This window comes from Spea bombifrons, chromosome 3, assembly GCF_027358695.1.
Source record: "Spea bombifrons isolate aSpeBom1 chromosome 3, aSpeBom1.2.pri, whole genome shotgun sequence".
Lineage (NCBI taxonomy): Eukaryota > Metazoa > Chordata > Amphibia > Anura > Pelobatidae > Spea > Spea bombifrons.
Window position 1 is genome coordinate 62,126,881 of NC_071089.1, and position 144,179 is coordinate 62,271,059.

General features: G+C 39.4%; 3 protein-coding genes across 3 annotated transcripts; 1 reads left to right on the forward strand and 2 right to left on the reverse strand.

The window, feature by feature from the left end:
- Positions 1–1,195: 1,195 nt before the first annotated feature.
- Positions 1,196–69,591, forward strand: REV3L (REV3 like, DNA directed polymerase zeta catalytic subunit). Its single transcript, XM_053460038.1, has 32 exons — positions 1,196–1,369; positions 26,781–26,973; positions 30,047–30,121; positions 34,351–34,526; positions 35,899–35,995; positions 36,662–36,756; positions 38,448–38,552; positions 39,573–39,657; positions 40,121–40,263; positions 40,528–40,656; positions 42,246–42,480; positions 44,030–44,157; positions 44,722–48,937; positions 54,023–54,918; positions 56,079–56,158; positions 56,291–56,416; positions 56,734–56,923; positions 57,261–57,369; positions 58,010–58,125; positions 58,792–58,910; positions 59,437–59,555; positions 59,802–59,943; positions 60,293–60,537; positions 60,752–60,860; positions 61,129–61,335; positions 62,120–62,229; positions 62,442–62,556; positions 65,444–65,581; positions 65,703–65,893; positions 66,114–66,360; positions 67,863–68,072; positions 68,422–69,591. Exons 1-32 carry the CDS (start codon positions 1,231–1,233, stop codon positions 68,560–68,562), a joined length of 9,426 nt encoding a protein of 3,141 aa, XP_053316013.1. The 5' UTR covers positions 1,196–1,230; the 3' UTR covers positions 68,563–69,591.
- A 2,501-nt stretch (positions 69,592–72,092) lies between these two features.
- On the reverse strand, positions 72,093–78,041 carry MFSD4B (major facilitator superfamily domain containing 4B). Its single transcript, XM_053460044.1, has 4 exons — positions 77,451–78,041; positions 75,453–75,621; positions 74,717–74,833; positions 72,093–74,326 (listed from the first exon to the last, which is right to left on the reverse strand). The coding sequence occupies exons 1-4, from the start codon at positions 77,730–77,732 to the stop codon at positions 73,098–73,100; spliced, it is 1,797 nt and encodes a 598-aa protein (XP_053316019.1). The 5' UTR covers positions 77,733–78,041; the 3' UTR covers positions 72,093–73,097.
- Positions 78,042–86,850: 8,809 nt separating this feature from the next.
- SLC16A10 (solute carrier family 16 member 10) lies at positions 86,851–130,301 on the reverse strand. Its single transcript, XM_053460050.1, has 6 exons — positions 129,471–130,301; positions 94,388–94,532; positions 92,380–92,818; positions 90,161–90,304; positions 88,983–89,211; positions 86,851–88,156 (listed from the first exon to the last, which is right to left on the reverse strand). Exons 1-6 carry the CDS (start codon positions 129,919–129,921, stop codon positions 87,918–87,920), a joined length of 1,647 nt encoding a protein of 548 aa, XP_053316025.1. The 5' UTR covers positions 129,922–130,301; the 3' UTR covers positions 86,851–87,917.
- Positions 130,302–144,179: the final 13,878 nt, after the last annotated feature.

Here is a 144,179-nt window from a genome sequence, read left to right on the forward strand (position 1 = left end):
CTTTAGGGTTCATTTAGAGGCAGTTATGGTTGATGGGGTCTTTAGGGTTAATTTAGGGAAATGTATTTTAACCTGACTTTCATTCATCCACATGCCACCATGTTCTGGAAACCTGGTTACTTACATTAACTGCTTTTCTTCAGGTAACGAATACAAGGGGGGAGGGAGTATTTATACACAGCAAGTCTGGTGGAACGTTTAGAAAACTGTTGTTTTCCTCATAGCTGGCAATGGAATATCCCTGATAACTGGACAACACAAACAGTTGCCATTTTTAAGAATGCTAATGCCTTCACAGCTGCACCAATACCATCTCCTGCACAGTCAACACACGAGCGCCTCGCAGGCATCGCAACCGGATGTGAAACAGTTTTTTTTTACGCAGAGAAAGATAAGACCTAAAAGAACAGCTTTTTTCCATCTTTTACATTTCAAGTACCTACCCCAAATGATTAGGCCCTAGGACATGGATTTAAGCGCGATGTCACTCGGTACAGTGGCGGAATTTTATTATAAACGAAACATGCTTACGACAAAAGGGGGCGTGGAGGCCCGTCAGTCCCGCCCACTTCATACCCGCAGACCCCGCCTCCCCCAAAACTCAGTCTCTCGGTCTCCCTCCCCGTGACGTCACCATCATGGCAACAACAGCTGCGGCCGCCGCAGACCGAACCGTGATCCGGAGATTCGCGAGCCCAGCCGGGTTGGAGCTTGAACGGGAGCGCGAGAACCGGCGCGAAGCAGCGTCCACAGCATGAGGCTCCCGGGTGGGAGGCAGACTGTGAGCGGGCACCGTTATACTACAGCCTGACAGTGTCAGGGGGAGACAGAGAGGGGGGTAGGAGAGACACGTACAGGGGCCCTGGCTAGACATATCACACATGTATGTTACATATATGTAAATAGTGGCCGCACATACATGTAGAATAGATGTTATGCATGTAAATAACACATGTACATAGATGGTGACATACTTAGCTGGGGAAAGACTGCACCTCTGTGTATAAAACACATTAGGGGTAACCGCGTCTATGTATATGGTTATAGCTATACTGGGGGCACACAGGCACTCAACCTCTAAATATAGCGCGGCCCCGTTTATTTATATCCCCCACGCAGTCACCAGTGTAGGTGCTCCCACGGGGTGTGCGTGTAGAGAGCGGTATATCCCAGGCTGGCCGGAGCCTTCGGTAGGGGAAGCGCCTGGAGAGGGAGCCCGGAATCGGAAAGATGTTCTCCCTGCGTCTGGTGACGGCGGATTATTACCTGGCTGCCCCGCTGTCTGGGCTGGATGTCACCACGTCCCACTTCAGAGACTGCCCGGTGCGGAGAGTACCCGTGGTGAGAGTGTTCGGGGCAACCCCTGCAGGTGAGACACACAGACACACGAGAGATAAAAGAGAGGACGGAAACTGAGACGTACGCTGGGGGATGTCGGGTACCCGAGGTAGACACAAGGGGGAGTGGAGCCAGATCCACTAGACAGACACAACGAAGGCATCTGGGTTGGGGAGGCTGGGGTTGTCCAGACAGGAACACCATGGTGAAGGTGGTCATGAGGTCATCATGGTTCAGAGTTGTCAGCTATGTGTATAGATGGCTGTTGTGTCTGAGAAAAGCACATTAGGCAAAAGGGGGTGGGAAGTTGGCCAAGAGACACATGCTAGGTCATGAAGATTTGTGGAGATCATCGGTATCTTAAGACTGGCGCTAGAGGATAATAGGTTGTCTGAGATGTGTATGTTGGCTTCAGGGTTGTTTGGAGTGTTCTGAAACTGGGGGGATGGGATGGTGAGCAGCTCCAGATGGGCTCTTCAGATTGAGTGGGCTTTGACCTGTTGGCTTTAAAGACAGATGGGTCCTGAGGTGGGATCACTGTGGTGATGTGGATTGGAGCTCCTTTAATGCGCATGCTAGCATTTTGTGAGTTCTTTGAGACAGGTGAGCAAGGATGACGTGGATGGGGAGCATGCAGTGATGGGCATGGTAAGGTTATGGCATCCTAATGGCCAGAGACTGCTGTGGGACCTGCCCAAAGCTGGCTCATGAGCACCCCAAGACAGACATAGTTGGGGTGGCCTGTCATTGTTCTGTTGATATATGATGTATGTCTTGAAGATGACCACATGAAATGGTTAAAATGTATGTTAGCAGATCTATGGAATTTTTTGTTAACCTGAAGTAGCCTCTAATCTAAGTTTTGCTTCACTTCAAAGTGTGTGTGAGTATTTTCTATTTTTTAGACTTAGTGGGTGAGAGGGACAAGTTAGAAGCCGTATACTGATGACTTGCCAGAAAAAGAGGACCTGTGAGGGGTAGAGCACTAATGTCAGCGTGGTGGTGCAAATAGAAATGTACAACCAGAGATGAAGGAGCTATTGTGAGCAGCCATACACTTTTTTTGGATAAAGAAAACTGCTCGGTTTCAAATGAATTAAACTAAGCATCCGTTTTCTTGAATGTAGACCACCCAAGATTGGAAAAAACATCCATGAGTGATGGAGGACGAGGACACAAGGTTAAGTCTAGAAGTATACAGATGTACATATAGAGGTTTATTCACTAAACTGTGAATTTTAAGGGACAGTTGTACATAACATATTGAAGGAGGAACCCTGTTGATTTTTTCCTAAAAGGGCCAGGCAGTATGCATAGTTAATAGATTTTTTGTATGTTCTCTCACAGATTTTATTATGCACCATACAGGACAAGCTCTGCTTTTCTGCAGAAGCAGGGCTTACACTTTCATGATCCAATGAAATGTCCAACAGGCACCCAATTTAATGAATAACCTAATCAAACACGGGCTCTGGGATAGTGACAGGCAAAGTTTATTGACTGGGGAAGAAGAATGCAACACAGATGGAGAAGCAAATAGGCATGCTTGTATGCATCCCAAGGACATACCAATGATGTATTTGTTACAGAGCGGTCAAACATTTTAAAAATAATACTCGCGTATGTGTTTTGTGAAGCTAAATCAGGGCTGCAAGTTTTTGAGATGCCATCAGTTGAAGGGTACAACATATGCAAACTGTGGAACGGTCTGAGAGTAGTTGGCAGAAGGTCATGAAATACCGGTATATGGATTCACTTACATGGAATATGAGTGTTGCATAACATACTTGCGCATGTGCAGACAGAGTGAGTGGCACTCGTGTCGTGGTATTGCCTGAGAGCACATTCATAGTTTATGTACGTTTAGTAGTATGTTCATGGTCACCAACAGGGGCTGCGTATGGTGCACACGCCTGTCGCTAAATACTTAAATCAGGGCCGTCCAACCTGCGGCCCTCCAGCTGCTGCAGGACTACATCTCCCATAATGCTCATTCAGCTAAGGGGCTGGCAGAGGAGGATGGGAGATGTAGTCCTGCAACAGCTGGAGGGCCGCAGGTTGGACGCCCCTGACTTAAATACTCGGGGATTGTTTCTTAAGAAAGGATGATGTATAAGCCATAGCCATGGGCACATCAGGATTGTCTGAGGGACCTGCATCAGAAACAAGTATTCACCTGACTCAGAAGGTGCTAAACCTGCACAGTTTACAGACACAAATGGCAGAAAGAGCATATGACTTGTAGATTTGTGTAGACATGTCTATAGAGTCTATTACAGTGAAAATATACTAAATGCCTTATTTATGATAAAGCACATACTGCTGTTTGTTAATGCTCTGTGCATGGAATTTTATAGACGTGCGTTAGCTGAAACAGGACCTGTGCTTTTCAGTCAGCCACTGTATGACACTGCTGTCCAGACTGAGTGTGACCTGTCTGCCAAGGATGTATAGGTGATCCATTTAGTGACATCACTGCATACATGACTTGTTAAAGCATGGTGAAGAGGAGGGACCTCACATGACCTGCTGGGAGAGAGACGGGAAGCTGCTACCCAGTGCAGGCAGAATTGCACCTCCCACACAGACACCATCCTCCGGCTGCTAATGATCCAGGAGGTTGGTGTGAGTGTGTGGATGATCACCTGCAAAACTGTACTTCCTCCCCTCCTCTCTAGATCCTGCCATTTTCCTCAGGGTTATTTTATTCTCTTCTTCTGTCATAAGTGTGTATGTATATATATATATATATATATATATATATATATATATATATATATATATATATATATATATTTAGAGCAAGCATCTTGTCTAGATGAAAAATTACATGACATAAAATAGAAGCATGGTACTGGCAATAAACACTTCCACATGTTGCCTTTGTTTGAAACTGTTAACATTTTAAGCAACATTCGTTCTTGAAGTGGCTGCAATTGTTGCTCGATCCTTTAATGTGCTGATACAACAAATCAAATCTTGATGTGTTGCTAATGATCTTGAAATATATAATATTTCTAAATCAAATCAATGCAGGTTGAGGTGGCAGGCCATTGAATCCTTTATGAAAATATCTTTGTGACATCACGTTATGTTACAGAGAATAAAGCTGTCTGTGACAACTGAATCATATAGAACTTTGCTGTAAACAGCATGGCGCGTCAGTCTTTATATAGGAATTTTTGCTTTAACGTAACATTCTTTGTCTTGGATTGTGGTTTTTGTACCTCTCTCCCTCCTTTTTGTCTCACTGGTGATCATATACCAGGCAGTGAAATGTGATTTATTTATGCATTGGGTATGGCCAGTGCCCTCAATTAGATGTTTAGTCACTAATCCTGTAAATTCACAGGTGAGCTCCAGTAAACCGACTTCACTATGCATCATGAAGGGCCAACCCCAGTGAGCTTCTTCTGCAGGATGGGCTGTTTTCCTTATGTAATACATAGTGAAAGCAATGAGATTGTTTAACTATTTGTTATGCTACAGCAGTAGAGATGACAATCCTTTACAATGTGTGGTGAAGGCAACGAGTTTGAATGTGTCAACTCACTGCAGCTCGCCTGTAAATGCAATTCAGTAAATAAACCATCATGTCTGTTATTACCAAAATATGAATGCATGAGCAATACTGCCCATCATATGCATGTAAAACAAAAGGAATTTGTGAATTACTTGGTGTATAGGCAATAGTTCATAAGTGCATTGATATGCTATCAGCAAGTATCCAGCGATTAACTGCAGTGCATTCTGTTACACTACTGGGTGGCCAGTGATCAGCTGCAGTGCACTCTGTGACACCGCTGGGTGGCCAGTGATCAGCTGCAGTGCACTCTGTGACACCACTGGGTGGCCAGTGATCAGCTGCAGTGCATTCTGGGTGGCCAGTGATCACCTGCAGTGCACTCTGTGACACCGCTGGGTGGCTAGTGATCAGCTGCAGTGCATTCTGGGTGGCCAGTGATCAGCTGCAGTGCACTCTGTGACACCGCTGGGTGGCCAGTGATCAGCTGCAGTGCACTCTGTGACACCGCTGGGTGGCCAGTGATCAGCTGCAGTGCACTCTGTGACACCGCTGGGTGGCCAGTGATCAGCTGCAGAGTGTTCTGTGACACTGCTGGTGATCAAGTGGCCAGCGATCAGCTGCAGAGTGTTCTGTGACACTGCTGGTGATCAAGTGGCCAGCGATCAGCTGCAGAGTGTTCTGTGACACTGCCAAGTGACCTGTGCATGCTTGCATATATGCATGTACAGTATTTGGCACAATGGGAAAGAGAATCCTCTTTATCTATTAAGGTCCAGCAAACAGCTTCTGCATGAAAGTTGTTGTTAGTCTTGGATAATGTATACTGTAATGGGTTCACCAAGAGAGCTCTAGTCACTCCCAGAGATCCCCCAGATGCATCCTCCTGTTGTCCCCGAAATCACTTCCAGCACCAGTCAGCATGCGCACCTTGGAACCCTGCTATGTGTACCCAATAAGTAGACACAACTACCTTGAATTGAGTACAGCAAGAGTGAGCATTTTATTGAACAGAATATAGCATATTTATCCACAGAGACATCAAGACAACAGCCGGGTTTTAAACAGAACAAAAGGCCTCAACCACATCAGTACATAATTGAATTACATCACTCAAGATTAACAAGACTTAACGAGAACAATTTAAAAACGAATTAACTTAAGGTGCAGGGAAACAATGACCATGGAAGGGGCCTTCCACGGTGCAAGCAGATAGTCTTTGTACCTTTCCAAGAGGGCCAAATTCACTGTTGCCAAGTGGGCTAAAATACAGCAGTTTTGTCAGATAAGTAAATATTTCATATATGTCTTTGTTCCACTTAGTTATAAGGTGAGTAATTTGTGTGGTGATCTAATAGTGATCTAATGTGCAGGCGAATGAGTGTGAGGATTTTAGGAGCAGAAGTGTCATATCCTTTTTATTAAACATATATTTTAATCTCAAGAGGAGGTGTGTGAGACTGGAGACACTGTGTTGCAGTCTTTGCAATGGTTGTGTAATCATCTGAAACCTTGTTTTATATGAAATTATTTCACATTGTGTCTGTGACGTTTGTGTAGAGTTTTATGTCGCCCATAGGAGGGCTGGCAAGACGGTCGGGGGAGCAGCTGGCAGATGAAACATTCATATCAAAAAGGGAGCCCAAGTCTACAACATTAAACCCAAAACCGAATGTCTCTGGACAGCAGTGCATTAAAACATAATCCTTTATTATGGAGCAATTTAAGTACAGACAATAATAAAGGCTTCTTTCACAGAAGCGTATACAAGTATCCCGTAAAACAGAGGCCGCTACCGAATGTGTGGGCCGGAAATTGACTGTGTAAAGGAAGTATGCCACGGCATATAGAATGCCACCTCCCCACCTGAAGTGGACGCCACGTTCATTTTTAGCGTGCGTTGTTCTCTGGTTCAGGGAATTGCCGCGTACAGCGGGTCTGTTTTCTTTGATGGTCATCATTCTGCCCCACAAGTTACAAGCACCTGGACTGTAGTAAGAACTGGGGTTATTTGTGTTATATGCTGTTTCTCTTGGATGTGTTCTCTTGAACCTTTGTGTCCAAAACTGTCAACGTGATCCCGTATTACGTTTTTTGACAATGACCAGAGAGAGGTGCCTGAGCGTTGTTCTTCTGCAGAATATCGTGTATGTATTTTTTTTTTTTTTTTTATAAATTATCATTTTTTTTTTTATTAGGCATTGGTACTGTTTAGCAGTTTCTGTGTACATCAAAAGAAAAGAAATCCTTGACTAGTGCTGCTAATATTACCATGGAAACCTTCACTGTAAAACCATCATCGAGAAGGCTGCCATCCTTTCTAAACGCAATCTCTTACACATAAGGGGGGTTTACTGAATTGCCTTGTGTTATTTGCCTACCGTTCACATTTTTAAGGTGTGAGAAGTCTGTAATGTCCACATAAATTAATAAAAGCACTTGTCGCGTTCCCCAAATCCTATATTTTCGTATTCTAGATAGGGATAACACCATGTAAAGATATACTCGTAAATAATATATATTATAACCCATTCTTATGTGTAGAACACGGGTTCCGTATTGTTTGGCTATTTCTCCCATTGTTATCTCAGCCCTATTAACCACTTAATGACAAAGCCCGTACATATACGGGCTCAAAATGCATTGTTTTCAATGGGTTTAGAGACCGCCCATTGTCTTTAAGGGGTTAAGTTGCTGATTGTTGTTGTTTGGTCCTGGCAGCCTTCGGAAGGGTTGGTGAAGAGAGAGGGTTTGGGACAGGGATTCGATCAGACATCTGCTTACCATCTCTGGTCCAGCTATGGTCTGGCCTCCTATGGCTCAGGTCTGCTAGTTGGGGGGTCCTTCTACATTATATATGCATAGAGATTAATGGACTAACTGTAAGGCCTGCACATTGAAGCATCCCAAAGGACTAACCTTTTAAATAGCGAAGAACTATTCTATAAAAAAATATTGTCAGGTTGGTAAAGGTGTCATACACCAAGGTACACAACCTATTCTTACATCTGGGAAGATGCCCTAGAATACCAGCGGCAGAAAATTGACTGCAGTTTGTCTTTTGGCCAATATTTCTGTTCATCTGGCGTTTACAACCGTCCCTGCTGTAGCGGGTGATATTACTATATAGTGCTGTGCTTACGGCTAATAAAGGAATGTCGTAATATTTGGCACGCTATCCATGAGAAGAAAATGAATCCAAAGCCAGTCCTCCTGGTACTGCCTGTATGCACGTCTGTCACCAGTTCTTTGAGAAAACGCTCTGTATAGAAAAAAGTGGTTTATTAAATGTAGGAGTCAGTTATATTTTAAAAGAAATATTTCCCTAAATAATTTGTGCTGGAAAATCCTAGTAGTAATGTGTGTTTAAAGAAAAGTAAGGCTCTTTACTATATTATTATACCGGTATGTATATACAGTGTGTGTAGATGTATGGTGTGTGTGGTTTTTTTTTTTTTTTTTTTTTTTTGGGGGGGGTAGCCAATTTTAATTTAAAATAACATGAAATGGATCAGAAACCCAGCGCAGACGGGGTTAATGTTGTAAATAACTATTGTAGCTGATTTTAAATGGAACATCTTCATAGGTGTACAGAGGCCCGTTATCACTCCCATCACTCCTGTGTTCCATTGGCATGTTGTGTTCGAAAATCCAAATTTAAGTTTTAAAAGGCTAATTGTTTAAATAAGAGAAAAAACCCCTTCTGTGATTATGTTGCAGCTAGAAATGCCCTTGTTTTCCATGAAAACCGCTGAGTGACCCCAAACCTTTGAACGGTATTGGGTATATGTATGTTAGTTAACCAGGACTTGACGTCATCCTAAGTTAACCAGGATTTTTATTTTTTACGCGGAGCATGCAGGCATGCATAGAGCTGCTAAACAGATTGATGTCGGGAAGGCAATAGATTAGGAATTCTTACTGATGTGCATGATTTCTTTCCCACAGACAGACAGACAATGAGGCATACAATGGATGACTTTGCAAAAATGTCCCTTTTAAGTAAAAAAAAAACAACAAAAAAAACAAATATCTTTACGTTTATGTTTAAATGACCTTTTTGCCAATATCATCTCGGGTATTTTTTTTTGTTTCCACCGTTGCATTGTATATGAATATTTATAACCCTGTAGCATGCGTAGCTTATTTTGAAACCGCCCGCAACGAGGATTGCTAAAACGCAATTTTCCAAGTACGGACAGTTTCCATGGACACAGAAGCAAGTAATAATAATGAAATGTTTTCCGATTGAATATTTTTATTTATCTTTTTTGGAGACAGAAACCATTGTTTTCTTCCCATTCTCTGCCAATTTCCCCCGTACTTCAGAGTCTTCTGCAATGAAGTGCTGGGTTTGGGATAATAAAAGGAAGACTGGGCTATTATGGTTACCCTGACTAAGTCCCCATATGTCTACTTGTTTGTGTGTGTGTTCCTTTAAGATATGTGCTTTGTCCATGCATAATAAATGGTAGCCCTCTTGTTCTAATGTCTTGGAGCGCGTTGTTTATATTTTAGGACATTCCCTTACGTAAAAGCTGCTTGTATCCTATGATAATGAAGTCTGCATCTGGTAACATGTCTGAGTTCAGTTCCTTTGTTTGCACATTGAATGTTCAGTCTTACCTCGTTTGCCCTCCAACGTTAACAAGCTTGCATGCGTTTTAAGGGCGATGGTCTCTACAATGCAAATGTTCTTCCATTGTTTACTCTGTGCTCAAGAAGTTAGGTCCGATTTAGTCTGTATATATGTTTAATCATTTGTATTTAAAATATTCTGTATTTAGGGAGTCTTTCTTGGTTTCCTTCATGGTTCTCTTTACCAAACTGCATGTGTGCAGGTGACTTGAACTGAACGTTATGGGGCACCAACCCCAGAATGTTTCCCCTGTAAGAAATGTGCCCTGCGTGAAGCATGTAAGCGCTGATTTCTTTGCTGGTTTGTATATGCGTTATGCTGCAAGGGCTCAGACTTCCTTTGGGAAAGCGCGCTAGGGTTGGCCCTTTATAATCATAGTGAGGAACATGTGTTGAAATGTGGTCACATTAAGGGCAGATCCTGTTGGAGATTAGAGGTAACAGTTTGTGATCCTTTTGCGTTGTGCCACAGAATAATAAAACCCAGGGATGTTTCTTCTTTTTTTTTTTCTTCTTAGTACATCTGCTTTTAGTTAAGGTTTCCTCGGAAGAGGAATCTAGCACAAAATCGTTTACGTTCTTCAACAGGGAAACTGGAATATGAGAATAGAACTTTCATACCCCACTGTTTACCATTCTTGTCGTTTGGCCCTTAGGCCGTGTTTCCTAGGTATACTGGCATAGGATGTAGAGTTTGATATATTGCTCCCTGTTTCTCAGGGAATGAATAATGTTTTGCCCACCAAATCTGCTCATTTAGTTTCATAACATGGCAGACGGCACCGCTAGGTTTCTTCGTGACACTGCCGGCACAGATATTTGAAGAACACATTCTTGCCCTTCTAACGCGTTCTCCCCTAGACTCCGTGTTGAGGATCTCCACCGCACACGCTTGGGACTAGCGGGGGTATAATGTTACAGAAATAGAGCAGTCATGTGAAAAAGGCTTAATTTTTCTCTAAGGATGTTTGACGGTACTATAACAGAGTAAGGGTTTGTATTGTGTTTATTTTTTTTTCTTCATTCATAGAAAAACAGGTTAAACGGTTCCATTAACTTGGCATGACAAAGACACATGAGAAACGCATACCACGGTATTGCTCCATCATCTCAGTAAAGGGGACATTGGGGTTTATTCACTAAAGGGGAAAGTTGTGGCTTCAACTCCCTCACTTAACTGTTCATTATGAAGGGAGCAGAGTTTCTTTATTCCAAAAGGGTGTGCAGGCCCTGGATAATGCACAGTTAAAAGGATGAGAAGACATTGGAGAACTTTCACTGACTTAACTATGGAATATACAGAACCAGCCAAACTCTTAATGTAGCAGAAGCTCACTGGGGTTGGTACAGCGAAGTTGAGTAGCTGAAACCATGATTGTTCTAAACTACCTTCCTGCCAGCTCTCACCATGACGTTAAGAGGGTAAATTAGCGTGAAAGGGTTAATGGAAAAAACAGTCTACATGTTCACGTGCTAGGACCCAGAACAACTACACCTTAACCCCAAACCTGGGATAAAATGCAAAAATTTTACGTGAATTAAAAGTAAAATAATCCGCAGGAATTTCTCAATGTTACAGTCCCTTGTAGAAAACGTGAAGAAAGATTTTCTACTAGGAATCCTCTTCCTTTGTCTTTAGGAGACGCCCATTTGCTGTCACATGGGTTGGGGAGTTGTAGGCCAGACACTTTACGACACTTTTAATGAGCTGGGTCGTAAAGCCTAGCAGCAAACTCCTGCCTGATGTTTTAAAATGTCCTATTTTTTCTTTATGTTAATAACCCCAGGGTAATCACGTCCCCATGTTATTACAAGCTCACAAAAACCCCCACCTGTCAGCGAAGTCACCCATTGCTATTTCTTAGGCCCTGTTTAACCCCCTCCTGCCACGTTTCCTATTATTGGTGACTGTCAGCACCCATAACCTCTTCATGTTATGATTCTATTGTGGCAACATAAACCATATTTCTCAAATTATAACTCTGAAGATACTTGTACCCCTTGTGTAACCCCGTGCCTGATACCCTGTAAGATTTAATGGCACCCAGAACGGGACTTTTGGCATCCTTTGAATATGCCCTGTTTTGGCTCATGTTCCACTAACTTTATAGGGGGTTCTAGGCAGGATTCCAGATAACATTTATGGCTGGATGTGGCCTAAGAAAAAACTATATTTTCTCTTATTCATGCAAGATGTCTTATTAACCCTTTAATCATAGGCATTTTGCATGGCAAGAAAGCTGTCGTTTGATTTTTCTGACTTCACTTTACATAGTGATTGACCATTCCCATTGCGCTTCTCATGCAAGAATAGTGGAGATAAAACCTATTTAAATCAGTGAGATATCTTGAATGTTGTCCTGGACCTTCTTACAAATACATTTGCCATGAATTTCCCTTTTTCTAATGCATGGTGAATTCAGTGAGTTAAACCGCAGCTCTCCTATATTAGTGAATAAATCCCTCTGTCTCCCAACTCATCAAAAGCTGGCTAAACAGCAGCAGACATACTGTACAAGGATCAGATTAGACAAGTGAATATACTTTGCGTGTCCTTATTTGCCCTTGTCCTTATTTGCTCTACACATCCATGGAAACATTGCGTTCAGGTTTGTGCTGGAAATTGGTTTTCTGACTTGTTTTCTGACTTGTGACTTTGGCTGTGTGTCATGGAAGGCCTTTACTTATTTATTTTTTCTTTTTGCGAACCATAAGCTTAATGAATGTATGCATACATGTGCTTGCTAATGGCTTTGAAAAACAAAAATGTAAGAGCCACTTAACCACGTTGGGAAAGAAAGATTGCAGAATACCACCGTTATTGGCAATCAGTTTTTTTTTTTTAAAGGTGCTGTCCCATCTAGGGTTCCTTATACAATATCACTGGATAAGTGCTGCTCTGTGAGAGAATGAAAATACACAGAAATGTCATGCGGTTTGCGGCCGGGCATATCCAGCCGCTGGAGTGACAGATCAGATAAGTGTGGGTTGCTGTTGGCCCACTGGCATTTGCCTGGTGCGCCAGCTGGCCAGTCCGGGACTGAATAGCAGTGTCTTTTTATAACAGGTAAGCTTGTTTTGAATGCATAAGCAAGCGTTATATGATGATTGGTGGAACAGCACCTTTAAACTTTGCACAGATTCAGTTACTCTCTGGTTTCCTAATACAACTTTTAGTACGGAAGCTGATGAGTGTGCAAGCGAATTCACAAGCTCTTTCATCCGTTTCACTGTAGATCTATTCCATAGCATGCGCTTTCTCTTGTGACGACAAATGTAGTTGTTTTCCTCATAAAAGTTACAATCTGTTACAATGTAGCAAAAAAAATCCTCCAACCAAATTCCCATCCTGATGTTCTCTGCTTCCTCCTCACCCATTCGCTGGAAGGCTTCTGTATCAACACACGGCAACTTAGCCGTAGGAGAGCTCAATTAATGGGGATGAATGATCATGCTGTTCCTGAGAGTAGGAAGTTAAAGGTTTTTAACTGTTGGATTTGGCTTTTTTTTGTAATTGCGTATTACATAACCACATGGAAACAGCATTCCCAGTACAGATGATTGCTCAAACCTTTCTCCGAAATAATCCTTTAACCATGTTAATGTTAGCTTTATGTATAATTTTTGCCAGGAACACTTAATTATCATGTGATACAAAAGCAGGTCCTTGGTTGTTGCAGGCGCACGTTTGTTGCCATAGAAACTGAAAAGGTTCTTAAAAGTATGTGTTGTAACCTCTCAGAAGAAAAAAATAAAATGACAGCTCTGCTAAGGTTTTCTTGCCTGGCATAATAGAGAGAGAGGAGAGTTAAATGCAACCATGTAGGCATATTTAGTGGCCTATCTCCTTTAGCATTACTCATCTGACGCTTAAGCGGATAAAATAAATATTCCTTCATCACATGGGGATTTTAGTTTTTTTCTCACATTTCCCCATAAAAATAACTGTTATGCTGCAAGATAAAAAAAAAATAATAATAAAAAATATGTTTTTATTATAAACAATTGAAAACATGGTGGACAGGATGCCTTCTGATAGACCTGGACCTGAATGTTTTCCTTTATCAGGATATTTTGATGGTGAAATTTGCTGGTGTTTTCGTCCCCGCAATTCTTCACTTTTCTATAGCTCCAGCGAATTCCACACCCGTTCAGAGCTTGCTGGTAATTTCACACCAATGTTGCACTTTAGCATAGACCGATCGTGTTATAAGTGCTATGTGCTATCCCTTTATCTGTTGGCAAATAATATACTTAATTTCGATATTGCATTAAGTAGCGTAAAGATTTATTCTAATTGAGGCATATGCTATATTTACTTTGCCACGTTATGGAAATATATATAGGTGAAAGAACCTTTTAGTTCTTTTTTTGTCATGCCTTTAAATGTATGCATTGTAAAGGGCGCTGCGTACATTGTTGGCGCTATATAAGTGAAACATAATAATTTACCAAGCTGCCTGTTCTTTCCCCAGCGTAACGCCGAGCGGCGGCTTGATTTTGACTGCAAAGGCTGTGTGTGGTTAGCTGCTTTGTGATGTGGAATGCGCGCTCCCCACTCGTCCTTGAAGTGGGTGGCTAGATCATGGAAAGGGAAATGGGTAGGAGGGCGGTTGTGTGTGAAGCTGTATTTTATTTCCCAAAGGCGTGAGGAGGATTGGAATTATCGGAATTATTTATATTATATTTATAATTTCACAGCCTCGGAGCATGAGGTTACGATAGCTGCCTCTGCTATACGGTCTCCCCAGATGTGTTTTCAAGACATGCAGGGAAGGCTGTTTGCTCCTTGCGCTTGCCTTCCCCAGCTAAGAATCACCCGGGTCCTAGTGCCAGATATATTCTTGGTGTTATATTGTATCTGTAGCTCAGACAAAGGATCCTCGCTGTGATGAGAGCCAGAAAAATGACAGCATTTCAAAACCCTAATGAGAACCCGGCCTCATCCAGTATGCTAAATGACTGTGGAGAAAATGCGTTTTACCGCCTTGTCGCATGAAGTAGCGAAGTGATCAATCTCTGACAGCTCTGCCGTCAGGAATAATATCAAATTATATCAGGCACTGTAGCATATAGTAGCCCACGTTGCACAGATCTATGAAACCTACCGATATTCTGAGACACAGCCGTCTGTTTGTATATCAGTCGCTGTTTTTAACCCATTCTCATTTTGGGGACAGCCGTTTTACCCCCTAAACTGTCTGATGTCAAACCCGTAAACTCGTACTGACCAGCGAGCACCTTCCCAATTGTGTGTGGGCGCTGGTTATAGAAAAAGAAAAGATAGGGTTATAAAAATAGCACATACAACACTCTTATAAGTGTATTAAACAACATAACTATTAAAACATACATGAACGCTTTCAAATAATGCGCTTGAAACCTCAGTCCAATACCAGGACCATATGACCGATAACCCGACATGTTTCACACAGAGGCTTCTTAATTTATAACGACCGCTGAAGAAGCCTTTGAGCGAAACGCGTCAGGTTATATGGTCCCAATACTGGACTTCGGTTTCAGGAGCCTAATTGTTTTATGCAATTCAATAGCCTAATTTGATATGCAATATATCAGTGGCAATTCCATCTTTGACCATATGGTCTTCATACCCTTAATGTATAGGTGGCATATTCCCTATTTGTTTTAGAAATGTCAAAGTCTGGATGGACTGTAATAAAACCTTACGGTTCCGGCACTCTGGTTTTCTCTACAAAGCTTTAATGGTTCACGCATTGGAAATCTTAACCCTTGGCAACCTCATAAATTGTACGATCTAAGCATGGATTATTTCTAGAAGGTCATTTTAAGGTTAACCTATCTGATCAATAAGAGTGATCTATACATTACGGCTAGGTCTAATATATGCGGACGCATAGAATATTTTTAGCAGTATATCATCCCTGCTTAGCTTTGTCTTTGTGATCTATGTAAGAGCCCAGCCTTCAAAAACAAAAGGTGCGGTAAATATCTGAACCGTTTGTCTGTCTGGAAATGTTTTTTTTCTTAAACTTTCCACATGTTCTTCACTAGACTTCTGCAACCGACTAGGCGGGGGGTAGGATGTGTGGCCTGGTGCCATATGGACCTCACCTGGCTTGTGGAATAGATAGCACTGCTCCAGAGCTCTTACGAAATGTGAATCATTTCAGCATGTTAAACAATTTCCAAAACAAAGGAAAACTGTAAAAAATAGAGATCACACATATATTCTGAAAATGATGCTTTCTGAGGGTTTTTGCTACTTGTGAGTTTCTGAAGGGTAAAACCAAGGCAGAGCAATCTCAATAGCAGTTGAACGGGCATTTTTTGTGTGAAGTGTCTTCAATAAAACCAAAATGCTGTTGCAATCCTTTCGCTTTGGATCTGACCCTTTAGATGTTCCTCCATGGTTTGGAGTCTCCGTGACCTTGTGCATTATCTGATTGTATGGAGAGGCGGCTTTCAGTCACTTGGGTTCACTGTCCTATCGCCATAGCTTGCTTTGGTGTATGCTTGTGAGTTTCACTTTTAGGATATTGCTGCTTTCGTCTTACATGTTATTTTGTCATACTTCTGCATCAATGGGAATAATTTTACAAAGAACCTTCACTGCTCTCGACAACATCTAGTTCTAGTGGCGCACGCAAAGCTTGCAGAACAATGCAAGCGGAGTCTAGCAAGTATGTCACGACTTCCAGCTTAAATCTGGCATTTGGATTTCCGAGGCAGTCCTCACTGGGGCATCATGGGAAATGACCCAGGGTAGGGAGATGTGATGTGAAATAAAAATCAGTTTGTAATTTTTTTTTTTTTTTTTTAAAGACTTTTTTTTTTTATCTTGCATAATCTTTTAAACTATAATTAGGGGCCTGTTTGCTTACATTGCACAAGCAATTACATTTCACAATTGCACCTCCTTTTATTTCCACAAACATTGCATTGTATTACCATGGAAACTGGTATGCAATGCTTTGTATGTAGTCACATGTTATGATGTCACGAGAACTTAAATAGCAAGCCTCAGTATTCCTCACCCAGAATGTAAGGCTTTTTTTTCCTACTGGAAAGGCTGAATTTCCATTTATTTTATCCCAGATCTGCAATCCTCGGTACTGCGGTCAGGGGGGTTATTGTACCACACTTACTGTAGCTGAAAGTAACGCCAGTTTTTCTGTACTTGTGGCCGTTGGCTCCAAATACCCCTCCCTGGAAAGTAATGTCATCCAGAATGGAGGCAGGGGTGATAATGCCGTGCTGCATGCCAGTCCTTATGTTTACTCCCCATGTATACACTGAGCTTGCAGGTTGCCAAACTTTAGCAGCGCTGCCACAATGAAAGATTAGAAACAAAACAGAAGGTGGATATGGATTATAAAATCTTGAGAATGAAAGCATCCCTGATTGCAATTTTTCTTACTGAATATGGCATATATCTGTCTGATAATCGTGAGCAAAAAGTGCCCCGCTGTACAGCCAGCAAAACTGAAATGCGGTTACTATTGCCACATTTAGAAACATTTGTTTTGCCGCCCCACCCCAAGTTCTTTAGGGGAATATATTTGCAAGATGTATATACACTCATACCCAATATAGTTAAAAGAATAAAAATGAAAATTTAAATGAAATCAGAAAAAAGAACAGATGGATGTTGAGTCAGACCACGGAAAACAAAATCATACTAATAGCATTTTCTTCTTGCGGTACTCTGATTAATTGTATTAATATATGTCTGAACGGAAGAGATGTGCTAGGAGCGTTTCAAAATCCAGATCACGCACGCAGCTTGGGAAGAATGAGTAGAAATGCAATGAAGCCTCCCCCGTAAGTACAGTGCCAGCGGAGCTTGACGTACGACTCCAAACGATATTTCTGAGACTCCTCACAAGCACATGAACGTCTATATGGTTTGTTTACTTCTGGCAAGTGGTCAGCCTGTGGTTCTCCATCTGCTGTAGTACCGGCCTGTCATAAGCCAGTTTCTAGATTACCTGCGAATGATGGGCGTTAGTCTTCCAGCTATTGTAAGAATATATTTCTGTGATGTTAAGGAAAGTACTATGTACTCCCATAACTCAAACTTCTACCCACAAAACAGCCTGAGCTCTGAAAACCAAAATGAAAAAAGAGAAGCCAGCATTAGGCCGAGGGACTATCCCTCTTAAACAGGGACAGGTGGATGGTGAGGTAAGTACTCCAGGCCACGATCCAAGAGGGAAAAAATTGTTCACATTTCAAGAGGTTTCGTTTTGAGTTGTAGGATGATGGTCAGGAGAGACTTCTTATGTCACGATCCCTAAGCGGAGGAGAGTAGGTTTCTGGGTTGAAAGGAGTAACGCATACTTCAATCACAAACAGGATGAACAGAGGAAAATATTAATCCATTGCATCAAGGAATCATTAGTGTTTTAGGCAATCACTAACTCATTTTCTGAACCAAAGAAAGAATACATGATACCAGACAATGTAACCACTTAGTATGGCATGGGCAACGAGCCCTCTGCTAATACAGTGCTATAAACAAATACGATTCCTTAATATGGGGAGTGTAAGAGAGTGGCTGCTGTCTGGGTGCTGAGGAACTTATCCTTTTGGAATTAAAAAAGCAGATATTTGAGTTGCAACAAAACTAATTGGCACTTTGTCGTAATAAACGTCTTTCAAATACACACAACGGAACAGCCTGTGATATATTGGAAACATGACATGCCAGCATTTCTTATTTATTATGGTACGTAAACATACTATTAAGAAAAATATAGTACGGCTTGCATTCCAAACAATGCAAGCACCTGTAAGCGTTTTCTTTTGGCTCCTCCGTATCCTGTTTGGCTGCCTTGTGAGACGCAGTGCTGCCAGATGAGGACAATGTCCTTCCTGTGCGCCTTCATTGATGAAGCCAGGCAAATGCTCCAGCATTTAATTAAATGGGAAGTGTTATGTAAATCTGTGTGCGTGGTATTCTGAGTAGGAAACCAGTTTCCCAGAATTAACGTGTATGAATTGCTAGCCCTTCTAACAGGAAAGACTATAAAGCAAGAGCGCCAGTCAAAACCCCTGCTTTTATTTATCTGCAGTACAGTACTCCAATGTTAACTAGTCCAGAATGGGCCTCTTGCAGGTGGTTAAAATTCTTTTATTCTGGGGGAAAAATAGAACCTTGAAGAATTTTCTAATTCTTTGCCCTCCCAGAAATGTGATTTTCAAGCAGATGCATGAAATCCCATATTACAGAAGAAAAACAAAACCCACATTTCTACGAAATCAACCCTTCTATACCAAGGTATTTTACATTGTGAAATGTAATGTAAAATAAAGTTAACTCTATGTGGGAGTAAGACAATGAAGCGGCAGCCTCATTTTACTCCTCTACTTTCCTGCTTTTGCTCTAGCAGGAAGTGTACTGAAGTACACTCTCCATAAATGCACTTTAGTACTTCCTTTGAAATCACCTCTACTTCAGGTTTCACGTAGGGCCGCAGCCATTCACATGTTCTTCAGCGGAACACATGGATGTGGAAGATTATTTGTCATTAATTCAATACAATCAGACGCGGGGAGGAGGAAAATAAAAGTGTGATTTTAGAACTCCCGAAAAAAAGAGAGCTAAAGTGTTATTTTTAGATTTGTATCACAAGAAGCCTTTTCTGGGGTGATGTTGCTGCATGTTTACACCTCCCACCTTGCTTTAGGTACCCACCTTATTTATGTATAAAGCAGCGTTCTCTAGTAGCTCACATCCTACCGTGTTGAGGACAAGTCTAAACATGTCTAATAGCACTTGAGCATGTTCTTGCAGCACCCCTTCTGCATGTGAAGAAGCAAGGGGAAGCATATATAAATATAAAGGTAGGAAAAATATAGAAACCATTTCAGAAAGACACAGTAGCTAGACTAATTGTATAAGTGCCCTGAATGCCTGTATCCGAGAGGAAGAATTGCCTGCTAAATCAAATAACCAGCATTAATAGCAGAGTCACGTATTCCTGCATGATGTCTCAAATGTAATGCTGTTCATTTCTTCTTCCAGACTGATATCCTTCTAGAGACTTAATCTAGTATTTTTTTTAGGCTACATAAAAATATCGTGTTGAAGCAGATCTGTCCTCTGAAGCCATCTCTGTGCTCTGAAATTAAGATATGATTAAGGTGGCTTGTTTCCTCTAATACCCAATTGCCAGGTAGTTTTTGTGCTAGCCAAACTTGTTTGGATGGCTAGTACTGTTTTTTTTTTACATATCTAAATGTCAGAATAACTGGTGATTTTGTTTTTTTCTACTATAATTTATATTATTAATCAAGTGGAGCTGTGAGTTATGCTGGTCCATGCCTATCGGGGCACCAGCCACAAAGTTTGCAGTCAACCCCTACTAATGCCTTTGCTTAACAATTCTACATTGATTGTAATGTTTCATGCTTTACCTTACCTAAAGATGGAGTGCAGGAATGACAGTAAACATACCCCCATCCAGCAGAATGAATTCTTCTGACAGTTTATAACCTGAAGCACAGGAATAGAAATCCAAGTGTAGTGGAGCCTGGGCTTGGTGCATCATGTAGGAGTATCGTTTAAAGACACGCGGTAGCAATAACGGCACAATATTGTTTGGTTTAGTAAATTTAGGGCCCATTCCCTTCGCTGACTTCTTGTAAAGACACGGGTTGCTGAAAATAGGCAAGCATTTTGCTGCCTTTTCAGCAATCTTGCAGCTTCTGTATTGGATGTCCGATATCATTTGCAGCCGCCATGTTTACACTGCTTGCCATGTTGTGTGTTTCAAGCACTGAGGCTTCTAGGTTCTGAGGAGAAGATCAAAGAGTGCCAGAGGCTCGTGGTTACTTTATATATGCCTGAAAGATTGTGTTTGACTGTGCAAAGGAGGCCACCATTACATGGCTAAAACACAATATCCTCGGATCCAAGAATTTACTTGAACAGGCATAATCCTACAGCGTCCTGCTGTAGATAGGTTTCTTATAGAACTTACTTTTCCCTCTCACTGTTACAAAGCTCCATTCTATGTGTCTAGTGGCAAGAAGGCTGTGAACTTGGCTCTTGCTGCCCTTTGGACCCATGCCAGTGTCAACGTGGATATTGCCTTGTAGAGAATGTTGGCAACCTGAAGATATTCTAACTGGTGATCCCTGTTCTTCAGTCTTCCATGACCCGTGCCTCTGCACCATTAAGTTATTTACAAAAAAGCTACATTTTGAGAAATAATCTTTACAACCCGGATGTTTGCCTGTCACATTTCTTCTCTATATGCAACCCCTTCCTGCATCACAGGTGTCTGTTCTAAATCCATAAGACAGGTAACTGGTAGCACACAATAACGTAAGATGGGTTATTGGCACAGAAGTACTGTTTATCAATACATTACTTAAGTAGACCTTTACTACCTAGGAAAGAGAACATTTTTGTTACATTATTGTAAGAGTGATCACATGTGCGGAAGCTGACGTTGGTCGCTGCTGGTCTGTCTCCAGCAATGCTTGCTATGCTGAATGCCCGGTGTACATGTCGCTCGAGTATAACTTGATAAAATAAGTTGTGTGAAATATTTCATCAGTTCTTGAACGAATGGTTCGAACTTGGATCAAGACAGCGAAACATCTTTAAAATGCTCAACAGATACCCATGCAAGAAATAATTACAACATTGTACAAAACCTTAGCTGTTGTCTGTATACAGTCTGTATGTCTCCAGATATTGAACCTGCTATAATACACAAAAGGTATATGGCATTTACAGAGGCAAGAAAAAGTAAGTGAACCCTTTGGAAGACTTGCATGGTGATCACGGTGTGATCAGTGGAGGGGGTTCCCGTAACCCTACATGTGAAAAGTATAACACCCCCATTCACTACCCTCAAACCTGTTAATCTAAAACTATTAGGGTGCTATGTAAAGGCTGGATGTGGCCATCTTGAACATAAAAAATATATATATGGGATGCGTCTGTAATCAGGGGATTTTGCCAAAGAAAATTGCTAAATTTTCTATGGTTTAAATAAAAAAAACCCTATTTGTTCTGAAAGAAGGATACATCAAACACAGAAAAAGAGGAATCTTAATTAAACCCACATACAGGGAAAAGGCAGAAATAGCTCAGAGACTTAAGGTACCAAAAACCCCTGGGACTGTAAGGGTTAAGAAAAAAATTATACATAAATGCTGGTAATTCCAAACCGTTCGCTTACTTTTTCTTGCAATTGTACATGCATTAGTAAATTATACTTAGATTAGTAAACAGGGAAATTTTCCTTTTCAGAGCATAGTGAGTAGGAAATGCATTGGGGGGTGGGGGACCCTGAGGCACAAAAACAGCAGGGATTAATGTTGGCTGGAAAAATAGTAAGGAATGCCGAGCACAGGAAAGGCCTTGTTATGTCATGCTTTTGATAATGACAAAGAACATGGAAGCCAGCTTTTCACGATCCCTTAAACTAAAATTCTGGCTCCTCATGCATTCTGCCCGTTCCATAGGAGTAGCAACTGCAAGTAATACTAATGCTAAGATATTTAATATTTGTCTTCTATTTGGTCTAACACTAATTTTTCATTAAACGCATTTTAATTTACATTCTTAAAAAGATGGAAAAAGAAAAAAAAAGACTTGGCTGTGGTAGGAGCTGCAGCCCTTCTCCATTGTCTGACGATTCCTGCCACTGATTGGCTACTTGAAGCAGCCAATCAGTGGTAGAAAAGCGTGCAATCTGATTTTAGTTTTTGCATCGCTCTACTGATCTGTGAAAGCACTAGATTACCATGGCACTGCTGCATTGGCGAATACTCGGCGTGGAAAGCCTTTCTCTTCTATTAAATGCTTTCCATGTTTTCACCATATGGCCAAATGCACTGTTCATTCCTGCATTTCACACTTTCCATCTTACACTCCTGCAAACAGGAGTCTATCCGACTATCCTTTTTCATGTTCTCACAAGTGAATGTTGGATACATGATGCATATTTTGTTGGGTTACACAGGTGACCTAAGAAAGGAAAGGACTGAACTAGTAAATGTTTTAGCCATCATTAAGTCTGTTTAATAGGGTCCGACGAATGACAAAATGTCCTCTTTGTCTTCTGTAATTGCTGCAGTCACATGCTGGACACGGTGCGAGGAGCCGTTCTGGTTTATTTTCTTCGTTTCATCTTGACTCAAATCATGTCTGCTATACTGGAAACGTGTGCCGATCGTTATAAGCTGCTCTGTGACAGACTATATCAATATGAATAACCGGTGGGGGCTGCGTTTGAGGTATAATACTTCTCTGTAGCATCGAGAGAGGAAAAAAACAGCCCTCTTTGTTCTGATGACGATGATACATGAGCTTTTTCTATATCTGGTTTTCATTTTGGTTTCAAACGAATAGTGTTTCAGCTGGAACCTCTCAGACCGCGTGTTTGTAATAGCTGCAGTGCTTAATGTTCTCTAGTAAGGAGTGAAAACTTGAAACTGATCCTCTTTGTTTGCTTGCATATATATTAATTTATTTTACTATTATTTGGTAAAAGCTGCCTTGGTCAGTGTTATTGAAATAATTGTTCTATGTGGCGAGGGGGTTGTTTTTTTCTTTTCATACCTGAATTTGCTTCTGTTTTTATATATGATCCCATGTCCTCATATGGTATGCTTTAGAGATTGTATTCTCCCATCCCTTTCCGGTTAAATCTGCCGTGTCTTGGCAATGCTGATTACACTGTGGCAATCTGCCTTTTTTTTTATTTATTTTTTTTTTTAGAACGCTGCTTTCTGCACTGCACATGAATAATTGGCTGTTCGTCTTGTCTAACATATTAAAGGCGTAGGGCTGCTTGAAATCTGAACTTGTGTGATTTTATAGGAAGAGGCAGTGGAAACCTGGAGAAAAAGGAGAATCCTTCTCATATACGAGGAGGATCGAAAGCGAGAAGGCTAGCGTGTTGAGAAAGCAAAGTAAAAGTAGTTTACAGCACAAATGGTTACTATTGAGACCACCCAAGCATATACCTTTAGCATCTGTTTCTTTGCAATTATTAAACATAATGTCCCTACCCCTTTAAAAAAGTTAGCTACAGAATTCTAATGTATGAACAATGTATACTATTGAAATAGTCATAGGGAATGCACGGCAATATATCTTATACATTATCGTTATAACTAGAGGTGTAAATGAACCCCAAGGGATCAAAGAAAACTCTCGGATCTTAAAATTTACTAATTCTAATAGTGACTAATGTAGCCAGTGCGCTTAGGATGCAATCTTTTCCAGCCTGTCTACCAGGGTGTCCCATGACTTTCGTAAAGAGTGCCCTACAGCTCAAGTGCAGTCATCAGACGAGGAGCTTAGGATACTTGTACGATTTCTGGTTTTCGTCCCCTCCTGGCTCAGACACCAGCCGTACTAATTTGGCTGTGCTGAGGCAGAGAAGGCCATAGTGGGGAATATCCAGGCACGCTGCCAGACAAGCTATCAGAGTACTGTAAATAATACACTAGATGGCCTCCGGAGTTTCACTAATGAAAGCAAGCACATGCCCAGTGGGAGTTGGAACAAACACATTGAGACCTTTTGAGTTTACGGCTCATGGCCTTTATTTAAAGTAGTTCCGTACTTTGAGGTTTTGGGGCCTGTTGCATGCGTCTGGGACTCACCCCCCCCCCCCCACATCCAGACAGTGACATTCTGTAAGAATATCAGCCGTTTTAACCGAGATGGACGTGCAACACGAGGGACTGGCAACATGTATAATTACACAAGATCACGTAGCGAGGTCTTGAAAGCTTTCTTGACTACGTCTTACTCTATGAATATGACATTTAACTGAAAGACCAATATAAGATCAATAACATATGGATGTTACATATGTTATATAACATCCATGTCCTGTTCTTGGTGGCAAAGACTTATGGGAAGCGTAGTTTACGAACTGCTATTTTTAGGCTGGGATTACTGTGGCATCGCCTATAATTCTTGGAGCTTGTAAGAAGTACAGAGCATTCTACTAATTTCCCCAGCAGCTCTGACCTAGACGGTGTTTTTACCATATTTAGTTACGAGGCTTCACCTTTTCCCAGACTAAGGAACCAGCACAGATTAAAACCATATTACTGTAGAAGAGTCACAGCCAACACTAGCTGCTGCGAAACTATATTTCCCGTGATATTCAGCTATGCCTTCTAAAAGCCATATTATTGCTGACTGGGAATGGGAGTTGGAGTGATGTAATTGTAGGAAAAGTGTTGTAATATCTTATAGTAAACCTATTAGAAACCTCCAGAGCATGCCTTATATTTTTTTCTGTTAACAACCTATACAATAGGTTAAACATAAATAAACCTTATGTAAAGTAAGGGTGCTCGCTATTGTGGCATCTCTTGGTCTATGCTATGAAAGGACTGAAACCATTAACAGATTCTTAAAAAAGTTTTTTTTAAAAACTATTATTAGTGTTGCAATCTACTCCATTTTATATCAAGAGTGTATCATTATTTAGAAAAATAGGACTGTTACTTAAGAATAATTAAAACATTTCCTTTTTTTGTTTTTTGTTTACACTTTGTCTTTTAGAGAAATTCTAATGAGAAAAGAAAATTGCCTCTAGTGGGAATGTAGCTATACAAAGACGTCGCTCATGTGACTTAGAAATCCTGGCTTAATGCTGATGTTTTTCTCTAGAGTTTGTGCCTGCAGAGCTCTTTGCACGCAGAGGACTTATTTTCACATAACGGTGCTGGTGTATGGTTAAAAGAAGAAAAAAATACATCGTTCCATGATAATTAGGCAAGCAATATAAATTGCCTTTTGGGCACAAAAAGCTACATTGTATTGTACACGCCTGGTGTTAAGTGGAAACCTTGCTGGTCTGTCGTCATGTTGTTTCTTACTAATTGTTTCCTCTAGCCTCGCCTTATCTGTAGGTTTCATCTGTTTTCCTTGTGGTGTTTTTACTAAAAGAAACTCAATAAATCTCATTAATATGCAGACTGCAGATGGCACAATATTTTGAACAGTGTATCTCCTCAAACATGGTCTTTTCTGGAAAGCCAAAATGATTGCTACCCTTATCCTCAGAGCACCATCTGCAATTTTACCAAAGTGTCTAAATTTCCCAAATCCCCTTTTCTTTAAATGTTCTAGAAAGGAACACTAAAAGCAAAAGCTGTATCATCATTTTTGAAGCCAAAATACATGTTTTCTGTGGTCTCTGTGCGAGCAAGCCCATGAACACTCACAAACGGAGCATGATGAAGAATTGCTGCTGAACACTACACAAGAGTCATTGGGGTCTACTTACAAAAGTGCTAGCTTAGAGGACACTTGAACATTTGAACTCCCTGATATAGCTATGAATTATAAAGAGTGTAAGCCCCAGGCTGAGCTAGCCCTGTAAAATAGTAAAGTTTTATGAACTCTTAGGTTACCTATACTTTATTTTGGGCCACCTTAACCCTTCTTACAAGAGAAGCACAATGTTTTTTACCCTTGATGGTAGGTGAAATCCACAACTCCCCTGCAGGCTCCCTTTTTAGTAAATAGACTTTTATTGCCTCCCTGGGTTCCTAGGTTGTTAGGCATTCCTAGTATGGTAGATTTTACTGGTTTAAATTGCCAGTACTTTCAAACCATTTTGGGTAATAATCTAGACATCTTTTTTATTTTAAGTCCAGAAAACAAATTAAGTGTTTAATTTAAATAACACCCCCAGGGCATTTGGAAAGATAAGATATATATATACATATAAATATATATAAATTTATACATGAAAGGTCAGCAGACTCCTAAATACACGAAATGTTACTTAACCATGAGATTTCTCATATTTTTTGTGCCTTTTAAACTGGTCATATCTTTTGGTTGGAATAAACACATGTGGAGTAGTTTTTCTGCTGAATCTGATGTCGGCCAAGTTAACGTATCCCTTGCAGTGAATAACATATTGATCCAGTATGCCAAAATCAACATTGTACCTGCTAGAACATTCAGTTTTCAAAAGTTATCTGAAAGATTTTGTGACTAATAAACATTATAGACAGTAACTTTGCTATATGCACCGGTATAAGGAACGTGCCAATCGATGCTTTTTGGCAGTTTTATTTTGTAAATACTTAAGTTCTGGTTTCAGACATCTGCATTATTAATTTGTGGCTTTATCAGGAGACATCGTACAGCACACAACATAAGCATTAATGTTTAGAATCGGCACTTTGGATTGTCCTTGATAACAAAATGTGTGATGTGCCTGGTATAATTATCGTGTTGGTGAGCATATTATAAATTTGTCTCTTTCATTCACTTCTCAATTCTTTATTGTTTTAGGTCAAAAGACGTGTCTGCATCTCCATGGTATCTTTCCTTACCTGTATGTGCCATATGATGGATATAGGCAGCAGAATCCGGAGCGGTACCTTCGCCAAGTAGCCTTTAGCATTGACAGAGCACTTAACGTAGCTTTAGGGAATCCATCAGCCAATGTACAGCATGTATTCAAGATCACAGTAGTGTCTGGGATGTAAGTACATAATGTATATATGTGTCGCTTTCAATAAACCGTGCATTCTTGTTGAGTGTTGGACCTATGTGTACTTTTTTAATAAATATATATATATATAAAGGTTTCTGCACAACATTAAAAAGAAAAAAGATCCTGAAATATTACTTAAGGTGACATGCTTGGGACTGGTAGGAAAGTGAAAACAACCTAAATACGTACAGTATTTGAGAATGACACAAATATTCATTTCACAAAGTCTGCTTTGTTAGTTTAGCTGATGGCAATTTGCATACACTCCAGAATGTTATGAAGATTCTGTGATCAGATGAATTGCAATCAATTGCAAAGCCCCTCTTTGCCAGGAAAATAAACTTAATCCCCCAAAAAATATTTCCACTGCATTTCAGCTCTGCCCCAAAAGGACCAGCTGACATCATGTCAGTGATTCTCTCGTTAACACAGGTGAGAGTGTCGACGTGGACAAGGCTGGAGTTAGAATAACAGACTGGAAGCTTAAAAAGGAGGGTGGTGCTTAACATCATTATTCTTCCTCTGTTGACCATGGTTACCGGCAAGGAAACACGTGCTTTGCACAAAAAGGGCTTCACAGGCAAGGATATTACTGCTAGTAAGATTGCACTTAAATGAACCATCTATCATCAAGAACCTCAAGAAGAGAGGTTCAATTGTTGTGAAGAATGCATCAGGGTGCCCAAGAAAGTCCAGCAAGCGTCAGGACTGTCTTCTAAAGTTGATTCAGCTACAGGATCAGGGTGCCACCAGTGCAGAGCTTGCTCAGGAATGGCAGCAGGCAGGTGTGAGTGCATCTGCACACACAATGAGGTGAAGACTTGAGGATGGCCTGGTGTCAAGAAGGGCACCAAAGAAGCCGCTTCTCTCCAATGGTACAGGGATTGGACTGCTGAGGACTGGGGTAAAGTCATTTTCTCTGAATTCCCTTTCTAATTGTTTGGGGCATCCGGAAAAAAGCTTATCCGGAGAAGACAAGGTGAGTGCTAACAGTCCTATGTCATGCCAACAGTAAAGCATCCTGAGACCATTCATGTGTGGCGTTGCTTCTCAGCCAAGGTTGTTGGCTCACTCACAATTTTGCCTAAGAACACAGCCATGAATAAAGAATGGTACCAACACATCCTTCAAGAGCAACTTCTCCCAATCATCCAAGAACAGTTTGGTGACTTTGCCATAAGGCAAAAGCGATAAGTAAGTGGCTTAGGGAACAAAACATCGGAATTTTGGGTCCATGGCCAGGAAACTCCCCAGACCTTTATCCTGTTGATAACTTTGGTCAAGCCTCAAGAGACGGGTGGACAAACAAAGCCCACAAATTCTGACAAACTCCAAGCATTAATTTTGCAAAAATGGGCTGCCGTCAGTAATTGTCAATAAAAACCGTTGACGATTATGAAATGCTTATAATTATACTTCAGTATACCATAGTAACATCTGATAAAAATATCTAAGAACAGTGAAGCAGCAAACTTTGTGAAGACCACTACTTGTGTCATTCTGAAAATGTTTGGCCACAACTGTACAGTGTAAAGTCTGTCATGTATGGTCAAGTGAGTTTTGTGTGTGTGTGTGTGTGTGTGTGTGTATGTATATATATATAATATATATATATACACATACAGGGTACACACAGTACCCTCCACTAACACTGGCAGGACTGTTGAGTTTGCTTTTGGATGAGAATAGAGCCTTTTTTTCTTGAAACCCTTCTGAACAACTTGTGGCGACGTTGGTGATGTCATTCTAGTTTTGGACACTCTCTAAAGCAACTCTTATGATTCTCCCGCTGTGATCCTTGGATATTTTTTGGCCACTTGAGCCATCGAACCATCCTCTTCACAGTATGTTGAGACAATGCAGACACGCGTCTTATTCCAGGCTAATTCATAACATTTTCAGTTGACTGGAACTTCTCAATTATTGCCATGGGCATTTTCAATGCTTTTGCTATTTTCTTATAGCCACTTCCCATTTTGTGAAACTCAACAACCCTTTGCCACCAATCACAGCATATCATATTCCTTGTTCTTAACAATTGTGATATATGGCTGTGGGAACTTGGCCTATGTGTTACCTAATATTTATACTCCTGTTAAACAGGAAGTCACAGTTAAACAATGTCATGTTCCTAGTCACCCAGGTGTGCTAAATAATGTAAAATATCACTGGGAATATACTACAAATAAGAAAAGATCAAAGGGTTAAACAATAGAGACAGATTTTCACAGCCTTCTTTGCGCAATGGTACTAATATTAGTAGAGGGCACTGAACGTACGTACATGCATGCATACATACATACATACATACTTGCATCTGACCATACATGAAATTGCTAGCACTAATTTTATTAGTTGGTCGTAAGGCTCCTGGGAGAGTATACATCCCTCTCTCTCATTGTGAACCATGTATAGTTTGAAGTATTTCAAATAGCTTTTGTCTAACTACCGCTGATCTCCTTTATACTAGATGCATTTGTTGCATGCTTCATTTTCACTGGGATCTATTCATTAAAGGGACAGTTGGCAGGAGAGTTATAGTTTTAACACCCTCGCTTCACTTTTCATTATGAAGGGAATAATACATGGCCGGCCAAGCTCTTCCCACAGCAGAAGCTCAACGGGGTTGGAGATGAAACCATAACTCTTCTGTAGACTCTCCAATCAACTCCCACTTTACTAAATTAAAAATAACCGTCAAAGCAATTAACCAACAGTTCTTCACTTAAAAACTAGTCATTTAACTTTCTGCCAAACGACGTAGCTAAAGTGCATATAGATTGTGAGGTTGTTTAAGCAGGGTCCTCCTTGCATGTTGTAAGTCAAATTGTTTTGTTGTTTACTACTTATGTCCTGTTTACCCATTGTACAGTGCTACGGAATATGTTGGCGCTATATAAAACTAAATATTTTTACTGCAAATAACATTTTAAAAATACTTATGTTTCATATGAGCTTTACTTTAACTGTTGCTTCAATGTTTGGGTCAAGGTTTCTCTTTTTTTGGTTGTAAACTATGTATTTTATTTGAGGCTTTATTGTATTTATTTTTGCATTGCAGACCTTTCTATGGTTATCATGAAAAGGAAACGCAGTTTATGAAGATATATCTGTATAATCCGGCAATGGTGAAAAGGTAATTGAATACATAAGCGTAATGCTTGAATTCAAGTATTCTGCTACAATCGATGTTTGAAAAATGTGATCCAATATATGTATTGCTACATTCTCATAAAAGAAATGTTCTTCGGTGTCTTTTTTTCATTATAGACATTGCGTGCAGGAAGTCCTTGAATTTGTTTAACATTATTTTGTTATAACATTGCTACCTGCTCACTCATGCTTTCTCTGTTAAAATCTCCTTTCCAGCAGCTCCACTTCTGATCTTTCATCTTCTTGTTCCTCTGTCTTAGTCCGCTTTTCATAGTGTTTTCTTTCTTGGTCTGTATGTCGGGCCTCCCAGCGCACTTCTGCAAAAGGGTGTGGCTTCTGGCAACATACTCTCCCTCGATTGGAGAAACAAGGGAGAGGGTGTTCTGCCCTCTTTTTTAGAGACACGACCGTGAAATAAGGTACGTTGAAAAGCAGATGAAGACAGAAGAACAAGATGATACAAGATCAGAAACAGAGCTGTTTAAAAGGAGACAGGGACACTGAAGCGGTCGGCAGAGAAGATAGGGAGACTTTTGAACTTTGTTATACGCCCTTTAGTTAAAGATTCCAAGAACCCATCTGCATCATTAAGTAATGACTGACTGTACATGAAAAGGCTTATGTGACCAAAGCTTGCTAGGGAACTTGGAGACAGTAGAAAAAATATACTTTGTCTGTATAGTTCTCTTCAGGTGTTAAAGGGACAAGTAGCCCACCAGCACGTTAGATGTATATGAAAGTACGGTACTTTGTTATGCATTAATTTAACCTGCAAAAAACTGACATTTCACTGGCAATAAGTAGCAGGAAAGTACTCGCATTGAAGGCCTTATATTAAATGCCAAATGATGGCTGGTGTGTCACTTTGATGATGTTAGTTCACTCGGTCTCATATCCGAGGCAAAAGTGTGCCCTCCAGTAATTGCATTATACTCTTGCCGATCTCTTCAATAAAAGTCCAGTCTCCACTGTCATCTAGCACTCATACACAACCTCAAGTCACTTAATTTCTCTCAAGGGTCATTGAGAAGGCCATACGGTTCTTCAATACCTATTTCATTTCCAAAAGTAACTGTATGATTCATTTGCTGTTAAAGGCTCATCTTTATCTTTCTTAAAGGTTATAGCAGGTCTGCCAGTGTATGATTCATCGTTTAATGGTAATTGATTCTTATTAGGATTCATGATTAGAAAAATGGTTAATAGTTGGTTGGATAATATCAAAATGGTAGGGTGCGTCTAAATAGCTATTATATAGTGTTACGTACAAGATGAAGAAGGCATGCAGTTTTTAGTTGGCTTTCCTGTAAGTCGTTCATCTGAAAAGGCGACCAAACTGAAGGGAGCAGCCGGTGGGGCCATTTGTATTGCGTGGGTGCAGACAGAGACCTTTACCTATAATCCTCCAGTCAATTAATTTAGAGAGTCAAGATCAATGCAGTGGATTTGAAAGCATGCAAGCAAAGCCCATACTATGCTATCGGCTGTTGGGCTGTAACCCATGCACACTACCTGACCGTTCTTTTTCCTATATTGTTTACCTGGCTCTTCTCCTGGGGTGCAGTAGGAAGTTTGGTGTACCGTAGCTGTCACTTGCAGCTTGTATTATTCTATCATTCCAGCTTGTATTATTCTCTGCATTGCTTATCACGTTGTCTCAGTGCTGCATTGCAGTACATTGCCACGCTTTTATTTTTATGGATTTACAGGCATCACTGGTGGATTCTCTAAGCAAGCACAGTTAAGTAGCTGGCCTACAGGCTGAATTATTTCTAATATATGATGATTTACAGCAGTTTTTTTCTCCCCCTTGTTTTGTATGAAGGCGCTTTTAAAAGTTTTAAAGCATAAGGTGTCAGTTTTACTACTGCCGGTATGAAAGGCTGATTTATTTTAACATTTCCTGCAAGGTTAGTAAGAGTTCAGTAGCCACTTGTTCAAAGCAATAAAACTTTTTACATGCAGACTTACTAATTTTGCTGTAATATAGAAGCATTTTTTATATTATTGAGAGCATTGATTGGCAGAATGGGTGAGATTTCTGAATGTGGATTAATTAGTAGGAACATTTCATTTTTCTTACACACGTGGTTGCTTCATATAGCACATTTTGCCCCAGTATTGCACTTTATAACTAGGTCCATATACAGCAGGGCATCTCTATAAGCAACTAGGTATACTAGTATCAATTAGGGATACTACGTGACGATTCCCAGCTACATATGAGTCTATTCTATTAACCGTCAACCCTCTAATTATCTTTATACAGAGCTGCACAAAGCATATGCTGTCTTCAGTTGCACTTGCTAAACATTTTGGCTCTCACCGGAATGAGACAGTTGACCCTGGCACAATAGAAGCAATAGCCGCTTCAATATTTTGATGAAAACATCAGTTGTAGGGGAACCCATTATAGGATTAATTGCTTTGTTTCAAACGTCTGTTTTTATTCCTACAATGCCTTGTTTTATTAGGCATTGCCATAGGGCACTTGTGCGAACTTCCCCTACTTTACCAAGCAACATGTCTTACAGTGCCACCTTTGCCCCAAACAGCATGTTTGTGCCATCTTTGCCCCAGCTTGCTAGTGCCCCAAACAGCTTTTCTGTGCCTTCCTTGCCCTGTGCCCAAAGGGGTGCTCCACACTTTGGCACACATGTAAAAATACACACACTCATGCTTACTAACGACACCGATCGCATAGAAAGCTTTTTATGTGAACACAATTTTCTAGATGACAATATTATACTTTCAGTCTGTGTAGTTTTTCAAAACTTTTCAAACTTTCCAGTTTCTATGGCAACTACCTCTCAATGCCTGCATGAGGCATGCTCAAGGACATGCTTTCTTCCTGAAAGTTTTTTATCATGAAAATCAATATTCTACATACTTAAATGTTTTAAATGCAAAATGTAGTAATTTCTTTGTTTGCTATCTATTCAAGAACACCCGGCTCTGGCCCTTGTGCAGTTGTAGTGTTTTTAGGGTGTGAACTTAGGGATGTTTACCCCCTTTGTGTTAAGCCGTGTACACGGGAGCTGTGTTTAGGCATCCAGCTCATATTTAACCTCTATCGCTATGCAGGCACCTGAGTGAGGCTTTTGCTTTTCCAGTTTCTTCACTGAGAGTCTGTGCTTACATTATCATTTTTATAATGTATCATTATTTCCAGGCAGCAATTTATGAAGAGCATAACACAATACATAGGGTATGACACAAATCAATAGACAAAGCAGTGCAAGAATGGGAGGCTCAATCTTGAAAGAACCTCCTTGCAGGAAGGATACGAGAGCACCTTGATTGTGGGTCAGTAATTGCAGTGCTTGAAAGTGCTTCTGCAGCAGGAGCCATATGCAATTATTTTCCATAATTACACTTCCTTCAAGTATTTTGCGCACTTACGTTTTTGACAGTTGTTACTCCCTGATGATGGTCGTGTTTTTTATTTTATTAATTTTTTTTAAAATGCTCTCCTGTTCAGTATATATTAAGACGCTTACCTTTTATTTTTTTTGTATTATTTAAAAAAAAAAACAAGCAAGAACTGTCTTAGTTTTGTATACAAGTTACTTGTTCCATAAGAGGGGGCAGTAACTCAACAAATGGGGGAGGGGTAACATAATGGTGAGTATCATAACATGAAGCGTAGGAAAAGTTAAAACATAGGTTTACACAGTGTACTGAATATTTTATGGCCCTCACCATTATTTCGAAATATTTTGAGCTCCGATTCTTGACCGCCCTTAAATATTTTAAATACTTCAGTAGGCTCTAATAAAGGCACACGTATACACCCTACCTGACTTGACTGTGCTTTGCTGGGGAATTGCACTATGGCACGCTTCCAACTCAACTTACTTGCTTAAAGCTACCCTTAAACAGAAACAAATGTACAGAACATAACCCGTCCACCCTCCTCCCAAAATGAAGGATTACTGAGTCTGAAAGCTGAATGGCACAGAATGCACATATTACATATATATATATATATATATATATATATATATATACGTGTGTATGTATTTCTGCAACATGCCTCTTGTAGTAATATTGTGATTGCTTCCAAACTTATGTTTGTCATCTGTCCATGTAAAGTGCAACCCTTTGGGTATCAAGGATGTCTTTGAGATGTTTTGTACACATAGAGTACACGAATGAAATGGCAATGTTTTGTTTCTGAACCTGATGTAAATATGTCTCTCCATTTTACAGAGTCAGCGAGCTGTTACAAGGTGGAGCAATAATGAATAAGTGCTACCAGCCACACGAGGCCCATGTCCCTTATCTCCTTCAGCTTTTCATTGACTACAATTTATATGGAATGAACTTGATAAATCTCGCTGCGGTGAAATTCAGGAAGACCTGGAAAAAAAATGTCGCGTTGATTGGTAAGCATATATGGGGCGTAAGGGCAGGAACTGCTTTTAATTTGTTCTTGCTTTTAACGGCATAAGGTTTTGTTAAATAACTAGTTAACATTTTATCAGCATCCATGATACTTACCTTTTTTAAGTTTTTTTTTTCAACAAATTAAGAAATTTGGAAGTGTGGGAAGTGATGACAGCATACGATCTGGGGGGTGTGGGACATTACTCGGTCCTTGACCTGTTCTTATGTTCAGGATAATTTAAGCCTGCCCTTTGTATGCGTAGTGTTTTTCTGCTTATTCATCTCCTCCAGTTTTAGACTATGACCTGTCCTGTCCTAGGACAGTTTCCCCTTTGAAACCTCTATCAGATCTGCGTTTTTATCCTATAAAGTTACAAAATGCTCTGGGGGGGCATCAACCGTTTATGATGTTACCTGGCTAGTCATGTGACCAACAGCCTGTTTTTGCTTCTAATATCTCTCGGTATACGTATCTGTGCCTTGCACTTTCCTTGTTTATGGTATTTAAGCATTGTTTATTTTGCTTGTAAACAATTCATCTTTTAGTAGGGTTTGCATTTAAAAGAATATATTTTAGGTAAACATTTTATTAAAATTCTATAAATATAGATAGACATATTTATACACACAATATAAAAAAAATGCTTTGAAAGGTTGGAGGCCACTTTAGTAACCTTATTATGTTGCTGAAATACCATTACGAAAATGCTTTGCTCAAATGCTTTTCTGCTGCCCTGCTCTGGTGGGGCACACGGCTGGAAAGGTGCATATTCTGCATCCGTTCTGGTTAGTTAATGACTGCCATCCCGAGCTTGTATATGAAAGCAGACAATTCAGGGCCTTGAAATCAGAGGTCAGAGCAGCTGCTCCACCTTCAGGCTGCTACTCATCTGAGAATCTGGAATTTATTTTGTGTGCCCTCTGATGAAACAGTATCGTTCATGCTAAATTGGCCATGGTTCCCTGTTTCCATGTGACTGTTCTGGAGAACATATATATTTGTGGCATTGCTCTAAAACCTTCTCAGGCAGCTATTCATAATTTTCTGGAAACATATTATTGGGCCAATGATAGAATACAAACAAATATGCTTATTGGGAAGCCCAATTTGAAATATGACAATAGGCTGCTGGAGAGCTGCCGAGACCCTCATGGATTAGTAGGACATACTCATTACCTGGGTTAATTAGCTGAACCCAATACTTGTGCTGATATCCCGACACTCATGTAACTCAAGCTGCCGGCAGTCTGCTGTCTAAGTAACCAAGCAGTCCTTTACACTGAAAAACCGCTATGACACACTGGTTTTGTGGGTTTTCCAGTAATCTGTAAGGCAAACTGATTTGCTTTGTTTATGCCCTTTGTCTTTAGGTGATGGATCATTAAACCGAAGTGTGCATAAAGAAGCAATCCATGGAAGCTCCTTCGCTGGTACCTTTGCCCTCTGGGAAGAAGATGAAATTCCAAGGTCTGGACACGTAACCACTGTTAAACTGTGATTTAGACCTGCATCTCTTTTAAAGAAACCATGACATATACTGGTATTCCTTTCAAAGAACTAGGCTCATTATGTAGATCTTAGCTGAGACCCACATGCAATCTCTATTGTACACTGTCCTATTAATTCACAAACTCTGTTTCTTAAGCAGCAGCAGTAACATATGACCCCACACGTGCTCTGCCACCATAGCCCACTTACATGATGATGGCATTGGTTGCCATGGTGAAAAGTGAGTTTACTGTTGTCTGTGTCAGAACTCCAAATAGTAGTTCCTAGCAGATGTACAAAGATTTTTTTTTTTGCAATTTTGTAAACATGTGGTGACATTAAATGGTACTCACTATTGCATTTTATTCATTATCGAAGCATGTGGCTAATTGTAATTTAATCTGGTTTGAACATGAATGAATACGTAAAAGTGAGCTAGTAGTTTCCAGTTTTTAGGTTACTGTTGCAATTCCCTGTCTGCGGTATAAATAAAGCAAAAACGCGCTGCCATTACACACTTCCCTTCTAGTTATTTTATGACATAAGACTACAATATGCCTAGGATCTAATGTATTTAATGATCTATAAGAGATTCTATAGCAATATGTAATCACCTGTATTTACTAATTGACTGTTCTGTTACAGCTCCTGCATGTTGGAGGGTGTGGAACCACAGAGTACCTGTGAATTGGAAGTGGATGGTGTAGCAGCTGATATCTTAAACCGGCAGGAAATTGAAGGTATAAATTATTTTCTGTCTTGGCTCGTTCCATTTCTTTATTTCGCCCGATTTCCACCCCCTCCCCGATATGAGTATTAAACATTAATATCATATGGGTTCTGAGGATCAGTGATACATTTGGCTAAAGGCATTAATCATTAAATTAAATCCTATAATAAAATATCTTAATGCACTAAGAACACAAAAAACCTCACAGATGACTTTCTGTAGACAGCCATTCATAGCAGCACACTTGGACCTTGGCAAAGGATCTTTGATATTGGTTTGGATACACTGATCACCAAGACAACCACCACAGTGGGCTGTTAAAACACTTTGGGTCCTATTTTTACTTTCCTTGGCTAGAAACAGGGCCAGACTTTAAGGTCGGTGGCTGCCAAATGGTAAACATTCAGCGGCCCGCCGCCTACATGTGAATGCGTGTTAAGTTTTTATACTTGCACAGTGTGTGTCCACGCGTTTTCAGAAGGGGACTGCACACTGTATGCCACGAGAACGGCAGCATCAGTATGTCTGAGACCCTAGGTCCAGTCCTGCTCTAAAATATCTACCTAAATGTATCTTCCTTGCTCGCTCAATGCGTCCAAACTAGCGTCCATTAAATGTATGCGAGAAGATATGGTCAGCATCCGTATTCTCCAGGGGATCCCCAAGGCTCCCAGCAGCACAGCTTGAGCTAACATAAGATGAAACAAGTCATAGTTGGAGGACACTGGTCTGTGTCATTAACTCGTGTATATATGGAGATAGAAACAGACACTGAAACAGAATGTATTTAAACAGATGGCCAAGACAAAAAGTTTGCATTTCTAGTTATTTGTATATTGATTGAAAAATCAACATACAGTCAATATATTGACACACTTGAAGAAGGGTGAATCGTGTAATTTACAATGTGCTCTTTGTTCTGGAACAGATTCTTGCTTTTCATAAAACCATATTATAGCTACATTCTTAATACATTGAAAATGTGTGTGGGGGGTACTGTTAGTGAAGCAATCTTGTTTGACAATTTTACTTTGTCTATTCCAGTTCTTTTTATTTTTATTTATTTATTTTTTTAAGAAATGTAGGTTTTAAGAACTGAAAGTATAGTGGTCCAAGGAGAGAGTGAACGAAAGGAGTAATTTATAAAGCAACAGCTTGCACTGTTTGCATGAAAGGAACCTATATTTGTCCAAAATCCTTGTGGATTTTGTATATGCTTTATACCTATATACTGAGTTTTGCCCGCTTCTCCAAGTCACCCCATTTAAAACTCTGCGAGTTGCGAGTGTGGGGTTGTGGCATGCCTACCATGGAGTGTTTTCCTGCACTCAACATCTACAGACTGGCCACCGATGTCAGTGGGACTACCTACCCTCAACCCAGAAAGGGAGGTCTCCGGGTAGCTCAGGCCTGGATATTTCCCATGTATGCCAATTAGCAACTCCTGGTAAATTGTTGCTGAATTCTCTGTAGTTTGTGTTAATCTGTGTATATATTTTTACACACACAAATACATATATGTATCGCTGCCAAAATCTATGTAACTATATCTTACATATACAAAAGTAATAAAATGGTAAAACCTGGGCTGTATAAGATAAATGACAAACTAGATTATTTAGTATGATCTTCAATCTGGATCTGCGGTATTTTTATGGATTTGCAAGAAAGCTTAACAACTGCCTTTTTTCAAAACTGTAGCTCAGATAGGGAAGAATCCGGGGCTGCAGGCCATATGGGAAGATGAGAAGCAACGTCGCCGAGAGAATAACCGGTCTTCTCAAATCAGCCCACCTGAATCACAAGGTAAACAGATCTGTTTTCCCAGCATAAAGCTGTATACGTTTCCACGTTACGCATCACATTTCCGGCTCTGTATGCTATACTTTTAAGGCCGTTCAGCTTTCAAGTACTGTAGAAAAAAGCTGCCAACTGCATGTTTAGAATCCACCAGCCGTTTTTCTCCTAATATGCAGCAGCTGTAGTTTACGATCTCCATATGATTCTACTTCTAAGGCATAAAACCCAGGAAAATGGAGAGCACAAAGTTCCAGGAGAGGGCATTTGAGGATAATTGGTCTACCGATAACACTTTTTCCCCCTGGAGACTTTTTAATTTTTTCTCTAATTATTGTGTTCTCTGGTTTGCTTGTTTATTATGTAAAACGCGACCATTGTGCTGCTTACACACTGTCTCCTGTTGCTTTTATATATTTATATTCTTGTAATGGAAGTCCAAACAAAGAGTAAAATTTAAGTAAAAAGAAAAAAAAGCATTCACCATTAACAGTTACTGGTGCCCATAGTAGGAACAGTATGTACATACTACAATGCACACACAAGGCGGGTCATTCTGTGATTATTCCCATCATGGATGCCAGCATTTTCTCTGATGAAATTTTGTCACAAATGCAGTAAAAGTAATAGCTGATTAGGGGTATGTCTGCTCCATGGATTAAACGTTACATCAGCGTTGTATATATAAATGCCTGGAATTTCAGGGTAACACAGATGCCCTCTCGATTTGCTTAACAATGCCTACATGTTTATTGTATCAATGTCTGTGCTGCGCTTAAGACTATTTTGGTGTTGAATCAGTCCATGTTAAAAACAGTACACATTTTCAGAATGACTAGTAACTATATGAAAATCATGATCCATACTCAATGTCTAACTGGACACTACTAATTGTAAGTGTAATATATATATATAGCAAGGGTACATTTTAGGTTAAAGGCTTGTATTGTTTGGGGAGGAGGTGTATTTGTATACATAGTATACCTTACCTGCAGCATTAAGTTCTCATGGCTTTTTTTTTGCCTAAAGATCGTGGATTTGTGGCTGTAACAGAAAGCGAAAAAATCTTCCAGAAGAGACTTAAGGAAATCCTCAAGCAAAATGACTTCTCTGTGTAAGTATAAACTACGTTCAGAGACTCGGGCTGGAAACAAGTCCCCTTTTTGTGCCAGCGGGGACGTCCTTCCCAAACTTTGTCAAGTGCAAGTGTCGCCTATACGCATCAGCTGCTGAAGCAACAATCAGTATTAGGTGTAAAGCATTCTTTTATTAACCCCTTAAGAACAATGGGCGGTCCCAAAACCCATTGAAAACAATTCATTTTGAGCCCGTACATGTACGGGCTTTGTCATTAAGGGGTTAATTGTATAAGCCCAATAGAACTTACATCATTCTCGTTTCACATTGAAATAGGTTAGTTGAGTAGCGATAGCTGAATCATAAGTCATTGGTGGGCACAGCCAACTAGTTTTCAAGGGCCAATAATCTAAATGATCATTGAATAATAATAAAGCTCTGTAACCTGCGTTCCTTTTGGTATAGTTATGTGTTTAATATGCCAGTCTTCACACACACAGGACGCTGCCTCACCCGATGGACTGCAGCAGTGTGTCGGACGATTTCTCTGCCGAGCTGACTCTGCATTCTCAGTTTGAGTCCCCCGAGGGCATCCCCTGCACATCGGCTAACGTGGTGGAGGTTCACAGAGATCCGAAGCACAGTAAGGGCTTGCATTATGTTATGCGCTTTCCATGTTTGCCATTTTTATCCAAAAACATCACAACGTAATACGTGTCACACCTGTTCTTAGCTTTTGCTTAGTTTCACTGATAAGTTATGGCCTTCTATTAATATAGTCTCACAGCAGTAGCTCCTTGTTTTGTTTTTCCTGCGTTATCGATGACGGAGATGGGTTTCGGTTGCAGCACTGGAACTGAAGCACTATTGTAGTGTTTTGTTAAGGACACGTGTTTTCCTTCCTCAGGAAATGAAGAGTGTGTTGGAGAAGACCAAGCAGATGCTGTCATTGATGAAGAGGCTATTTTAAATGTCATGGAAACTAGTCAAAGCTTCCAACCTTTGTCCCAGAGACTGAGTCAGTCTCCAGTTTTCTGTAAGTCGTGCTTTACAATGATCAATTGCATATACTGCAGGACTGAGTACTTGCATTATTTTAAAACAGCTAATAAATGACGTATTTGAAAACACAATTAATTACAAAAACATTAGAAGATTAACTGTACTGACTGGAGGAGAGAGATGATTGTGAAAAGTAAAGTTAGAGATTGTGTGATAGCAAACCATGAAACCTTAGTGTTTTTTCACATTTAGTGCATAGGATGAGCATCCCTGGTTGTCCACAATTCTATAATCTAGTACAAAAGTGCAGAGGTCTTGGGTGGCTGTCTTGGGTCAATAACTGTAAATGTAATCTGTCGCTGTTATTGAGGACCAAAAAATATCTGCACAGGCAGGGACGTCTCAGCGCTCTCTGATACATGGACAAAGAGAGCTGAAGATCTTCATGAGCTTTTGCCCCCCTTTAACACCCATGTGTGTCCCTGCCACCTCTTGGAGACTTATACATCACAGCTAGAAACCTGCTGTTACCCAGGGTATTAAAAAAGCAAGCTGGAATCATACCTTTATGTGCCATTTCTAGATTCGTATTGTATGAATATGTTGTGAATCGGTCTGTGCATTTTGTAAGAACAAAATGAAATATATTAACCACTCAGATATGAAGAAATGCCTTTTGCATCAAACAAAATTTTGAGAAAAAAAAAAACTTATTATTTTTTAATACTAGTGTATATAAATATATATACTTTCCTTTCTATGCAAATATTTTCATGGTACTTCAAGTTAATTATGAAGTCTATAGGGTTTTTTTTTGCTTTCTTTTGTCACAGCAACACAACTTTTATTGTTGATTAAACACCCGATGGTACGTTTTCTTTCAAGTGTTTTTTGGTGTTCTATGAGGCTTGCCAGCTGTGTAGACCACACAGATTGTCGTAATTTTTCTTTGTATATAAGATCTGACTTGTATCTGATTGCAGTCATTGAAGTTGATTTATATGACTGAACAAATTCTGAAACGTTAACCCCCCGCCACCCACACTGTAAATGAAATGTATAGTTTAAACCCCAAGTCAACAAGAACCAGTGAAAAGCTTACGGGTTTATATCTTTACGGTGGATACTTTTCTCAAATCTCTTCTTTTTAGGTCGCTCAGTGTCTGATTTGTTTGGCCATTTGATCCAGCTTTCTGTTTCTTATGTACAAAGCATAATAGAATAGGAGCAGTCACCAACTTTGTGTAGACAAAAAATATCTTGGAAGCCGCACTTCCAAGAAAAAAAAAAACAAAAAAAAAAACCCAGTCAAATAGCCAACCAAAAACTAATCTTCCCATATGGATGTTTATTTTTAATCTAAATAAGTTTTAGGCAATAGTTCTTTCCAACATTTCATAAAGTGTATATATTGATCCTTTTGGAATATGTTTTGAGTGTTTCATAGCATTACATCGTTTGTGTAGCCTGTTAAAAGGGATACCTAGGGGGCTGCAGAGTTTGGCTATGTATAGACTAAACAAGCATTTATTATGTTTGTCATTGTGTACAAGGATTGTTAAAATGTTCTTGTTTCTGTCAGATTATATATATAATATAAAATGACAACTTTGCTTTTATTAGTGGATAACAGTCAAGATAAAGCCATGGTAAAATTATTAGCCGGCCTAGAGGACGATGGGTACCAAGTGGACACGTCAAGAAGCTTATCACAGCACGCTTTTGCAAAATATAGCAACATGCAGAATAGCGATGACGAGGAGAATGAGCCCCTGTTGGAGAAGGAGGAGATGGAACTGAGCATACTAATGTCTCAAAGATGGGACAGCAACACTGAGAAGCAGAATGCCAAGCAAAAGTATGTATGGAAAATGCAAAACAAAAATCCTCTATTGGTTGTCTGTACTTTCATTGCACCCTCAATTGCAATTTGCCAGCACTCATTTGAGAAGGTTGTCCGTGTTAGCCCTTGAGCTTCTAGCATTCAGGCAACCTGTTTCAGACATGCTCCTCGTGCATGAACGGGGTTGATAACTTCGGAAAGAACCTCATTGTGGCTCCCCCTACCATGTCAGCACCCTGTTTGCTAGAACTGGCTCTAGCAGTTATTATATTGAGTACGTATGTTAGTGTAAGATTTCTATGAATGTTTGTGGACCACAACTGTACTACAAAATACAAGCGTATTTTATTATTCACTTTTATTTATATAGCGGCAACAGAATCCGTAACTGTGTGTCAAGTCTAAGGATTAAAAAAATTGCCGATTTAAAAAGACTGATGTACGCTCTTGCTTTTAAACGTGCAACACATGAGGCGTTCTGATACCGTAAAGTCATTTAATATGGCTTAATATTTATGGTATAGTGTCAGGGTTTAGGGTACACAAAGCAATGATAACGTTACGACGAGTGAATGAAAATCGCAGTCATGCCCTAAGCCACTGGTTTTCAATCCCTTAGCAACCTTAGGACATGCTATAACTTCCTTTAAAATATGTCTAAAAACAACAAGTAGGATATAATACAGGCATACCCCACATTAACGTACACAATGGGGTCCAGCGCATGTATGTAAAACCAAAATGTACTTAAAGTGAAGCACTACCTTTTTTCATTTATCAATGCATGTCCTGCTCTGCAGTGGTCAGGTCATTTCCACCACAAAACACACAAAAGATGCTTAAAGCGGAATTAACATGAAGTATCATGCTGTTAAGGGTCCGCTCCCGCAAAGTGAGTGTACATAAGCAAGGATGGTTGTGCTGCAACTATGTCCTTACTCACGAGTGGGAGCGGGGTACTCCTGTAGTACATCCTGACGTTCTTCCATCAGCAGCGACACTTCCCTGCTGCTACATGGAAGATCACCATGGACGCATGTCAGCATGTATAGCACACTTGTACACTTGGCCTGAACACTAGTGTCAGTGCTGCCAGAAACATCGATGCCTGCTGTAGAGATGCCACCAAGTCTGTACGGGCTCTTCTGGGGCCTTTGATTCCTCTGCTTTTCACGTTATACAGAGATCGTAAATTTAGGAATGCAGAGCCCTGCTTCACTGTGTGATTAACTGCAGGGATATTGGTGTGAGAATGAAAACAATAACATTTGTTAAAAATAGAAGAAGTTAAATACATTTGAAAATAATTATATGGACACGGAGAGTACCCTGATGATGCCATGGTTACAGGATACATCCCTGCAGTCCCTAAGGTCCCCAAAAGGATCTCAATTTTTGGCTCTTTTGTGCTGAGTTGCTAACCCATGTGTACCTATACCATTAACTTTGCCAATATCAACCTGTCATAGTCTTGTCACAGTGTGATCTATCGGTAAAGCACGATTTAAACTGCAGATAACGGCTTTGATAATGACATCTTTTTTTCTTTTCTTGGTCCCTTAAGCAAGAACATCGATGGGAGCTCCTCAGAAGAAGAAGATTCTACCGATAGTGAAATGGAATGGAACAGTAACTTGCTTCTTGCCAATCTTTCCATACCACAGCTAGATGGAACAGCGGATGAAAATAGCGGTATATAACATCTTTTTTTATTACTGCTATTTAAAAAATGAAATAAAGCAAGTTTCAGCTGTTACAAACACTTGCCATGTGTCTAGTTTTGTTAATATGTCTATCAATTGAAACTCCTGAAGTATGGTTCTGGTCAGTGGTTAACTATGGAAGTTAGTTGTCAGGTTGTATATGTACTTTTTGTAAAGTGGCATAACGTCATATACCATTAGTAGGCCATTAATGGTTCTTGGCTTTCATCGGCTTAGTCCTGTCCCTAACATCCCTTATGAAGCTCCTCCATCCCCAGTAGTTCCACTCAATAGTGTCATGGTAGCCAGTTTTGGTACTGTTATAGAAGCTGTTGCACAAACTAATTGACCCGGCACTTAAAATGGGTCTTCCTAAACATGGCGTCATCCGCAGCCAGTTCCCCTCAATCTGAACAATTTGGGTACTTTTGTTTTATCAAAATGAGGATGATAGTCACATGGATGTTTTATGGAGTAAACACTTTTTACTTATTTGTGCCTGTTTCCTTTTTTTGCTTACATGACTTGTAACCAGACTTTTTGTTTTCTTTAGATAATCCTCTGAATAATGAAAACACCCTCACCCACTCTTCTGTCATTGCAAAAAGCAAGCTATCAAAGAGTTCCCTCTTTCATAAAGATGTTGCCTCGCTGGAGCCACAGTCTTCTGCTAAAACGGCCTTTCAGTGTCAACACACAAGTGCACTTTCCTCCAGTGTTCTGAAGAAAGAAGGGCTGATGGAGGAGCTCTCATCTGCTTTAGAGAAGGCACCCGAACTTTCCGTCCACTCTTTCCCAAAAGATAGCACTTACAATCTGAAATATCCTGCACCGTTTAACAGTTCAAACCACCCAGAAGTCCTCCCTAAAGACAGAAGCAAAACTGATGTAGTTACTGTTCCTTCAAGTGAAAAGAACATCTACGAAGAAGGCATATCTTCAGTGACCAGGCATTTGCAGAGTAGAAAGTTTACCAGCATCAGGAAAGTTGATAAGGATACTTTCTTACATGTAAACCGTCACGGCGTTGAAAGTGCAGGGGATAGAAGCTCAAGAAATTTTACAGAAATGGGCAACAAAGCAAAAAAATCTGCTGATATAAATGATAAATGTAATAGCCCTCCCCTAAGTAATTTTTTACCTGCATCCATAAATGAAAGCTGTGAAATGATGCAGTGTGCAGAGGGAAGTCGAATAACCGCACACCCCGTGGACTCCAGCACTAATGAAGGGTGCCTTAATAAACTTAAGGTGCGGTATGAGGAGTTTCAGGAACACAAAACTGAACTGAATAATTCCAATCAGCAGGTGACCCATTACAAGTTTTTCCCTAGTGTCGTCCTTTCAAATTGTTTAAACCGACCGCCAAAACCTACGCCGCTGTCATCTAAAATGGAGCCCCCTAAAAAAACAAGACTGAAGCTACCAAAAAAAATAAAGGCTTCCGCAAACAATGAAGCTCCCAATGAAAATGATGTGAAAATGAATGTAACCAATGCTGGATCCGTAAGCTTGTCTGACAAACAAAGTGATAAAGCTCAAGAAAGTACCGTACCTGAAAATATTCAAATGGACAGTTCCACCTACCCAGACTCTGTAGATTTAAAGGATATGGGATCTCCAAAAGACAGCAGCTATGCACCAGGGAATGCATGTAGCAAAAGTCCACCAGATGTTGACAGGGTTCCTTCTTGTGATTTAGCTGTAATGATGGATGATTGCGTGTTTCAGACAAATAGTTGTAATATTAATAGCTTTCCATGTCCTGTTGAGGAAGCCAATACAGATTGTGACCCATCTCTTGCACTTTATGGAAATAAGTACACCTTAAGAGCAAAACGGAAAGCACATTTTGAAAGTGAGGATAGGGAAGAAAGCCCAGGTCTGCACACTGCTAAATTAAATCTACCTCAGCCCACTGAAGACACTGAAGATGTTCTAAATTGTCAAAAGGCGCGCAAGCGCAGGAAAGTATCGACTAAGCTGCCTCCAGTAATTATCAAGTACATAATAATAAATCGGTTTAAAGGCAGAAAAAACATGCAAGTCAGACTGGCAAAGCTTGATCCAAGTCTACAGCAGGTAAAGCTCACAGAGGACAAAATCCAAATGTACAGCAAAATGGCACCTTTAAAAAACTTCTGGCCCAAAGTGCCAGATTCACCTGCAACCAGATACCCGATATTTCCAACAGCACCAAAGAAACCACAAAAAAGAAAAACAAAGCCGAAGTCCGCAAAGAAAAAGCTTGGGGGAATTCCAAAGACAGAGGATAAAATATCAGTAAATAAAAATGTACCCTTAAGAAGGAGACAAAAGTGTGCTTTTCTTGCTCCTCCCATACCATCTTATAATACTGAAACCGAAGATTGCGACACAGATTATAAGGATGTCATGTCAAAGCTTGGTTTTCTTACAGAGAGAAGCCCAAGTCCGATACATATGTCTCCTCCACGCTGCTGGTCTCCAACTGATCCAAGAGCTGACGAAATAATGCACAGTCCTGTGGAAGACACCCCTCTTTTTAAATGTTCTGCTGAAGGCAGCGGCAAGGGAGATGATTTCAGTTCTGCTAAAAAGAGGCAAAGGAGAATGCAGACGAACAAATCTAGGAAGAAAAATGTTATAAATCCTCACTCTGCAACAAGCAAGCATGTGAACAAAATCAGCCAATATCAGATGGGCACAGATGGAAAAAAACAGAAGGGCAAATCAAGACAGAAGAAAAGCGAGAAGGCACCAAGAAAGCACACAAAGATTAAAGACAGGGTTAAAAAGACAAGTACTCAGCATGGGGAAACTATAGGACCTCAGTCACAGGATGAACCTGTAACACAAACGAGTGATGATGTACAGATGCCATCCTCCAGCCATCCAGATTTCACCTTATCTGGGTTTTCAAGTGGCCATCTCCATTCTACCCAGCTACCCCCCACAGGCAGCGTGCAAGAAAGCTCTTCTGGCTGTAGTCTCCCCGCAACTCCAAGTCCTCTGCAATACCAGCAGAAAGATATCCATTCTTTTCCATCGAGCCAAGAAATGGGGCCACATAAAGTTGATTTAACAAGGGCACAAGCTTGTAGCGTGTTCCAAATGAGGGATTTGAATTCATCTCAAAACACAATACCAAATTCCTTTTCCAGTTTACCTCAAATAATACAAAATGCGCAATTTACCTTGGGTAATGCACTTCTGAATAAGGAAGATCCTAATGATGCTCAAAAAAGACTTTTGTCCCCTATTGGAAAACTGAAAGAAATGCAGGGATCACCTGACTCTTTGGCTTTTGAGACGTTGCAGTCAAAACTTTTCCCGTGTATATTTAACAACCAGCCGCACACGGCCAATTCACAAGACCCAGCAAAGCAGTGTGATTCAAATTCTTTCATCCCAGAGACTGTTCGGTCGCCTAAGAATGGTCTCTCATCACCCATCCGAAGCCCTGTCAAAATGTCTCAATGGGAGCAAATACAAAAGGGAGAAATCATTGATGCAGCCCAAGCTGCCACACAGAAAATGAGTCAAAATTGTTTAAAAGAGATTTTCTCCTGCACAAAAGCCATACAGAAAACCACTCATGGAGGTTCTCCACAAGCAATTGACGGGCACTCTGGAATTGCTGTTCTGAAGGAATTGCTTCATAAAAAACAGAAAGCAAAAGTGGCAGATGTACTAGAGTCCATTTCAAAGCTTAAAGGAAGTTTCACTTGTCCTTCAGAAGCAAAATGCTCAAGTAAAAAATCACAATGTGCAACCCCCAATAAAAAACCAAGAGCTCCAAGAAGCACAAAACCCAAAGGAGCAAAAAATTTGAAAACCAATGAGGTAAAACATATAAATGATCACCAGACCAAAAGTTCTTCATCTGAACGAAGCCCTGGGATTTTCTCTGACCCTGGCTTTCAAAGCTGCTATGCGCTAGAGGACAACTTATCTCCTGAGCATAACTATAATTTTGACATAAACAGTGTAGGACAAACAGGTCTATGCAGTTTATACTCTGGGAGTCAGTTTATTCCAGCTGATCAAAGTTTACCTCAGAAGTTTTTAAGCGACCCCACTCCTGTCCAGGTTTCAGAAAACGAGAGTTCAAGTCTTGAAAGTCAGAACTCGCTGCAGAAAATACCACGGACCCCAGATATGAAGCCTCTTCTAAGACCAAGTTCTCTCAGCCCGGATTTATTTGAAAGGTCATGTATTGATATTAAACAGAGCCCTCTACTTAACCAGTGGAATAATGGGTTACTTATGCAAAGTGTCCACTCTCAGTCCCCAAATGATAGACTTAAGAACCAACAGCTAGAAGACTGCCCCAAAGACAAGTTTAAGCTAAATAAAAAAAGTATTCTGAAAGATGCTACATTTAATTTTTCGGAGCATGGCTGGGGTGTAGCAGGTACAAATTCTCCAAGTAAAGATGGCACATTTGAAGCTTGTCAGCCTCCAAATTCAAATTCTTCCTTTAATGGCCTTCTTTCTTCCCCAGAAGGGGATTTTATGGATTGTGTGTCGGATGACTTAGAGTTGTACATTTCAAGGCACAGTGGTGGCTTAACACCATCTCCAGACAGTTCACCAAGATCAATAAGTTCCCCATCACAGTCCAAAAATGGGAGCACAACACCTCGACCTGTTCACATTTTAAGACCCTTGATGTCTCCTCCAAGTCGTGAAGAAATTATGGCAACGTTAATGGATCATGACCTAATGGAAACCATTTATCAAGAACCATTTTTCAGCAACCCTTCAGATGCTCCAGAAAAGCCAAAGTAAGCATGTACAAATAAAACTAGAATTGTATTCTACAGCACGGTACAAGCTAACATTATGTATTATTATTATTAACACTGCTGCCAGTCACTGAAATTACACCAATATATATATATACGTGTGTTGTTCCTCACAGGGTAGAACCGTATGGCATGTGAAGCTTGGACAGACCTGGGTTTTTTGTTTTTGATCTTCTGCCTTTCAGTGAGATAATGACATCTTACACATGATATCGGTATTCCTATGTATAGGTGTGATATTATTATTTCGCTGTTTTGTATGTGCTGAATTTGAGGATAAAGGATCCCAAAAAAGCTGATGAACGGAATTGATGCCGTGGCATAAATATTCACCCACTGTAATAGTTTGCTGCTTGCCTTACAGATCTGCTAATATTTACACCCTTTTTAGAGGTTTCTTACTATTTATGTTGGGTATGACCGCTGTATCCAGTTCATACAGTTTAGTGTACACATATTAAAGGCTGATCTTTAAAGACTTAGAAAACGCTGTTTCCCCCCCTTCCAGCAAAGAACACAGCAGGGTAATGTTTCCTTCCTGGAAACTTCCTTTGCTTGTCAGTTTTTCAAATACCCTGACGGAACTTGGGCCCTTTAAAGGCCAAGTACAGATTGACTTTGGTCAGTGCTGTCTTTTATAGAAATGACACCGGAGGTTTGACAGGAGACAAACTGCTGCCTGGCAACTTGGCTGCCACCCACTGCCAATGGATACTGCCATCACAGCCCTGTTCTGTCTCCTATACTCCAAAACAGAAATGCAAGATGACTTAAGGTTCTGAGCTTATATCTGGATATAGATATTTGGTAAGTACCAAGGGATTATTTTTGTCATGCATACTACTACTTTGTTCTTCTGTGGCATTTTTTTTTAATCGATATTTTTTATACTGGGACCTGTTTGAACTTAGCTACTCAGTAAGATGCCCACTAGCCAGATCACAGCTTTTTCTGTGGCCATTTGTACCACATCTGAAGATTTGCTTTAATATTCTTTGGCCCAGAAACACAAGAATACTATGGACCTATCCTCCAAAACAAATGGATAATGCCTCAGTACTGCAGGTAGATGTCTATTTCTACAAAGGTCACTAGTTTGTTTTATTATAAGATGGGGAAAGGAGGATCAAGTCTGGTCTGCTTTGTGGTTCAATGTGTTAAAAAATCCAACAGCTTTCTGGGTTGTCTGAGATCTAGGTTTTAGTAGGACCTCTGGATTCTCCTAAAAAGTGCCTAGGACATAAAGACATAAATCAGCCTTGGCACCACAACAAATTAGTGGAAGCAGTAACACTGACTTAAGAACGTGAAGCATTTATCGTATTTTAGGTTATTTCATCTCCTTAAGAAGTATTGTGCTCTACTAGCTCACTGGATCAGGCAGGGGCAATTGCTGTTGATCTGGTGAATCATTTTGAATTAATTACAGAAGCATCTTATTTACGTAAGTCTCATGGATTTTTTTTTAAAAGAACTGCTCCATGTGTGGTTTTAATTCAAGGAAATCTAATTACTTGACAAGTATTTTTTTTTTTTTCCCTGGGGGCATGAAGAATAAGTCATATCAATGATGACGTGTTCTAACACATGTCTTCTTTGTGAATAATAAATTTAGGAATGCTCCTTCCCGTCATTTTTTCACATCACTGTTTAGTATACAAGATAGCTGCCGATGTCTCAAACTTCAGACATGGTTGAGCCATTAGACATTGAAAAACTTTTTTAATCCATGTGCGTTTTTTGGGGTCTACCCTGGAATTGTGAGGAAACGTATATAATTTTATTTTACTGTATTTCTTACAGTTCAAGAAATCTAGCTCCTGATTACTTATGTGTTAAAAGTCATCTGACCTATCTAATGCATAGACACACTGTTAAGGCCTCCCCCCAATGGTTTGTTAAAAAAAATATATATAATAAAAAACCTTTCTTTAATTTTCAGATCTATAATATAGGTTTAGGTAAAAAAATTGTGGGAGTCTGAATTGTTTTGATGAAGGACATATAATCATGTGTGTTGTGCTTATGTTAAAAAAACAAAAACAAAAAGTTATTTTAACCCCTTAAGGACCATGCCTTTTTTATTTTTTTTTATTTTTGTACCCTTCGTGACCAAGGCTGTTTTAACATTTTTGTGGTGCTCGTGTTTAGCTGCAATTTTATCTACCATTTAGTGCAACCACACAAGTTATATATTGGGGTCTTGTTCAGGACAAGAATAGCTTTCTTCAGATAAAAAAATGGTATCATATCTAATTTCCTATAAAAGAAAAATTTAAAAAAAGCATTTTTCTAATTTTTATTTGAAAAATCTTTTACTCATCTACAAAACCTATTTGTCCTGAGTTTGTTTTGCAAGTTATAGGGCAATAGCCTTTTGCTATTTCAAAACCATTTTCTTCCAAATCTTCTGTCCCCATGTCCCAATTGGACCATCTTTGAAGCTGCCCAATTCAATTTATCCTATCAAACCATATAGTTTTGAAAACTAGACACCCCAAGATATAAATGCCGATATTTTTCCATGCATACGATTCTACCACCAGCCTTTGCCAGTTTGGTAGTAATTTTATTTGTATTTTTTTCACACAAATTGTACTTCAGGTATGAATTTATAGCTCGTTGTATATGTCAAACACCGCCCCAATATATGTTCAGCAACATCTCCCGAGTACAGTGATACCACCTATGAGTTTGTCTGGTTGTTTGGGGCTAAAACGCCACATTTGGGAAGTGCGCTTTTTTTTTCTCATTTTGGTCAGTCTTTGCCTATGCCTTGTTCGGGACATCTTTGAACCCGGCCACTTCAATTTTCCCCATCACAGTAGACACCTCTGGGGATTTGAAATGTCAGGATTTTTGGGAAGGTGCAGCACTGATTTTAGCACTTGCTCATAAAATCAAACTATTTTTTAAGAAATATTTTTGGATTTACATTTGGACTTAAATTTTGTTGGAACTGGATGGCTCTCCTGATGGTGACATCACTCTGTAATTATTTTTAAATGTTGCCACATTTTATTTTTTGCAATTTTTATTTTGGTCCATTTTTATTTTTTTATTTTTTTTTTTACAATATTTTACTAATCACTCTTGGAGACAGAATTTTATTTTTTTAAAGGACGCCACCTACTTGCAAGAGACAAAATCTCTCACAGTGGCGCTTGTGACCGCTCCTGAGGAATGAGGATGTGGTCCGGAGCGGTCACAGTGCGTCCTGCGGTGGGTTTCCGGTGATGTTGTATGCTTCGCTATCGAGGCATTTCAGCGACACCATTGAAGCTTAGGAGGCGATAGTTGATCGTTTAGTATACAGTGTCATAAAGTAACAATATCATATCCTCATTTAGCAGAATGCCCTTGTTTTAAATGATTTGACTCGGAGTTCAAAAAATTGACATAGATTATGTACTACTTTTTTTTTGCACGTTTATCACATTGGATAGTAAGTGTTCCTGTCGTTAAGCAGTTTTTTGCAGGCTTTAAATTTAAGTTACTAGACCATTGAAGTATGATTATCTTGATCTCTTAATTTTCCTCTAGTCAAAGTCCGATGTCTTGGGTAAAGCTAACCCATGACAACGGCTGGCACAAATGAAACATCAGAATTAATTCTCCACAATACAATGCAGTAGACCTGTGCAAATGGGCCAAAAAGGATTTGGACCATTCTGTTCCTTTTTGGCCCATTCTTTTCTGGGCAACAAATTTTGATCCCCGCTTATTTGGTTTGGGCCAAAAATTCAGGGTCATATTTAACTCGGGAACAAAATCAGTTGCCTAGTGCCCACATTCACTCTCTCATGCTCTCTAAATGTTTCCCTACCTTCTTTGTTGACAACTTTTGACTTTGTTGACAACTTTTGACTTTGTTGACAACTGCTTTTGCCGACCCCTTCGGCTTCTACATCTTCTTCATCTTTTATCTTCAATCTGCTATCTTTGTCCGCATCTACGGACATAACCTGGTGGAAACTTCTGCCAAAATGGCGGCACTTGCAGTGAGAAGGCAACACCGGAAGTGCTTTCATTTTGCCCTCGCTTTAACTCGGCAATATGGCGGCACTTGCGAAAGTGGTCAGCAGAGAAGGTAGGGAAAGGCTTAGAGAGCGTGAAAGTGTGAGTATATGTGGGCCCATGGGTTTTGGATGAAAATTCTGAGCGTTTTTGCTTTGTTTGTCCAATTCATAAGGGGGGTCTGGTAAATTTGCAGTTTGTACAAATCTGAACGCACACATCTACTATGCTGTAGCTGTTTTTGTATTCATGTATTCTTCTGTTATGAGGATTTGTTTTACAAACAAAGGGGAACTGACATGGATGGGTCATCGGTGTTTTAATTACATTTTTTCAGGGCAGGATTGCAATAACCCCCATTCAGGGGCATCTTTTAAAATAGCAGTTAAAGATCTTTAAAGGTGCTGTTCCACCTAATCTGGTTTGTTACGAAATTCAGCATTCGAAATGTCATTCCTGGTACTGTTGAGTGTCTGAGACTTATTTTTATTAATCATGTTACATGTTGCCTCGTTCATAATTCTAGCTGGCAACAGTTTGTTATATGACACAACAGAAACCCAAAGTAGTATTTTCTTTTTATACAGTTAAACCTTTACAAGATGATGATAATAACAGGAAAAATGTGCCAAGGTTTCTGTGCTTAGCACTAGAGCGATGATTTTAGGCTGCAAAAGGGCCAGATTTTTTCATATACAAGCTTAAGCACAAGTAGCCTAGCTAAAATGGTTCAAATTGAGAATATCCCTTGGGTTTTTGCAAGGATACATAATTTCCCGATCTGCTTGTAGTGTCTGGATTTTGACATCCCTATCTTGATATTACTTTATATTTGCCTGTGAGATGACACATGCATTGCTGTATAATATAATGCTGGTATACATGCGTTCTTTCTAATGTCAAAAACACAGCATTAAGTGCAGTATGGTTGCAGCAGACGTATATTGTGCCCTATAATACACAGCTTTTTAATCTAATTATAAATATATGTGGCTGTATACCTATACCTGTAAACCTGTATAATGTTTAAATGTATTGCTCTTGCAGAGAGGTCGGAGGGAGGATTCTTGCAGTAGAAACCAAGTTACCATATCATCTTCCAGAATTTGAAGGCGACTTCTCAATGGAAGGGTTGAGACTTTGGAAGACTGCATTTTCTGCGATGACTCAAAATCCCAGACCAGTCTCTCCAACTCGGATGAACCGGCTCCTGGTTGAACGAGAGAAGGCTAAGGCCAATCGTGAAGATGATAAAAAGCTGGTAATAATGCCTTGTAAAAGCGCACCAGCTCCTCAGAGGGTTGAGATGTGGATTCAAGCCAAGGAGCTCTACGAGGCCACTAAGGGTATTTGCAAGGATCCCCCAATCCAAGAAGCTAATGAAAGCAATTGTGTTAAGACTACTCCTTTACCTAATGGATGCAACAGCTTGCCCCCAAAAGAAATCCAGCTTTTGGTGGCAGAACCTGCAAGTTCAGAAGGTCTTTTGGCTAATGAAAATAATGTAACTATTCATTTTGCTAGTTCCCCCCCTGCTCTTCATACTGCAGACTCGGAACTTATTGAAAGGAGAAATGATTTGTTGCCTAGTACAGCTGAAACAGAATCAAGTGACATGACTAATGCTACAGACTTGGATAATTCAACTTCTCCAGATTCCCCGATATTACCCCCATGGCAGGATCCGGTATCCCCAGATAGCAAAGATTTTAAAAAAGAGAATATTTTAACATCTCCAGCTGATGTTTTTGGAGCAATGAACTGTCAAAGTCCCGAGGGTCTAGTAAAAAACGAAGTGAAAGAGTTCTGTGCGCAGTCTCCTTCCCCATTTAATCAGGACAAGCACGCATCCAAATATGTCTGCTTACACAGTACTCCTGTCATAGAAAGAAAGCAGGAGGAAGCAGCCCACGAGGCACTCCTCTGCACTCCTGTGACATCAGGTAAGCTTCTGAAACTTAGGACCAGATTGATAAGCCTATGCCGTTACTCTTTTGGAGAAGCTATTTTGTTTGTGAGTGCATGTTCAAGCTTCACTGATGCTACAGAGGATGCACATGTTCCTCCTTATACACCTCTGTGTATCTCGCACGACTCCGGTCCTTAAGGGAAACGGACATTTTACATATCCCAGTTTAAGCATAGCAATCTCAATTAAAAATCTATTGAGCTACTTGTCTTCAAGCAGGAACACAGAGAGTCCATGGCCTGGTTGCGGTCCTTGAGGACCAGACGTGTGCTTCCCAGATATACATGATGCATTATATGTTGTGCCATGCATGCCCACAAACAGCAGCCATTTCTACCCAGAGAACAACGTCTTTGCTTTTGAGAAGAAAAATATGTATTTGTAAAATCTCACTATACATTTTACTAGCTTTTTTTATGTAGTGAAATGTCAATTTAAATCCCTTTCAATGAGTAATAAATTATGTTAATAAAACAATATAATTAACAATTAACAGATAATTGTTGCTTTGTTGTGGGTCTGTGGAATTTTCCAAATCTACATTTTGCAGCCACATGCACTAAATAAAGCCACCTGTCTGTGCACAGATTTGTTTAGTCACATCCAGTTGGATGATGATAAATCAACACGTGACATTTTTGATGTGTCCTGCCTTCCCAGCCGTCCTTGAGAACCACATGTGGAAACCAACGTACAATTACCCCTTTAATAGCCGCTGCCTCAAATGTCTTGATTTATTCCGCCCAAGTAGAATAGTAATTTAAGATTGTAATTTAATCCAATTTGAAAGATTCTTCATACAAAAATGAATTCTTTGTTTCCTCTTAGGTCTCTCTTTCTATATATACCCAATAAAACCAATAAGAGCAACTTAAACTAAGGACTATATTTTCTCCTGCGCTAATAAGGCTATATCCATTTATACCAAATCACAGTTCTTTAATATTCTCTTATCCATTGTTGACTTACAGTGCTAACTAAAATGCTTTTTAATGCAGTCTTTGAGCACTGGCATGTTTGGTTCATGTACAAAAACATAGAAACATTGAGATCTGGTTAATAAGAGGGGTATTTTGAGTATTTTTTTATTTTGTTAATCCTTTTGTTTATCCATTTTTGTTCACTTCACTCTAGAACCAAGATGGCAAAAAATGAGTCAGAGAAGAGCTAATCCAAATAAACTGCGAAGGGTACTATTAACAACTCAGATGAAGGTAAGTATTTCAGATATAAAATTGCTCCAAAAGAAAACCGTTGTCGGACACGCGTCAGACAGCATGACCTTTTCTACTTGCTTAATACTTGGTTTCTTTCCCTCCGTTTGATCTTTGTTTTGTTTTTCAAAGAATCAGTTTGCGGCTATGGCACATGTGAAAAAAGAAACTTCTCAGATAGAAGGACCGTCCCTCAATAACTCGTATGGATTCAAAGTCAGCGCACAAAACCTACAGGAAGCTAAAGCCCTACACGAGGTAATGCTCCCAAATATTACTCCAAAGTCATTGTTTGCCAGGATGACTTGAGCCAACTGTGTGCTCAAGGCTGCTAGGGCACTCCTTTTTGTTTCCGTAACATATTAAAGTCATTAAAATATGTTTGAGAACCGATGAAAAGGGGAAGTGTTGCTAACGTAAAACATTAAAAGTCACACCGAAGACTTTTTCCCTTCTAAATTCTGTTCATCAGATAGGAAATCTGAGGTCCGTGTTGTCTTTTTCGGAGCTGTGGATTGGAGGCTTCATGAACAATCAATATTGACATCAAGGGAACCTTTGTCTCTTTGCTGTAGGTGCAGCACCTGACTCTTATGTGTATGGAATTACATGCAAGGACGAGACGGGACTTGGAACCAGATCCAGAATTTGACCCGATCTGTGCTTTGTTCTACTGCCTGTCTTCAGACTCACTGCTACCTGGTAGCAACAGGACAGAGATTACTGGTGCCATTGTGGTTAGCCATGAGGCCACATCTGGTGAAGGTGCGCATATATTCACAACCATGACATTTCGTGTTGGCTTGTATAATCCCGGTCATTGTGAAAACATTGGTTTTAGCCATTTATTTTTTGGGATGCAGCTCTACCGTGTGTTTTGTATTTTGCTTTTTTCCCCACTTTAGTTGTGTTACTGATTTTCAGCTACCAAGTGTGCCAATTTGAAATAACTATGATTTATTTGAATGGGGTGGGCATGCAGGTTTGTGACATGTTGAAACAGATGGAGATTTTATGAAAAGCTGAAAAGCCATTCCACATAGGGGAAATGGACATTGATACACAAGGACTACACTTTTCTAATGAGTCATTGTTTCCCCAGCTAAAAGATCAGCTCCACTACTTACCAGATCGGGTGTTTCAGGATTTGAAGTCACATATGCAGCAGATGAGAAGGAGCTCTTTGAGAAGTTGCTAGATCTGGTCAGAAGGTATGTAAGCGTGTGCAATCATATGACATAGTGGCATGTTGCAGCCCTGGCTCGTGGAAAACTATATTGTTCCGCTATGAACACTAAAGTCCATCATAAGTAATGGCAGTGTTTAGGCATGTGCATGGACAGATGAAAACTTGTTTCCTTTGTTTCTCAGGACACTTTTTGAGCGTAGGGCTGCTGTGGAGCCTCGGGTTATAACTGCTCCCCTGCCTTCAGAAGAAATTACAATATCAAATATGCCTGCTCAGTCTCGCATCCATAAATTGTTAACCTCATGATGTTTGAGTGGGTGGCTTTTAAGAAAGCACTGAATGTGATGTACCCCCATGTTTTTCTGCATTATATACAGGTTTTTGTTTTTTTTTAAGGAATGCAGACAAAAAGATACAACATTTGCTTTTATTCTGATCTGGATTGTACCTAATTCTTGTGATGAGTGCAGATGTTCCAATGATTGTTTCACTGCTGTGAAACTTAAAATGTCTTGCAGAGTTCAAATTCTTTTAACGGACCCGCGCTTTAAGATATTGTATGCCGCTTTAGCTATAAATGGATCGTTAGATCTATACGTGTGTTTTTTTGTTTTTTTTTGTTTTTGTTTTTTTACATAAATTCATTCTTTATTTTTACCCAGGTATGATCCAGATATTCTTCTGGGATATGAGGTCCAGATGCACTCCTGGGGTTACCTTCTACAGCGGGCATCAGCTCTCGATGTGAATCTCTGCCAGCAGATGTCCAGGATACCTGGTGGGTATCCATGGTGGTGATCTAGAGAAGAGAATAAGAATTTGAAGGAAAATATAAAAAGTGTCCAGAATTTATTTATATATATATTTATATATATATTTAATTTTCACTGCATTTAAAATTGTTATTCATGGCACAGGCATGTGTACTCCAAGGTTTCCTGAAGTTAGATCGTGCGTATCCTTATGATAATGTGTAAATGAAATGTCATACTAAATTTTCAACTTTGCCCTCCGTGGTGTTTACACTGGGTAAGCAAACTCTGTGCATAGGAAAAGCATACAGTAAATGTACTCCCTATATTTTTGAGGATTTTTTTTGGTTTTTGCTAAAAGAATGCTAGTGTGTCTGCCTTGTTAGTAGCTGCAGATCTTTCATTGTGTTAGTGATCTATGCAAGAAAAAAAGTACCAATCTAACAAAAGCTGAGAGTCCCCTCATTAGACAGCTTGTTCTGTATCCGTCAACTCCAGAGAGGCGATCTTACAAATTAGTGCTAGCCAGTGTTACTTAGTTGTGTGGCAGCAGAGAGATAAACTGCCTCTATCTTTTCAATAAAAGTCGTATCTAATTTAAATGGAGGAAATCCTTATTAAGTGATAATTCTACTTTGCAATTGCTCTTTCATGACATTTTATTAAAATGCTTTTCTTTTTTTGTTTTGTAGATGATAAAAATGAAAACCGGTTTACTTCCGAACAGGACGAATATGGCGCTGACACTATGAGTGAAATAAATATAGTTGGTCGGGTTGTGTTGAATGTCTGGAGAATGTTGAGAAGTGAGGTAATAGGAAACATACAGTACTCTTCGAATACGATGTCATTTTACAGCTGTGGGTTTAGCGTGACTATTTAGTTTGTGGGAAGCTCCTGTCAATTGTATCTGTGGGTACCCAGCACCCACAGAAAAAGTTTTTTGAAGTTGCTTCACCAACAAAATAAGGGCACCTTTGGCTTTTGTAAACCTCTGAGGCTAGCGACTATATCGCAGAAAGAAGAGACCCACATAACTAAATACGTCTCAAGGAACTGGCAAGGTATACAACAAAGTACTTTACCATACTGTTGTCAGTGGCAGCTTTTGTGATCAAAAATGCAATTTAAACAGTAATTAATTGCTTTGTCACCAAGACCACTGGTCTTGTTTCGTTATATCACACATGATGTATTTTTGCAGTGATCTAACCTCCCTCTAAAGGGTCATCTTTACCACTCTGTGATGAATTGCGCCAGAGTTCTATATCGACACAGGCATTGTTTAAGGAAAAAAAAAATCTCAATCCTAATATTTCATTATTTTTGTTTTTCAGGTGGCTTTGACTAATTACACCTTTGAAAACGTGGCCTTCCATGTGCTTCATCAAAGATACCCCCTATTTAGTTTTCGAACATTGTCAGACTGGTTCGATAATAAAACAGATGTGTACAGGTAATGCTTGATTTCTACTTTTTTATATTTTGGAGAATGTTACAGAAATTATATTTTGGAGAGTTGGTTGTGATGAGCTACAATAAATACCACATTTCGCATATATAAGATTTACGACAATAATGGTGTTCTTTTACCATGAAATTACTAGAGGCTTTACTGAAAATATTTAGAAGTTTGTAAAATATTAAGCAATACCTATTTAAATATATATATGTTCAATCTGTTTATGATTTTATTTCTCAGATGGAGAATGACTGATCATTACATCAGTCGTGTCCGTGGAACCCTTCAGCTGCTCGAACAGTTGGATCTTATTGGGAGAACCAGTGAATTGGCTAGACTCTTCGGGATTCAGTTTTTGCATGTTTTGACGCGAGGGTCGCAGGTAAAGGGGGAGATCAGGGGATAAATGCTGAGATGACTGAGGTTGGTTTGTTAAAACAAAGCTTAATTCCACTTAATTACTCAGCCACACTGCAGCAGATAAAAGGTCTAAAGTAGGAAGCGTAATGTTGTTGTTAGATTATGTCCACTCTTCCATCTGCCGTATAGCAAGATAATATATTTCTGACCTCCATCCATTCAACAGAAGCATGGATGCATCACCGCATTACTTCGAGAAGGTCTCCTTTTCCTACTTATTTTACAGTGCATCTTTTTAGAATATGTGCTTAGGAAAAGGATACGTTTAAATGGCATTAACAATTGCCCATGCTTTATTTTATGTTGCTTAGTACCGTGTTGAGTCAATGATGCTACGTATCGCCAAGCCAATGAACTACATCGCTGTCACTCCAACTGTCCAGCAGCGGTCCCAGATGAGAGCTCCTCAGTGTATTCCTCTCGTCATGGAGCCAGAGTCTAAATTCTACAGCAACTCCATTTTGGTGCTGGATTTCCAGTCCTTGTACCCATCTATCGTAATCGCATACAACTACTGCTACTCCACCTGTTTGGGACACATAGAGAGCTTGGGAAAGTAAGCTCTGCACATTTACATTCCGTATTTTTTCCTTTGTCAGGCGAATAGTGCTATTGCGTGCATTTCTAATGTAATTTTACTTTTATAACAGTACAGAATTGTTATTACTATTACATTTTATTAAAATAAGACAAAACATGATATGCTCCTTTTGAATAGTATAATATTTTTTTCCATGATTTTTTATGTGATTTTGCTGCTTAATTTTCAGAAACGACGAGTTCAAATTTGGCTGCACATCTTTGCGTGTTCCTCCCGATCTGCTTTACCAGATGCGACGGGATATTACAGTGTCGCCTAATGGGATCGCTTTTGTGAAGGTGAAAAACCGAGAGTTTCGATCTATAATAGCAACTATAATTGTGCTGATATAGTTAGGAAGAGCCTTTTCAAGTGTTCATCTTAAGCTGAAATGTAGTCATTTTTCTTCACCTATATATATATATATATATATATATATATATATATATATATATATATATATATATATATATATAAATATAGCTCTCACAAATAAAACATCGAAATTTTTTGCTGTTTCCAGCTAGAACTATTGTTTTATATTCAGGCCATTTCAATTTCTTTTAGTCTTCTGTCAGAAAAGGAGTGTTGCCAAGGATGCTTGAAGAGATTCTGAAGACTCGAATAATGGTGAAACAGTCAATGAAAGAATATAAAAAGGATAAAGGTTTAAGCCGATTGCTTGATGCTCGCCAACTTGGACTTAAGCTGATTGCCAATGTTACCTTTGGCTATACTGCTGCTAACTTCTCTGGGAGGATGCCATGTGTAGAGGTAGGGATGGTCATCTTTCTTCTGTCATGTCACATTTAGGGGCAGATGATTACCTTATATATGAAATTATGTGTTGGGTCAAGTAATGAAGAGCTTACCAGTGATTTACAGATTCCAGGAACATGCCTGGATTCCTGAATGTTTCAGCTGCCACTTCTTTGTATTTTTGCTTCCTCCCTGCACTTTACATTTATCTTTCATAATGTACAGAAATAAACACAAGCAGATCATGAAAATGGTTATGTTGTACAGTTCTATTAATGTATTTGGCTTTGGTTTTCTTTTTAGTAGGATAAAGGGAATCTTGGTCTCTAACTAAAATCTCATGATTTTTTAAGCAATTCTTATAATTCACACACAGCATACTAGTTGTTCATCCCGGATTCATTTATTTAGTTAAGTTCCATGACACTTCTCAAGGACGTTATGCCTTTAGGATGTTTGCTGAGCGTCATGGTAGTTTCATGACAGCTGGAGAGCTATTTGTAGGCTACTTCTCATCTAGTTGAACTTGTGGAGGGGAGATAGGTCTTTGGTAAGAATATATTGTGTTTTTGGATAGCTAATTTGAGACAGCTTGGCAGAGAATGTGATGTGAGCCTCAGCAGCTGACTGACAACAGCAGATTGTGACACAATTCCGCCACTGCACAAAATCTTCTTAGGATGGATTCGTATTTGTGAGTTGGCACTTGTTCGGTAGAGAATGACGACATATCTGAGGGTTCCACTGCTTCAAGCATGCTTCGTAACGTTAATGTTGCTCATTGTTTTGTTTGCCGTAGATTGGAGACAGTATTGTCCACAAGGCCCGGGAGACCTTGGAACGTGCTATAAAGCTTGTCAATGACACAAAGAAGTGGGGAGCCAGAGTTGTGTATGGTGACACAGACAGGTAATCCCAATACAACATCACCGTGTTGTTGTTTGGCAAAATCTAAGGTAACGAACGTTGTGAGCCCTATGTTAGGAATGAATATTCCTGTTATAATTTAAGGGTAGTATGCAAAAATTTGAAAATGAAAGAGCATTGTACTCGTATTTTCAGGCAGTTCAAATGGTATTGTTTTATGTTAAACCGACTTAAGTATAATTATTTATCTGTAGCATGTTCGTGCTGCTAAAAGGGGCCACCAAGGAGCAGTCCTTCAAGATTGGACAAGAAATTGCAGAAGCTGTGACAGCTACTAATCCAAAACCAGTGAAACTGAAGTTTGAAAAGGTAAGGCGAAATACATAGCAAAAATAGTCTGTGCCACGCACTGCGCTCAAAAAACAAAATACTGTCTGCCCTTCTCACCCTAATAAAGTTGGCAACAAATATATAAACATAATATAAATGAGAGGTTTTGGTTATATGAATTGGCCAAAGCATAATTAAGCTCACCCGCCACGTCAAGGCACATTCTCAATAGGGTGAGAACCTACTCTCACCTCCTACATAGTGGGCACACAAAGCAGTTTATATTGCTACCAAAACCAGATTAATGTGTTGGGGGAGGTGCAATTAAACCTCCTCCCATTTAGCCCCTGGACAGCAAGCTGCAACCAGACTGATGAGGAGCCAACAACCTCAAATATGTGCAAACAGGGAAAAGAAAAAATGTTGGTGCGCTAAGCTAGTCTCGGGCTCAAATAATACAAATGTATAATACGAGGCCTACCAAACAGGTGTAAGCATGCTGCAAATACAGTGTGTTGGCTGTACAATGTATACAAAAAACAAAATACTGTCTGCGCTTCTCACCCTAATAAAGTTGGCAACAAATATATAAACATAATATAAATGAGAGGTTTTGGTTATATGAATTGGCCAAAGCATAATTAAGCTCACCCGCCACGTCAAGGCACACTCTCAATAGGGTGAGAACCTACTCTCACCTCCTACATAGTGGGCACACAAAGCAGTTTATACTGCTACCAAAACCTTATTAATGTGTTGGGGGAGGTGCAATTAAACCGCCTCCCATTTAACCCCTGGACAGCAAGCTGCAACCACGCACTGCACTGACAATCTGGAAAGTGTACATGAAAGCCAAAAACAACCACTTTCTGTGGAAAATAACTGCTGTTCCTTGCGATTAAAGTCCTGGTAATACTTTCAAAGCCAGCTCTTTGACCTAATCCAACATTTTACAACTCATTAAATGAACTCTTCAGTGATTATTCTTCCCTGTTAAACTGTTAAAACCTTCTTGACGTCCTATGCCGTCATTGGGGAAAGAAGTTACCCAGAAACCTGTCATGAAGGCATGGAAAGTCATAAAGAAAGTAGCCATATACACTCCAGTGCACACTGCTACCCAAGGCAGTCTTTGGGAACCGCCATTAACCCTCCCGCAAGTCTCGTTTACATTGTGAATGGATGCCTTGTGTTCTCAATGAACATGGTGCTCCATTTAAGTTTTTTCATTTTTATTTAAGTTGAGGGTTGCTGATTGGACAGAGACTGGGTCACCTGAGACTTCCTTCGTGAATGGAGAACGTGAAGATGTAAACGCACTGCATGGGATCAGCCATTATGGTGCAACCAGCCACCCCACACCTGCAAATAACATCAATAAAAGGAAAAAAAAACACAAATAATAAAATATACCCTACACCCAGTGACATATACTTGACTAGACCTAGGTTGGCAGGTAGAGGGGGGGGGGCGATCAACTATAACCACTCCCCCCCCTGTTGTCCCACTGCTCAATGGGACAGTTTCAAGGGGGAGATTTCCCCAACTGGCCCATGTATGCCATTGTTCTTCAACTACACACAGCATTAGGGGATATGCTGCCATATATATTTCCACTTTTTATAGCTCCTTCTATTGTACCTGGGAGGGTAAGGTGACAGTGTGTGCTGCCCTAGGGAGGCCTAAAAGATAAATATGTCTCATTTAGCGTGTCCTTTACCCCACGGGTGGGGTATTTCTGTAATCTAGAGATGCAGCTGAATTTTAATGGGTTTCTTCGCAGTTGCTTGTAATCTGTGCAAACAATCCTAAGAAACTTGGAAAGTTTTGTTGAAAAAAAGCAACAAAAATTAACGCTACGGCTCACTTTGCCAGGGATGGGTGACCAACTGGTTGCTCCTAGTGAAAAACACTGGCTGGCCTTCTCTCCAAAAATATTTAGTTTTGTGAGGTTATTTTGAGCTGGTGAGCTAGTAAGCACTCCCAAATGAGGCTTCTCAAAATTTCAAGTTTGGAAACGGGAACAGGCAATGCTCCATTTTGTGCCCCATTACTTCCAAAAAAACATTAAAATAATCATGCTTGTTGGGTTTTTATTATTTTTTGGTTAACTGAAGTGGTTTGGGGACCATTTTTACATGGTTTTACATTTTCTAAATGTTAACATGTATTTCATACTAAATGTTGCACTATACATCTAGAAATCTGTCCTTGGGGGACAAGGAGTAAAATGCTGAAAAAGTCTCAGTTTTTTTGGTACAAAACTCTCCATAAAGAAAGGGTTAAATTGCTGCCTGAAATTACATTCTGTTAATTTGTTCTGGTAAGAGTAGGGTGAGAACTTTCATATTGATTAAATATATTAAACTTCCCTGAAGTATAAACACATCCAACTCAGCTCTTTGTAATTGACCACATAAAGATTGCTTTATTAGGTCATATGTAATAAGATCTTTTTGGGGTCTGACTTAACGGTTGATAAAACAATAGAAGATTGTGATATTTGGTAGGTATGCAAACCATGGGAGTAATTGAATTTTTAGGCTCAGCCTATGGACAACAGGAAAGTGTAAAAGAGGGGGTGCAAAAGAGGTAAGGGAAATTGCATTTGTGATCAATCATGAATACAAGGACCCTAAGTATACTCATTGCAGCAAAGAGATGGTTGTTAAAAGAATAAAGGTCCTATTTGGTGGTAAAACTTTTGTATTTCTGGTGAATATATGTTTAACTCACTTGCAAATAAATCTTACTAGTCATTATTCTTCCTTACAATACAATTTGTTGGTCTTAATCTCTCTGATTCATGTAAGATTCGGAATGTAAGGGACTCTGGATCATCTCCACTGGAAAATAAATGCAATCGTATTTTATTTATTTATTGGCATGGCGTCATGAACACAGTCTTGGTTGTTGCATGTTTCAGGTCTATTTACCATGTGTTTTGCAAACAAAGAAGAGGTATGTGGGTTACATGTATGAAACTCTTGACCAAAAAGATCCAGTTTTTGACGCAAAAGGAATTGAGACTGTTCGAAGAGACGCCTGCCCTGCTGTTGGTAAGGTAAGCCGAATAGCTTGGTTTTATGGTAACCCTTTTTAGTAGCTGTCTCTGTAGCTGTATGTACAGATCATTTTTAATTTGATGCATACCGTACCGCTGACCACTATAATATTATTTCTAGATACTTGAACGTTCAATCAAGCTGCTATTTGAAACAAGAGATATCAGTCAAATCAAACAGTATGTCCAGAGACAATGTCTAAAGCTTTTGGAAGGCAAAGCCAGCATGCAGGATCTAATTTTCGCTAAGGAATACCGAGGAAGTTTTGCGTATAGACCTGGAGCTTGTGTCCCAGCACTAGAACTAACAAGGTAAGGCAAAATGTGCCAGCTTGTCGAGCTTGTGAAGCATGGAGGGCTGCCAGTAAAAACTCCTACTCTAGTATTCTTGTATTTCACATTTGGCCTTTAGATATCCCCCTGTGCTGCTGAATCCTCCCTGAAAGGTCTTACGTTTTTGGAAAGTTCAACTTGTCTTGCTGGCTTGGTGTATATACTTGAATGTCATTTTTTTTTTTTTAAATATACACAGGAAAATGGTGGCCTATGACCGTCGCTCGGAGCCTCGAGTTGGCGAAAGGGTTCCGTATGTTATAGTGTATGGAATTCCTGGAGTACCTCTCATCCAACTTGTGAGACGGCCCATCGATGTCCTACAGGATCATAACCTGAGATTAAATGCCACTTACTACATTACCAAACAAATACTTCCCCCGCTAAACCGAATATTTTCCCTTATTGGGGTCGATGTCTTCAGTTGGTATGATGAATTACCCAGGGTAAGGATTTCAAGAAACATTATATATTTTCAGTCAAAGGATGTGGGATAGATTTAATTTGCCTCATTCTGTGTCTGTTAAAAAAATGAACATAAAAGGTTTCACCAAAAGCTTTATTAATAGAATGTGAAGGTATTTTTGGAGTTTATTATTTTGTAGCGCATCTATAATACCAGTGTGCTAAGGTAAAGACCTTAGGGAAGTACTATTACGTTCTAAACTAAGTAGCTCAGATGACCACTAAGACAAAGTATGTCCTAAGGATTTTGTAAAAGAGTACACAGGAGATCAGGCTTTCCAACAACGGCCTGGAGTCTCCCCTGCCTGCAGGAGCCGGTATTACATTAAATACATCTGGTGAAGAGAGATCTCTATACAGACCCCAAAGTTTCCCCCCTGTCAAACTAAGTTTCAGACTTTATGAGAATATGTAATTAAAGTAATGTGTTTATAGTCCAACACGCATTTTTAATCCAAGTACTTGTGTGTAAAGCTCCACAATAGGAATGTTTCCAAATTACGTTATTTGAAGAAAAAACCTTGCATAGTCGCTTGACAATTAGAAATTTGTCTAGTTTCATGAATTGCGTATGTGGAATGAAGAGATATTCTTACTTGTCCTCCTTTTGTATTCTACACCGCTGAATATGAATCAGTGTATGCCTATTTCTAGGTTTATTTACAAAAAAATCTATTACTTTTACATTCGTTTTATGCAATTCTCAGAACATTATAAATGTTTCCTTATGAAACTAAGCCATTCACAATGGAATTTTCTTACAGATGTCTGAAATGTGTTTTTTTTTATTATTTGATTACATACAATGGAGAACTTTTGATTCTACACCATATTCTTAGCAGGTTTGACACACAAATCTTGCATGCTATTTTAAGAATGTGCACCGCTCAACAGACACTCCTGTCCTTGAACGTGAAGGTTATTGCTGTTTACCAAGTGAAACATTTCTATTCTGTTTTTATTGAGGAATTTCATTCTTTAGTGTGAATTAACTATTCAGCTGTGTGACCAGATTCCCCACCTCTCCTGTTTTACTCATATGGTGCTTCGTTTGTGATTACCAGTATTTTCTATGGCTGCAATCGGGCGCCTGCACCCAATTTCTTGGGCAATCCAATATATCTAGAAGTACATGAGCACAAGCAAGGTCTTTTGGAGAAAAGCTAAAAAAGACACACCCAAATATATGTAAAAAATAAAATAAAAATAAAAAAGTATATTAATACAAACATACACATGCGCACACACACAGATAATAGTAGAAGACAGAAGTTATGACAAGACCCCCCTAAGGATTTAAAGTATCTTTGATTATTTGGGGTCAACTTTTATTTTTATTAAAGCAACTGATTAAACTATTGCCTTGAAATTATCTATAGGGTCTTCCTCTGGGTCATGGTACAAAACCCCTAAAAAGAGATCACACTGCAGGGAGTATTTTTGGTTCCATGCAATAACATTAAAATATTTGTATAATATTTAGGTACAGAAGGCCTTTTCCACTGTACGGAATGAGCTGGATGCGAGAAAAGGCACAATCTCGCAGTATTTCACAACTTTGCATTGTCCAATTTGTGACGAACTCACGCAGCACGGAATATGCAGTAAATGCAGGAGTCAGCCGCAACACGTCTCGGTGATTCTCAATCAGGAAATTCGAGAATTGGAGTGCAGACAAGACCAGCTAGTCAAGGTAAACGCACATGGCTGGGGCATTTTTCTCTTTTGGAAATATTTTATGACACATTAACCCCCTGCATTACCAAAACCGCCTATTGCTGCTACGCAATCGTTCCGAAATACCAATTGCAGATGGCTTTCAGCTAATGCCATGGTCTCTCTCGAGTATTCCTACCTAATTTCATTCTAAAGTTACTTTGTACCAACATTCAAAGTATCTGACTTTGGTACTGTTTCTGGTAATTGAACAGGCATTCTGTGTAATGTTTAAATGGCAACGAATGCTAACCATCACATTAATGATGCCTAGGGGGTGGCCTACGTTGACTCATTTCATATAAATCCCTGTCTCCCCTTCCCAGTTATGCAAGAACTGCACGGGATGCCGCGATCAACAGATTCAATGTGTTTCCCTGAATTGTCCTGTCCTTTTCAAGCTATCGAGAGTGAGCCGTGAACTGTCCAAGGCTCCATACCTACGACAACTACTCGAGCAGTTTTGAATTCTATTCGAAGATACCTGGTGCTATTTCTTTCAGTGTTTATCACTTTACAAAAACTATTGTGCATGGTGCTGTTTTCCGATTGCATTGTTTTTCATGATTTTTCTTATTTAATATTATTCAGTGTAACATTTATCTCCATTTGATGCTGCGATTTACCAAGGTATTGCTATCTTTATACAATGTACAAAGATTTTTTTCTCTCTCTCTCTCTCTCTCTCTTTATTTCAACTTTGTAAGATAATATTTTATAGCGACAGGCGGCTAAACTAGCGAGAATCATCATGTAAATCCATTTCTTACAAAAGCCTTTGTTTAGTGCCGGGGAAGAGGCACTGAGATTTTACAGAAACCTGATAGAAGAACACAGCTCTGACATATCAGGTAGCCGGCTTCCTCTGAATTCTAGAGCACCCGTTTTCTTTCTAACGTTAATTGCAAAATATCTTGTAAATATACCTTTTTTACTTTTGAAACAACCGAGTAAAAATAATGTGCAATGGGGTTTTATACAGATCATTTGGAAGCTAGTAAGTATATTTCCTCTGTTATGCTCCATGCAGATAACTTTTGTTTTGTTATTACTTTGATTAGACCGTGCAAATTGTATTCCTGTTCAGCATTTCAAAAGTCATTTTCATATAAAAAAACACAAAAATAATAGAAAATAAATCTAAATATAGCTGTCTTGCTTTTTAGCTGTTTATGGGGCATTGTGAGGAACTGTGCAAAGACCTTTTTTGTTACAAAACTGTGGGACTGTTGCAATACTTTAAATAGAAGATTTATTCCATTTTGCTTGTTTTGTATAGACATTTCTATGGTTTCTAAATATGCTTAAAATATTTTCTTTCCTTATGTACAGTTAAATCTTATTTGCCATCATCCTGAACACATCAGTGTACTTAGATAATTTGTATAACTGTATAAAATGGAAAAAAAAAAGATTATGTGGTCAGTGTATTGTTTTCTAAACTGGAAATTGTTTGAAAAGTTACAATGGAAACTATTAAAATGTAATAAAATTTCTGACATGGTGGTATTCTGAATCCCATGTAACATCATGTTCAACTTTTTATGATTAACTTTTTGTCCCCCTCAAAGTGCATTAAAAACAAGAGGTACAAACAGTTCACTTGATAGGATATATTGAGTTCCATACGACGATCCGTCTAAAATCTAGAGTTCTGGCAAAGATTAAGGTTGCAAGCCAACCAATTCAACTCCCAGGGCCCAACCACCACACATCCCTCCCCAAAAAAACATAATTCAGTAGCTGCTCAAATATACCCATATATTTAGCGACAAAATCTCTCAATCACAGTCCAGCGTGTGCTGATTTAACATCTAAACCTCACATTGGCACAGGTGGTAGTCACACCAGGAGCTCCGTACAGCCAGTGGTGTGAATTTGTCATCTGTTATTTCTTTTGATGTCTCAGCCTGTTAAATTAATGTATTTGGTTTACTTTTACAGCTACAATTATGTATCAACCAATGTGATTTATCTCCTTTAAAAAAAACACACAACAGAACTACATGTATGTGTCAAATAATGGAATAAAAGTCGACATACATTTTATTACAAGTGTACCGGTACCAAACACCTCCTATCTATCTGTCAGCTAGGCCACCCATTATTTCTCAGGCCCTGCTAAACCCTCTCCTGCCATGTTTCCAATCATTCTGGAGGTCACACTGTCATCACATAGAACATCTTCATTTCATGATTCTACCAAAGAAGCTTAACCATATCTTAACTCTGAAGATGTGAGGTGCCGCACCCCGTGTGTGACCTCTTTTTGGATATGCCCTTCTTGGGTGCTCTTTATGTTCCACTAACTTTATGGTGGGGTCTGACCAGGATTCCAGATACGATTTATGGCAGGATGTGGCCTAAGAAAAAACATTTTCTCTTCATCATGCAAGATGCCTTGTTAACCTTTAAATATAGGCATTTTGCATGAATGCATTGAAAAGTCATACTACTCGCCATGAAATCCTTGGGAAAATAGGTATGAAATGCTATCTTTTTTTTTTTTTCTTCCTTCCAAATGACTTGCATGGCGTAGAAACTGTTTAGTAGAAGCTATTTCACATGCTCTTGTTACATACTGTTGATGCAGAAATATTGAGCCAAGCAATGTGTATAAGGCAAATGGCCGATGCTAATGATTTTTTTTGTCAGACTGCTCTCAGTTGACATCAGAAGCAGCATTCCCACTAATACAAAGATTGAAGACAATTACTCGCGTCTGGTGTGGGGTGACGAGAACTTGATTAATTTTACAAAGAAACAAGCACTGGGTCAGCATTCCAATAAAGACTTCCAGTTCAGTAGGCAAACCTGATAATGCTTGGCTTTAACAAACTACAGACAAACATACATTAAATACCTAGCAATGTCCAAATGTAATTTACTCATTTTGTAACAGAGTTTACAATCAGATAGAAGTTGAAAAGAAATCATTAGACAACGTCTGTGTATCCACAGAGTGGAAATATTTCCAGATTTATATGTTTTATAGGGTTATTTCAGTATTTTTCATGGTGGCGGTATGTACATTACGTACTTTTCTGTGTGACCTGGTCCAGTGGCGTAATCTTCCCCCATCTACCCAGTCCCTATCCATTGGGGGAAATATAAATAATCATACGCACAAACATGGAACAAAAAGATCTGCGGCGGTGAATTACCTACTGAGAATGGACCGGACAAGCAAGTTACATGGGACAATCGTTCTCATCGATTTTAACAAGAAGAATGGAAATTCACACAGGACTACATGCGCCCCCACATGAGCTCACATCGGACACAACTGGGTGTAACTGATGCCCCCGACACCAAATAAACCCTGCCAAACTCCAGGTCATGCATATCACTGGGCTGAAGAGCCATGCTCCCTCAGTCCAAGCAGGCCCAGTTTAAGCACTGGGCTGTGATATAATGTACTGGTGCTCAGATGTAGGCAGCGTGTGAGGACCGCAATGGAGCAAAAGAGCTCCCAGTGGATGTGGACAACAAAGGTAGGACGACAGGGAGGTTAGGTGTGTGTGTAAGTATGAGAATATGGGTGTTACTTTGTGCATGCTACGGTGTGTATGAAAATACGTTAGTGTGTGTAAGTACCTTATACTCAAAACTCCCATCACTCACAGTGCACACAAGAACACAGCAGGCACTCAGACATAACTCACAGTATTTGGATGACGCCACAATTAGTGTAGAGGGGCTGGGGGCAGGGGCAGGGCATGACCACCTTAACCGGAGAGCCACCACAATGCTGGAACTACATTACTGCAACAGATCATTTCTTTCATCCTCATACAGCCTCCCAAACCTTTTATCTTTATTCTAAATTCCGACAGGTAAAGTACAAAAATAGTCTAGTTAAGAGGCATGGTTACCATGCCTCATCAGTGTTGCATTATTAAAGACACAGTTTCTAATATTGTATAGATGGTGGGTTATTCAGAGCAAACATTTTACATTATAACAGATAAACAAAAAAAAACTACCACATAGACACTTACACAAGCAGTCAAAATATGTTTATGCAAATTTACACCTAAAACAGAAACTACAAAAAAACAAAATCACTGTTCTGCTTTAGAGAAAACCAATTCAAATATATAGATTTCATTTGAGAACATTTTAGTGCAATAAACTTTATTAAAGGTTTGCCCAAGCGATTATTCAACTATTAACTCAAAATTAACCATTTTTTTGAAACATGAAGGAAAAAAAAAATAACAATGTAGTTATGTTCGTCAATGTGCGCTTTTCAATAAAAAAAAATTACATGGTGGTGCTTTATGTAGCAATACATTTCACATACACATTGTGCTAGCAAATGTATACATGAAATATTACATCTACAAGTATTTGCCCATCTTTATGCAATTGGCTAGTTCTGGCCGCTGGGTGTTTTTTGTGCTTCCACAATCATCTCGGATATCGATATGCTCGCCCAGCAGAGGCAGGTTCAGGTAAGGGTGCCATATTGTGTTTGTATGTAATATATATTCCCACGTGTAATCCCGCGTCCTAAAAAAAGGTCACAATCAAACTACATAAAAAAGATATATATGTAAAATCCAGGACAATAGTTGACAGTAGTCAACAAAAGCAACATCCATTATGATCTGTTTGATACCCCATGTGGACAGGTTGTAATCATAAAATCAGCATACATTCAACATATAGCATTCTTAAAGGTTACGCCCAGAGATCATCTGGACACCAATGCTGTGGGTCTGACAGAACCATTCATTTCCTAAAGATATTTGATTTTACAATTTTCTGCTTGGGCTGTTTGCAAATATAGCAATCTTGAGATAGATATATTCTTAACACACAATCAATTTTTAGACCACTGTGTTATAATTACTTAGTCAAGATTGCAACAGGATAGATAATTGAATGAAAAGGATCAATCTTCTCTTCAAAGCAAAATTAAATGTAAATGAACTTTCCTGCCGCTAAAACCAGCAAGATGTTTAATATCTGGGGCGAGGTTACAGAAAACTTATTTCTAGTCATCCTTCTCTCTGTCGGCACTCAGTAATATTTTGGAGGGGGATTTGTTAGATATAGGTTCTGCTTCTCTACCATTGGCATGGGTTGAAAGTGCCGGACTGGTGACTTCTGTAATGGAGGTCACCTCATGAGTTGCTTCTTGTATCACAGTGGGAGAGTTCATCCTTTGCTCACTCATTTCAATGGCTTCAAAGTCAGCTTCATTCCAATGTCTTGCATCCTCATCGTCTTCCTCCTCCTCTAATCCAGAGCCTGAAAGTAAAGCCCTGCGGTCTTCATTCTCCGATCCATACCACCGTGCTTTATCTTGTGGAGAAGTAGCCAGTTTGTACATGACTGGAAAGAGCACGGCCGTCAGGGTGGAGGAAAGTAGGGTTGTGTACATCAGAACAGGGATTTCGGGAAACAATCCTTGAAGATAACCCACAGATGCAGGAATAGCCATCTCTCCAAGAGCTGCTCCAACAACAAATATTGATGCAGATGTCCCGCTAATAGTTGTGTACTGCTGCATCCAGGAAACTCCACTGGGAAAGGTGGTAGCCATTGAGGCTCCATAGAGGCCACTTGCAATCCAAAGTACAATATGGTTGGTACTAAAAAGAACTAAACACAGGGATGACAATGTACAGCCGACCACACTAAGAAGCAGCATAGTGCCAGGATACAAGCAAGTAGCAAAACAGATGGCCAGCCCCCGCACAGCAGCAAACACCCCCCAAAACACAGAATTTAGTCCTGCTGCTTTGTCGGGATCCATTTTGACAATGGAGGTGGCATATGTAAATATATAAGAGCCATAGGCAACTTCCGCCCCAACATAGCCAAAAAAAAACAAGAAGAGGAGAAAAATAAGAGCATTGTGGTATTTGGCTACTAATGGTTTTTCTTCAGGACCCTTTTCTGCTGACTGGTTGGGTCTACTTTTTATGTACATAAAAAATAAAAATAAAGACACCAGCAAAAGATACGTCCCAATTACAATATAAGATAGCAGAGGCTTTTTTATTCCCAGTGGCATATCTAAAGGGTCAAGAGAAGGCTTGACAACATTATTGCCCACCGTGGCAACCTCAAAGTGAATGCTGTCCAGGGGCAGAAAATCCAGTAACACTTTTGCCAAGATCGGAGCTACAAATGCACCTAAAGCAAAACTAAAATGCAAGGCTTGCACGTGTGGTCCAGACTGATCCCCCCAGGTATTCAAGATGACAACATTACCACCTGAAATAAAATAAAAAAAGTTAAAAACACATTACATCTGCAGTTGAGACAACCATGGCACAATGCATTTGTTTGATTTTACATGAATATGGAAAACGGGCAATATTTGTACAAGCCACCTCACCAACAGGATCAACAGGGTGCTACAGTAAATGGGTGTCTGGGAGAGTCATGGGACAGTAGGAGAGTGCCTGAATATCAACACTGCCCTGTGCAACACAGGAAGACTGGAAGGTATGGAGATTACCAGACTTGATGATGTAAATTTAGTTGCGCGGCTAACCAAGTTAAGTAGCACATCCATTAACAACCATGTGAAATAAAAGCACCAGTGCATCCAAAGAGTTTGTCATTTGCGGCCATATGCCTTACATTATGATATTTGCTTACCAGTGTCTAAAAATCCCATGGACGTTCCCACAACTAACATGATAGCTGTTAAAACCAGTGCCTTCTTACACCACGGTATGACACAAAGACCAGCAGCAGTAGCCAGCAAGGAAATCCCTGTAATTACAAAAAAAAAGTATAGATCAATTCATTGCAATGATTAAACACCCTTAATTCATTTAAAAATGCAGATGACCTCTCAAAACTCACACTAACAAACAGATTTAACATAAGTGCATTAATCTGTATTGGCACCCTACACCAGTCTGGATATAGGATTTACAGTATCTCACAAAAGTGAGTACACCCCTAAGTGGAAATGTCCAAATTGGGCCCAATTAGCCATTTCCCTCCCCGGTGTCATGTGACTCAGTGTTACAAGGTCTCAGGTGTGAACGGGGAGCAGGTGTGTTAAGTTAAATTTGGTGTTATTGCTCTCACACTCTGGTCACTGGAAGTTCAACATGGCACCTCATGGCAAAGAACTCGCTGAGGATCTGAAAAAAGAATTGTTGCTCTACATAAAGATGGCCTAGGCTATAAGATGATTGCCAAGACCCTTTTTCAGATGATAAACCATGTAGTACCGTCATAGTCTGTAGAGCTGTACAACAGGACAAGCATATACACTGGAAATTCAAATAATCACCAAAAAACATATGCATAACCTGACATTCCTACTCAATTCAACGGTGCTGTGTATTCACAGAAACAGGACACCGACGCTGTTACTTGCCTAGAAGAAGGTGTTGGTTCACGCGTTCAAACAGGATGCCGCCTAGAACTGACCCGCCAAGATATCCTAATGAGCGGCCCACAAATATGTAGGAAATGTTAGACACTGTGCTTTCCACGTTTTCAGCCAGATCTGGAAACGTGGGTCCCAGGACCGCAATGGCCATTCCCTGAATGGAGAAAAGGGTAAAGTAAGTGTTTTGTCACCCTCTCCAACAATGTACACGTTCTGCAATGTAATTAAACATGTGCGCAACAGACATTTACAACTTGAAGAGGAAATACTTCTCTTACTAAACATATAATACCTAGGTATTAGCCATACAATAAACTTGAACGTCAGTGCTTTTTCTGTCCGCACATGGTAGCGTGATTTCACAATGAAGCACACACTGTGATATAATTTGTTTCAAATCCAAATACTGGGCCTTCTGCTATTACTTGCTGGTGAGCAAAAAGGAAAATTTAGAATAAACTGGGAAGATTTCTCCAGTCTTGTTCCTTCCAAGCACAAGGAACTATGGAGAAGATATACTGCATCCTTGCTTTGCATTAGAAGGATACAAGCCTGCTGCAAACAGGTACGGGAAGTCGAAGTTAGGGAGTAGGACACTCGACCCTGGCCAGGAATGTGTATTACTAATGTGATGATAATGTAATATAAAAAAGGGGGCCTCCTGTCATACCAGATAATACCAATTTCATCTTTATTCCTTTTAATTACAGGTGTGTGATGATAGAGAAGACTCTACCTTGATGGAGGGCATATTTCTTATCTCTACTTCATTTGTAGTTTGGATTGATTGCCCAACATCAACTCTGGAACCAATACCTTTGTATCAAATCCTTAAAGTTTAACACTAAGCCACCTTGTTTTAACAAGTAAATGTTATGTGTGTGTTGTAAAGAGAAAGGTGAATAGTGGTACTGAAACATGCACTTATAGATATAAGGTCATCTTGAAATAAGAAATAAGGTGGCCCATCAAGTGATGAGTTGTTATGGTTCCCTTCCCTACTCTTGTCAAGCTGCACTTTAGGCTAGAGTCTGGCTCAGGCCGATTATCGGAAGCTGTAGAGATTATGAAGGGTTCTAGAACAACCAGTTGAGTCAACCTAATTTTGTCAAAAACTTCTTTGACTGACCGACTACTTTTGGCTTGACTGCTTGCGAGTAACTGAATGTTTAATTTGCAAGTTGAACATAGCCCAACTGGCAATGGCGTTTACGTTAGTGAATACGCAATCGCTTTACTAAAACAATTCTGTCTGCTTGGCCTCAGCGTGTCTACCCAACCTCTAATGAACGTTCCTCGCTTTACTTGTTATTTTACTTGTCATGTTTTTCTCTCTCTCTCGGTGCTTCTATCCCTTTTTACGCTTTCTGTACACAAAAAAAACAAATCTTCAATCTTTACTGAAAATAGAAATAGATCTGTGGAATTTGTTTATAGGGATTTCATAGCCGTGGCTCCAAGAGTTTGGTTACAAGAAACCCCCCTTCAAATAGAAACTGCCCCATGCCAGATCACCCCTGAATTCTAATCCTCATCGCTATATTTACCATATATTTTTGTTCTTTTAATGTATGTTTTCATGTAAACATTGGCTCTCTAGTGTGGTGTCATCACAGTTCAGACTGGTGCCTTACCCTGAAGTATTGGTGATAACTTAATTGCAAGAGGCTGATTGAGGAAATGCCCTGGCAATGGTGTAGGCATCTTAGATATATATATATATATATATATATATATATATATATATATATATATATATATATATATATATATATATATATATATAACTTAAAAAGAGCACAATAAAGTGATTTATGGTTCTCTCTCATCATAACCCAGCTGGGTGCTTCTGGGTAGGGAGAAGCACTCCCTCTGGCACAAGCACTCCATGTTTAGGAGGCAGCCCTGCTGGAGAGGCAGGCCGTGCAATGAGAATGGCAGAGCGTTAGGCAGGCGCACCCCACAGGTGTCACTTCCCCTTACCAGCCCCAGGAAGGCAGCGCACATGACGGTCGTCACCCAGCACCTCAGCTCCCCCAGCACACAGCTCTGTCCTCTCTTCCCTCTCCTGCCGCCGGACACCAGCCGCACTTCATCCTCAATGGCCTTCCTCCGACCGCTCTCCTCTTCCAAGCCATCCCCGGATCTCAGCCCCAACGGCCGCTTCTCAAACAACGTGTCCTCGTCTTCTTCTTCTTCGGCCTCCTCCAGCTCTGCTGCCCGGGCGAAGCGCACCTGTTTCTTCTTTTTGCCGCTGCCCGCCATGTCCTCTCCCTGCCTCCTTCCCGTCTACCCTCCGTGTACAGTCAGGGCCTGCACATTGCTGCTAGGCCGGCACTAGTGCTGCTGGCCGGCGGAGGCTTCCCTGACCCCGCTCCCTTCGTACTGCCACAAGCCGGGCTCCTCTCTCCGAGAACGAGCCGGATGTTGCTGCCAGCCCCGGGTGCACCTGATGGGGAGGAGCGGACAGGGCCGTCCCCCCTGAGATGTAATCATTCGCAGTATGTACTGCGTATAGACTCGGCACCCTGTTCATCCTACTATGGGGGAAGATCGGCGCTTCCAAAAGACAATAGAAAGAATATATGCCCGTATATCGCATAAGGTATCACAGTGAACGATATATCGGCTTCATATATCTGTTTATCTTTCTCATATATATATATATATTTATATAATATATATATATATATATATATATATATAATTACATTTAAAGAAAGAAATGAGTATTGCAATATAAAATAATCCCTCTTCATTGGACTAACATTCCATTTTAAGGAGGAGCTTTCTAGATTATCAGCCTCCCTTTGATATATAGCACACACACATATAATATATATATATATATATATATATTCCTTTTGTATCATGAGCACTCTCGGGATTTACATTTAGAAAGCTTTATTGTTCCCATACAGGCATACCTAGGAACTTCTGGGCTCCAGCAGCAGCATTCACCCCCATTTAAAGGGAAAATGGGTGGGGAGCAGGGCGTGTCAAGATCCCGCTCCCACGACCCGGAAGATTCGGGGTCTTGAACCGCAGAAGCGGTGCTTCACCCGGCAATCTCGGGGTCAAACCCGAAGAGTTCCCAGGTATGCATACAGGTGGCAATAAGTTCAAGGTCTCCAACTGAGACTTTTTTCTAGTTTCAAACAGAGACTGAAATGTTGCGTTATTGCCACCTGTATGAGAAGTAAGCTTTCTAAATGTAAATCCAGAGCTTATGTTACAAAGGAAGTTATACGGAACATCCATAGCACCGGGGTATAATAAGGCGTAGCTGCATACTAGTTAGGGTGCCCATGCTGACTCCTGTCCACTGCTGAAAGCTCCTACAATGGGCACATGAGCATAAGAACTGGACCATGGAGCAATGGGAGAAGGTGGCCGGTCTGATGAATCACATTTTCTTTTACATAACATGGATGGCCTGGTGCGTGTGTGTCGCTTACCTGGAGAACACATCACACCTGAATGCATCCATGGAGGTCCCACCTCACAACTTACAGAGCTTAAATGATCTGCTGCTAACATCTTGGTGCCAGATACCACAGCACACCTTCAGGTCTGGTCTGTCTTGGCTGCAAAAGGGGGCTTACACAATATTAGGTGACCATAATGTTATATGCCCTGGAAAATCTGGCCTGTGTGGTCACCGAGTTTGGGGACCATAGCAGTATTCAGTCCATTGTGTCCTGTATAATGATGTAAACTGGCCATTCACTTGATTTCATTTTGATAGTATTGCCCATTCTGAACCTTAAAGTGGACCTGTTTTTCATGAATAACACAGCACAGAGCATTGTGGGTATGCGTGTAGCCCACTGAGTTGTAGATGTTTCTATGTTGTAAGCACTTAACATTACAAATACGGTAGTAGCTGAAATCGTTTGGCTACAACAACCCTTCACAATTTATTTGTTAGAAGAATGACTCAATTACTCTCAAGGGATCCATGTATTAGGTGGATATAGAGGCAAAAGGTGATTATTGTTGACCTTATTTGCATGCGCCTACCCAGAATCCTTTGTGGTTGTGGCAGCACCATGAGATTTCTCAGGCCTTCTGGCGTGTCTGGTGTCTGTAGATGAGTATTTAATAATGCTTCTGCTACCCTGTTAATGTCAGCATAGAAATAATAGCTAAAATCATCTGATTTGACTCATTTCCTCCGTATATGGTACTTTCACATGAACGGGCCCTTCTTCTCTCACTGTACTAGTATGTCTTATGTTTGTTCAAATTATTGTTCATTCGTATATTGTTAATGTTATCATTCATTGTGCTATAGAATCTGTCGGCGTTCTGTAAATAAAATGTAATAATAGCTATAATAAGGAAGAGGGAATTTAAATGGTCTATTAAGATAAACACAGCCTTTTTATCTGTGAAATGCTGCAGACAAATATCCCTTTAATGTAATGTTGTAACCACGATTCTAATAAGAAACTGGCCTGGCGGAGCTTATGCAAAGCCACTTTCAACTAGTTTTATCCTCACAGCACCAGTCTTTCACTTTAATCCTTGGCAGGGTTATTGTCTTACGTATGCTAAGTCAACAGACTTTTTCTCCAGTCTTTATATGCTTTTTTATATAGGCCAGGAACCTCTAAGGAACCTAGGAACAACCTCAGAAATTGAAGATATTTGTCTCACTGGTGCAAAATTACTTCTCCCTAAGGGCACGTAGGCAAACAAGTTGCGAAGGGGTTTGGGGACTTGTACATCAGCAGAAGGATAGCTACAGACTGACTGCACCTGGTCGCATTCGCAATATTCTTGTTTCACGCATTTTTTTTGTAACCTCTGTGGAACATTTTTGAGTCGTTTATTGTTAAAAAGCAGCACCATAAAAAATAAACACGGATGTGTGAAGAAGTGTGCTATAGAAAGGAAAACAAACACATGTAAAGTATTTCTCAGAATATTTATTATGCTTTAAAATACTTGTGGTACACAAACCACTTTTACCTTCCTTCATTGCATAGATAATGACACTTGAGGGTTAGTCTTGTTAATGCCAGAAATAGCAACAGAAGACACTGTCAGTATTTATTTTTCGAAGTATAAAACATTTGGATTTACATTTTTATTTTCTCATATAGTACATTGTAGATATATATTTTTTTAAATATGAATATGGGAAAGTCTTTAACAGGCAACCTAGTAGATAGACTTAATATTGTTAGAACTTAAGCAAAAAGTGGTAACCTGGTGCATACAAGCATGCCCTAGTTATAGTACCAGTGGCTAGGCTTATACTTATGTCCAACTGCACAGATAAAGGATATTGTCTTGGAATATATATTGACGCTTGTATAGATGGAGGTGTTATAGTGATGCACTTCAAGTTTGTCAGAAATCAAAATCAACTCTACCAACAATAGCTTTCACTCTTTTGTGACACGATCCAATTCATGAATCCCGCTTAAGAGGACCACTGTGAACCTCGGACAAACTGGTTCCACGCATATTCACAAATATATAAGTTCCATAAACTATTGTACAAAGTTGACCATCCTATCTATAATGACTACTTTATAGGTAGGGTGGCAACCAAGGAGGTAAGAACTTTTAGGTTCTTAGAGGTTTTTAGAGGAACCAGGGTTTTGTTCCATATAACATATTTGGTGCAACTATTTCAAGTTAACTGTGACCCAACAGAAGACTTTTGCAAAATAACTCCACTTTTGGCATAGATTTCTGGATTGTGACAGATCTATACATAATTATTAATAAAATACACAATATTGCTCAACATTGGAGCACTATAATGACTACACATTGCCAGTCTCTATATAATGAAATATATATGTATTTTTAAGCTTTTTCTAAGTTTCAAACTTCGAATTAAGAGAATCACCATATTTTTGTACAATGCTACAACGAACAGGCTTCATCTCTATCACAATCAGCCACCACTATAAATTATACCGTTGCTATTAACTTTGCTATTAATGTTCCCTATCATGACTGTAATTCTTTAAGGTGACAACATCCAACCATGGCTACGTTAGTATCACGATGCATACAAATCAAATGAGTACATGTCTTTTTGAAAGACAACATTGGCACCTGCTGCAAACAATGCATTTTATACTTGGTAGTATTCTTATATTAAGTCAACAAGATTACAGGACTTGCTAATAGTTTGATATTTCTCCAATTTACTAATTACAAAGCAATCTACAAAATTGTGTAAACTGCACACATAGCTTTATGGTAACAACACCTACTTTACACATGTCAATAGCATTGCCGTATCAGCCACTTTTTCAGGACATATCTAATTTCCGCATGTTGCTAACCACCACCTAGAGTGCTTTCCTGCATTATGGGGGGTATATAAGCTTGTTTAAGTAATTGATTTACCCATAATGCGGAGTAGCACTGAATATGGTGATCAGCAACATGTTAAGATGTGTCCTGGAAAAAAAAATACCCATATGCTACAAACTAAGCATATATTTGTAATTTCTTACATAGCACAACTGTAAAGTAAACATTCTTACAATGATATTGTCAAGCATGCATCCCAATATCAAAGCAAAACAGAAATTTATATAATTTGCATATTTAATTCCATTTGCATACAACCTGTTGTTTAAAAACTTTTTTGTGATTTAAGTATACAATACCGACAAACTACGTCAAAACACATATGATAGCTTAGTGCCACATACAAATGCTTAGACAAACTCATCAGTAAGTCTTCTGCTTAGCAATACGCATGCGCAGGACACTTGTCTCCAAACAACATCTGCGCTGGGTCACAGAAGAGTTCCAAGAGGTCTAGTGGAAGTGGACGGGTGGATAGACATGGATAGTGGAAGTAGATGGGTGCTGCCATTTATAGCATGATATTTGTATAAATACATATATATTTGTATTTCTACACTCACCAGGTGTACTGCATAACACTCGGGCACTCATGGTTTATAGTACATTTACTAATCTACTGGTTGTTTGTATATGGACTAAGGCGTACTCATATCATTTGGAGTCGAAGGTGTGCAAAATGGATATTGCCTTAACTTTATTATAAGAAATCTAAGAAAAAATAATCATATATGATACGCACATTTAGAATTACATTCAGAGTTCAGCTATGCCTTATACTATTTTATAGATTTTTCTGTAAACACATCTACAGGGGTTTATGTATAAAAAAAATGATTCTGGTGCAGGTTAACTATAAACAACCAATGAAACGTTCCTGCTGATTGGCCCGTTCCATTGGCCGCGATGCTGACAAGGCAACTTTTCACGAGAATCACCTTTTATAATCTTTATGGTTTTACTGGTTTATTACTGCATTCCGATAATCGAGGCATGAATGTGATTGTCATCTAAGAACAGCAATTAAAGCTATGATTCCTGTGTTAAGATTGTGCTGGACTTTGTACACTAAATTCCCGTGTTTAAAATCACAGAAAACACAAGGAATTTGTAAAAAGAAAAATACTCGAACAACGCATTGCCACCTATACTCTTGGACACTGCGCACATGTTCTTTGGCATAGCTTCGACCTGTAGTCTCATTCATGTTTTCCTGTGCATCCCCAGTGCATGAGGAAAGAGTACATATGGCACTGAAACATCATTGAAAGGTAATAGTCATGACCATTGGCTTAGTCTGACCTGGTCCTATGATGGCAGTTCCAGGGGGGGCATTAGCCCCTCTGCCACATAACCAGGAGCAGATCGCCTATTGGGCCATCAGACTTTCCAGTGTGCCACTGCTCCATAGGCCAGTTGGAGAGATCAGAGCTCTCCTTTGTAACAAGCCAATATACACAATGGAGTATAGTTACTGACTGGCACAGCCTCTATAGCAGACTTACTAGGTGCTGCATAAAGCATAGTGACCACTGAGGAAAACAGTATGGGAAAGCTAGGACCTGTCCTGGGTAAGGCCTAGGGCAGCGCTCAACCTAAATATACCACTGGTCATGCCCATTGCACCAGCCCAAAACACTATAGGAAGGAGCATGCCTTTTTATTTCGTTATTTATTCATTTGAAACGGAACACTCCCCCCTCATCCTCCACTGTAAAACTGCATAGCATTTCTATAAAAAAATATATAAAGTACCCCAAACTGAAGGTGCTAGACATTTCTACATAGCTAATGTTGGTAACTATATTGCTTTCTACAAAACACAAAAGTACAAAGCTTGCGGCAAAGAAAGCTGACCTGCATTATGTGGTTTAAAATACAAGAAAAGAAAACACATGGTAGTAAGATTGCTGTACGTCCCTTAAAATAAACCATGTTAGAGATTATCATGACTTGTTGATGTCTACACTAATCCATTCTGACCACAGCAAGGATCGACTTGTGTCTAAACCTTGGTGACCCAATTACTTAACCATTCAAGAGACAATATTTGGCATCATTAAACCCAAAATATCCATATTAGTTAGTTTTGTTATTCCTTTTAAGAACAGCAATAACATTTCCCCCTTTCTTTTAAAACTCTGACCATTCTGTATAGATGTAATCAGTCATATATATAAATTAATTAAAAATATAATAAATGGTCGTTTCTTATTGACCTGCTGGATTCAACCAAATCTGAAAGAAATGTTACCATACGTCAAGATATCAATTAAGCCACTGTATGCTGTATTCTTACTGGGAAGGGTTTTGGCATTGAACAGTACTAGGTACAGCTGTAGCACCACTGTTATTAGGCCGGTTAAAAAGATCACTCCCTAACAGGCCTATTAACACTATGGATGGCTGTGCCGTGTCACTACAGCCGCCATAGTTCATTTCCACCCTGTGCCACATGCACTTAAAAAGCATTCAGCAGCAAGGACGGCGTTGTGGAGGGTAGACCCATAGCGCTGCCCAGGCTTATATGTCGCTGCTTAGTACTTTTACTGCCTGGTTATATTTGCTTATTATCCTTAGTCAAACAAAAATGTTTCCATTACTTTGTGCAGCAGACGGTATAAGCAGTGACCATCTATCCATTCTCCCACAGTTTAGTAAATCTGCTCCATTGTCTTGTGCCTTTTAAACCAGAAACAGATTAAAAATGGCTGCCATACAGAAATATGGTTTATGGAAGTCACAGAAGCCCTGGTATGTTTAGCAACGCAGATTACTGCAAAATGCTTTTTTTCCAGCTGTGATAAAAAGGTTATTAACCCCTTAGGGACAATGGGCGGTCCCTAAACCCATTGAAAACAATGCATTTTGAGCCTGTACATGTACGGGCTTTGTCATTAAAGGGTTAATATACTCATTTCTGTTTGTGCATTTACAAGCAGTTTATGGACTATTCCTCATATGGCTTGATATATTTTATAGTTCTTATAATGACATGGACTATTGTGATGACCGTTATTGGTCACTACTTTAAATGCACTCAATTGTAAAAACAACCTATCTTTAAAATGTAAAGTTATACATAAGAAGCCCTTTCTCTTATTTACAAAGAAAATGCAGTGAGAGGCCCATGAATTCATTCAAAAAATCTCACTTATTTTTCATGTAAAGGGGCAAGTTTGGGCTCACTGAATAATCAGGGCATCATCTTGTGGTATATTCTATTAAACACTATGGACATATTCACCACTTGTTGTAGACGTTCCAAAACTACAAACATAATGAATGTACATTATGATGTCATAATCTGACATCATTAATAGAACACTGCTGACAAATTGCTCCATGAAAATAAATAATGCCGTCCACAATATAAAATACTGATTGCTGTAGGGCAGAGTTCTTTCTTTTTATAATGGAATTCATTATAGTTGCCGTTCCTTCAAAGAAATACATTTAACTGAAGTCAAGGATCTGCAAACACTAGTGATGACAAACCTTTAGCTGCTCATCATGGTTCCAAAGATGTCGAGGCATACCTCCCAACATGCTCTATAGGAAAAGAGGTTGTAGAGTTACAGCAAGAGGTGGAACTTTACCTAAACATTTTGTGTGACTTTTAGGGCTGTAGAACACCGTGAGACACTTATTGCCACCAAACAAACAGAGCTACCAGAAAAGAGGGGCAGAGGGATTTGGATCCTAAAGATTCCCTTCTAAAAAAGGACACTTGGGGAGGTGTACACTCAAGGTGTGTGTCTACAATGTATATATATATGTTTATATACACTCACACATATACATTCAGAAGTTTAACATATCTGCACATAAAGCAGTCACAAATTAATGGCAGTGCTCACTATCTAAGGGTCACCAACACAAAACAGATATCCATTTATGTCACATAACTACCTCGTAAGTGACCTGCCAGAAAATCATTGACCTGCTCTCAATGCATTTAGCTATGTAATTCCCTGTAACTGTCAACAGTGTTTGCAGTAGTGAACATCATTGGACATCAGGACAATTCATCCACAGAATGTATACATTGCAAATATCTACCTTAACCCCTTAAGGACAATGGGCGGTTCCTAAACCCATTGAAAACAATGCATTTTGAGTCCGTACATTTACGGGCTTTGTCATTAAGGGGTTAAATCAATAAACCACGATGTTGGTGCTTTGTGAGGGGGAACAGCAAATGCTTATAGCAAGTTGTGTTGTAACACAACGCATGCCTTTATTCAGACTTTATTCGTGCCTTTTCAATCACACAACTACAGCGTGTGGCTGCGATGTCACTACAGTGATGTCATGTCTGCCTGTAGTCATTTTGAAAACCTATGTGTTGTAGGACATTATTAGGTATTAAGGGCCTGTATATAAAATATAAAAACAACCTCACATTGTGCAATATCTAAAAGGCCACATTTTAAAGGATATATATCTATATATCAAGAGAGAGCGAGAGAATTAATGTAAATGCAGTGTCTAAAAATGTTCTCAATACGTCATGTTCACATTAACAGCAAGAGGTCGTAAGCGTATGATGTCATATATAACATTCCAGGAATTATTCACAAATTATGCCTTCCCGCATTCCTTTGATAATGATTTAAATGTTTCAATGCACGCTTATGTTCCTAAAAGCTTAAGTAAGTTTTAAAAAACAAAACATATTCATACCTTTGTTGGCATACTTTGGTTCAGCAACATTAGTTAGAATATACTATTTACATAATACAAATGCTGCGAAATGTTTAAAAGTTAAGGACCACTTAGCCATTGATAATTACATTTGCTTACAAATGTCTGAATTATCAACATCGGCAGAGGAAAATAAGAAATGTGTTTTAGAGAGCATCAAAAATTGTCAACATGGATTTTTGGCAAGATAGTTTAGAAATTTAGATTTCACAAATTTTCAAGACAGCAAATGGGATGCTCATGTTTAACAATAATACTGATACCACAACCACACTATAAAGCATGCTGTCTCTTTTGTTACTTCTGTTGCAAACGCACAGTAACTGATATGTTGGGTATTATTGTGTGTTTTTATTGTGTCACAATCCCCATTTGTAGTTTCAGGAACATTCTGAGAGGAACCCCTTCTTAATCACAAGGAATAGGTCATAGACGTATATTGCTATGTCACCAGATAATAAAACAACTCCTTCTTTTGTATATGTTATACACATGATTGTGGCCCTAATGGCATTGTCAACAATTATGATGTATGATCCACAGACATGACACAATCCTAATTGTTTCATATCATTTAGGTCTAGATATCAACAAACAAATATTTCTGATATGTTCTACATTTGACACCACAGTGTTTAAAAATGATAGGTTCCAGGGTTCTTTGTCCCCCAATAGTACACATTCTCTTCACGTCATGTAATAGCAACCTACTAGTGCAATGGTTCTTTAACCAGCCCTTAAGAAGCAGCCCAGTTTTTTGGGCAGAATTAAGTTGTCTTTAAATCCTGGACCCCAAAGTGGTTCTTAAGGGCTGGTTTGAGAACAAGAGTTCAGAAATACGGAAAGCAGAAAGTAGCAATAATGTATTGGTCACAGCTTCTGACCAGCTGATTGCACAAACCAAACTGTAAATAGGACCTCAGTCTTGCTTTACAAGTAAAATCAAATCAAAAGTATACAAACAAGAAAGAATGGAAGCTGAAAATCAATGAAATGCATGCGAATCTCCACAGCTGTATCCAGGTGCACTGTAGATCAGATCAGACAGAAAATTGTGTTGAAATGGCAACACATGTAAAACATGATGGGAATTATGATATACCCTGATATAATATCCTGAAGATATGCATGAAATAAGCTCCTTGCTATGGCATTGGCCTCTGACCATCAGCCCTGGCTCCAGACACTTGTGTGCTTTTATTTTCAGTAAGTTGATATTAAGACACCATTGCCCATATGGGCTCGCGGAGGCATGTACAGGAGCGAGCATGTGGCTCAGTCGGGTCAGAAAGCTTTGGGTTTATAGCACCGGTTAAAACATTTGGTAATTGTTATTTAAAAAAAAAAAAAAAAAAAAAGGAAGAAAATATGAGTACACTTCGTGTTTTCGCATGGTGATTATATGACAGAAACATCTTCTTTTTTAATATCTTCAGCCGTTCCAGGTAGGCATGTGCTTGTGGCATTTTTATCCAGCATCTTTTCTTCAGTGTCTCCATTAACAGCTTTTAATTTCTTTGCTAAAGTCCTCTCATGGACCCATGGAATCAAACATAATAAAATTCCACCAATGATTGGAGGAATACCTGCTAGGTAAAACGCCACGTCATAGGAACCAAGCTTGTCACGCAGCATACCTAGACAACAAAGATCACAAAATGATAATCATACATAAACATGGTTTAAAAACATAAATCCACATGCAGTATAATTTGGCCCTTACTGCCTGACTAGAGAAAAATAAAAAGTGGTATTCAGCTTCTCAGACAAACTACTCTACATTTTGCTAACAGGACAACACATGTAACTAGATACCACTTGCGCTTAAAGTGGCTGTACCTCTAATACTTAACACAGCTGATCTATACTGGGGCCTCCTTGGCGAAGAGTAATATGATGTAGATATATTGTTGTAAGCATTTATACGCTATTTTGTTTGTCTTATTCACACTGTACTATATGCACATTTTAGTGTGGCCATTAGAATGGTTGTGGCCACAGTGGTAGCTATCAGCATGAACCCATACAATCAAACAGTACAATTCTACCAAAAAGATCCTTTGAGAACTATTGCTGTAGGTTACTTCCACACCTAATACTTTGCCCACCAAAACTGAAGTACTGTGTAACACTCCAGATTATTTTCAGAACAATATAGTTAAAACCTTAACACAATGTATTAGGGCAGTCCATTTTTCATGGACTCCAAAGCATCTTACTGCTCATGTGTTCCTGCTTACACTTCCTAACGATACAGAAGTTTAATTTTCTAATAACTAAAGAATGCAAATAGACCCATATACACATTAAAAATCAGAAACAAACTAAAACAAAACAAAAACTATAAGTCTGCCCCACGCTATACTGTCAACACACTCAGTTACAAGCAGACCTCAAAAATAATTTACCTATGCTTCCCTATAAATGACTAACAATTAATGCAAGCATCACAAAGGCATTTACCTGCAATGGGGGGCCCAACAGTCATGGGCACAGACATGAACCCAAGCAAGAATCCTATGGCTTGAGAAACATTCTCTGGTCCAACAAGCTCGAATGCAATTGGAGCCATGATACATATGAAACAGCCATCAAACAACCCCATGAACAGGCAGACAACAATTAAACCCGTAAAGTTATGGCACACAGGAATCATCATTGACATCAGGCCGATGAACAAAAAAGAGACAACCTGCAGGAAAAAGAAGACAATCAAAATGCATCCTTTGGTGAAGCCATTTACATGCATTCCAACTGCAGCCCCGATTTTGCCACCTTTTCCCGATTACATTTTTCCGGTGTCTGGGAGACTTGTGTGCGTGCTACCCGGGGTCTCGATTTGCTGGGGGTAGTTGGGAGGAACTAGTGTCCTCCAAGATCCATTTATAGACCAAAGGTGGTATGGAGAGTGAATCAGAAAGCCATAGGGAATATATCACCAAAACTTGTCTTAAATTATAGCACAGGGAAAATGTCAGTGATTCTTGACTTGCGGCTGGAGGTATAGGTTTATATAAAAGCCCATGAATAAATGGTTATTCTTGTGCTAACACTCTAATATAACCCCAATGGAAATTACTAAAAAATAATAAAGATAATCTGTATTATCATCAGCCGTATGTATCCTTCAGTATTATTTATACATTTGATAGGCAGATGATATTTCTGTCATTTACATCTAAAATAGTGTAACTGTGTTTATCTCAGCACATGTGCATGTACTTCCTGAAAACATTAGAGAAAGTCATTTCCTGTGTTGGAACAAAGTTAACAATCCCATGACTGGGACCTACACTGCAGAAAAATGGGTTGCTCGGCAAGACAGATGAGGTCAAACAACAGGAAAACTGGAAAGACTGGATAGGTCAGGTACACATTCCAAGTTCTGTGTTGGAATGATATCTGTGATAGAAGGCTTTTTATGCAATTATGTCAAATTAAAGTATAACTAGATTATAAAAATAATCTTTTGAAGACCCCTCTCCAATTGTAAAGAAATTGCCTTTTACTTTTTAAGTTATTAGCTGCTATTTAGTGACAACCTGCTTGGAGATTAACATGGTTGACAGAGGGGACTTGCTGCTCTCAAATTGAATTCACAATAAAAATACAAAAAAAAAAAATAGCAATTGAGACAATACCTGCAAATACACCTTCTTGACACCTGGAATGTAATCAGCTAATCTTCCGAAGATCAACCTACCAACCCCAGACGTGACCCCAATGCATAGTAGGAGAATCTCCTCATTCACGTCATCTCCCATCCTTTCTTTTACATGGTTCATCTATTGAATGAGGAAGAAAAGCGAGAACACATTAAAACCAAGTAAGTGTATACATTAAAAACTTTAGTAGCTGTAAGGCATGATAATAAGGTTTCCAAGGAATGACTATATTAAAACCATCTTCACTTGGAGAAGGTAGCGTAGGAGTATAGACCTAACTCCAGGTATTTGGTGTGCTGCCTGTTGTTACAGTTATCAGCCTTGAGACACTTGGCATGAAGCTTAGTTCACTCGAGACCTCTGCAGAAGGTGCACTGGAATTGGGCAGTATGTAAGCAATAGATTCATTGTGTCTGCTTTCAATTTTTAAAGCACCAACCTACTATATAAATGGTTAACATAAAACCCCTTATATTTATTGATCAACCTCATCTACATTAATGTAAGTGTTATGTGACATTCTCTTCTTTCAATACCTAATACCAGTAATTCATGAACATTAGCAGTAATCACCTTTTCTACTGTACATTGTAATAAATATATTTCACTATTTTTTTAAATTTTAATCAGAATTCATTTGAGCTATTATTTTATAACCATTACTTACTTACTTAGCTATACCATTTCCATAAAGGTTGCTACATCTTTGCTAAGTATCTAATAAATAAATCAACAAAAGCCACTATGTCCTTGTCTAGTCATTGCTTGCTAAAGAAGACATAGCAGACCTTGGTTGTAATCAGCTTTTTGTGTTCTCCTGTTCTTATGTTGTATAAAAGGTCCACATTGACACAGTGGATGCCTCTTGCTCATGATTAGATGAGTGCAGTAAATTATATACCATCTTGTTCTGCTGTACCAAATATAAAAAAAACGAGATCTCGGTCATTTTGACCTAATAGAGAGTATTTCAGCTAGCTGGATATTCACAGAAACAAAGATAATCTTCTTAGTGAAACAAAAGTGCTGCACATACACTTATGGAAGATAACCTTGGTGAGTTTGTACTGTGTGTCACAGCAGGTTCCTTTCACAAGCACAACCAGGTCACGCTTTGTGCCTTTAATACCTGCAATTACAACACCTGTGATACTTGCATTAGCCTCTTTAGCGCTTATTACTTTGGTTTGTGATTTAAAGAATTTGTACATATAAATGCACAAACCTGTATTGAAAAGACTAATATGGTGAATACAGGGCAAAGCGGAACATGCTCGGTAAAAATCTATTGTCACAAAATGTGATCAACCATTATGCCCTTGCTTTTTACAAAGAGAGGGAGCTGACAAGATGTGTTAACAGAGTTATTTTCTGCTGTCCAATTCTACATGTTGATGTTTGTGTAATGGAATGCTATTATGTTTAATGGAATACATTAAATTGATTGTGTCAGTGTATGAAGTCAAGTAATTACGTGACAGCAGCAATGCCCATGCACAGTGTCTCCACATTTTGATTCCTCTTCTTAGACATGTGTCGTGTATTTGAACTAACGGAAATAAATACATGACTATTTGACCTCTATGTGTTTAGCTACAGGCAAAAATAGCTCACATGGCTACATCTGATAACTCTCCGTTAGTAAATATAGTTCAAGAAGGAACCGTTGCACACTACAATGCTGAGTCACATCAACACACAAAGCTTCATTTGTTCAACTAACTTGTTTGAAGTTCTTACAATAAGTAGGCATATGTTATAAAATGTACGCAAGCTCATGATTTTTTCTCTCCACAAAAGCCCACAGTACTTCATGCTTCCTCTCATTGGGTAAAAAAAGGGCTACAGTAGAGACCAAACCCTCATTCTTCCTCTTCTGGGACTGCAGTACCCAGAACCCATTTCTTCCCTCCTTGGCCAAAGCCTAAGACAGGCCAGATCATTTAGGCCCACAGAAGACTTCAAGTAGGGGTGGCATCCAAAATGCATCATTCTAGAAAATATGGCGTTATGACTCTCCTGTGTTGTAGCCTTGAGCTGTCAGACCCACAGAACATTTTAGGAGTTTGAAGTAATCCATTTAGAGGGATGTAGAAAAAATACAACTTGAAAAAAATAAATACTAATTAGAACATTAAAAGACATAGACTGTGCAAATAAAATGTTCAAACCATCTACTCATAGTCAGGACTTACCAAGTGAACATAAGGCACAAAGTATCCAAAAAGCGCAGCTGGGATTCCAAAAGCCCAGATACAGTAACTCTTAGTTTTGAAAATTGAGAAGTTGAAAAGTTTTGTTGCTGATGGACACCGAAACTTGCCATTCTGTCGGAACTGTAGGTTGCTACGTCCGGGTACAAGTGGCTTATAAGTGAATCCAGCCAAGAAAAGAATGAACATAAGGACGCACAGGACCCTCAGCGTGTTAAACAGACCAACCCTATCAAGTAGGTATCTCAGGACGAACGGCAATGAGACGGTGAACAGACTGCTGCCCGCGGTGACTATACCATTAACCAATCCCAAGCGTTTCTTGAAATAGTGTCCCAGGATGACAAGGGATGGCTGGTAAGCAAACGAGCACCCACAGGCAAATATAATACCATACGTGAAATAGAGAGGTCCTAAGGAGCTGGGGAGGAAAAGAGAAAACTAAGTTAGACTATTAATACAATATATTACTTCAGTCTGAAGACTATGGAATTTAGCTTTGGAAATGATTAGAGAATACATGTAATAGTTCTTAAGCTTTTCTATTTAGAAAGAAGGCGATCTTTTTATTATACATATTGTAGGCTTTACTTTCAACCTTTTAAGTGTTTCATAGACATATGCGTTTGTTCCTTTCCACATTACGCTACTTCCCACAACCTAGGGCTTCAAATATTTAGTAGATTATCAGTCAAATGGTGAGGTGTTTGAGTTTTTTTAGCTCTTGCATTTCTATACATACAGGAGTATTTCTAAAAGATTCTGAAGGGTCTATGAGCTCCGGGTGTATAGGACCCTTTTCCCTTATGGTTAGTAATTTGCTAAATTTAACCTAAAGAAAGTACCGTTTAGAACTCCTATGAACTGCCAAGGGGATACTATAACTCACAGCCGTTTAACTAGTACACATGAAGCACAGTTCCTTCACTCCATGACATTCCCCGAAGGCCAGGCACATGCAGCTTTGCTCCAACGTAGCAAGAAAGAGACAGCCGCCTTAGGCAGCATATGAAAGACCAAAAATGTAGTCAGTAAACGTTACTATTGAAGCATGAAAACTATGTATCGCATGCCTGTTATGATCCAGGTTTTCATATAGGGAGCTCTTTGTTTTACTATAATATTAGCTGTATTATTTGTAGATCAGAAATGGTTGATCTGTAAGTTCATCTCACTTTGCTTTTAAACTAAATGCAAGTATTTTCTACAAGAAAATGAGTCTTAAAGGAGAACTGGCAACTTTACAGTATTTAGCAATTGAATAATGTCTTATACTGCAGTCCTCTCCATTCAAACGTCCACCGATAGGGAGCAATAACAAAATGAATGATGTAATGGAGAAGTATGATGCAAATCTCAACAGGAAGAGTTTCAAATGGTTGCTCGCACTTATGTTGGGCTTCTAATAAATATATATTTTAATCTACACACATAATTAAACAGGTTTATTTAGTGTACCAAACTACAGAGTTTACAATGTGGGACAAGGCAACTAATCTTAAATATTCATATACTTTCTGTATATGAGCAGCACGTATCTGTGAAATGTTATTGCCTTTACATTTCTTAGTAAAATGGAATCTGATGTAGAAAACCAAATGTATGAACATTTAGAGTTGTTTGGCTCTTTTATTATTTATCTAGTCATTTTGAATAATCATGGAATATTATATATAAACACAAAGCAAATTATTGCAAAAGTTACGTGCAGAGTTTCTGAAAAAATCTATAAATAAATCTAAAATTGGCTCTTCTGACATGGCAGCTAATGAAACCTGTCAGTCAAAAATAATCAGTGAGTAAGCACCCAATATTTCTGAATGACAGAACTGATGAATAGAACTCATCCAGCATCCACGTTGCTAAAGAAGGTCTAGGAACATACAATTTATCTCAGTCACTTTTTACATCTGCCACTAAATTATGGCCCCCAAATCCAATCTTTACACACGGGTTCCAGAATAATGTATGTATTATATAATGATTCTACCTTACAAAAGAACTGGAAAGAAGGCCAATAATTCCCACCGCAGCTCCGACCACTGCTGTCCGTCGACATCCAAATACATCTGTAAATATGCTGACCACAGGAGAGCAGAAAAAGATCATTCCCATGGACAGAGAGCTCACCCATGCTGCGGAAATAAAAAAAAGGCTAAGTATTAGTAACATTTGGTGTCAGAAAAAACATGGAATTTGGGAACATTCTATGGCAATATTACAATATTACAATATAACCCCAATAAGTCCCCATTTAAAGGAACATTCAGATATAATGTTGTAGAAAAAACATAATGATGTCTCATCGTCCGTTATTTCACTGCCCTTTTTGGTTTCAATTCTGGAATACTGTGCCGGGCATGCATTTCAGCTACCTAAGGTGAGCTACGCGTCTTCTAGGATTCTAGATAAAATGTTTATGGTCTGGAATGTCTGGAATTTATTCTGTGCACCCTATGGAATCATTAAGCATTTTATTTATTTCAATGTTGGCTTTTGCTAGTGGTTGCTGTCTAAAATCTATGACCACTATCTAAAAGACACATTTCAACCATCATCCACCGATTTGGATTTATTGAATCAAGCCAAATATCTACTGCTCTTCCGTAAAAAGTTGAGTAAAACATTGCAGTAAATGAAAACTTAAATGGAACTCATGCAAAGCCTAAAACAATAACACAATCTAATGCCACAAATAACATTTTAGTGATTTTCAGAGGCTCTGAAATGTTTTGTATAAGCGGAATGATTTCATTGTTGTTGCTACTAGTCTAGTTTTACAGCCTTTAATAATTTCTCCAATTTACAAAAATGAAGTCAAGAAGAACCAAGCACGGCTTGTGTAAAGTGCCATTCTTTTAGTTCCGAGATACACAGTGATGAAGCTATTTAGTGTTAAAATTTGTTGGCAAACGTTTTATGATTGTTATTATTCCGGGTAATAAGGAAAACTGTCCAGTAGATGTCACCCTAACTGCAAGAGCTTTTATTGTATTATATATAGTGTAATACTGATACACAATATATTATATTATATATGCACGTGTACTCATTCTACTCAGTCTATTCCAGTGGTGATCGGGTCATCGTTCCATGGGGAAAGTTAATGAGCCCACCCGGTGCACGTGTGTAAAGAGCACTCCAATTGTTTTCAAAGGAAGCACTTTCCTGCCAATGGCAGCGTACTTTTTTGGACCACTGAGGAGACGATGAGAAGCAGCCCTGGAGCTATTTCTTGGTTGAATTAATGGTCGAATTCTCCTCAGAAAGAGTTTTCCTTTATTAAGATCATGCGCAGAATCGAGACAAGGCACACAACAAACATAAGTCGAAGCGTTGTCTAATTACATGTTTAGATTACATGGTTTATATAGCATCTTATCTACTTCTAATAATATGTATATTCTGATTGGTTACTTTTCAAGCAGGTTACGCCTCTTAAGCTGCATAATTAAGAATGGCCTAGAATTAACCCTTTGCACATGTCTTGGTGCGGTTTCATGGATAACCCGTGAATATATCATAGACTAGACATTTCCTGTTTTCTTATGTCTTTGTCAGCAATAATATTTATGATAACACAAGCATTTTTCTAACATTGTTTTTATTTTGGGCTTAATAAATGTATGTTAACTTACTTCCAAAGTAAGCTCATGAGGCTACCAGGAACGCTTTAATACTCCCAAACACATACACACACTACGGGATGGTTGCACAGAAATGATCTTGCTAGTTAACATAAGTTCTTCCATCCATACCATACAACATAAATGTGGTTTATTGCAATTTGGTTTAACACCACAGTATAGAAAATATATTGCAAAAATAACACATTCAAACCACTGTGTATCACAATAAACCTCCAAATCCCAAATGTCTTTACAATGTATCCGGTTTCTCCTGCAGAGCTTGTTTAGTGCTTCAGAGGATTAAAGTGTTGCCAGATGTTAGAGAACCAAAGAAGGCTCCTATCAAAATACAAATGCTTACAAAAAATCCTAACCTTTATTGTGTGTTAAAAAAAATCAAGATGAGCTGCATGCGATTTCTTTGTAATATATATATATATATAGGCTCCATGTTCCACAGAATTAATAAAAATAATACATCTGCATACATTAAATGATGCCATTCATTTATGATCAGAATTTTATTTTAAAGAAAAATAAATTAATTCAGCCATGGGGACGATATCACTCCCAGGTGCCTGGGGTTTTGCAGGGCACAGGGACCCTGGGTTAGCTGTTGCTCTGCATAACAGGGGCCCCTGCGTTGGGCTGTCAAACCCACCCTGGGCTTACCGCTGGCCTGGAGGGCTGGATTCCCTCGGTTCCAGCACGCTGAGTCTGAGCTGAACGTGTGAACACCATGAGGGAGCAGAAGACCTGCCAGCTGGTGGACTTCCCCCTCTTTAGCCAACAAAAGCAGAGGTGCAAAAAAGGTGTGTACGTGTGTGTGAGTACATTAGTGTGAGTGCTAGTGCGTCACCCTATCTCTCCCCTTTTGTCCACACCTTATGTTTAATTTCACCCCTTTCCCTTTAGATTGTAAGTTTGCGAGCAGGGCCCTCTTTACCTAATGTATGGGTTTGTCTAAGCCTATCAATGCTAGTTTTGTCATACTCCTCGAATATATGTATTGTATGAAGTGCTGCGTAAATTCTATATAAAAAGATAATACAAATAATAATAATAATAATAATATTGTGTGTGTGTTAGGATATAAGTTTGTGTGCATTACAATGTTACAAGCTTTGTTAGGAATCCGTGTCACAATCGTAAAGGTCTCTCCCTTCATCTTCTAAGGGAACCCTTCGACTACTGAGGACCCAAAGCAGCTGCTCAATGTTCTTATAATGTATGGTAGAACTATCCCTAACTTAAATACACTAACAATTACATGGCAGCACTCCCCAAGACATTGACTCGTTTATTGTGGAGTAATTATTGCAATCTAATTATTTTCTCATACAAATGATTGCCAGAGTATTATTTCTTAATGAAGTACAAACATATTAAATGCATTTAATGATTTACAATTTTCATCGCCCTGCTTTAATAGCGGCTGTAACAATAATTAACCAAAAAATATGCTTGTGGCAGACAAAGTTTGCACTTTGGCAGTTCATAAAAGCTGAAAACACAGCAAAAAATTGGGCAGACCAAGCTTACAGAACCACCCATTCCCCAGCATTTAATGCTGACCTTGAAGAAAAAGGAACTAGCAAGTGAACTTAACATCTGCCCTTCGAACTTAGATCAAACCTACATGCTTAATCAGCAGCGTAGTTAACAACTGTGAGAATAATGAATCGTCTGTTTAAATATAGAAAGGGTAAAAATAAATTGTGCTCAAATAATACAAAAAAAACGGGTCCCTTTCAGACAGGAAACTATAAACCAATAAATGCGGTCCCTAAACCCATTGAAAACAATGCACATGTACGGGCGTTGTCATTAAGGGGTTAACTAATTATAATTATTTCATTTAATATTCACATATAACCCTGGAAGTGCTGTAGTTCTCCTTGATGGCTATATATATTATGCACAATGCCCAACTGGCACAAACAGTAATACTATAGGAGCAAGTGACACAAACGGTAAACTCAGGAAATGTTCTCCATAGCGTACATTTACTTAGTGGCTCACGTGTCTTTTCTGAAGATAATGTTTGAAGGAATATGCAGTTATGGCCAGATAGTGATCTCTTTTACTAAAACCAAACCTTTTATATATGATTGTAACCTTGAAATCAGAATAAGCTCAAATATAGCTTATTTGCACTGGGACTGACATTGAGCTGTTTCCAAGAATTCACTATTTGCTGTTGTCTGCTGAGTGGAAAGCCCTAAGAAAATTTCTTACAAGTTCATCTACGCTCAAAATTCCTTACAAGTTCACCTACATTCAGCAAGTAGCAATAACCTGTGACCTAAACTTTTCAAAGCCACTGCTAAGAAATCCTGCTGAATTTAACAACGTCCACTTGATTGACTTGCTCTATATTCCGCACAGGGTGACTATGTCTTTTGGATTTCATAGCATACGCTCATACATGTAAGCGTGAGTGTGCTTGCACATACGTAGGCTAGTGTGTGCTGACAATGTTGACACAATATGTTTACAGTCTCTAGACTATAAACTTGCGAGTAGGGCTCTCTTTCCCTGATGTATGGGTTTGCCTTAGTCAGTTCCAGGTATGTCAATTGTAAGAAACATTGTGTAAATTGTTGGCCCTATATTAATATAAGATAATAATAATAATACAGCACATGTGCACCAACCTTCTGAACCCACACCACCCTATATCAATATACCAGATAAGAAATGTGGGTGCCCTAGTGAAAACTCAGCATTGGCCTCTCACCAGAAACCCACAAGACATGGCCCATAAAACTAGTGGGATCTGTAGAATGCAAAAATGTTGGACTCAGCCCAGAAAAAGTACTTCTCCATGTATTGCATAACCACTCTGAACCAAGCTGGTGAGTGTTATAGGGCAATTTTATCAGGACATAACATGAAGCGTAAAGTGGGTTTGCCATGTCTTTTGTCTAAGGCCCTAGTACTACCTAAATGTATTGCACGTCTACCTTTTAATTCTAAATCAACTTTGCCACAAATCTATGCAATTAACATACTTGTCTAGTAGTTTCTATTAAAATCCAGAAAATCTGCTACCTATGACAATCAAACATTAATCCAACGCAAACTGTTCCTCTTCTTTTGCATGTCTTATTTTAGACTCGTTAGTATCTCCCATGTGTTTCCATTTTAATGCTGATATGGCTTATCTTATTTCCAGTCCATAAATAACGTCTGGTGGAAGGGGGTGGCAATGACCGAAGCTTCTTTCCCAGCCTTCTAAACGGATTGATAAAAGTATGTGATAAATTGTAAGCTCACTGGATATTGACCAGACCAAGTTTTAGTCAAATAGCCACTGTGTGTGAAAAGCTCTTTGTAGGCATAAAGCTTACGTGTTTTTTTTTTTTACCACTGTAAAGGATTCAAAGTCAGACTAAGTCCAGTCTTCTATTCAATGAACTACCATGAGAGCGGCAAACACTCATATTTTCATACGGGCGTGTGAAATGGTGCAGTTGTAAAATATTCTAGCTGCGGGTTATATACCGTATTTGCTCGATTATAAGACGACCTTGATTATAAGACGACCCCCCAAAATCTGAATATTAACTTAGGAAAAAAAGAAAAAGCCTGAATATAAGACGACCCCAAAGGAAAAAAGTTTTACCAGTAAATGTTAATTCATGTAAACTATTTTTTTTAATAAAACCTATGATTGAGAAAAATATTTTTTTTGTTTTTATTTCTTGTATTTTCCAACTTGTCCCCCAGTTACGCACATCTGCCCCCAGGCTTGTCAATCCAATATGGCACTGTGGCCCATGATATGCCTTTTAACCCTCTATATGCCACTGTGCCCCATGGTATGCCTTTTGACCCCCTATGTGCCACTCTGCCTCCAGAAATGCCTTATACCCCTATATGCCACTCTGGCATTTAGGGGGTTAAAAGGCATATTATGGGGCAGAGTGCCATATAGGGAGGTATAAGGCATTTCAGGAGGCAGAGTGCTCTATTAAATGCCCCCTTAATGCCACTCCAGAAATGCCCTATGCCCCCATTTAACACACACACACACACCCTATACCCCCATTTAACTAACACACACACACACACACACTCTCTCTCTCTCACCCCTCCCTCCCCTCTCAGCCCTCCCCTCCCGGGGCAGCGGGTTGACGTCGCCTTCCGCTGCAGCCGGAAGGAGGTGGAGTTGGCAGCGGGGGTTTGTATGCGTCCGTCGCGTATACTGCACCGGTGCGGGGAGCTTTGATCTCTGACAGTCGGGGAAGGTCTACGCGACGGACGCAGACAACCCCCACTGCTAGCCACACCTCCTTCCGGCTGCAGCGGACGTTGTCTACGCGGATCGCGTAGACGTCAACCCGCTGCCCTGGCAACACAGCAGGAAGCACCGGTAAGTGTGTGTATGATGGGGGGGGGGCAGGAGGATCCAGGTCCCCTGCAGCGGTGCGGGGGATCTGGATCTTAGTCTCCTAATCAGACCTCTATTTGAGGTCTGATTAGAAGACGACCCCGATTAGAAGACGAGGGGTATTTTTCAGAGCATTTGCTCTGAAAAAAACCTCGTCTTATAATCGAGCAAATACGGTAATAATTTGCACACTCAGAAACCATGTTTATGTGAAGTGTGTACCAACAAGCAACAACAATGGAAATACAATACAGCTGCCCCTGCTTCTGATGTGCAGATATGTAGATGCAGTGCCTCAGGGGCACATCATTTTTCACCCTTTGCCCCATGCAGCCACAGGAAACAAGAAATAGGTGCTGATGGTGAAGAGCTCCTGGGGAACAGGTGCCTTTGGTGAGGAGGCTGTGGTGTGGTGATAGCGGTGAGTTGGAGGTGGTGATGGTAAGGTGGTTGCAAGTGAAGGGTATTTGAAATCTGATACATCTAATCTGATAAAAGGTGGTTTTTTAATACATAATTAAATTATTTGATTTGGGATATCACGTTTCAAACTGTTTTGTTCTGATTTTATTATCATTTCGGGCTTTGTATCAGCAATTAGAGGGTCAATATATTATCACACACACACAGGCACACAAATTGATGCGTCCTGGTGCCACATGTTCTCCACACACACAGCCATCCACGTGATGTAAAAGAAAACGTGATTCATCAGACCAGGCCACCTTCTTCCATTGCTCTGTGGTCCAGTTCTTATGCCAATGCCCATTGTACCCTGACTTTTCTGCTGGTATGCAGCCACATACGCAACAAACCAAAATGCACTGTGTGTTCTGACATCTTTCTATCAGAACCAGCATTCACTTTTTCAGCAATATGAGCTACAGCAGCTCCTCTTTTGGATTTGGCCCCCGGAGCCAGCCTTCGCTGTTTGGGAGATCCTCTGATGTCTAGCCATCACAATTTAGCCCTTGGCAAAAGCCGCACAGATCCTTATGCTTGCTCATTTTTCTTGCATAGAATGTAAGCACAGTTGGTCAGTAAGCTCATTGCATGATGGCACTATGTCATTTGCTATATGTTTATAGAGCAACTAAGGTGTGATAGTAATAAGAAAAGTACCATTTTCCATTTTTACTGAACCTCTCCCTTTAAAAGCTTCTGCTGTTGATGAAAGGCAAAGGAAGTATAATGATATGGCCCCGCTTCATATTGCTGACCCCTTTCCCTGTTTAAAAACCATGGTGGAGGCTGCTTTTTTAAGATGGGTGCCATAGAATCGGCACCATGCTGCGTGCACAGGGGTAGTTGGAGGGAGTTGAAGAAAAGGTGAGCCAGCTGCGTCTTGTTAATATTTCCGATCGTGGCGATATCAGAAGGAACAGCTGGATCCCAGTCGCCAATTATACCACTGGGAACATTTACTAGTTAAGCACTAGAGGCTGCCTGCTGCCTATATCAAATATTAACTGCTTATTAAGGAAACATGAAAGCAGAATGCTCCTGCTGAGTTAGGCATCTTTTGTGCTCTGGTAACTCACCCGTGAGTGTTTCAAGACATCAATTACAACACTAAATTGGAGTGAACTAATACAATTACACAATGTAAATTTGACTTACTTCTACTGCCCTTTATTGAACTAAACTCCACAAATGTCATAGTTTTTGAGAGCCGAAGTATAAAATTGTAGATGAATTATAAACCATGTATTTTCTCATACAGGCCACATGTCTGTTAGATTAAAAGAAGGGACTTTGAAGAAGTTTAAAAAAAAACAAAAAAACATTTTTTAAAAAAAGCCTTTGAAGTCCGAAGTTGATAGCATGAATATAAAAGTCATATGGAACATGTTAAAAACAGTTCGTGAGACTACTTCACATACTGCAAAACATATAGGGTACACAGAGGAATTTATTAGCTCTTCAACAGTGAAGCAATGCTTTTTTGATTGCTAAAAAATTATTAATATACTTTTAATGTTACACTAAATGGTGAAATCACATTTTTTCAACCAAAAAGCACTAGTATTCAGTAACACTTTAAGGACAATGCATCCCATGTGTATGACCACACATACTGATTGGGGACCTTAGTCCTACCATCATCGGTTGAACTGTCACGGGTGTGATTGATTAAAACGATAATGTTGCAGATAAGGTGGCGCGCTATTATACCAGCTCTGGAGACCATGTCCCTAAGTGACCAGCAATTCCCATTTGAAATGATGGATGCAAGATCACAATTATTTTTTAAATCTAATTTATTTTATATATATATATATATATATATATATATATATATATATATATATATATACTACTTTTGTTAGGCCTAGACAAACACAATCAAAAATGTGTAATACATGTATGCAAGATGAAAAACATATATCCCTTTTCCATGCTGTACTCCGTGGCTCCCACTGCGTGGTATGCACTATAACAATATAAAACTTGTCCCGGGTATTAAATGCACTGCTGCTGGAGTGTAGGCTGGGCTAAATAGCATATGTTATTATCAGGATAATGTGAAATGTACTACGTCACTGTTTACATAAGGTATTTAACTAATACAGAAGATGGACCACTTCCTTAGAGACCAGCCACCACGGAGAATAAATGTTTATGCTGCTACACATATACATTTTGCACTAGCATTGCTAACTACAAATGGCAATATTAAGGAATTGTTTACTGTATTTGCTCCGCTAAACTGTTATTTGGATTTGGAGTATTCGCTGCAACATATTATTTTCCTATTTTCTGTGGTACGCAGAGTTGCATATACTGGAAGATCACACACTTTTGTCAGGCGTCCTTAGAGGCAAATAATATTTTCCTTCCATGATTTATAGGGGGCTCGGTAATTCACAGCCAACAATAAAAGTACTGTCTTTCTTTAGCCCTAACCCTGTGTAACCACTTTCTGAGAACGTCTATCTTTTTATCTAAAGGAAGTGAAGTCATGGCAACTTAGAAGGATACATAAAATGTGCTCCTTTTAAATTATAAAAAGGATGGGAAAGCGGGGCCTGTGTAAAATGTACTGTGTTGCAGATGCGAAAAACTTTAAAGGAACCACCGATTGTTGGAACAATTGTCCCATTTCTTCCAGGCACCACTGATGATGTTATCCACACAGACCTGTTTCATATGCTTTCATGCTAATGTATCAAGAGTGTATCTGTGAGTGAGTGCACAAGTGTGGGTCTCAGGTCTCCTAACTAATGGAATACATTCAGACCGTAGTTCTATCACTGCTTAAAAATGAAACAGAATGACCTGTTAAGTAAACCATGATTTAAGTTGAAGAAATGACCAAAACAGGCCCGAAGGATATGGTCAGCGCTACACGGTCCTGACTGCATAAAAGAAATGGAAACAAGTTTTGAGCTTACAGGCATCCTCACAACCTCAATTTCTTCCTGGTAGCCTGAAGATTTTATCCACATTCTCATAAGCATCCAATATGAAAATATACTTAAAATATTCCACAGCACAGCTATTTTTGTCATGATGTTTGAACCACTTCAAAATATTTTCAATGATTACCATTATATTTCTTCAAATTACGCCAATGATGTCCTCAATATTATATGTAGATTAGTCAGTGATGCATGATTCACATGATTTGGGATTTGATGATTCACTGATTGCAGATGAGATGAGGATTCTGTTAATATTCTTCTTCAAAATACACCTGGATTATAAAAAAATGCACTTCTGCACAAGAAGGGTACACAGCGAACCTTCTTTCTCCATAGGACTCATTATATCATATAGAAGATACTTTGTACATCTTGCATGTATATCAAGACATTTTCTTTTGTATTGGCACACTGTGCAAGTTCATTAAAAAGAAAACATTGTCTTTAATGGGGGGCTAAATGTTATATTTATACATATATATATATATATATATATATATACAGCTGCTCACCATACGCAGTAAAAATAAGTACCATTAAGGTATTAACCCTCTAATCAAAATCAGTTGAGCCATACCTCAACCTCAACTTTATATCACAAAAACTATGGAATGTATTTTCAGTAGTGAACAAAAAAAAAAGACCTAATGGATCTTGAATAGCCTCCTCTCCTGTAACCTGGTAATCACTATTATGAAAAATCACACTGGAAATTGATTGTATAGCCAAATATTTACAAAGTTTACCTTATATTTCATGGCATTGATTTTTTTCAACATAGCCTAAAACCTAACGTCTCTTTAATCTTATTCCAAGATGTATTGTTCGTATGTCAACAAAGAAACCTAGTAACCCTCATTAATGTTTTTCTGGAAATAAAGTTCCAGAAAAAAACCCATACGCTGGCCAATAACCTTTAGAAAGATTCTATTAGGAAGCACAACTTGTAATGGATTGACACCAATATAGATATTCTGCACTAGCCACTGTTCTTTGCAGAACAATCAAGATTGCAACGTACGAGAAGGTCTGGCCAACACAGGTCCTAATTCTCATCCACCCACTTTTCTTCCAATCGGCTTACTGATCCCAACTATCCGTCATGTGGGCTGCATTGTTATTGTACCACATGTGAGCAAGTAGTAAAAACAAGCCGCAGATAATGGCGATTGTCAATTTCCCAAAACAAATAAAACAATCAAAGCCACATACAACTTGCGTGTGAAGAGTTCACTCCACATACCGGAATATGGTTGAGTTGTGTAGTTTATCTGAACTTTCCCTGCTATATTTGCAAGTCATTTCAATGTTGTCTGTAGATTAGATGTTAGCTGTGAGTGGATAATGTATTTTCAGCAATGGCATTTAGAACTACTACTAAAAAGCCAGCTGTAAAAGCAGGTGATCCCCCAAAAGCCTCCTTATATGAGCTCTTGGACCAGATTCAGGAACCTAAAATAATAGTAAAAGCTTTGTTTTTGACCCCAGTTCTGTCCTAAAAAGCTTTGTGGGATAGTATAAAACAATATCCATAATTTCCACTACTTGGGTATATTGGATCTTGCATGAGAAACATAACCCTATACTAGAATCCAGACAGACTGCTTGGCATTTTATTCACCGTCTGATTATAAAGTGAAATATAAACAGCAACTACTGCTGCAATTTTCTTATTTTCGTCTGTATATTGAGTGTATTTTAAATAGGATGGGCTGAATAGACAGGATTGACAATCAAATTGGTGTTAAGCATTGTCCATAAAAAATTATAATAATTTACATTTGCCAAATGATCACAAAAAATTCTACTGTCCATAACATTTCCAGTGTTACGCTGAGCATGGCAAAGCAGACCCCTGGAGCGGAGAGAAACCATTAGAACCAGAGTAGAGATTTTCACCCTCCAACCGGTTCTCCTTCAGGTTGAGCTCTTGGGTTTTGCCAGCGGAACCTCATGTGCCCCCCTCAATTTGGTAGCTGACGGAATAGTCAGTGTAGCCAAAGGTTCAGGTTAAGAGAAATCCCTTAAGTGGAAACCAAAGCATGGTCGGGATACCAGAAATCAGATAATCAAAAGTCAAACCCATGGTCTGGATGCCACAGAAGTCAGGAGCTACAGGAAACAAGCGGGGTCACAATAGAAAACCAACAATGCCCTGGTACTGGACACAGGCAGGGCCATCCAAGGGTAAATGCAGGCTGTGTTTGCTAGCTTTTTAAAGGCCTCAAATGATGAGCAGCCAGGGCTGATTTTCTGATCTGCCACAGGTGTGGAATCCCTAGCCAGAGTTGAGCAATAGCCTCTTGATCAGAGTACAGCAGGACAAAAGTATCTCGTGGCAAGTCTGCAGTGTGGAAATCATATGACACAAAGTGACCCAAGAGCAATATAACAAAATGCTTTTAGGGTAAAATCCTGTTATTTGAACAATATATGCACCGAATGTTACAAAAAAGTACATAAGGCATTTGCCGCCAAAATATTTTCTCTGTATGTGGAAAAAGATACAAAAAAAATCCACATCCCTTTTATCTGTTGTACACCAATAGTATTTACACACACTGAACTTTGGCAATGCGTGATCATTTCAAAAGTAGATACTAACAAACTGTGACTCTGTACGAGGATAGAAAAAAGTCGAGGTCAATGTACTATAACATAAAAGTGTAAATGTGTGCACACAACTGTGTCCTTCCTGTGCTCCTCCTCACAGCAACGCTATCCTGCTAGACCTCAATGAGTATGTCCCACATGCATTTGTAGATACAGATTGTAGTATTGTTATTTATACTGAGTCGCTATTAGATCGTCATGTAAAACTGTCACACCCACCATTTACAGGATTACCTGAAATAATACATGACAACTGACAATGCCATAAGATATATGGGGATGGCAACAGGTTAGTTACATTTCTAAGGGCTTTTGAGGATTTCTGAGGGCTTACTTTAGGGCTGTAATGACTATTAGACAATCTTCTAAAGGGGTGAGAATACATCTGGTTTAATATGGACCTGAAATAAAGAAGGGAAACAATAATAGGAGATAAAACAGGGGAATTTCCACAGACGTGGAAAACGAGAATGAGCCAGGAGTACTTATGGGAGAGGGGAAAATGGAATAATAAAATATGAATGGACACAGGAAAAGAGAAGAAATCAGATTAGGTAAAGAAAAAGTCAAGGAATGCAGAGAAAACGACTCACATATCTGGACAGTTGGGCAAAGGATGGAACCAAAATGGATATGGGTAAAGGAAGTGGAACAAAAAGAGGGTTGACTAAAGAATGTAAAGGCAGGTCATCTTGTGAATGGACAAAATTGGAGAGAAGGAAAACTGACTGAAGGCTACGAAAGACAAGTGGAATACAAGGTCAGAAAAGTACAGCGGGTAAAAAGGAAGAGAGGTAGACTGAAAATACAAGGAGAAAAAGGGAACGCAGACCATAGCGAGGCTGAAAAGCACAAGGGGGGAACAGATAAAGAGATCAGGGAGGAATTTTGGTGGAATGCAACTGACAATATTCTAACTTTAATGTGTAACACTAAAACCATTGTAACAATATATTGCCTAACTGGTACTATCACAGGCATGTGACCCATGTTCAGGTCAGGCTCAAAACTTCTTCCTGCAAGTGTTGTTACTTAGTCATCTTCATTATGCTTAAAGTATAACGCATGTAAGCAGTCTAATTGCAAAACAGCCCTGATATTGCTGACAGAACAGTGCATAGAGAAATAAGGGATGCAAGCAGAAACCAGAAATATACCACTAATTCTGCAACAGCAAAATTCTGCGCAATGGAAATCATGATGTCAGCAATTTCAGTTGGCTTTACAGGATGGTGGCTACAATCAGCTGATATTGACACACTTCTTCATTGTTCGATAAGCTAAACCTGTAACGAGCACTATACAAATAGAAATACTTGTAATGTAAATGTCATAAAAATATTATTCTCCTCAATTATTAAATACAGCGCTGTTTGTACAGTGATGTAGGTTACCATTGACAAAACTCAGTTTGTATTGGAGATTTCAAGCTCAACAGAGCGAGCGAAACCACAGCATATTTGCAACTTTTCTTCCAGCCTGTAATGCAAATATTATGTAGAATTAGAACACATTTCTGGCACAAAAATAGCTTGTTTTTTTTAAGAACTAATCTTTTTATACATTAAGACTAGGAATGTATGTTGTCACCGCAGCATCTAATAGAATATTCCTGCTGTCTGGACCATACCATTAATTACTATGATGATAAGGCCATTTTTCAAAATTTGCACCAGAATTACTTCTACTCATAAACCTCACCATGTTGCTCTTGGTGGGCTTTCGCGAGGAGAAACACTTTTATATACACGTTCCAATGTACAAATTGTTGCTTGGCATGCAAACTTTTCACCAACAGTGACAAGCTCACAGAAATATTTGTGGTGTGTTGGCTGAAAGAAAAGGACTAAAAAAAAGAAATATCCTAACCACAAAACAAACAACAGAGGCGCTGGATTAGGACGTTCTGTCACCTAAAAACACCCTTTCCTGAAACACAATCAACAAACTGTTTGAGTACCTCAGGTGCACACCCAAGGTTACTGGGTTACTGATTTGGTCATAGATATGACTTTTACATCACATACTTGCTAGGAGTCCTCCTCCTTCTCCTTACTGTGGTCTAAAATACGCCTCAGCGAATTAACACATTAAATACCCGACTCACACCTGTGCCTCTAAATTCTACAATACATTATTATTATTAATATATATCATATATATAACATATATCGGTGAACATTTTTTCTATATATACATAATTTTCATTTATGGTCATTTCCAAAGATTAATATGCCATCATTATTGTTATATCATGTGTACAGCAATTGTAATAAAAAAAAAAACAAGGACAAGGCTCTAAAAAGTTGCCTAAAATGCAGGTAATTGATCTAGAAAGTATGCACTGAAATACATTTGCATTTCACAACAGTCTCAAGACTTTGCCTAGATTACTGATTTAGTTTTTGCAGGCGTCACGCGGAGACAAAGCCTTCAAGTAGAATAACACATCACAAAATAACAGTATGTTTAAATGTCAACTCCCAGCCACAGTTATCAGCTTGTTTGTTTGTTTTAAGCTGTTTCGCTTTGGAAAGCAGCAAGCTAGTCTTAGCCATCAGTAAATCATAAAGTAGACATGATAAATGCAGTCCTACGGGCCCATGGGATCTGATGGCCCATTTTTTGGCTTCTATGGTGGAGCACCGGAAGGTCATGTCACGCCGGCACTCGGGGGTTGTGTTTACCGGCTGCCAGAGAGGAGGATACAGGTCCCATGTAGCGCTGTGGGAGACCTAGATCCTAACCGTCCTGCTTGCCCGCCGCAGGGCTAAATGAAAGAGAGAAAAAAAACACCTGCCCAGTGCCCAGAACTGCATGTCCTAGGCGTCAGGCGACGAATTGCGCATCCCTGTGCTAAACCCCGATTATAGGCCGCGCCCGCACTTTAAAGACTTAAAATGTGAAAAAAGTGGGCCTATAATCGAGCCAATGCGGTATTTAATTTTTACTTATCCAGAGATAAAACACCCTCCTGAATTTGTAGTCACTTCAGAGGGCAAAACGTTCTAGGCCCAGAAATCAGTGAGAGGAAAAGTATTGTGTTATTTACTCTATTTCAATCTGCATATATTATTAAAAAGGATTAGTGTAAATGTGTATGTGTATGATGACTTGTTTATTAGTGCACTGATGTACTCCCAATCCCATCACATAAGATTCTATCTTATACTATCTGCCTAGCAATTATGTCATCTTTATCCAGTACACATGGATGCAGAAGAGTTAAGAGTCTGTCTGTTCTATTTTATTTATTTCCATAATAAGGCCCGCGATGCTCTTAAACCGGCCCTGGCAATGTGATCCAGACTAAACAGAAGAAAAACAGGTATTTCATAGTCACATAGAAGTTAGAAAGTTGAAACCAGGTGAGTACTTCACTAACATTACTCCACCCTCCAGCATCAGTTGAATCTATAAGCTTTAGGTACATATGGCAAGATCAAAGGATTTAGAGACCATGGCCTGACGTTCCAGAAATGAAGTCTGCTTGCAACATCTGGAAATGATTGCGGTTCACAAAACCTTAAACCTTCCTAGAGCAATGATTGGTAAAAGTATATGGGATAAAGCCCTACAGGTACATCTGGAAACCATAAGGGTGACTTTATGATCGTGCTGAGCAAAATGTCTAGGTAAACAGGCACAGGGAATGCACCATATCGCCACACAGATGCATAACACGTTAAGAAATATGTTTTGCAATACATAATGAAATCTCTCTGTAAGTAACTGCACCAAAAATAACAGACCACCTAATTTTTAAGCCATTTAAAATATTTATATAGTTATTTAATTTCGAGGGTTTTTGGGAGTGTGGTATCAGTTGGCTGCCAAGCTCTGGCAAAACTACACTTTTACTCAAAGTTTCTTTCCGAAATGATCTGCTGATAATAAGCATTGTGTGTGAAGCGGCACAATCAGCCACATGGGTATATGAGCACACTCATTTATGTGAGGGGAAAACATGGTAGGGTGGGTTTGCTGTGTTTATAAGGCAGCAAGAATGTAAATTTATTGGGGGTGTTCAGTTATAAAATGCATATGATGGCTGGAGTGTCCATTTAACCGAACTCCTAATTAGGTTGACAAATACATTAATGTGCTCCACAAGGGAAATACGGGGTACCACATCTGATTCTTGGAATATAGCTTTCATGAGAACAGCTAAAGTAGTAACATAATATTTGAACAGGGTTTTTCGAGCACCGTTAGGTGCAGTTATTGGGGCGACATAAGTAAATAACTTAAGCCTTAAGATCTCGTGCCACTTTGTAAACAGACTCCTGTGTGAGCCTGTGTGAACGGCACACAGCACCATTCTTAATTGCTCTCTATTAACCTTCACTAACAAATGTGTCAACACTATGGTGAATCATTAATTTAGTCAATATAAGCTTATGGCAGGGACAACAGATGTGCGCCTTGTGATACCATTCCCAAGGAAGACAATCAACAAGATAAACAAAATCCACAGGAAACCATTAAAGGGGACCTGATTTCCCATTTGAAAACTTCCAAAAACTGTATTTTGACTATTGTTTGGTGCTACAAGCATGACCACCAACATTGTTTCATGCCAACGTCTGTAGCCATTAATATATTTTCAGGCCTCCCTTAATTTCCAGTTTATGCTCCCACAGTTCTCTCAGCAGCACAGAATCACAATGAGAAAGGGAATAATACCTTTGTGACTTTAGTGACCACGCACAATATCATCACCACTGCAAAGAGTGAAAACTATATTTTTTAAAGTACACGCATACATTTAGGTAAACACAAGGAAAGTATCTCCTCTTTGTGTGCGCAAACACCAGGAAGATTTACTTCCCTTGGTTGTGGTGTCACAGTTAACAACTGTTATCTGCGGTTATTGACGACAATCTCCATGTAATAAATAAATCATTCTATAAACACATTGAAAGAGGGAATGGGGTCATAATCAACTACATTCACTAATTACACAGACATATACAGGTATGTGCAGAACACTAAAAACAATATACTGCACATGCCTCATGCAGGGTATGGGGCACCTTGTTTCTTAGCTTCCTTGCTTTCCCCAAGTGACGTTTCCTCAATGCAGAGTTCAGGGCATGTCAATGATGTGTAAAAAATATGTAACAGAGATGTAACGGAGAAGAATATGAGGTGAGTAGGTAAGGGTGTTTGATGTAAAAGTTAGTTACAAGTACAGGATACATGTGAATCAGAATAAGAAGAATATATGTATGAGAGTAACAGAACATGTATAATGGCTCATAAAGTACCCACATATTAGGTTGGCTGGGAATTTCCAGGACACATATAAATTTCACATATTGCTGGTCAGTACAGGTAAAGTGCTGCCCTGCAGCGTGTGAGATGCTTAACTTGAACATATATACCCATAACGGGGTTTAAAGATGAAAATAAACAATATTTATGACCATCTTTATATTTCTGTTCTATGGATCTGCATGATTATTCCTCCCTTAAAGGGACACTCCAGTCATCATATGCACTTTAATGCATTTAATAGCCTTTACATTTTTGTGGTGTCCTTTTCGGAGATGTATGGGGGATTCAGCAGAAACCCCCCATACGCATTTGCCCCTTGGCACCAGTTCTCCTTTAATACAAGTGTATGCATTCCAATAAACGTAATTAATTCATCTGGGCTTCAAGACACATTAATGGGATGAACTAAAAGAAGGCTACTGCATATGTATGCATAGTTAATAAAAGGTGGCAGGCACTTCAATCAAAAATATAACAAAGTGAGACCATTTTTATTTGGGAATTTTGGTATGCCGTCGTTTAATTAGCAAGTCATAATATCCTAAGGTCTACTCAGAGTGATCAATACTGAAAAATAAAATACAAGCAATTTCCTGATTTATTCTTGTTAAACTACTTTTAGTGGCATTTAGCTTTGTAACACCTTGTTCTGAGCCTACGGCGTGTTAAAGCCTCCCCACCGAACAAGACACGGAGTACCCATTAGGGTCCGAATATCAGAAAAAGCTATAACCTCTAATTATGTCTTTCCGGTCACCTTTGACAACATGTGGTTACCGGATATAAGTTTAATAGGGATAAGCTGATAAATGTGCGCATTCACTTAAAAGATAACCGGTCATTCAGACCACCGTTTCTTTTTTGTTCTTTTTTGCAAAGCAAATCTGTATTCAGTAGTATCAATAACATACATAAAATATAAACATCAAAAAGAACAAGAACAATAGATTACTAAAGGGTTAAACTGTGATGTTGGACTTTCTATAGCATGTTTAATGTTACAAAATGTTGCATATTTTTTACCATCTGCACACACATTGTATGAACTGTTATGGTATGTGCTGCTTACAACATTATGGCTCCATGGAGAGACAGCAGATGGCTTTAACTCTTTAGAGGCACAAGGCAGAGCTGGACATCAGTACATCTTCCAAAGCTCCAGAAGATAAAGGCTACTTTGGATGCAGTGTGTTTTAATTTTGCCTTGTGCTGGCAGGCATATTCACTTGCACTAATACATTTTAGCAGTAAAAAAGTGATCATAATGAAGAATGTTTATCAGCGACTGGGGGGGCAAGACGCTAACATTTATAGTAAAAAGAATAAAATCCAACATAATGAGTTTTTTATGAGATGCTTTATATTTATGAGAGATATGCGTAGTGGTAAATAGTTAGGTATACAGCAAAGTGTGTCTTCTCATTGTAAATCAAGGAAAGTAATCAGAAGGAGGGTTAAGGTGGGAGTGTGTATGTGGGCAGTAACACAGTCATTCGACAAGCCACATTATCATTTGTAACAGCCTGGTTTACAAATGCACTGCATGACCAATGTGAGTTTCAATATAAGGCTTAAAGGGACATTCCACCAATAAGAGTGTTTCATGCTTTAGTTTGGTCCTGCTTTGCAAATGCATGAAGGGATTCTGAAGGATCCCTCCTAAACATTTGTCTCTTTCCCAGCGCCCAGCTCCTAGGCTTGCTGGAAATGCGTGCGCACATGGAGCACCCACCACCAGCTCCAGTGATGGCTTCCACAAGAGTTCCAAGGAGTCCCCTCACCCACGTACATCTGCAGAAAGTGACCCCACTGATTTCAAGGGGAGCTCGTTATGCCAGTGACCATGGCGATTGGGTAGATAGAACTTCTGGGGCTACAGCTTCTCCTTAAGGTATTCATTCAAATGTGCGTTCTTCATTGGTGGGTCTGTGCGACAGAAACAAAACTGCCAGATATACCAGACGTGAGTCCGGATCTACATATGTAGGCGCTACGTAAACATAAGTCAGGGTCGGTCTGTACTGTTGATTTTGCAAGCAAAATATGTCCATCCCCATCTTTTTTGACACAGTAGCAGAAGTGAAACAGTTAAATAAATGTAGTACCTGCAGATCAAGTACTATTAATCAATAACACATTTGATTAATTCTCACCGCTGTTTGCTTACAGTGCTTTCTATCTATACCGTATGTCCATCAAAAACTTCAAAAATAAGTCAAGGCCAACTCATAAAAGCCAATATTTGACAAGTGTGAAAAGACCTTTTATGTACACACAAAGTATAAAATCTTCCTAGCCAGGAATCTTTGTAAAGGCTGTTCTTTTTTCCACGTCTAAAAGGTCAAATAAACAACCAACAATCATCGGAACAGCAGCTAGGAGGTGATTCTTTATCATTATGACATAAGCCTCCATTAACCTTCCATCGCTCGAAAACTGGTCCAGCAATACATCACAAGGAGCCAACATTTTACATGTAGGCAAAGCACACGCACATAGCGAAAAATACATATAACATACTCAAAAGAAGCAAAGGAAAATATAATGTGCAGGCATGAATATAGGCTGTCCTGTACCCTTACATATGGATGCATTTATAAATGTCTACAGAATAACCATAAATTAACAGCCCAATGTACTTACAATATAGGTCTGATATGTATATGGAAATCATACACAGGTTACATTTTACCTCAAAACTAATTATTTGGGGTTCCTAGTGCATCCCATCACCTGATATAATGATGAAAATGAAAAAAAATGAAACTCACTTGTAAATTTATACAATACATTAGCATGTAAATATATGGAGGATGCACACAAAGCCCATCTATGAGACATTACACTACATATCATGCGGTAGGCCCACATAAAAGTCCCATGACTATGCTAATAAAAGCCATTTTTCCATCTAAGGTGCCCCTGCATTTGAGCGCTATAACCATATTGTTGCTTCTCCGGTTTGACGCCCAAATCCTTCGGGTTGCGGGAGCGGGGTCCTGACATGCCCCACTTCCACCCATTTCCCTTTTAAACAAGGGTATAACTGGCATCCTAACCCCACTATAAAGGTTAAAGCTGGTGTTCCACATATACCTTTGTAATTAAATGTGCCATCATTCTCAGTGCCAAACCTTTGCCAGAAGGTATTATTTAATTAGTTTGGCTCCATCTGATTTTTTGCCAGGAGTGACATATGACACATGAATCAGACAAGGGAATGTTGTTGCCATATAAGCCATTCAGAGGAAAGAACAGGATGGCAGATATCCACTGCTAAGCAAATATTGTTTTGTCTAAGGGGAACAGCACCTTTAACTTGTTTTCTGTCTGAGTACATGTTAGGCCTTAGACATAGTTCTCTAAATAAACTCTAACTCAGGTTTCTTTGATAGGATCTATTTTTCTTATAATCATGTTCATTTATACTAATAGTTGCCGTCTGTAACATAATTCAGCTTATCATCCTTTATTCATGTATTTCTCCTGTACTTGTATTAATCATTCAGCCCATCTAGTCTGCCCACTCTCTGTGGCCACAATAAAATGTCTGCAATCTAAAATGCTTGCTTCTAGGTTAACTTCTGCTCTAATGTATATACATGCCAATGTACATATAAAATAAAAACTTGTTGCTATAATAATCACCAATGAACATCTCTCTCTCAAATACATATACAGTATATGTATATATATATATATATATATATATATATATATATATATGTATATATACATTATATGTTTGCCCACTGCAAAGGCATGATCTGTCTATAATTTTAATGTTTTTAACAGTGAAATAAGTATTTGACCCCTTTGCAAAACATGACAATCACAGAGGTCAGACATTTCTTGTAGTTGGCCACCAAGTTTACACACATTTCAGGAGGGATTTTGTCCCACTCCTCTTTGCAGATCCTCTACAAGTCATTAAGGTTTTGAGCAGGGCCGGCCGAAGACTTAACGCCGCCTGGGCCGAAGTTTAAAACGCCGCCCCGCCGACGCCGGTACTTACCTTTAAAAGTCCTGCGGCGAGTCTCCCTGCTCTGCCACGGTGCCGGCTTGTAATGCTGAGCGCCGGAAATTGACGTCACTTCCGGCGCTCTGCATTACAAGCCGGCACCGGGACCGAACAGGGAGACTCGCCACAGAGGAGAGAGAGAGAGGGGCGCCGAGTGGGTAAGCGAAAACCACTCGGTGCCCCTCTCTCTCTCTCTCTCCTCCGCTTCAAAAAAAAAACAAAAAAAAGCGCTTGGGGCGGCAAAGTGCCGCCCCTTCTAAAGGTTTTGAGGCTGAGGTTTGGCAACTCAAACCTTCGACTCCCTCTACAGATTTTCTATGGGATTAAGGTCTGGAGACTGGCTAGGCCACTCCATTACCTTAATGTGCTTCTTCTTGAGCCACACCTTTGTTGTTTTGGGTCATTGTCATGGTGGAATACCCATTCCAACCCATTTTCAATGCCCTGGCTGAGGGAAGGAGGTATACACCCACAGTACATGGCCCCATCCATTGTCACTTTGATGCGGTGAAGTTGTCCTGTCCCCTTAGCAGAAAAATACCCCCAAAGCATAATGTTTCCACCTCCATATTTGACGGTGGGGATGGTGTTCTTGGGGTCACAGGCAGCATTCCTCCTCCTCCAAACACGGTGAGTTGAGTTGATGCCAAATAGCTTGATTTTGGTCTCATCTGACCACTCACCCAGTTCTCCTCTGAATCATTCAGATGTTCATTGGCAAACTTCAGACGGGCCTGTACATGTGCTTTCTTGAGCAGGGGGACCTTGTGGGCGCTGCAGGATTTTAGTCCTTCACAGCATAGTGTGTTACCAATTGTTTTCTTGGTGACTATGGTTCCAGCTGCCTTGGGATAAATGGCAAGATCCTCCCGTGTAGTATGGGCTAATTCCTCACCGTTCTCATGATCATTGAAACTCCACCAGTGAGATCTTGCATGGAGCCCCAGACCGAGGGAGATTGACAGTTATTTTGTGTTTCTTCCATTTGCGAATAATCACACCGACTGTTGTCACCTTCTCACCAAGCTGCTTGGCGATGATCTTGTAGCCCATTTCAGCCTTGTGTAGGTCTACAATCTTGTCCTTGACATCCTTGGACAGCTCTTTGGTCTTGGCCATGGTGGAGAGTTTGGAATTTGATTGATTGATTGCTGATTGCTTCTGTGGACAGGTGTCTTTTATACAGGTAACAAACTGAGATTGGGAACACTCTCTTTGAGAGAGTGCTTCCTAATCTCAGATCGTTACCTGTATAAAAGACACCTGAGAGCCAGAAATCTTGCTGATTGATAGGGGATCAAATACTTATTTCACTGAGTAAAATGCAAATCAATTTATAACTTATTTGAAATGCGTTATTCTGGATTTTTTTTTATGTTATTCTGTCTCTCACTGTTCAAATAAACGTACCATTAAAATTATAGACTGATCGTGTCTTTGTCAGTGGGCAAACGCACAAAATCAGCAGGGGATCAAATATTTTTTTCCTTCACTGTATATATTGTACACAATATTTGGAAAACACACTGCCAAGTCTATATAACAGAACAAGGGTCAGTGTGTTTTTATACATTTGGGAATTTATACATTTTTTTCGCTAACAAATTTAGTGTTGATGTTGACTTTTAGGAAAGAAGCATATACCGTATTGGCTCGAATATAGGCCGCACTTTTTTCCCCCACTTTAAGTTTTTAAAGTGGGGGTGCGGCCTATATTCGGGGTCTAGCGCCCGACGCCCGGGACATGCAGTCCCGGGCGCCGGGCAGGCAGCGGGGTTAAGATACAGATCCCCCGCAGCGGTGCAGGGGACCTGCATCCTTCTCCCCGATACGCTCAGACAGCCTCCCCTGCCAGCACTTCCCACGGGGGGGGGGGTGCCGGCACGGGAGGTTATCTAAGCGTTATCTGCCGCTGTCCTCCCTCCCCGCGATCCGCTGCCCTCCCTCCCCGAGATCCGCTGCCCTCCCTCCCCGAGATCCGCTGCCCTCCCTCCCCGAGATCCGCTGCCCCCCTCCTCGACTTACCGGAGCAGACTCCCGGGTGTCTTGCGGGGCCGGCGGGAGACATTTACGCAATACGCGCATGCAACTTCCGGTACCGGAAGTTGCATACGCGTATTGCGTAGATGTCCCTCGCCGGCCCGGCAAGACACCCGGGAGTCTGCTCCGGTAAGTCCCTCCTCGGGGAGGGCAGCGGCAGCGGATCGCGGGGAGGGAGGGCAGCGGCAGCGGATCGCGGGGAGGGAGGGCAGCGGATCGCGGGGAGGGAGGGCAGCGGATCGCGGGGAGGGAGGGCAGCGGATCGCGGGGAGGGAGGACAGCGGCAGCGTATCGCGGGGAGGGAGGACAGTGGTAGCATATCTCGGGGGGGGAGACAGAGTGGCAGAATGTTTTTTTTTTTTTTTGGTGCTTTTTTTAAAGAAAAAAAACTTTTTCTTTAAAAAAGCACCAAACTTTTAGGGTGCGGCCTATATACGGGGGCGGCCTATATCCGAGCCAATACGGTATATAAAAATATCCTTTATGTATGTGTATGTGTTATTTTAACTTAAACACAGGCGCCTGTGTAGGCATATATCAATGGACATAGTGCTATACATATTAACATTTATGTATAATTATATAATTGGTGCAATTGGTAGTATTTTTAGATGGCTATAAATTTTATGAGCTATATGGTTTTTTTTTTCTATTATCCAATAAAACCACAAATTTCCAACCAAAAATGTCTTATATAAACTGTTACTGGGAAATGTGTGAATAATGAATAAAGAATTGTATATTACTTTGCAATCACTGGTATACATTTAGCAAAAAGATGAAAAATCAATACTGTGGAATTACGATACGAAACCAAAAAACACACCATCAGTATAAAATAATAAAGTGTCTCGGCAAACTGAACCACATGACGCTGATCTCATGGAGATTTACATGCTGTCAAATAAAATTAAAATAAAATTAACATGGACAGTGATAAGACATGCAGCATGTTTCATCCTGATTTTTCTAAGCAGCTCTGGGAACAGAGAAGCTTAATGATCCAAATACGAATGGCCTCCAAGCTTTGCATTGCAAGAAATCAAGTAAAAAGTTAAGCTGGACATAAATTCATTCTTCGATTAATTATCAATGTGAAATGGAGGAGGGCTTATATAAATTAAAAAGGGAAATGTAGCCAATATACAGCTATATGGTCCATTTAGATATATGCAGATAGATAAAAATGTTATAGAAATTCAAGCCTAAGAGTATCTAAGGATTATTTGATCAAAAATAAATATAATATGTTTATACCCCCCATGAGAACAGCCCCCTAGCTTCCATACCATACATTTTTTTTCTTTCCTATTTTTGTACCTCTGATATGAGGCTACCTAAGACTCTGGTCTAAGTAATCAGAAAATAAATAAAGAGATATTTCTGTAGTGCACACATCTATCTGAACAGTTGGCTACTAAGTGAGCAATAACAATATTCCTTTATCCCTCAGTACTACAAATGACCTATCAAGCTTTGACACTCTCTCAAAAAAAGTTACTCATGCAACATGACGGGGTAACTGAGATCGGTTTGACTTTTGGCATAAAGACATGGAACAAATGTTAGGGGCTTACTGTTTTATCTAACTCACAATACACTTCTCGGAGAATAATCGCTTGTTTAGACGGTTCAACAAACCTAACAAAACTAACTGCTTGGAAATTAATCTTCCATGACAAAGTCAAGCAATTACCTATAGATTAGTCTACAATGACTCCTTTATCCCGTCAGTGAGCTGACATAATAAGGATTAGGGATTCCCATTCTCCCATTCTCTTTTTCGGCTCCTGTTGCAAGACATTTCATTGCACAAAAAAGTAGAACCAGTAAGTTAGTAATTCCATCATTTGGTCACAATGCACAAATACAAAAATAATTTCTGTGCTCACAAAAGGCCAATTCACTAAATCCATGAATCTCCCAGGATCTCCCAACTGCTTGACAAACATCACTGTTACCAAGATGATGCCAGATGACACATTACTGTCTTTTAAAGCACATCTGTATCATTTCCATTGTGGTCATGGTCAAGTTTTTTGAGAATCAAAGCATTTTGTCAAAATGAATCCTTCAAGCAACCAATCAGTCGTCGGACCACACGGGATGAGGGCAGCTGCAGAGCTGCAGCTTCTACCTCCGGTAAGTCTTGTTTTTGTTGTTTTTTGAAGAATGTCAGTATACTGTCCCAGTAGCACGGGTTTCTGTTTCTGCCCTTCATGGTCATTTTGAACATTTCGGTTTCCCATGCTTCATTAGATCATGCCAGTTATTTCACAGTTTGCTCTTCTAGCAGCTAATTATCTTAACTGCTTCATTTGACACTGTGACAAAAGTACATTTAATGTAAAAAGGACGAGATTTTGATGTGTGTGACCAATAAAATCTACCTACATTTTATTAGAATCCTCCTTTTTTTCTGAAATGGTTGCTATAATAGTATAATAATAGTATAATAGTATAGTAATAGCTGCCATCAGCTGGTTAGTAGTTGATTTCTAGCTAAGTGCTATGTCAAACGAATATGAGTCTATACACTTGGGAGCATGGTTAGAGGCAAGGCTCACGACAGGACCTTACCCGTCCAGCCACCTTGTGATGTGTCGAGGCAGAATGCTGGGATATGATGTAATATTGTGACTCTCCAAACATCACAATGTGAATACATGGGAGCCAGCAAAAGCTAATGAAGGTGTCTTCCACAAACATTGCGGACATGTAAAATAATTGAGGTCTGTTATTTTAATGAAGGTGTCTTCCACTAACATGAATGGTATTTTTACCAAAGAAAAATGAAACTTTAAAAACTTTGTTTTAAGAAATTGTTCTAACACCCTTGGTGTCATGCACATGGCCAGTGTTGTAACCTTTTGTTCACTATAGCTCTTTTAGGCCATCCAACTTGCCCAAATATTTAAAATATGTAGCCCTCCAGCCAAGAGTTTCAATCCATACACACTGCTTTGTAAAATCACTTAAAAGCACTAAGGAAATGAGAGGTCACATTACGCTCATGTGGCCATCACAACACTCTTATACTGAATCAAACACAATGAAAATGAATGTTCCCTACACTCATAGCATTATTGGAAAACCTCTTCCAAGTTCTTACTTTAACTCCAGTTGGGGTGAAAACTGACTAATGAAATAATCGAGTAAAATGTGGTGGTATTTATCCATGCCTGGAGCAAATATACAATATACCAAAAAGTCACTCATATGAAGTGGTCAGAGTCACAGTTACAACAAATGAGGAATATTACACGGAGACTCTTGGCCCCAATCCCTGTCAGTGAAAACATTGCTATATATTCCGATTAGTCTTGTCTGCAGATTGTAGAGGGCCCGAATGTTAATGGACCTTCTTACTCCACCAGTGACAAACCTACCACTGGTTATAGCAGATGGGGCCAATAGGTTGCTCTCCAGCTGTTGAGGAGATACAATTCCCATGGTGCTGGCTAGTTTCGTACTAGATAAGGAGCTGATTAAGCATTAATTAATTAAGGGAGTTACAGTTTCACAATAGCTGGGGAGCTACGTGCTCGCTAACCCTAATTTGAAGGCTATGATGTGTGTGTTGCAATGAGTTTTCGACCAAAATTAATAGCGTAGCACTTCAACAAACACTTTGCGATTGCCAAAATGAGTTCATTAACAGAGAAAGTACCATAAATCATGTCCCTGGCAGTTAACTCAAATGCACTTGTCTTTAAGCTCTCTCTTAAGAAGCAAAGAAAAATATGCCTAATCACAAAAAGGAAAACTTAGCAACCATTTAAAAAGGATACACCATCTGATTTCTCCTAATGCTGTTGACGTTTACTCCTGTGTTACAAAGATGTGTTACATAACATAACAGATAGTCTGGCACATCTATCCCATGTTCCTTGTGTTACAGATGTCCAATCGGCCAGCCAGCTGAAAGTTGCTAGCTAAGCATAAAATCTCCGTATAACGTGAACGTGCTGTTACGGCATATTTTGGTAACAATGAAGGGCCATTTAAAAAAAAAACGTGCTGTTCCTCACAGACAGAACCTATTCTGCTATACCACATGGAAACTGACTAGAAATATTAATGTTCTAAACCCCCCAAATGTTGGGGTAACGTTTTTGATATTCAACGGCGCTAGCTCGTAGCAAATCATTAAATTAATCTGACAGTTTCTGTGGTATGGTCCAACACAGGCAGGTTTATGAACAAAATAAATCATGTGGATTATATACAAAATGATAATCTCGCTCCAAACGTTTATTTTGTCTACAAGGGATTCTTTTACATTTTTTTTTCTTTTTTTGCTAGTCATTGGAAGTGATACCAGTGTTGGCTTAAGAAACGTAAGTCGTGAAACAGGAAGACCAAGTGTTTTAGGAAACACAAAAGAAAAGAGACTGGTTGGGAGGAAAATTTATGTAAGTGAAAGACTGTAGCGAGACGTAAAGCATCAACTCAGGAACTGTTAACAATGTAAAGAGATTGGTGAGGAAACAGGATAATCAGAGCTGGGGAGGGAGGAAAATACATATACTCTCCAAGAAAAAAAATATTAATATAGTGAATCATAATAGAAAAGGAAATAATCGGACAAACAGGATGGCATGCCTGCTGTTTAATTCCTTGAATGACTGGTGTATTAAGACGCAGCAGAAAGCTGGCGATAAGCCAGACAAAAAGCAACAAATGCCATTCATCTTTAAGATACAGTAAAAGAAACATTATGACGCAAGCATGAACTTCATTCATTTACCTTGAAAGGGACAATCCAGACATCATAGGCACTTTAATGCATATGATGACTGTGAGGTCCTTTTAACTTTACGTACTACACGGGGGAATTCTCCACAATGTGCCATCAAGCTGGAATAGGTGGACAATGGCAGTACAATTAACTATTGGTGTTCACTGGAAGACTATAAAAACAACTGAAACAGTCTGAGGTAGTGGTGTATTTTTGTAGGAGTCTCTGCTTTACATCATCAAGCATCCCCAACCTCTCCTTAGGTCCTACTTTGAGAAGTGTCTCTTCCTCAATGCAGCAGGTTTGTTGCCTACTGAGCAGATGCTGGTGTAGGATAGGACACTGTGTCCCTACTAGAGAAAGCCCAACAGTCTCATAAGAGTTCTTTGCACCCCAACCAGTTCCCCCTCAGGTTGAGCCTTTTGAGTTTGAGCGGCTATGGGACTTTCTGATGATCCTCCAAGACCAGGGCCAGACTATAAGGGTACACACACAGGATATTAAAGACAAGCCGAGGTCAGGAAGCCAGAGTTCAGGGTAATCGATATATAGATTAACTTGAACTCTGGCTTCCTGACCTCGGCTCTCAGATATATATCAGAGCAGGGGTCAGGAAGCCAGAAAACAGGTAGTCAGGGTGGAGCCGGATCAAATAAATAGGATCAATAACAGATAAGTCATTAGGACAGAACATGCTATGGCAGGCACAGAAATGACCATCAGAGGGCAAACTAGTGTGTTACTGGGGTTTATATAGAAAATACCACACGGATTGAGAGGAGAACACTGAATACATAAACAATAACACATGCAGCTCTAGCTTTGCGTGTACCATAGCACATGTAACATGGTGTATAGCTGCATCCCACACAGAGATTTTCAAGCTCTCTGGCGCACTGTTTCTATGTAACTGCTGCGGTACATGCCTGCGATTCTGCCAAGTTTACAACGGAAAAGCTTTGGTTAGGCCCGTTTTCAGATAATATTGACGTATTACCAAATACCGAAAAATTGCAGTCTAATGATAGATTTGCACGTCTTTCTGACAGATTGTTTGAACTCACACTTTCATATCATCCGCCAGGTGTTCACTGTCTTACATTCAGCATGTTCTAAGGTGGATTTAAGTTGTTAGACACCCAAAAACACATATTTCACCCAACCTGGCACCAAAAACATTGCCGGGAGTGAGCTTTGATTCACTGCTTTAATTCCAGCCATAAAATTTAGGTAATTGTCTATTTATTACACGATTATAATTACTTGCTTTGATCCTGAACAGGTTTTATTTTTTATGAGTTGGCAACATCCCGATTTAATACATATTTGAAACATCTATATGATTAATACTTGTTAGAATACTAAGTTGCTGCATAGGTTTGTTTGCCAAATATGTGATATTGGGTTATTTAAATAACTAAATGTACCAGTACATACATGAAAATAGGAAATGATTAGAATACATCTTTTTATATGTATAAATATATTTGTTTGTTTGTTTGTTTTACTGAATACAACACAAGACACTTTGCGTAAACTGTACTGTTGTGTGAACTGAAAATGATACAACTTTGTTCCAGGTAACCAACCTGTGGGTGTAAATGGATACCCTCAATTTAGCAGATGGAGTGAAAGCAGACTCCTGGGTCATGCTGTTAATTGTTTATTAGTCTTTATTCTAGCCTTGGCTACATATGCATTCACATTTTCCAGGGAAATCAAATAATGTTATACTTAAATATCAGTGTTATCAGTGTATATGTTATCAACATGCTGTGCTATTCAAGCAGGGTGAGGCAGGTGAGGGCAGGAACCAAACACAATGCATGTCAATGATCTCACAATGAATGATCTTAACAATTAAAACTAAAGGCCTTAAAGAGGAACATCCACCAAAATACTGTTCATACTAGTTTCAGGTTAAAAATAAGTATTCGAAATATTATGCTGGGTTTTAAACAGTTCTAGTTTTTGCATTGATGCCTATTTCCCTTTGGATGTGTTCTAGTTCTGTTATTTCAATCTACATCCTGACGCTTTATAATCAGAATGACACTGTCTTAATCACCCAGCCAGACTCTCTCTGACTAGCGAAGGTCTATGGAGGAAGAGACTTCATTGCCATAAATTAGATCAATGTGGTGCTTGAGCAAGGATAGTCATCCAAAATATCACATGACTGACAACAATGGCTGCCTCCGGTCTATTGGAACAAAATGAGATAAAAATAGATTTTTTACAGTACACATCATTGTATTTTACGCTCAAAGAGAAAAAAAATATTTTCATGGGAAAACGTTTCAGTCATTTTAGGATGACCCACTTTTCATATCAATTGGTGCTTCCTCAAAGCTCATTCAAGGCTGCTCACTGGCCTTTTTTCCAGCATGGCCTCCATTTGTCCTAGCACGTATCTCTTGGTTCCAAAACAAACTTCAAAGTTTTAAATTACATTCTCCCATCCTCCCACCGGCCAGTGCTTTCACCGGTATCGCCAGAATGGTATTTCACAATCAGAACTCCAGAAAAGTTATGACATGTCATAAACACAGGTCTTCCATTTGCCACGCTTAAAACGAGCTTTAAAACTAACAAAACTCTTAGCAAAGTTTTGTTTTTCCAAATGGAGATCTTTACGCTGCAGCTGTTCACGTGGCAGGCTGGACAAGAAGCAGCTGTCAGCAAAAGCTGAGCATTGTGGGAGAGGTAATGTCCAAATCCACGCTATGCAACATCATCTACTCAGTTCACATGTTCAAGCGGCATACATTGTGTGTCCTAATCACTTAGACATGTTACTGTGTAACATATAGATAAGCATATAGGTTTTTATATCGGTTAAAGAGAAAGTCCCTATGCTCTCTATGAGAATAAAATAGAGTGCTGTATACAGTAATATAAGTTAGTGTTGACAAAAACCTGGTTTTATCTATTTTTTTCCAATAAACCGTCTTTTATGTGCAGCCCTAAAGTCGGCCATTGTTGTCAGTCATGTGATAGTGTGGGTGAGTTACCCAGCGCAATCACCACAACACATGGCTCAGTGTTTATGGGGATAGTAATGAAGTCCGTTGCTCCATAGACTTTCATTAGTCAGAGTGTCCGACTGGTTGATTAAGACTGAGCCATTCTATTATTTACCACAGGCGGTAGGAGTAATTATGAGCCGGGGTGTTTGTCTAGCAGCTGCACAAACTGGAAAAATGTAAAACATTATAAACTCAGATGAGAAAACCTCTCCAGTCCCAATTTATAACGTGCTATTTACTAAAGTGTAAAGAGTCTGCTTTCTCTAGCTCAGCACATGCTTTCAGGTGGGGTTAGACTTCAGAATCAGGGGAATTACATTTTCTCTCTAGCAGCAGGGGCAATCCTGTTATTTTACAAGGACTTTAAATAAAACAAAAAAATGCAATTTATCGGTAACTAAGACTAACTAAAAACAGATGTATATAAATCCATGGATTATAAATTCAGCTCTGTACATGTTGGTCTGGACAATTACATCAGATGGGAATGATGCCAGGATATACAATCCCCCAATCGCGGCATACCATGGCAGACTCAACTCCAATAATCCCTACACCAGACTCGGCATACTCACGCCAATTAACACTATATATCTCTATATATCTCTCCAAAATAGTTTTTTTCTGATCTTTTTTTCTGTCCATCAGAAATATATACTGTACTTAGACTGCTTTAAATGGAAAAAAATTTAACAAAATACTAACCAAGGGTCACAAGTTTAATGATTGTTAAAATAAAACATAGTTTACAATCAAAGTGCATCATGTCTTTATATGATCTAATGGCAGCATTGAACAGAATGACTGAAGAGTATTTTAAGAGAAAATGAGCAACTAATCTTCCATAGCTGCGGTACAAAATATTCAATGTACACAAAAAAATAATATATATATATATATATATATATATATAGACACCATATAAGCCCACACACTGTTGAGTGCATGAGTAGTATTAGGCAATGCTACCAGGGTGTGGATAGCTAAAAAGTACACCCCAAAAACTGCTGGAGACGTGTGATAAGTGGCAAGTAGAGTTCACACACACACAACTGAGTGGTGTAGAATAGTGCACTCGTCACTTAACTCTCTAAGTGCTAGACTATATAATAAAAATAATAATAATAATAATAATAATAAAATTAATCGTAGCACAACCAATGAGAACCCGTTAAATGTGACTAATGTCTAATGATTTGGTAGAAAGTGGAACGCTATTATACGGTGTACATATTTGCGGTAGAGAAATCGGAAATTACTACGGTAAATTGTCCATTTGCCTAGTTTATATTTCTGTTTAGAAAATGAAACCGCTGTTTCCTTTAAGACAATTAATTTGGATAGGATTCTTAATTGATGTCATTTCCCATGTGCACAGCACAGTCCATACCTAGGCACTACTTACATATATTGCCCTTATTTAGTCTACGTTTTACAAATAATAATTTCCAAAAGTATTACATCACCTAAAAAGGGCAAAATGATATCATGCATTTTTTTACCTATACCTAGAACCCCTATGTTTTCTATTATCCTTTCAGAGGAGCGAGCAATATGCCTAAATAGTTAAATGTATTAAAGCCCAGGAGAAAATCTCATCAGGCTTGTGTTTTATAAATATATATATATATATATATATACTGTATGTTCTCCTTCAATCTGGGAACGTAATTACATTTACAGCGGAGGAGGGATGCAGACAAGGAATTTGATGACTGATGACATTTCCATAGCAAACAGATAAAAAGAGAATCATTACCAGACTATCATTTATTTAAAAGTCAATTCACTCCATAACACAGTCCAGTACAAACAAATATTGTTTCAGAAAAAATAATAACACGAGTGAGACTTGCATTAACTTAAGTAAATACACAATAATCTCAAAGAGTAAGAGTGTTTTCGTTTTTAGCGACCGCAGAGCATGTGGTTCCTTTTGATTTAAAAGGCTGATGTCATATATATATATATATATTATTTTTTTTATGGAATATTTTTGTTTCCAGACTGTGACTGCTGCAAATGTCCTGGTTTGCACCTACTTGCTTGTGGCTACATGTAATACCCTTGAAAACTGGATTCATATGTAAGGCATGTATTCATACATTGTGCTCGCTCTGAATGCAAGCCTTGGACGTCTGCTTACTTTTCCGAGACGAAAAATAAGGACAAAAAGAAAAAGGTGGGGGAAAAAATTTACTTGGTAACAAAAAAAGTACCAAACCCTTAAATACATAAAGGGAGGGGAGTTTATTTTCAAAGGAACAGAAGCGATAGCGCTAATAATCTAAAACTAGAGGCTCAAGTGTAGTTGGTGATAAGTGGAACTGCCTCCCAGCAGAGGTGGTAGAGGCTAATACAGTGAGGGAATTTACACATGCATGGGTTAGGCGTAAAACTTTCCTGAATCTAAGAAATGGCCAAGGACTGTTTAAAGACAAACTGTCAGACTCGTGGGGATAAAACGGCTCTGCATACCCTTGGCCTTGTGGCACAAAAACGGTTAAGCCACTCCAGTGTCTGATAAGTAGCGATATATTGCTTAGCACTGCAGTCATATGATGGATGCTTTTATTGCTTTGTACTTGTTTACGGCTGTTATGCACCAATAGTAATTTCGCAAGAAATAAATTGGTAAGATATATCCACGTACTCCTGTGATCCTTACAGTGGCCGCCTAAAGAAGAATATAAAAAGTCCACACCGTTGACAGTTGCAGTTGGGGGGATTCAAGTCAATCACCATGACTGTACTGCACACCAGAATATGATGGCGCTATATAACACAATAAATAATAACATCATTAAAGAATCCCGTTTTAAGTGTGAAATCTTGCCTCACTCCCTTTTTGCAATGGAATATAATCCGCACTCTGTGCTGTTCTATTTTGGCACTCGGTTCATTTCTGTTGGAAGTATTTATGTGCCGAGTATAAGGAGCAAAGCCCGTGCCTCCCAGGCCTGCACAGAGCCCAACAGATCAATACACAGAAGGGAAACAGATACTGCTGACCATCCGCAGAACAAAAGGCTTCCCGCAGAAGCAATCTATCTCTTCCTACCCCGAGTGGGGGCAAAAAAGAGTATTACTCCCTCTATAGCATATGTTAGTATCTAAATCAATCCTAGCAGCTCACACCGGCTCCGAAACTCAAATCTAAACACCGTCTAAAAATAAAACCAGTCTAAATATTGGCTTGAGACTTGTCGTACTGTACTAAGGAGGCGCATGAGTGGAGGAAGCATCAATTAATTCATTAAGCTATCTGAGGATAGATAGATAGATAGTTACAGTAAGATACATAACAATGCGTTTTTAATATGTATGTTTATAAACACACACACATATTTAATACAGAAATGATGCTTATATATATATATACAATGTATATAAATGTTTATATATAATGTATATGTAATGTAACTTATGCTTATATAAACATGCATATATATTTATATATATATATATATATATGCATAATTTACATGTTACATATACATACATACTTACCTTTTTAAACGTATAAGATCAGTCAAGTGCATGACAATTGGATGTTAATCAGTAAATCATATTTGTACAGATCAGAAAGTTGGGCTCTGGTAGGGTAGCTATTGTACAGCGCTGCGGAATAGGAAGGCGCTATATAAAACAATATCATTGTTATTATTAATAAATAATATAAGCCTGTGTGGCAGTAGGTACCTGAATGGGTACTTGTTGCACCTCTATGGCCTTCATCCTAAAGTGGCAGCTATTGACACCGCTAACATATATTTTACAGAATTAAATAGTGAGAAGTAACTGTTTGAGGGGCACATTCAGCTGCAGCTTGTGCTCAGAGCTCCACTTGGACACTCTTTGCACTTGTCCTGCGTGGGCTCCCCAGCAGTACTCCTTACCTGTCTTAAACATCAGCTGAGGGTCATCTGCAGATCCAAACACCTCGATCAAGGAGACAAACAACACCCCGCACGCGTTCTGGATTCCGAAAACCGACCCATTACACCACATGGCAGCCAACATGACAATCCATCCCCATCCTCCTTCAGGGGGCTCAAACGCCTTGCCCTCCGCAGAGGGGTCCAAGGGGTTCTCTGGATCGCCATCACTGGTCTTCTCCTCTCCATCCACCAGCCCTGAGCCCCACTCCCCATTCTCCTTCTTCTCTTTCACATTGAGGGGTGAGCTTTCGGCAGCCACTGCTGCTTCATCATCTTCTTCTACATCTTTTCTACCTTCCTCACCAGGAGGGTCTTCATCTGGGGCACCAACAGGGTCTTCTCGTGGGACATTAGGAGGCAACTCTTGCCCACCCAGCGCTCCCTCACCATGCTCTCTCTCTTCTGTCATCTCTATGATTTGCAGCAGAAAGGGTAGAGGCAAAAGCTAATAACAGGAAGAGGCAGCTGCAAAATATGTTCTCATGCACTGACACCGATCAGCTTTCTGAGCCGCAGCATAAAGCAGTCCTTGTACGTATATCTAGATCAACATATATGTGGAAAAAAATAACTTGCCCCTTGCTTTATATGACCCCAGATTGCCGGCAGCCGGCTGTTACAGACCCTGAAGAACTGAAGCTTTGCCTCTTTTTCTTGTCTACCTGCTTAGGTCCTGCCCCCTCTCGTGTCCTGGCTTCTGTCACCTCGGACACGCTGCTTGCCTGTTGACTTGATCGAAATCCCATGTTTTTTTTAAGGGGAAAAACCTCTGGACTGGGCGTGTCTGCCGGTGGAGGGAGGTCCCAGAGAAGCCCCGCCCCTCTGTGATAGTGTCTGTCACTCAGAGGAAAGGGAGGATGTATACTGTATGTGGCGGGGAAACTCTGAGAGAATGGAGAGTTACAGCGTTCTGAGGGCATTAGCTGAAGTATTGTGAAGAGGAAGTGTATTGAGCACTTAGAATGTGCAGGAAGTGTCATGTAAACTAAACCCCTCCAGCGCTGAGCTCAGAAATGCAGGGTCAGCTGTTATGCTCTCAAGTTATCAATATACTTATTCGGGTGTCCTTTCTGTGTAAAGAATGGGGGTGAAAAGAAAGAAAAAGCATGTCTGTTCATAGAATATTGTGCACTGTATGATTCTTAAAAAGGGGGCTATGTCCCGCATATGAGGCGCTCAGCGCAGGCTGATACTCGGGAAGCATTCCTCAGAGAATGGATGGGCTTGTAGCTGTGGGAATGGTTGCGGAATACCATACGAAGGGCAATGCCTCTGGCATGGTGAAGCAGGCTGGGGTTGAATATGGGATGGGAGGGGCGAAGCTGCACACAGAAGAACTGCCATTTTTTTTTATATTTAAAATTTGGACCATATATCTTTTTTGGGGGGGTGGTTATTGGTTATATGTTCACGTTGATTATACTCAATGGAAGGGTCCCTAAGAAGGCTGGACAGCTTTTTGTCAGAGGAGAGATTTATTCCATAGGCCTCCTCTGGAACCAAAACAGTTTTTCTTGCGTCTTATGTACTACAATTCAAATTGTACATAACAGTAGTTGATACTCTTGCTTTTCTTTTGTTTTTCACTTATTTAACTATAATCTGTGATAGACAGTAATCAAGACATTACTAGCTCTCGAGTAACATATAAGCGATGTTATTGTTACATCGAGTAACATATAAGCGATGTTATTTAAAACAGTTACTAAACAGTTTTGCGCTGAGGCTGGTTTCTTATTTTAGTCAGTATTAAACAGCACTATTGTCAGCCAAAATTAATCGCTTCTATCTATTTTCCCCAGTTTTAGCAATTTTTGTTCCCTAGTATGGCAGTGTCTACCCCACTAAAATATATAACAAATACATATATTGTCATTACATCAACATGTAGTGATCACTACTTCAAGTTGTTTGTAGTGTTACTGATGTAGGCCCCCAATCTTCATGGATTATGGATCTATGTGTTTTGCACATAAATATACTTGGATTTTGCCCTCTTAGTACATACTATTTACCTAGATAATTGCCCAGTATAATGGCATTTTGTAACACTTTTCTATATGAAGATAAAACTATTAAAACTGTTAGCATTTTTTCACAGGAGAGCGATTAAATATTAATTCTAGTTACGTGTAACTGACCCAGAACTTGATATTGAAAAACTTAATACAGTTATCTTATGTGTTTCCAATGAAAGCATAAGTAACTAGAAAAAATTGAGTTTGCTTGGACTGATTTTATTCATACACTAGACATACATTTCATATACAAGGCATGCTGTGACACAAACATCAACAGCTTCACCATGTATACACAGGCACATGATTTGAACAATCAACATCTTTCACATCACAAACACTCATTTGTAAGTACTCTACTGTGTTGCAGCATAGCACCAACAATCAGTTACATGTTAGTCTGTAACATATAAAAAAGCAACAGTAATGACCTGGGGTTGAGGGAATTGGATGAGAGATGGTGTGGTGGTTAGTCTTCCTCCTTGAGACTGTCAATGATGGAGTAGTCTCTAAGCAAGGTGAGGATCAGCCTGCAACATTCTTGGACAGTGATCTGGCAGATCAGGCAGTTCCTGGCAAACCAGAGAACATCCTTAACCTGGTCAACCTGCTTGAAACATTAGTTCAAATCTTTTCTGCTTCTGCACCAGGGAACCCTGGAATCTGCCCCATGAGGTCTCGACTGACTGTAGTTGGCTGTTCAGAAGCCCAGGTGTTAAGCATGTACTGGGCCTCAGAATTTCTGATGGCAGCCCTGGGTTGTGGTGCCAGGGCATGTAGGGAAACTTGTGGCATAGCTACACTTCTGCTGTTGCTTCTGCAGAGAGGGAGGAGCAACACATCTAAACAAGAAATTACAAGAAGATGTGTTGCTTGACCCCTCCAAGTCTGGCTCATAATCTAAATCCAGTTCGTCGTTGTCATCAACAACATTGTCAATTACCTTATTCTTTTCCACTTGCGCACATGGTGGAGTAAGATCCACTCCTTTTGCAAGAGTAGACTTTCCCTTTTCTTCCTTGCTTTCTTCTGGATCAAAAATAGTGTGCTAATGGTAGTTGTGGGACTCTGAGCAAGAAGGCTTCAGCCTACCAATGACTGGTGAACCAGTGGTCACCTGACTACTGACACCTGCGGCCAGCTCTGCCCAACCCAGATTTCCATTTTACTCGCTGGTAAAAATGAATACATAAATTAAAATCTATAACCCTACTCAGGAATTTCACACTGTCCAATGCCTCATTTTGCAGTATGGTAGATGAGTAAAAAGCATCAATCTCAGCCTCTACTAACTGTCACTGACAACTCTCATCAGTCTGTAATTGTTACTGACAAGTTGAAATGGCATCAGCACACTTATATTTCTGAAGAATGTTTCTTCTCCATGTGAATGCTGATTGGCCACAGTGAAAAAATAAGGAATAAACCCCACAGGTTTGTTGAATCCAACAATCACAGCGCTAACATATGATTTATGAGACCGTGCCCCTCCATTTTATTGGCTATTATATTTTTTGTTTGGGGACCCTCCTTGTTGATTTCCTCAGAGATTTGTATAAATGCATGAATCCGGCAAATTACCTTAAAAAAAGGAAATCTGGGGATCTCTGCTACAGATATGAAGCACGTTGGAATAATTTGGCAAGATCTCTTACCACAAAATCGATTTGTCCAAGACACAGGTGCTGAGGGGGAATATTTGTCAGTGTCCAAAGAAATATTCCCTTTTTGATTGGAGGTAAACGTTTATTGGATTTTATCAATCCTAACTGCAGTTTACAAGGAAGGCGGAAGCGGGCCTCACAAATTTAGAGGATCTTGTTTATGAGGGGTCACTAAGATCATTTGAAGACCTGAAAGTTATTTACAATCTCCCCAACAGATACTTTTTAAAAGACCGTATTTGCTCGATTATAAGACGACCATGATTAAAGAGGACCCCCCAAAATCTAAATATTAATTTAGGAAAAAAACAAAGCCTGAATATAAGACTACCCTATAGGAAAAAAAGTTTTACCAGTAAATGTTAATTCATGTAAACTAATATTTAATAAAAGCTATGATTGAGAATAATATATATTTTTTTATTTCCTTTTATTTGCCAACCTGCCCCCCCAGTTATGCACATCTGCCCCCAGGGTTGCCACTCTGCCCCCAGAAATGCCTTATTTGCCACTCTGCCCCATGATGTGCCTTTTAACCCTCTATATGCCACTCTGCCTCCAGAAATGTCTTATACCCTCCTATATGCCACTCTGCCCCATGATATGCCTTTTAATCCCCTATATGCCTGTTCTCCTGCTGTTCGCGACCAAAGTCCCGTAAGCAGCATGGCCCCAGCGGACATTTTGAGGTCTGATTAGAAGACGACCTCGATTATAAGACGAGGGGTATTTTTCAGGGCATTTGCTCTGAAAAAAAAACTCGTCTTATAATCGAGCAAATACGGTATCTTCAAATACACCATTTGCAACAGTCTCAGTCTACTAGAGTATTTATTCCACTGACAAAATTAAACAAGATTATATAACTATGCACACAAGCACCTAAGCTAAAGAAGGCCATATCATACGGTTGCAATATTATACTATTGCTGGATATGCCCGATAAATATCCGTTCATGTTGAAGTGGAAGGCAGACAGTGGGCAAACAGTTCCTCGTAGATCAATGCAATATAAATTTTGCAAACCCCACACCATGGTCTCATTGCTGAAATCATTTCAAGCTTCTCAGGGAAATATTGTATAGGTGGCATCTGGTGCCTAGCTGGTTAGCACATATATTCCCTGGCCTGTCAAAATTATGCTGGAGAGAATGTGGCTTGGAAGGATCTTATATACATATTTGGTAGTTTTGTCCTAAATTATTCGGCTATTGGGAAAATGTATTTCAGTTCATTTTAAACAAAGTGGTTGTTGATCTTCATCACTTTCCAGAGATAGCGTTCCTCCATATGCAGCCTGATGTCCTTCCATCTGATTTGAGATGTCTGGCTGATCATGTGATCTAGTGGCAGCAAAGACCCTGATAGTATGAAATTGGAAGTGGAACCCATACTGGTAATGGAAAAACTGTAATGTGCATCACCTGCTATTTAATAGGAAAATGTCACCTCAAACAGGATAGCAGACAACGTAGTAAAAGGCTTCATGTATGACTAGGATGTTAAATAAAATTATAGACCATAGTAAGAAAAAAATCTGAAACAGAACTTAATGTTTTTCAATCGATCAAAATTCTTGTACGTGCCTTACAGACTTCTATTCATTTAATACCAGTTAAGATGGAAAATTGCTCCCTAAGAATATACTATTATTTTCCATAATTTTCCACTCTTACATCCAGAAGTCCTTAATATTAAATGTACTTTACATTTCAGGATCCAAAAGTTATTTCATTGGGGTAGCCATGGAAACTACTCAGATCAAGGTGACTAACAAAAATTGTCAATTTTTTTCTTAAAAATAAATACTTGCACAATAGAATGTTGTCAAAAATGAACTCTAGTTTGTTAAACTCCCCAGACATCTGTGCTATGGTTTTTATACACAAGCCTTTCAGTAGTTTTAAACAGGGCCCTCCTCACCTGTTGTTTCTGTAAGTCAAATTGTTATGTTAAATACGTATTGTAATATCCCGTCTACCCATTGAACACTGCTGCTTGGGCTATATAAAACAATAACTAATCATTTGAGCCTGTCTGAATAATTAGGGAGGTACTAATGGAAGTGATGGTGCCACTATATAAGTCAAAACAAGATAAACTTTAAACTTAGAAAAGGCTGTGAACTCTAGTAAAAAATGAGAGACAGCAAATACAGTCCCTGGGATAAACAATGCAAACTTTATAGTACCAGATGTATGGCAAGAGATGTCAGTCCCAAATGCTGATGTGTGATTTCTAAAACAAAATCACCAGTCTGGATGCTATGCAACGGTTTGCTTCATTGATCGGTATCTTACTACTTTATGAGTATTCCTTTAATTAGAATCACTACTCTTCTAGTTCTATTGCTTCCTATCTTCATATCCTGGCCTAGACCAGAGCAGTGCCACCTTCCCCTCCATGCTGCCTACCTTACTGCTAAATGCCAGGATATGACATCATATCCCAGAGCTCTGTCTTTTAAGGAACTTATTTCCTTAAATCACTTATTTCCCTTTTAACCATCCTGATTGCCCAAAAAAGTGATAGACTGCCTGTTCTGCCACAAAGGGGCTGCCACCCCCTGGACCTGCCACCATAAGCTTTGTTGGCCTAAGCCAGAATACACCACAGATTGTGGGATTTGTGTGCATGCAACATGCTATGTTCAGGCATCAGCATTGACCATGGGCATTCCCATACTCCACCCATAGTTTCATCCAGTAAGGACAACAGCACTCTACTTCATAAAAGGAGCAACAAACAAGAGGGACACTTTTTGTTTTAAGGTTGTGGTTAGTGTTGTTGCTAGTAAGCAGGACTTTTTAATGTGGCTTTTTGACCTTTTAATAAGTATTTATTTAAGGCACGGAAAATGATTTGTCACACCCAGATAGGGACTCATGTGAGTTATGGGGCAGCCAGGTATAAAAATCATGACTGTTTCTATTGAAACTCAAAATGAAGGAAAAGTACTAGTGTAGCCTGCAACCAACTTGGAACTAGCATCTAGTTCTTACTGAACAAAACATTAAATATGGTAATGGATATACCACTCCCTTTAATGTTACACACACCAAACCTTTTCGGGTCAAATTTTGGCCATGAACTGTTGTAAAATCACTATTCACTATTCGGAATTTACATTTTATTTTTTGTATGTATCATAAAAAAAATTTGACTTCCACGATAAAGATAAGTAATCTGACCATTTCACTTCTTTATCAGATCAGCCGGGCTTGTTATGATATGTTCTCTGTAGAGATCTCTTTTGGGCTGGTCTGTTTTTCTAACCCTTTAGCGAATACCATTGGCCAGTAACATGTTATTACTAATTATGTTTTACTAAACACACAAGTCATCTTTTTCACATCTTCTTGATAAATAGTTATGTTTCATAAATGGCTCCTTTCTTTCACCAAGATTTCTTTGTTAGCATTCGAATATATATATATTTTAAACTCTAAATTACACTCAACATCAGAGTATCAGGAGAATGTTTGTCTACATGTCTTCTTTCTCTGTAATATCTGTTTTTTGTTTTTTTGTTTAAATCATTTTTCTTAATTTGTTTTGAATAGACATACACATTGTATATGTACATCACTATGTAATGAATATGCAATAAACAATTACTACAATTTTATTCATAGAGAGCCGGCAGATTCCACAGCACTATTACAATAGGGGAGAGTAAAAATAAACAATAACAATAAAATTAACAATAACATTAAGATACATTGAGACATACTAGCACAAAACAAGGAAAATGACCCTGCTCTTGCAAACTTACCATCTGACAATTGAAAAAACATGTTGAGAAAAAAGTTGTGAAAATGGTTCCTTTATTTGTTATAGCAAGCAAGCAGCAAGCTTTTGAGAGCTATGCACATTTAAGCATAAACATTTTCTACAGATAATGGGTATAGAATGCAGTTTTGTGTTAACAGTAGTTAGTGTGTGCATTACAGAGATAGCCAGAGGTGGCCTTGTATGTGAATGATAGCATAAAATCTAACCTAACACAAGTTAGTGAGGCAAACTTAGAATCAGTTTGCGTTTTATTATAATCTGGTAATTGTACAGTAACTTTTGTAGGTGAGATTTATAGACCCCTGGACCAGTAGAAGAGTTAAACTGACATTGAAGGCAGAAGTTATAGTCATGGGTGACCAGGCCCCCCTGCCATTATCTGCCCTTCCTCTCCCTCCCTATTATATACCCTATCCCCCCCTTGTACTTACCTTTCAGCAGTCCTGCGGCGAGTCTCCCTGCTCGGTCTCGGTGCCGGCTTGTAATGCTGAGCGCCGGAAATGACGTCATCTTCCGGCGCTCAGCATTACAAGCCGGCACTGAGACCGAGCTAAGGGGCTCGCAGAGGAGAGAGAGGGGCGCCGAGCGGGTACTGACAACTTGGTAAGCGAAAACCACTCGGCGCCCCTCTCTCTCCTCCGCTTTAAAAAAACAAAAAAAGGGCTTGGGGCGGCAAAGTGCAGCCCCTTCAAAAGTGCCGCCTGGAGCAATTGCCCCACTCTGCTCCATGGTAGGGCTGGCCCTGTGGGTGACTTTAATCTTCCTGATGTGAACTGGAAAACCAAAGTAGCTGGTTGTGCCATAAATACAGATATTCTAAACTCCCTACTGGGATTATCTTTAAAACAAGTACTTGAGGAGCCAAATCTTAAGAAAGCCATTTTAGATTTAGTGTTCAGAAACAGAGGTTTGGTATCAGATATTACTGTAGGTGAAAGTTTGGGATCAGCCGGTGTGGTTTAATATAAGAACAGAAGCAAACACCATTCTAATTATTAGTTCTACAATTAGAATAGGTGTAAAGGAGTCATTATCAAACTAGAGTGGTTTAAATGGAGTCCAGTAGAAGTGGGTAATTTAAAAATTGGAAACAGGAAATTTACTTCAATAGGATAGTCATAAAGCATAAAATCCTATATATAAGATAAGGCCAGGGACTATGGAAAGTATGCAGAAATAGGCCAAAATATTTTTATCTACTGACATATTATATGTAACCTTGCAGAATGCATAAACATGATAGCGTTTCTGTTGCTTGATAACAGAGACAACAGGTTTGCCTGCATGTTTCACAATATTGATACACTATATGACCAGAAGTATGTGGACACCTGACCATCACACCAATATGAGCTTGTTGGACATTCCATTCCAAAACCATGGACATTAATATGGAGTTGTCTCTGCCTTCGGTGCTGTAGCAGCCTCCACTCTTCTGGGAAGGCTTTCCACAAGATTGTGGAGTTTGTCTGTGGGAATTTGTGCCCATTCAGAACATTTGTGAGTTTAGGCACTGATGTTGGAAAAGAAGGGCCTTACTTGCAATCGCGTCAGGGCTCGGTGCAGGCCAATCGAGTTTGTCCAGAGCAAACTCGTCAAACCATGGACCGTGCTTTGTGCACTGGGGCACAGTCATGCTGGAACACCTTGATGCCACACAATTGGAAGTATAACTTTGTCTAAAATATCTTTGTATGCTGTAGCATTAACATTACCTTCTAATTACCTTGTGGGGGCTCTTGCATGGGTTTCTTGGATGCTAGTGACCTATTCTTTATGCAGAGAAGTAAGACCTTTAAAAGTAACCAATTGTTGATAATCACAAAATACTTTTATTATGGGAAGATGTTTTATATATGTAATGTATTAGTTTATGGAGTACTGGTGTTGTGTTATCTTGAACTTGATGTGCAGTTTAAACCATGTCAACCAATATCACCAACTCTCTTTCCTTTTCCTTTCATCATACAGCACCCCATGCTCCAGGTAATTGGCCACCATGCAACTGGATTAGGAAATTTGTTGGCCACTGGCAATGAAGTCTTCAATCTCCTTGACATCAAGTGCTGTGCAGGACTACTGTCCTCCAATGTAGAATGGCTTTCCATGAGTCATTTCCATCATACTTTGCCTTCTTGCAAAGATTCTTTATTATCTTTACAGCTGATTCCACATTATCTTGTGTATGCCGTGCCATTATCCGAGATTACCTCTGGCTGTCCATGACGTGCTTTACAACGCTTGGTCATAGTTTCAGCAGACAGATCGGGAAGAAGCTCAATCTCTCAAAAGTCAGAATAGTGATCGACAATTACTAGAAGATCTTGCCCTGCATAATTTAATAAATCTATGCTTAAAATTTGCCATGGTCGAGTGGGCTGCACATGCAACATCATGGGTTCTTTCTGTTGTGCCTGTGCATATTCATTGCATGCTGAACAACGGCTAACAAAGTCTCTAATCTCAATCTGCATGTTGGGCCAGTATAAGGTATCTCGTGCCTGCCTATGGCATGCTACTCCACCAATGTGACTGGCATGTATACATGTCAGCATCTCCGATCTTAATGATTTTGGAATGATGACCATTGGCCCTTTTTACAGTATGCCATCCTGAATGCCGATTTAATCTCGGAAATTCCTGTATTCTCTCACAATTAATGGCACCTCCGCCTTTGAATCTGGCCAACCATAAAGAACAACAGACTTAAGTGCTTGCAAGCTCTCTTCGATTTCTTTGTGCTGTCTTATCTGAAGCAATCGTTGGTTTGTGACATTTAAATAGTTTGAATGATTAATCTGTGATGGGTCATCCAGGTGCAGTTGAACATTGCAAACTGTGTGTTGTGCCACCTGCTGCTGTAGCTCTGCTAAGAGTGTCACTAATGTACATTTCAGGTTCAGGTTTATAGACATTTAGGCTATAGTTTTGTAACGTGAGCAACAAGCGCTGCAGGGATTTCACATTCGCCGGCTAAGGCATATCCAGTATGGCTCTGATTTTTTCTGGATCCGCCTTCAAACCCTCTAAGGATAGTATGTGTCCATGGAAGCGGACCTCTTTGACCTTGAACTGCAGTTTTTTCACGCCAAGTTTTAGTTTCACCTGTCTACAACGATTCATCAGTTCAAGCAGTTTGCCATCATGATCTTGCTCTGCTTCCTCATCTGTATCTCCATAACCAACCACAAGGATGTCAACAGCTATTGGTTCAATACCACTAAGTCCAGCCAATAGTTCATGTTGTTTACGTTGATACACCTCTGGTGCAACGGATACTCCAAAAGGCAATTTCAGCCATCTTTTCCTGCTCCAGGGAGTCCAGAAGGTTGTCATGTAGCTACTTGCATTATCCAACTTACATTGTAAAGATGCATGTAGGGCATCAACAAGTGTGAACAGACGTGCCTTAGGCAGCTTGTACAAAACATCCTCGAGAGTTGGCATGATGTAGTGGGATCGCCTCAGCGCCAGATTCAAGAATTTGGGATCTATACATATTCTTAACTTATCAGGCTTCTTTACAATCACCATGTTACTTATCCAATCAGTTGGCTCAGTCACTGGTGCAATACTGGTCGAGCTGCGCCTTAACTGCCTGCTTAATGGCTACTGGCCATTGCGTGGTGCACATTGGACTGGAGGGACACTCACTTCAAGGTCAAAATGAACTTCCCCTGGTACAGATTCTACAGGTCCATCTAAAATTGCTGTAACATTCTCTTGCTGCCCTACCGAGAGGTTCAGATTGTGCTTATACACATGCCTACATTCACTGCCCATGATTCTCCTCAGAGTTGCTGCCTGCACTACTGCAGATTTCTCATTCAACCCTGTAGCCAGGGAAGAATCTTCAAATTCAGCTCTGAAAGTTTCTCAATTGCTGCTCCAATCCCCACTGATTATGCAATTCATGGCTGCCATGTTTAAGCCTGTGGGCTCTCGAATGTCAGAAAATCCACAAAGAACAGTTTTAGGCTGTAACTCACAAACCTGTGCAGTATCCCAAAGGTGCTGTGCTCCAAACAAGAGGCTCAGTTCTGATTCTAGCCACTTCTGACACAATGTTTTATGTAAAGAAATGAAGACACTGTAAGCTGTGTGAGGAATCATGTTGAACTATAGAACTACATCCAGGTCAGAGGTTGGAACAGGAAAACAGGAAGTATTAGGCAATGCAATATTACCATAAACAAACAGTCACAGTATTTGCATAATAACTCCATAACAACTGGCACGTGACATTACTAAGCAAATCCATAGTAAAATTGTCAAAAAAGCTTCCAACACTAGGGTGGGGAATCCCCATATCATGACGGGGTAAATAAGCATTTTTTTTACTGCCACTGTTTTATTGTTTAGATGGGATAACAATATCTGTGTTTTAGTTATCTTTCTTTTTGTAGATCCCCCAAATATTGGAACACTTACATACCCATTACACGGATGGATACTCCACTGACATTGACAAAGTAATAATGTCTGCACCCATGCAGGTTAATACACACAGTACATACACACTGCCTTTATATGCATACAGACACACACACCAACAAACCCACCAATGGTTCAAGACTAGTATGCACAATAATGGCTATATACATAGACACAAATCTCCTGCACGTAATCCTCTGTATTTTTGTATTCGTGGTGTCAGATATTTTAGGCTGGAAAACAGGTATTTTATATTTGTGTATGTTACATGAACACAAAATGGAGTCAGAACCATTTTGTTTTCCTTAATCATATAATGATTTTTTCTATCCTTGTTCTCTCTATAATTGAGAACAAAGAAGTGTTTATGAATATAGCTGCTTCAACGAATATTACCTAATTAGTTTTATCTTCCATGAGAAAGTTAAGGAGTAGAAGCTGCATATGTCTAGGAATGTAAATTGGAATGGGGGATACATTGTAAGACCACCAAAACTGATTTACTACCTAGGAGGTAATATCTAGAGATCTGGGTGACCAAGGATAAATTCCAAACTTATATGTAATTGCCTTAAAGGTATTTCTTATACCAAAGCACCTCTTAGAGGTAAATGAAGGAAATACAATGGTACAAATATGATAAGAAGTCCTAATTATAATGGGTAAAACGAACCATTATGATTGGAGAATTCCAATTAATAGGTAGAGAATATTTTAATAAACCCTGTCTTTAAAAGCCTATGTTTTTAACAATTTAAAGACTTGGCACCATATTATACTCTTAGAATTACTTTGAGTAACACATATATAACTTTAAGAAAGTTATTCTTCTTTCCACTGAACCTGGATTGATATCTACCAAGACCAGTTGGACCACAGCAACAAGTGGTGGTAAATATAATGGTTTTATTATTCTGAATAGAGGTGAATTTTGTCTACTTTAATGTAGAATTCCCTTCTTCTGTGAAATAGTATATAACATTATTGTATATGACGGCTTGTGAGACTGCAACTTATAACCCGTGATAATGACAATGATGGAAAAGGTAATTTTACCTGTAAATGAAGTTTGACATTATTTGCATCTATTAGAAATTTCACTAATACTCTTTAGACATTATTCAATTATTTTTAATTGTCATATTGGTAAGACTAATATAGAGAGATAGTGATATTTTTATCTCTTTGTATTAATATTTTGGATGTGATCCTACAATAATTAATAGCATCATTATTTTGTGTATGTGATAGAATATTGGTTTTGCCTATTTTGTCTCAGTAATATCCCTAACAGTGGTTATGGTGGAATTTTCCCTACTATGTTTGAAAGTTGGATTAGTTTAAATAAGTATAAATTATATGTATAACTTTATATATATATACAGAACTGATCCCTTAATGGCAACTAAATGGGAATCTAATCCTAAGAAATTTTAATTAGCTAGTTTAGAAACACATAATTCAATTTATTATACCATAGCTGAGCTCTGAATTCTCATCTAATTACATTTTCGGTATTCAGATATTAGATTGCATGTAGCCCTGTCACTGATAATACAAAACAGAAAAATGACAAAAGCTTTGTGATCACTGACTCATTTCCGTATATAAAATTTATACCGTGAACCTTGTTACTAAATTTTATAGCTCAGCTGGAGGTACATGTACCTCACAGGGCACATCTTTTCATATCACACAATCGAGACTATAGACGTTGTGATACTTGCCATCATAATTATAAGATAAAAGGAAGAATCATGTATAATTTTAAAGTGTCAAAAGTCTCTTCTTCAGTTGTAGAGACTTTATCAGAAGACCTCTGATACTAAGAAAGGTTCTGTGGCCTACACTTTATAATGTCTACACGATCAGCCATAACATTATGACCACCTGCCTAATATTGTGTAGGCCCCCCTTTTGCAGCCAAAACAGCCCTGACTCGTTGAGGCATGGACTCCACTAGACCTCTGAAGGTGTGCTGTGGTATCTGGCACCAGGATGTTAGCAGCAGTCCTGTAAGTTGCTAGGTGGGGCCTCTGTGGATCGGACTTGTTTGTCCAGCACATCCCACAGATGCTCGATTGGATTGAGATCTGGGGAATGTGGAGGCCAAGTCAACACCTTGAACTTGTTGATATGTTCTTCAAACCATTCCTAAACCATTTTAACTTTGTGGCAAGGCACATTATCTTGCTGAAAGAGGCCAATGCCATCAGGGAATACCATGTCCATGAAAGGGTGTACATGGTTGGCAACAATGCTTAGGTAGGTCGTACGTGTCAAAGTAACATCCATATGAATGGCAGGACCCAAGGGTTTGCAGCAGAACATTGTCCAAAGCATCACACTGCCTCCACGAGCTTGCCTTCTTCCCATAGTGCATCCTGGTGCCATGTGTCCTCCAGATAAAAAACACACACGCACCCTGCCATCAGACGAGACCACCTTCTTCCATTGCTCACATGCTCATTGAAGACGCTTTCGGCAGTGGACAGGGGTCCGCACGAGCACCATGATTTGTCTGTGTCTACCCAGCCCCATACGCTGAAAACTGTGATCCACTGTGTGTTCTGACACATTTCTATCAAAACCAGCATTAACAAATTATTATCAAATTTAGCAATTTGAGTTTGATTTGACCACACGGGCCAGCCTTTGTCCCCCATGTGCATCAATGAGCCTTGGCTGCCCATGACCCTGTCGCCGGTTCAACGCTTTTCCTTCCTTGGACCACTTTAAGCCAAGAACGCCCTAAA

Coding starts and splice junctions, on each gene's coding strand:
- REV3L (XM_053460038.1), top strand. CDS start 1,231: ATGTTCTCCCTGCGTCTGGTGACGGCGGATTATTACCTGGCTGCCCCG. Junction 1,370..26,780: donor GTTCGGGGCAACCCCTGCAG/GTGAGACACACA, acceptor TTATTGTTTTAG/GTCAAAAGACGTGTCTGCAT. Junction 58,126..58,791: donor GCAGATGTCCAGGATACCTG/GTGGGTATCCAT, acceptor TTTGTTTTGTAG/ATGATAAAAATGAAAACCGG.
- MFSD4B (XM_053460044.1), bottom strand. CDS start 77,732: ATGGCGGGCAGCGGCAAAAAGAAGAAACAGGTGCGCTTCGCCCGGGCA. Junction 74,834..75,452: donor GAACCAACACCTTCTTCTAG/GCAAGTAACAGC, acceptor TTGTAATTACAG/GGATTTCCTTGCTGGCTACT. Junction 74,327..74,716: donor CATGGGATTTTTAGACACTG/GTAAGCAAATAT, acceptor ATTTTATTTCAG/GTGGTAATGTTGTCATCTTG.
- SLC16A10 (XM_053460050.1), bottom strand. CDS start 129,921: ATGACAGAAGAGAGAGAGCATGGTGAGGGAGCGCTGGGTGGGCAAGAG. Junction 90,305..92,379: donor TTGTGCCTTATGTTCACTTG/GTAAGTCCTGAC, acceptor CTCATTCAATAG/ATGAACCATGTAAAAGAAAG. Junction 89,212..90,160: donor TCAAGAAGGTGTATTTGCAG/GTATTGTCTCAA, acceptor TTTTTCCTGCAG/GTTGTCTCTTTTTTGTTCAT.